The 136684-nt window shown below is 43.1% G+C and overlaps 6 protein-coding genes across 6 annotated transcripts; 3 read left to right on the forward strand and 3 right to left on the reverse strand.

Annotated features, from left to right (window-relative positions):
• Positions 1–6410: 6410 nt before the first annotated feature.
• frg1 (FSHD region gene 1) lies at positions 6411–15222 on the forward strand. Its single transcript, XM_076295008.1, has 9 exons — positions 6411–6511; positions 7409–7476; positions 8844–8969; positions 10540–10597; positions 10886–11000; positions 12147–12251; positions 12761–12852; positions 14794–14904; positions 15062–15222. Exons 1-9 carry the CDS (start codon positions 6450–6452, stop codon positions 15096–15098), a joined length of 774 nt encoding a protein of 257 aa, XP_076151123.1. The 5' UTR covers positions 6411–6449; the 3' UTR covers positions 15099–15222.
• A 2634-nt stretch (positions 15223–17856) lies between these two features.
• Positions 17857–23956, reverse strand: tmem134 (transmembrane protein 134). The gene is made up of 8 exons (XM_076295009.1): positions 23784–23956; positions 22458–22708; positions 22007–22074; positions 19110–19196; positions 18721–18797; positions 18466–18510; positions 18310–18363; positions 17857–18036 (listed from the first exon to the last, which is right to left on the reverse strand). The coding sequence occupies exons 2-8, from the start codon at positions 22662–22664 to the stop codon at positions 17954–17956; spliced, it is 621 nt and encodes a 206-aa protein (XP_076151124.1). The 5' UTR covers positions 22665–22708; positions 23784–23956; the 3' UTR covers positions 17857–17953.
• A 2238-nt stretch (positions 23957–26194) lies between these two features.
• On the forward strand, positions 26195–34915 carry serping1 (serpin peptidase inhibitor, clade G (C1 inhibitor), member 1). Its single transcript, XM_076295992.1, has 10 exons — positions 26195–26313; positions 26694–26744; positions 27294–27567; positions 28114–28443; positions 28542–28748; positions 29731–29874; positions 30065–30268; positions 30459–30598; positions 32259–32481; positions 34535–34915. Exons 2-10 carry the CDS (start codon positions 26694–26696, stop codon positions 34789–34791), a joined length of 1830 nt encoding a protein of 609 aa, XP_076152107.1. The 5' UTR covers positions 26195–26313; the 3' UTR covers positions 34792–34915.
• A 2959-nt stretch (positions 34916–37874) lies between these two features.
• doc2g (double C2-like domains, gamma) lies at positions 37875–75957 on the reverse strand. The gene is made up of 10 exons (XM_076295994.1): positions 75564–75957; positions 74326–74405; positions 70019–70093; positions 63372–63481; positions 53412–53538; positions 53223–53279; positions 50829–50953; positions 42978–43059; positions 42449–42545; positions 37875–38005 (listed from the first exon to the last, which is right to left on the reverse strand). The coding sequence occupies exons 1-10, from the start codon at positions 75955–75957 to the stop codon at positions 37875–37877; spliced, it is 1278 nt and encodes a 425-aa protein (XP_076152109.1).
• Positions 75958–102752: 26795 nt separating this feature from the next.
• Positions 102753–117675, forward strand: cabp4 (calcium binding protein 4). Its single transcript, XM_076293273.1, has 7 exons — positions 102753–102892; positions 103780–103963; positions 110338–110368; positions 112813–112956; positions 114818–114927; positions 116645–116792; positions 117647–117675. Exons 1-7 carry the CDS (start codon positions 102753–102755, stop codon positions 117673–117675), a joined length of 786 nt encoding a protein of 261 aa, XP_076149388.1.
• Positions 117676–118303: 628 nt separating this feature from the next.
• Positions 118304–135310, reverse strand: lonrf1 (LON peptidase N-terminal domain and ring finger 1). The gene is made up of 12 exons (XM_076295010.1): positions 134569–135310; positions 132788–132903; positions 131923–132045; positions 127736–127963; positions 126727–126946; positions 124400–124502; positions 124168–124282; positions 123345–123466; positions 122937–123095; positions 122209–122371; positions 121757–121909; positions 118304–120424 (listed from the first exon to the last, which is right to left on the reverse strand). Exons 1-12 carry the CDS (start codon positions 135191–135193, stop codon positions 120266–120268), a joined length of 2286 nt encoding a protein of 761 aa, XP_076151125.1. The 5' UTR covers positions 135194–135310; the 3' UTR covers positions 118304–120265.
• Between the last annotated feature and the right edge of the window lie 1374 nt (positions 135311–136684).

A 136684-nucleotide genomic window follows, 5' to 3' on the forward strand; every position in this document is an offset into this window, starting at 1 on the left:
AAACCCCATTACCTGCCATGGAAGTACTCTGTGGACAATACAAACGACTTCACTAAATACTTTGTCCATAGTGAAGTAACGCTAATGTAAAACACTGTCATGTAATGCATTTTCTGTGCACCATTTTGTGTGGGAGCCACCCTTTGCAGCCAGCTTACATTTCATTTAGACATACTAATTTAGCAGACACAACACTCCAAACAATACTCAAGTTTCAGTTCATCTGGGAGAGCAGCCTGGCTAACTTCAGTCCTCATCTCATTGAGATGGGGTCTGGGAACTACACGTTCATTTTCTCGTATTTGAAACATGGTTTACGAATGCCCAGAGCCGTTCATTGGGCGCTACGAATGTCTATAATGCGTGTGTACTGTACGTAGCTCATAACCGCTTCGGTGTGTTGTCATCGTCTTGCTGTCCCCCCTCCGTTCTGTGATTGGTTCCTTCGTTGAGGTGAAAACGAAGTCCTTGGAATCCAGGCTGCCTAGCAGCGTGAATAAAATTGCGCGCAAGGCAGCATGGGAAAACCCAGGCTACTGGGAGAGAGCATAAAGTACTAAATTCATTCAGTAAGACTGAGTACTGGGAGATCAAAGAGTCAAAGAAGTGCAGTTTTAATAAACAGCATTATCTCATTTGTATGTGCATTTTTAAATATATGAGGATTTGAGGCATGAATCACAGAGGGGTGATGAACTGATGGCTCATCTATCAACTGTCTGACTGCATCTTGACCTGAGTTCATATTTTGTGGACCTACAGCTCCTGTTTATAGCGCACTTCACCAGGGAGAGTGGAACCTCACAGGAAATGACACAATCGTCCCGTTTTAACCCAAGCCCTGGGGGGACCACATCTTAGATTTGGTTACGGGGAGTGGTCAGGAGTGTCACCGCATAGAGGAAGACATCAAAGACTTCACCGGAGACTGCGTGTCTGCGACTTCAGTTTGTCTGTGTGTGTGTGTGTGTGTGTGTGTGTGTGTGTGTGTGACTGCAGTGGGTTTAAGTGGCGTGACATTGACAGAGTGCTGGAGTAACCGCACACCGCCGGGGCCCTGGGAGCACCTGCTCCTCCCTGTCACTCACTTTTGCCCAAATTGCCCTCCGTATCTGCCGCGCCGCGGGCCTGACAGACACGCGCCCAGCCAGCCGGGCAGGAGAGGCCAGCCGGCCCATGGGCAGCTCCTCCATCACAGGGGCCCACTGGCGCGCTCTACAACCTGTCTTCAATTCATTTACATTCATCATGCGCTGGGAGAAAAAGGCAGGTGCAATGTTGAAGGTGCAATTTTGGAGTTTTTGGATTGCATCCATTCATGTAAAAAATGAGAGGTTGCCAGGACTGCTCTGATGGTGGGATTTTTGTCAAATCTTTTAAGGGGGGGTTCAGCAATAATTTACTGTTAAACTTTTCAAAACCTTTCTGTCTAAGACATAAAGCAATGTCGAGGGTTCTAAGAAGACACAAAGGGGCTTAGGGCGCTCAGGAGACTTCAGATAATTACTTGCTCAGGTGCTCTTCTGCGACGGGTGAAGTGAGAATCCAAAGAAAAAAGAGTTTGCAGAGGCACTCTGAGGTTGAAAAAGTATAAAAAGCCTTTAATTAATCATGGCACGAACTGGTTAAAAGCACATGGGCCAATGTCGAGGGTTATCTCATAATATTTACATTTGAATCCCATAAATTCAAGTTTTTTATTTCTCTGCCACTGTCTCCAACAAAACACAGGCCTACAAGCTGAAAAACTAGCTATGTGCCCTTACCATATGATTAGCATTTATTCATTTATTCTTGCCCTTTGGTGCCTTGTAATAATACCAATAATTATCTTTACAGTGTGTGAATATCAGTGTGTGATAGCACTCTGACATTTATTTGTACCCTTGGACTCAAAGCCTGAAATATATGTACGAAATATCAGTGACAGTGCACTACCCACTTATCAATGTCCTTAGAATTCTAAATGGAACCAGTGTTACTGGCAAACATGAAAAAACAGGAAAAATGTTTGAACTGCAGAATATTTTGCTCATGATGCACGTTTGTTGTGCTCCTGAAAAAATGCATTTCACTCCACACCAGGGACGTCTGCAGTGGAACGTCTTGTTTGTAGTGTTGCTGAGGAATGACCTTTCCAGTTTTGTTGACACCGCCAGACTCAGTTGCCAGCAGTGCTGATATAACAGTCTGAGTGTAAACATAGGCCTGTATGTATGAAACAGCTATGATTTGTGTTGGAGCTCACATTGCAATGCTAAATTTGATGGTGGTCTGACTGCGCTTACGTCTGTTCTGAAAGCTGTTTACCCGTGCCAAATGTGGAAAAAGCGATATTGCAGAGCAAATCAGACAGTATAAGTATAGTATATATACTTATACTGTCTTATACTGCATATCAGACAGACTGATGGCTATCACCCGGAGCTTCCTCCAACACATCGCCAGTAGTTCCTGAAATTCATCTCACCGCACCAGCTACCACATCTTTGGTGCCACTAAACCTGTGATTGGTGGAGCGTCTCTGAAAAGAGGATGCAATTTCTTTTTCTGAGGAGCTTCTGTCTTGATTAGTTTTTAGCCTGCCTCATTCCAGTTCAAAGGAGACACACCTCAGATCAATTTCAGATGCCTTTCATCCCACACTAGATGCCTCTTTGTCAGCAGGTTCTGTGTCGTTGGCTGTACTCTGTCGAGACTCCGCTTCTTTCACTGACAGCCACTATGTGCTCGGCATAATGCTACATCCCCTCTTCAGTGTTGCGACTTGCGAGAGGCAGAGATGTGTGGAAGTCAGTTCCACTTACCTCCATCAGCTCCTTCCATATTGCCTCTGGGTTGATGCTCATTTTCCTCTAAGCACCAAAATTGTGCAAGATTCATAGACCTTTTGTTTATAGATGTTTTGGAGATTGATTTGTTTGAACTATTTGTTTTTTTTTTAAAAAGTGTCTGCAAATGCTTATTTTCTTATCTGTTGGGAAGATCTCTTTTCTGCCTCAGGCTGCCATCCAGCTGATCGTGTTGCGGGCCGTGGCGATGGCAGTGGAGGATGATACATTTTCCTTCACGGTTGAGCAGCAACTAATGGAGTGTCAGTAGCCGAAGCACAGGAGAAAGAGCCTCTTAACAAGGACAAGAAGGGGAAGATGCCAAACACAGCGATGGCAGAAGACATCAGAGGTTTCAGACTTTCGAGGATGCAAGCTTGCCACTCGTTTGGTTTGAACTCTGTCAAGATAAGAAGAGCCATTTTTCATTCTAGTTGTTCCACGCTTCTCTTTGGATCATGACACATCATGCCTAATGCTGTCATCCCACTCCCTGCTCGCTAATAGATGGGGCATGATGTGATAACTGTGCCCCTAATTAGGTCGGAAGCCCTCCTCTGTCAAAACAAATGATACTGGGTGTCAATGTGTGCATTTTAGAAAGGGTTAATCCATCATGTCTTTGTTCTACCTTAATTACACTCTGGCACATTAACAAAACAATATCTCATCAACTTTATCAATAGGCCACGTGTTTGGGTGCTTCATACGCATCCGCGGAACACTGAGCTTGGCTCTGACTATCAGCGTCTGGTAGCATTTACTCTAAAGGGCAGGCCCAATCCACCCGCCTCTGTCTCATTAGTTTTACTTGCCGGCAGTGTCAGCCAGTGATTTATGGCTTTTCATCGTTGACTTCCTGATTAGAGTCCTTCGCAACATAATCGCCGTCCATTAGCATAGGCGCTCTCTCTGGCCGCCACCTCTGCACGGAGGTGTCTTGGGGTGTTTTAGTCGGGCTGAGCTCATTCATAAGGAAATGCCAGGGGAGTCAATGGGAAGGCCGTCTGTGAGCCTCGGCACCTGAGAAGTGAGGAGGTAATGGTGCAGAACTTTACCTCAGCAGATGTTAAGTGGTAATTGTGGTGTGTGTATGGGTGTGTGTTTCAGTGTGTGTGCTCACTATATGTTTGTTTTAAAAATGCCCTTTCTTCTGTCTCGCCCCCATGCTGTCTCACGAGCGCTTGTATGCATCTGTGATAACAGACCATATGGTTCCCATTAGGTCAATCTGCATTTGTGTTTAGAATCAATTTTGTTTTGACTGCAAATGTGTTTCATTAGTTTTATTAAGTACACATTTGAGGGAATTGTGAGGGAGATCTGTGTCCTGTCTGACTATGGTACATACACTAAAATAAAACACATGAACTACACACACACACACACACACACATATCCAAATACTAATACACATGCAAATGCATATACTCTACACACACACACACTGGCACATAAAATACAGCTATGCATCCACACATACTGACTCTCTCAGTCTCACACTGACCCCCCCCCCCCCCCCCCCCCACACACACACACACACATACAGGCACATACATATGGGCAGAGTAACACAGAAACATGCGCGCATGCACGCACGTACACACACACACGCACATTAACAGCAACATACACACACACACACACACACGCACATGCACACACGCACACGCACACGCACACGCACACGCACACACACACACACACACACACACACATCCAAATGCAAGGCTGTAATTTAAAGTAATTTGTTGGTCAGGGACAGCAGACACTGTGTCTGGGGAGACGAAAGCCAGACTCCCTCCTGTCCGCCAGCTGAGCCAGCAGACTGGCTGCCTGCTTCCCTCACTGTCACGGCTGCCTCAGTCTCCTCCCTCCTTCTGGCCCTGTTGCTGCTCTCTCCTCCCTTCCCTTCCCCTGCCGACCTCATACGGGCGGGGTGGGCGCATCCTGTGGCCTGCAGACCACCAAGGAAAACCTGAACAGTTTACACAGAAGCATCCTCATGTGAGTCACTCTCGTTCCAACGTATGTATTAGCTCATGGTATGGCAGCGGTGAGGGATTAACCCGTCTGATCCAAGGACCTTGGCCTTAGCTGCCACGGCACTGTAACTGAGAATCTTTGCTGACCATGTGTTGTTGTTGGGTCAGTGCACTGACAGGACTGGGTCCGCTGACAGGCCCTGATGTTTAGTTTTCCTGGGGCTTTGGGGTCAATGCTCTGTTTTGTTTTTCCTTGCCAGAGTCTTTTTCGGGTAATGTAAACCATGACTGTGCAGAGATTTGGAGGACAGGGTGCCTTTTTTGTTTGTGTTGATCCTTTGGTTGTGGTTTCTTCTAGCTTGGCTATACTTACAGAGCAGGATGTGGGGAAATTGTTTGAATTCCACTCTGACATTTTGTTGTTCTTGTTGTGGCTGTATATTAACAGCCAATAAAACAATATGGTTTGATAGCTATAGTGTGTTTTGGAAAAAAAATCCCATTTTACAAACTGCATGTAGACCAATCAGGCAGCTCATAGCCTTTTCAATTTGTTTGTTTCTGTTCTGACCTGATACTTCCTGTATTTTGGTTGGTGTTTAGTTCTTTGCAGAAGCTTAGTCATATTGCATAACGAATACTAATAGTAGGCTATATAGAGAACCAGCGGTATCCATTCCCAACCAATTTGTTTCTGTGATGAGTCATCATCATCATAAGTTCATTGATAGGCATATAGTACAAAGACTGCAACCTCCTTATCCTGCCTGAAGTATGATAAATAATGATTTATTATACGGCTCCTCACAATGCTAGTATAAACGCTCCATTGACTTGAATGAGATTTCCCAACGTTCTACGGTCAAATATGTAATGCCGATCATTATCAGAAAATAAGTCCCGACAGGGTGAACGGGACCCTGACGCGCCAGCGTCAGATTGTAGCTTAGTCTTTTAACTAATGCCCCCCATCAAGCTTTTCTCAAAAGACTCCAATCTTTCAAGAATCTTTCCCAAATCTTGTCAAAGTTGTTTGACGTAAAGCCATTAGGAGACTAGGGTGAGATAAACTGAATGGTAAGGGCAGTTTACAAAGATAAAAACATTACATGTTTTATTACGCTTCTGAACTGAAAATGTCCCCTGATTTTGTCTCAGAAATCTGGTCACCTTACCTTAGGGAACACTCAGTAGCCTACTTGCCCTACTGCACAGCATGGAGTGGAGAATCAGGCAGTGGATTGTGGTCTGTAGCAGACACCACCTGTCTACACTTCAGGCAAAAACATTCTGCAAGATGCAAAGTGGTGGTATGGTATGCCACTGCCAAAGGTAGCCATAGCCAAACCCTAATAATTGTCTCCATTATTGCAACTAGAAAGAAACATTTGATGGATGTCATCTGAACTGGACTGAGTTTGAAATATTTCATGCGCCCACGGTGGGGATCACACTCCATAGAACCAATCTAAGAATAAATACTTTTCCACTACAAAAGTCCTCCCCCTGAAAAGTGCATTATCCGGGTACTTTTATTTTTCTATTTTACACTCCGGAAGTATAACGACTTGACCCGGTATATTTTTGTCACAGGAGGTCTGGTCTGGTTTAAAAGTAGGCTACGATAAAAAAAATGGCAGCGTATTCAAGTGTGAAGTCTACAAAGCTAGTTTTAAAGGGGATGAAAGATAAAAGGTAAATTGATAAGATTTTCTTTAATACCACCAGGAAAGATATTTGTACGACCGAAATATTGTCGCAGTCTTTTCTATGAGTTGGACGTTCTTCGCCAGTTTTCTCACAATAACGTTTGCTACTAGGTTAGCACAGCGCCTTATCTTTGGTGGCTACAAGCTTGCTGTTACTTGTTTGCTTTTGATTGTGTAGGCTTTGATGATACACGACGTAAACTCTTTACGTCGCGTTTCTTGCGGACCTCTAATAATGAGGTTAACGTGCACATTATCGTGTCTGCATTGACTTGGGGTAGGGCGACTTTTGTGTCTGTTGCTTCTTGTCAATAACGCCTGTTGACTTACACACAATTACATTTTTAAAGAATGGGGACAGTAGCGCTTTTCTGTATCCCCATGCATTCAGTGCACACTTGATGGATGCATTTGTCCATCTTCCCGACAGAAACGCAAACATAGTCTAAGTAGCCTAATTTCAATTTGTGTCATGCATGCTTGCCAAATTGTTCGATTATAATATCCCCGTTTTCTCTTGTATTGTGGAGGTATCAAACTGAGAATGTTCCCCGAATAGTAGCCTAATTCTTCATGTACAACCCCTGGCAATAATTATGGAATCACCACTGTTGGAGGATGATCATTCAGCTGTTTTATTTTTTAGAAAAAAATACAAATCACAGATGTGCCTCAAACATATTCTTCTATAACAGATTCACATTTGTGTGTGTGTGTGTGTGTGTGTGTGTGTGTGCGCGCATGCGCATGTTTCTGTGTGATTCTATGTGTAAAGATTAATATAAGATATACAATATAAGTAGGCCTATAAGTATAATAACAATACTATTGGCAGAGTTCTACAAACTGCATTTACGTAACATTTCACTAACTTCATTTTCAGTAAAAAGAAGAAGAACAAAGATAAAAAGCGGAAAAGAGATGACGATAAGGAGAAAGAAGATGTTGTCGGTAAGTAAAGTCACAAAATGTGTGACAAAATGTCACTAGTGAATGTGTTGTTACATATTGTTACCATATTGTATGCTTTGGCAACACTTTCTTTATGAATGTGGAAAATGCTTTACCAGCCTGAGGTGGTTTGCTTGTTGACCAGCTTGTTTGACCACCCTATGATGGTTGACCAGCTGAAGGTATGTTTTTTTTACAAGAGTTTGGCTGGTCTAGCTGGTTTACCCGGCTTACGATTCGGTAATTCCGGTAATTCAGATGGTTTTGCTTGTCGTACCACCTCAATCTGGTCATTTTAGCTGGTGTTGTTGATCTTCCATTTCTGGTTTAACTGGCCATGCCAGCTTATGTTGGTCATTCTTGCAAACCAGCACCTTACACCAAGCATGTCAAGCTTGGCAGGCTGGTTACCAGCATGACCATAAGCTGGTTTCTAGCTTCTTTTTTTTCTTCAGCAGGATGGCAATGGCAATGACGATAAAACGTTTTGCATTGAATGGAATGGTGTGCCTGTTGATCATTTTCTTGATTTATTGATTAGTTGTTTGGTCCATAAAATGTCAAAAAATTGTAGGGGGAAATTTAGATTTTTCATTGTTTCCGAAAGCCTAAGATGACGTCATCAAATAGCTTGTTTAGTCCGCATGTCAGAGATATCAGTTTAGCAGTTTGGAAGAAGCTGTGTTCAAAGAATGAACCTAAGGTTTTTGCCATTAGCTGGATTGCTGTTCTGATCAGATTTCAAAATGTGGTACCGTGTGCTATGAAAATATGAACTGTTAAGAGGTACATCAAGCTTACAGGGCCACTAGCTTCTGAGTCACTCTGCTGCCTCTTATAGTGCTATTTCAGGCCAGAGGTGTGGCTCAGACCCTAGAGTAATAAATAACATAAGGCACTTAAAGCCATTCTAGGAGACATGTTGAACACTGGAGGTTTTGTGTATATCTTGCACAGTCAGTGTTAACCCTGGCCAAAAAGTGTCTCTCTTGTTGTTATTGGAAATTTATAGAGTTCTTAAGATTATTAGGGCAACAGCAATTAATCGATTAATTGTCAACTATCAAAATAATCACCAACAATTTCGGTAATTGATTAACCAGAGTTTAAGGAAGAAAGCTAGAATTCTCAGATTCCAGTTTCTTAAACTTGAATATTTTCAGATTTATCCTACGTATTCCTTTATAACAGTAAAGTGAATATATTTGGTGGGCAGACAACACAAGGCATTTGAGGATGTCATTATGGGCTTTGAGAAACTCTAATCAAGGTTTTTCTTTTTTATTTCCTGATGTATGAGAAATGGCAAATTTGTAGGACATTACAGATCTCAGGAGGATGACCAGATCATCATGTTTCTTTTTAAGGAGGATGGTGGGCTGTCCACTGCATTGGGGAGATCACGGGCACAGTTGCCATAGAAATGCAGAGCAATGCATATGTGCATGCTCTTGACACTGGACTCTTCACCATGGGAGCACCTCACACAGGAGGTAAAGATGGCTTGTGCTGCTCACCTGAATATCCCTGGTTCTCTTGTTTCGCTTGAGATGATCATTAAGTGACTATTGTGAAGAACAAAGGATCTGATGGTAGTCCTGGATTATTTTCTGTGAAGAGCCAGGCATTGTAATATGCCTTGTTGCAGGCCCGGGGTGGGTAACCGGGAGAATCGGGAGAATTCCCGGTGGGCCGCTTCACTTTTGGGCCGGGCGGTTGTCGCCTACCATGTGAGGGAGTCCTCACCTCCCAAAAAAGAGTTGGTTGGGTCCATATAGCCCATCTTTTCCAAATTTTTTTTGCAAATATTGATAACAAAACTGAAGCTTGATCAGTTTAGGCCTATGCGCTAAAAATTGTAGCCTCTGAGCAGCAGATCAACCAGTCGACCACTGAAAATGATGAGCCCGAAATAAGTGATGAGGAGGCCATGACTACAAGAACAAGTAGAGAGGATAAATTAAAGTTATTTAATGTAAGAAAGAGCAATTATGCTACATGATGAACTTATATGCCTTGTTTGCTCAGACGAGGGTGTAGTAAAGGAGTAGGCTAAATCACCAAACAACAATATAGCCTACCCATGCAAAAAACATTAGTTCAATATGCCTCTTTGTGGAAGCGTGGGATAGGCTACATTTCAAAGGCTTTCTTTCTGTTTTTGTTAACTTGTGGAATAGTGGAATATTTTTTGTTAACTTTTCAGTTGAAGTGAATTATTATATAACCTTTACACATTTGTTGAACCATGGTACTAATACAAACTACAGGATAGTAAGAGCTGAAATGTTGCTTCATTTATCCAATTTCCACCACTATAGTAAACGTGGGCCGGTCTATAAGTCACAGTGTCTAGCACTTTATCTTTATTTTGTCTGTCTTTTCTCTTTCTCTCTCTCACACCCTTGCTTGGTTCTCTTCATCTCTCTCACACCATGTTATCTATCGGAACAGTTTTGTGGCCAAATTGGGCTGCAATTTGTTGGGAGCGTTTTAGAATCGTATGAAGCACATTACCCCTCTCTCTAACCCCCCTGATTCCTGTCCTGCTGCTTTCTGCCTGTCGTGCTCAGCTGTGTGCGTTGCACACCACACCAACGTCTCACCTCTGCTGCCCTCAGAAATCAATTTGCAATCACCAGAGCAGGGGTTAGCTTCCAGCGTTAATGGAGAGCGACCAGCTGAAACCATTAGGGTGTTCCTGCGGCCCACCCTCCACTGCGTTCAAGAGGGCCATTTTCTGCTGCACCGAGCACTGCATTAGGATTCACCACAGGAACCTGACACATGCCATGCATGCAGGAAGCTCCCTTTGTTTCATGCCAGGATATATTGAGCTCTGTAGAGTATGTGTCAAGTATGTATATGTGTGTCAAGAAGGGCACAGTAAATGTGCTTACGAGGAAGTAATCAGGCTACAGCAGTGCTAAATCGCTTTCGCGGCCATGTTGTTGATGTTAGTTTTTGAACAGATACACACTGGCATGATGGTGTCTGATTATATGCATGTTGTAATGGAAAACAACATGGCTGTGTGATGATGGTAATTGCTTGACGTTGCAGAGGATGAGGGTCCTGACCCACCAGAGCAGTTTACAGCCATTAAGGTGTCTGACAGCAGGTAAGCACACAGACCAAGACTCATGTCTTTATGTATGATGTATTAAAATGAAATTGCCTGGTTAAGTGAACTGTTCAGTGGCTATTGACGTAAGCAAGCAGGCACTGAACAGTGAATGTGTTGTGCGCTAATTAACCTGCTGGGCCTGTGGGTTAATGGCATGAGGAGAATTAGTCAAAAATGTATTTTGAAGTGTATGTATTCTGTTTGTTCCACTATTTAGCTTTGTTCCTCTCAATTGGCTTCATTAAAAAAACTCCCTGATGTTGACATTGTGTGCCCCTGTAGGATAGCTCTGAAGTCTGGCTATGGGAAGTATCTTGGAGTGAACTCTGATGGTGTGGTGGTGGGTCGTTCCGACGCCATTGGCTCTCGGGAACAGTGGGAGCCTGTGTTTGAGGAAGTAAGTGGTTCTTTGACATCAAGTATTTTTTTTTTGTTAAACACATATTATGACTATACCACCTGAAAATGAATACACGCTTGTATTCCGGATACAGCGCTTATATTCCTTGCACCTTGCAGCTTTGGAATGAGTATGCGTTTGTACGCGTTTGTTGCAAAATGAGTACGCATGTGGAATGAGTACGCGTTTGTTGCAAAACCAGTCTGAAAACCCTCTTGTATTTATGGGCGCTGATGTGACGAGCTCTGTTAACAGAGAGGAACAGATTCAAAGGCAGGCCTGGGATGCAATATGACCAACTAACGTTGTACAACAACAACAACAACAGTGTTCTCAAAAGCTTCAACCAGTATACAGCAGAATGACTGGCCTTTGCATGTATCAATATTATGCTTGACATTTGGGTGTATCAACATGGAGAACATACACACAAATGAAAGTTAACCCATGTTGTAAGTAATCTAGCTTAGCTAAAAGAGTGGTCTGGACAGCACCTGTTCTCAGTACATTGAGTAGTACCCAGTGTACTGCCCCACATCCATCTTATAGCAACACAGATCCAGCAATAACACACAGATCTAATCAAATACCAAGACAATAGTGTGTGTGTGTGTGTGTGTGTGTGTGTGTGTGTGTGTGTGTGTGTGTGTGTGTGTGTGTGTGTGTGTGTGTGTGTGTGTGTGTGTGTGTGTGTGTGTGTGTGTGTGTGTGTGTGTGTGTGTTCATAAACAGAGAATTTCCTACTTCACCACCTTGAACTGTATGAAACTATATGTAGCATGTGTGATGTATGAAACTATATGAAGCATTTGTGATGATGTATTAGTTAGCTGACAGTGGCATGCACTTGAAAAAGAAGGGAAATGACATAGAGATTAGATATTGCCTAATCAAGACCAGGGTCTTGAATCTCTTTTTGGCATTGCCTATTGTACGTGTTGGCAGTATAGATGGCTTTAACAACTGTTTAAGAGTTAAATTACTAACCTTCTTTTGGCAGGGGTGTATTTGTTCTCCAGTCGAGTATCAAATTGTCAGTGTCGAACCTCCTCTGTGCTGAATCTTCCTCTCTGTTAAAACAGAATGAGATTTGCTCCCGCCATGCTTGAATTGGTGTATCACTTCTCTTGCTCTCCTCCTCAGGGTAAAATGGCTCTGATGGCAGCCAACAGCTGTTTCATCTCCTACAGCGAGAGTGGAGACATTGTAGCTCACAGTAAGACAGCCGGCGAGGAGGAAATGGTCAAGGTGAGACACTCTCACTGTCCTAATTCCACTTCATCTGCGGTCCACGGGGCATGCTTCAACTTTGTTTTTGAAAACATTACAAAAAGCATGCAGAACAGACAGATGCCATGCAAACATAAAGATCACTGCGGTCATTGAGATCTGCAGGCCTTGACCGTTCATGTGTTCAGCCCAATAAGGATGGTGTTTATCTTCAGTCGTGCTGCCGTTTGTAGCATTTGTAAATTACCCTCAGCCCTCACCACATACTAACACTGACAGACAGGTGAGGCACCTTTTGCTATGTAATGGTTTGCCTGTCTCAGTTCAGGGGTTAGCACTAGTGGAGAAGCTGTATTGCTGCTCCCTGCGTGCTGTGCTATGTTGTTACTGGGCTTACCCCACGCAGGGGTGAGATGGAACAGCACTTTGTGTGAGAGTTCCCCAGAGGGAATGAAGAGCACGTCGCCTGACATGGAGCCCTCTCTGCTTTTGTGTGTCCCCTGTCCTGTGGCTGCCCTGTTTGTCAGATTCGCTCCTGCGTAGAGAGGGAGGTCAAGCGGAAAGACGACATCGCTGACGAAGACCGGGGCAATGTCAAGAACTGTGAGCTCAACTATGTGTGAGTGTGTCTCTGTTTTTTCCCTATTCTCTTGATGGGTGCTGTGTTTGTGTGGTGTGTGTGTGTAGTGTGTGTGGAGCTCTGGAATGGATTTCGGGGGACGATATGCTCATTATGCCTCTCTGCCGGTTATGGGCCAAAAGCATACTGTTTTCTGGTTGTCCGCACATGCCTGCCTCTGTTACAGTGTCATTTGAATTCTCCTGAGGTAGTTGAAGGATAATTCACCCAATCTGGCATAATCTCTATACAGGCTAGATGAACTGATGAGGGCAGGTGGAAGCATACCAATCGACACTTTGTCTCAAGTTTGTTTTCATTATATGTGAGCTCATTCTTTTAGGCCACATTATTTTTCTTTTTGTTGTCAGTTTAGTTGGCAATAATTTCCAATATAATCAACTATTATTTCAGTCTTGGTTAAGGTTTAAGGATATTTGGTTGTATTGGCTTATAGTCTACCCATTAATCTCTGCAGGCTGTGTGTGTGAGTTCATTTTGTCCTGCAGCTGCCAGGCCAGATGTGTTCAGCTGCCTCCATCCTAAACTGTTTGAGGGACAGTATCTCCATCAAGCTGATGGGGTCATGTAGGCAGGCCATGCTCACCCTCAGCTGCACCTAGAGTCCATTTATCTTCACCTCACAAGCGGTGTCACAGGTGGCAGTGTGGCACCCTCATTTGTCAGTTGGTCCGTTATGGGATGTCAAATTCCATATTTGTTTGTGGTGTTGTTATTTTGTTTTCATTTGTGTGACTGACATACAAAACTGGCTAACGACGAGTCTCTGTCCAGTTTCCCCGCATAACATATCTGTTGGAGAATGTTCAACAGTACAGTTTGTTTGGTCATTGTTATAATCGTTGGGACAATGACAATGTAGCCTATCTTTCAAATTTGGAAAATGTGTAATTCAGAACCTCCACCACTGAGGGTCATGGATATGAATGAGAAGTGCACTGTCTATATAATTGCTAACAAAGGCTGTAAGGACCTCATCCCTTCACAGAAAGTGTTCCTGTCTGCATACAGTTCAGTATTCCACACACAGGTGTTTGGACTCTGTGAGGTAATTGACAGGTCAGTTTTACCATGTCAGAGCCATGTTGCTGGCATTGTATGAGATACTGTCATAGCCTTGTTAAGTTGATTTTGTTTTTGTGTGTCTCTTGGGTGAAGTAGTTGAGTTGAGCATGCTTGTAGTCTTGCTACTGGTCTGAGATCAGAGATCAGTGCGCATGGGTAGATGGGACGCAGATGCAGGGAAGGCTGTTGTCATGAGATATTAAAGTTCCCTTCTCTGCCTCTGAGCGGGCTTGTCAGTCACCGCTCCCATTTTAAAAGGCAAGGTCAGTGTGCAGCGGCCGAGAAGACTGTTGGGTATTTGGGGAAATAAAACGGCGCTTTATGTGATGTGACATTTCACAAGGGCCACGTCAGAATGGTGTTCGTAGTAGGAAGTGGTCACATTATGTCCATTTTTGTCAACAAGACTGCAAGCGTTTGTGAGGCCCACGAGTTGTTTGTTTGTACGGTGGGGAGGAGTGACAGGCGAGGTAATTGCTTTACGCCAAGCCAGATGACTTAAAGTGTTGGGAAAATCAAACATTTCCGGGGGCCACCTAAATCAATGCCCTCTGTTTCTTTGTGGCATTTAGTGAGTGAGTTGAAATAAATGACATGGCTTTGCTTGTCAAGACAGTCACTCAGTTTGCCCCAGCAAAGTGCGCATTGACCTTTCAGGTCTTGCCCCACTATTAATGCACCTCCACGTCTGCATTGTAGACCTGCCCGAATCTGACAGGATTCTGACAGTTGACTGACTTTCTGTCCTTCTTTCCTTCCTCCTTTATATAGGTGTGCAGAAAAGAGCAGCCCTATGCCCCGTACGTGCCTGTGGGGGTGACCTTAAACTTTTTATTTTTATTTTATTTTTTTCAGAAAGAAATTCCAGAGTTTCCAGGACCGCAAGCTCAGAGTGAATGAGGAGGACAGCGGTAACCTGAAAAGAGCCAGAACTGATGGCAAGTTCCATGAGGCCCTGCTAGACAGGTACGGGAAAACAACAGAGATGACATTAAATGCCAGGTTACCTTTGGTCCTACTCCAAAAAGTTTTATTCAAGTTGTGACGAACTCTGCAGGTTCGTCTGCTGCCCCTAGTGGTAAATGTGTAAATATTTCCTCTAAGCTTTGTTTCATCTTTGCAGGAGAGCCAAGATGAAGGCTGACCGATATTGCAAATAAAAGAAAAAAGAAGAGAGCATTGGTGAATTGAATCCATATTGTTTTAAATGTATATCTGGAGAACTTTCCTTTTTTTTTTTACTGAAAACTGTCTTGTCTTTTATTAAACACTTTGGACATATTGTATTTGGACAATTATTGAAAATCTTTCTATGCACATTCAACACTACATAAAACTGGGAAATATGAAGGTTCAAGGCATGAAGATGGGTTGGGTAGGGCAGGGTTTCTCAGTTGTGCTCCTTGAGCTCTCTTGCCCTGGTTACCTACTTTCAGTTCCTGCTGCAAGCACACCTGATTAAAAATCAGCGTCATCTAAATGGTCTTCATAGTATGTCCAGCTAATCAAGAGGCCTGTGTATGAGTTTGGTCTGCAGAGCAGGGACAGATGGGAAATCTATAGGGCAGAGGACACAACCCCTGATGCTCACTCCAGTTTGGTGTATGGGGGCATCTCTACCTGGACAGGGCTCAATTCCTCAGTGTGTGGACCATGACTTAAAGGAACCGTATGTAAGAAATGTATTTCAATTAATCATAAAATGGCCCTGATATGTCACTAGACATTAAGAAATCATGTTCATTTCAAATACTTATATCACTGACAACAGTAGTCCAGCCAGGATATTGTCATTTAAAATTTTTTTTTTTTAAAAAAGCCCTCAACTGATGTCAGTAGTCAGTAGTGTTTCGGCATCCGGGTTGGCAACCTCGAGTCAGGGGGGAGGGGATACACCGCTCTACAGTAAATTGAAAGTGATTGCAGTACCAGTTTTGGCCACAATCTTACATATGGTTCCTTTAATATAAAATGACCAGTGATAACATTTTCATTTGTTTATTTGCAATGGGTATTTATTACTCATGTTAGTGATAGTTTTGCTAGTATGTGTCTAGTTAGTGTGCTCTGTTCAGCCAGCAGGTGGCATCAAATATCTTCATTATGTTCATTAAGTGTCAGTACACTGAGATGTATTCCCAATACAAGGTAAGATTTTTTTCCCACCATGTTTGCTCATTAGGGTTTGTTTGCCATCTTGTAATTGGTCAGAGGTGTAAAAAGACACAGTTAAATCAATCATCTTCATATATAGGAAAGTATTTACTTAGCAGTCAACAATGGTGTCTTGTAAAATTTAAATCCGTATTTAGTAATGTAATCTTTGACATATTTAACAAAATTGCAGGCTTTCTGGTTGGGCTGGGAATTGTTTATGTGAATTAATTTTTAACAGGGAGTTCTGCAGAATTTCAAAACGGACGCACAACCACCATGTGGCCTTTAGAACATTGTGTTGATATAACACTAGGTTGCCACAAGGTGGTGGTATTGCTAAAGCACAAAACAAAGGTGATATCCCCACATTTAGGAAGCACTCTAAAATCAGATATCAGATTAACAGCTGTCCTCAAAAATGTTAACATAATCACATATTGTGTTAGTCAGTACAGTAGGAGTTGATTCATTGATTTGAGGCTACCAGTGGACTTGACTTCCTATACCGGTCAAATCATAGTCAAGGTCAAACAAATAACTATGCCATCAAATTATCACAAATTACAACAAAGCAGATGTTTGGTTCCAAACTGATAAAATCACATTTTTTATTATTGTCAGCATAGAGAAATGCATAACAAGACTGAAATGGAATGTCCTCCAGGACTTTGGACATCTGAGGCACCTCCTAGTATTTGTCAACTGAACAGGGGTGTGTTTCCCAAAAGTTCCCTGTTAGCAACTTAGTTTGTTGGCAATGGGAAATTGCATTGCAACCAACAAAGTTGCTAACTTAGTTAGCAACTATGCTTTTGGGAAACACAACCCTGAACTTTCCAAACAGGGTTCCACAGCAGAAGCACAGAGACATAAGTTAAAGTTGCACGAATGAGTTAAAAACATAATATAGGGCACACAGATAAATACAAAGTGAGATTGCACAACATTTAAGGATGGCAAGTGGCTTGGTAAAAAAAAAGTTGTTAAAAACATACATAAAGCAATTGTTAACTACTATAAAAGCAACATAATTCTACAATCACATTTAAAACAACATTATGACACTTTGAATTGAAATTGATATGGGAGGCTCTCAATGTCATAGAGGCCTGTGCATCAGATCACCACATCACTAAGCCACCCTATAAACCGGTCACTAAGCCACCCAAATCCATCAACTAAAAGACCTGTGGATGACCACAGGATTTCTACCACTTCTCTCCAACTACTCTTCGCATGTTGCCATATTTCTTAAAAATGTCTCTTTCAACAAAAGTCTACTGCCCCAATAAGGCTTGATGATAGCTGTTGTCAATTACCATTGAATTCCATTTAGAAAAACAATCACAAAAAATATAAACTTTAACATTTTAAAAAGAAAACAAAAACAGCACGTTTACAGGAAGACAGATATTTGATTTGTTTAATTATTGTAGTGGGTCTAAATCCCACATGTATGGCACTATGGCATGCAATGCTGTCTCCTGTTTCTTATCAAAAGGAACATTTAGAGACTGATTTTAAAAATATTTGGTGAAAAACACATATATTTAAAAATGGTTGTCGCTACAAAAACAAAATCATGATAGACATGATTGATGAGTAGAAATTGTAGTGTCACAGATATTTAAAAAAAAATCAATATACAAGCACTAAAAAATCCTTCCCTTCCAAATACTTTGCTGGAAGCATGCAGATTTGCACAGTGGTTCTGTGTTAGTAGTGGTAGTTCATACAACAGTGGGATCCCTCCCTCCCTCCCTCCCTCCCTCTCTCTCTCTCTCTCTCTCACACACACACACACACAACCAATAATTGGGAATTTTTTGGCACAAAAGACAGGCAAACTGGAGTGAGGTCACTTCTCAAAGTACGGCAGGTAGAAGAACTTGAAGCCTCTGCGCCCCTGGACAGCACAGCTTATGTAGATCACATGATACACTGAGGGAGGAAAAATACACACTCAGTCAAAGATAAGACCCAAGAAAGGTTACACTGAGATAGCCAAACCACAAACAGTCTCCTATTCAGATCACAGAATGACCACACATGTAACTATTGTAATACAATGCAGAAAGAATTACAGTCGAGTATTATCACTGGACAAGTCCATTACAAACACAATGTATGTTTGTATGTGTGTGCAATGTGTATATGTGCCTTTCAAGGTGCCCAGGGTCACTTAACCAATAGTTAGACAGATGGAGCACATACCTCCTGGAATAAAGAGTAGGAATCCAGGAACAAAGAAGATAGCGCTGGAGACTCCTGTGGTGAGAGAGATCAGAGGAGACCAGATTAGAGACCACAGATGACCAGAACAGAGCAAAGAGCACAGCACACGTATGTGAATAGGAGTCCACACTTTACCTGCATCTGGGTTCAACTGTATGACGATGCCGGTGAAGATTAGGGCTGAGGAAGGGGAGAGACGAGTGAAGAAGAGTGGCATGTTGGGGCAAGGCTAAGGGCAGCTACAACATTTGCACACCATGCATTGATAACTGCTATAGAAACCAGAGGAGTAAGTGTTGCAACATTGATCTATAGTTCATAGTTGGTGTGCGAGGTGGTGGATTGCTGGGAGTTTGAGAAGGTTTGTTTCTGTCTTGCTGGATAACTCACCCACGCCAGTGATGAGGAGGAGGAATGAAGCTAGAACTATCCGCCTGTTCTTCTTCACAAGAGGGTGAGATGTCCAACTGGCAGAGAGAAACAGAGAGACAAGGAAAAAATAGATCAATTAAAATATGGAGCTCAGAATCTATCGGTGCTATGCAAGGACTATGCTTAAGAGTTTATATACTACATGTATACAAATGTTAATTTGTAGTAAGTATATAATAATAATGATGATGATGTCTTTACTGTGTTTTTTCTGCATTAACCTACAACATGCCAAACATACTATGATTGAGCAAAATACACTGACTGCCCACTGTGTGCAAGTTAGTGTGAGTGCAAATGTGTGTGTGTGTGTGTGTGTGTGTGTGTGTGTGTGTGTGTGTGTTTACCCGCAGCAGCGTGCAGGAAGCTGTGTGACAGAGCTGAGGGTGCTGAAGGACCACTGGGAGCTGCAGTAGGAGAGGGTGGCCGGGTCACTGTGGAGGAACAGAGCAGGAGTCAAACTCTTGTTAAAGGGACACCAGGCAAGCCTGATGCTTTTTCTCTACAAAGCTCCCCCTAGCGTCTGTACGTGTCGATACGTGTGCGAGCCCTCGCTCGGTCTGAAGTTCTTTTCCTTTTCTTTGCATCTTCCGTCAAGGGTTTTCGCTGCTTCTTCGCCGGCTCTGCCATTATACACACGTTTGCATCAATCGCTAGCGTTTCGTTAGCCTGCCTCTGTGCTAGGGATGCAGGATGTAAACTGATCCTGCTTCTCGCTTGCAAGCGGGATATTCTTCCTACAGGCAGTAGGGGCGGGCAAGAGTCTCTTAATTCGCCCTGTAATGAGTCATTTAACCATATACCGACTTACGAAGATGATTAATTAACACAAAAACGTTGCCTGGTGTCCCTTTAACACTCACACTGGACAAGGAGCAGGAGTCAAACTCTTGTTAACACTCACACTGGACAAGGAGCCCTGGCACCAGCCAGCCCACTCCAGCAGTGCATCTCTAGTTCAAAAGACCCATCTCATGGTCAACAGTAGAGTGGAATGACTCAACATGCTCCTGCTATGCATTCACTAACAGAAGGACCCTTCAGGCTAGTGGTTTGAAAGGGTCATTTCTGTCTTCCCATTGTCAGCATTAGAGTTTGATGTTTTACTGAGGAAAACATTTATGTTTTTAGGGATTGTTGTGGACAGCCTTTAGGACTTTACAGATCACACATTACTCCTCTTGGAATGGTTTTTAGAGATAAACATTAAACCAAAAAGCTACAGCTAATATTTGCACAGCCTGATCCAAGTTGCTTCATATTTCAAGATCAAACGTGTGCTGCCATTGATTGTGAAATACCCCCAAACCATGTGAGATTCAAAAATATGTGATGACTTGTGCAAATGACATCTTAGTAGACGTCAGAGCAGCATAGGGTAAAACATAAATTATGAGTTTTCACGTCAGTGTTCACAGGAATAGCCACTTGCTTCGTGACAAGATTTAAGGCGCACAGTAGATTACTGAAGCCCCTCTAAACTTCAAACAGACTTTTCCAATATTTAGTGCGGGGTGCAATTTTATTGTAGACATTACTTTAGTTTATATAATAGATCGTCTTTCAGGGGGAAAAAAAGACATCCCAATAGAAGTTTTAGGCTTAATTTTAAATGAATGAATAGCTGATCATTTACATCACATAAAAATTATAAAAGCCCATCATAACCTATTATGACATCAAAAGCAATGCCATTAAAAAGTAAGTACACCTCATGGTTTCAAACCCAGGTTTAGGCAAACAGCATGTCAGGCCTTGAATACTCTACCATGGCAAGCAGCTCCATAAAATTGGTAGAGAGAGACCAATCAGATAAGAAAGACGAGGGGGGGAAACTACAAAAAGGCCATCACAATCACAAAGTGACTGATGCAGAGGCCACAGAGGCAGGCTGATATACAGGACCGATAGAGAGAGCTGAGGGGGGGGGGGGGGCAGATAAACAGACCTTGACACATAGACAAGAAAGCATGGCCATGGACCATTATAGCCAAGGGGTATGTATTCCTTACAGAATACACAACAATCTGCCCAATTCAATAAATATAAACAAAAAAAATCACATAGACTGACTGGCTCTGAATGACAAAAAAATAAATAAAAAAGGACTGACGCATGAAACAAGACACAAATACTATAGCACCCACCACAACAGTAGAGCAGTAATTACTACACACATTGGCTAATCAACACTACCTAATCTTACCCTATTAATGACCCAAAAAAGCTTAACACAACAAAAGACAACATATTTTGCACAGTGGGTTTTTTGGTCAGTTCTTTCCTGACTGGACACAGCCTGTCTGCCTTGGCAGAACTGTGTTCATACAGCCTTTAAAATGGCTTCAAAAGGCAAGAGCAGAAAATAACAGCATTCCGAAGCCATGTCTAACACGGCCAGCAGAATGGTGGCAGCTAGAGGAAGCACACTAGCAGAGTAGGATGGAACCCAGGAAGGAAGGCAGCATGAGAGGATGGAGTGAAATGGTCAGGGAAGGAAACAAATGAGCACGCAGCCTGCTGAGAGTGACACCCACAGAGGAGCCAGCCTAGATGAGATGAAGGACTCCCAGTCTGGCTAAACAACCCAGCTCTAGCCGGTAGCCCAGACTGATGCCTAGAGGGCCTACATATAGATAGAGGTGCTATTATAGAATATTTAGGATCAGTAGCGGTCCCTCACTGAGTGATATTGAGGGTATTATATATATTATTATATATTTTTGTACCCATGTTTCTACTAGCTACCTCACATACGATTTTAGCAACTCCACAGCACAGTAGAGCTATTCTATTACATGTTGAAAACTGTGAGTGACACTGTTTACATGTGAAAAGTGAAGTAATTTAATATTCTGTTCCAGCTTATTTGTGAACTTTTTGCATCTTGGTCGTGGCACTACATAGGAATAATAAACCCCTTTAAACCTAATAAAACATCAGGCATGAGAAAATGCTATTGTGCCATCCGTACATATGAACCTCAGACCTGTGATTAAGTGAGTAAGAGTGAGGACACAAACATCTGACAAAGGATAACAATGCTGAGAAGTCAAAGCTGACATGAACAAAGCAACCCTGTTTTGATCCTTATCATGGTTGGACTATGCCCACAGCACTGAGAGCTTAATAGCAGGAGGAGCACCAGCTTTATTACACCCTGTCCCTCTCACAGCAACATACACCACACAGTGTTGTAATAATCACACAGATCACACAGGCACCAAGCCTCACTGGAACAAACCTGATTTTGAAGAAGTTGTTGAAGGTGGAGCCACCACTGTTACCCAGGCCCTCTTCATTTTCCAGATTCTGACCACAGGGGAAAGAGAGGAGAAAACATCAACAAACAAAATGACTGAATAAATACTGAGTTCAAGGACGAGATGAACATGGTCGAAGGCAGAGAAATGAGTGATGCACTTGAACCACAAATACAAGAGACAGGAAAGAATGGACACTATACTAATAAAGGAGAAACAGAATTTTTGAATCTATAAAACACAACTTTTGTATTGTCTGCAACCCCTCGTCTCGTTCCCCCCCCCCCCCCACACACACACACACACACACACACACACACACACGTCTCCTTTTTTTTTTACATTTCATGTTAATGGTAGACTACCGCATATCTTTTGCAATCTGTTCTGGACTACAAGTCAGTGACAGAGGGAGCTCACAGACAGACCTACCTGGTATTTGAGGTTGCTGTGCTCAGGGGAGCCAGCTACAGTGGTCGGATGAGTCTGTGGCTTGGTAAAAGACAGAGGGCCAAATGTCATCTCTCCATCTCTCTCTTTGTCTTTCCCTTTCCATCCTTCCAGGTCTCCTTCTGGACAGACACCCTCATCCTCTCCCTCCAGCACAAATGCATCATCAATGCTGAACTGTGACGCCATGGTTGTGCCTCTTCAGATCAGGAGGCCCCACTCATAGACACGCACTGTGAAATGTACAAATGACAGATGAAGCCAACAGATGAGGGCTGGCAAATGGCCAGTATGGTCAGTTCACATCCCAACTAGCAGGTGTGCACAGGAACATAATCAATAACCTAATTTACAAACAATTTAGTTGCATGAGATATGAGGATGTGGATGCTTTGCGCGTGGACTGGCAGTATTTAGCACTAGGCTACAGACAGTGTGGGTCAAATTACTCATCTTCGGCTGGCAAAGCTACTCTTTTAAAGGGACACAAACCTCAAACTTTGTTTATTAGGTTGTTATTAGGTTGTTTGTTATACTGTCCAACCACTATAGGCCTAATTTCTTTCTCATATGATGCGCACGACCGATTAAAGTCACCCACTACAAAACCAAGCTCGCCTGAGTGAGTGAAACCCATGGTCTGCATATGGTTGCATCCCTGGCTCACAAAGTAGGCTACATGAATAGTATTTGACTTATATCTCATAGCTAATTGAACCCTGCTCCTAACTGTGTGTATAATTAAGTATCTATTCATAACTATCTAATTAGACTGAGTCATGAAAACATCATAAACAAGTGTGCGATCTTGGGATGCAAAAACTGGAATGTTATGCTAACGACACGCAACAAAAGGCAGACAGACAACTGACGGAATTTAAGGGCGAGTCGAGCTCATAGCTGGCTGGGTATTTATCAAAATAGACATACAACGTTAACGTTAACGGCAATAATATCTGATGGGTTGCGGTTGGCTAATTTGTTTAACATACGACATGTCATAACGACACAAGTTAACGTTAACTGTAACCAGTCTTTACGGCTCTGGATGGAACTTAACGTTACAACAAATATTGGTCAAATTAAAACGCTCATGAATCATTATAAAGACCAAGACCATGGTACGTTAATGACTGATCATACAATATGACAAAATAGATGAACATTACAGGAATCCACGGTATTTCTACAGTGTGCTACATTGGCCTATTATCACGGTAGCGTTGTTTTCTCGTTGAAAAAGTTGAACGGCTAGCATGCTAACTAGCTTGCACTGTGATTTTAAAAATGCAAGTTCGTTTTACTTACTTTCAATGCGCTTTTTACTTGATTAGATGCACTTCATCAGTCCAGATTGGCCTGCATTATTATTTCAGAGTTAAAATCTACTCATTGGCTATAAATCGATTCGAATCTTTCTTTGGCTTAGGAGCCCACAAACTTCCATAAACTTTGTAAAGCCCGACTCATTTCCTTTAGCAAGCGGCACTTGGCTGCACATGACTACAACACTCATCAGCCAAGCTTAATCGATTGCTGCTATGCAATGTCGATCTGCGATACCGCACATTTAGGCCTAGGCCTACTTCTAAATTCTCTGGTGATTATATTACTTTCTTGACAAATAATGTAGCCTATGTCATTTTTGTGTGTAAACCAGCCAAAGGTTTGGACACTATGGGTCTTTCTTTAAAGAAAATATTTTATTTATGGTCTGACTATTTTTACAGTGTAGAAACGTTTAAACTAATGCAAAACTAGATGTACCGCAAAGCGGTACAAAATATGACTGCCGCCCAGTCCAGCACATTTTTTCCACAAAAATAAATCACGCTGAAAGGCCTATATGATTCTAACTGTCTCACTAAATTGCATTAGCCACACTCAATTCTCACTGGTATCTGCTAGACAACAAGTACCAAAACATGATTAGTTCATAGATTTCACATGTAAAATTCATTTTATACAACCCCACCTCCATCTTGCCTGTTCATAATTCTGAGAAATTCTTGAATTGTGTGCATGTGTGCGTGTACACGTTTATGTTTATGTGTGTGTGTGTGTGTGTGTGTGTGTGTGTGTGTGTGTGTGTGTGTGTGTGTGTGTGTGTGCGTGCTTGTGTGTTTGCCTGCGTATGTGTGTTTGTGCATGTGCATCTTGCCTGTTCATAATTCTGAGAAATTCTTGAATTGTGTGCATGTGTGCGTGTACACGTTTATGTTTATGGGTGTGTGTGTGTGTGTGTGTGTGTGTGTGTGCTTGTGTGTTTGCCTGCGTATGTGTGTTTGTGCATGTGCATGCATGCGTACATATGTCTACTGTGTGAGTATGTGTCATACGTATGATTACTGTGAATGTATGTGTGTGCGTGTGTATCTGTTTATGCACATGTGTGCACATGGAATGGGTTAACATGACCCCTGGAGGCAAACAAACGGAAAAAATTGGTCATCCTAGGCCCTACGGTTCTCAAGATATTCACAGAAAACTGTCTGCCCTACCCTCCTTTCGGGGGGTCCAGTACAGAGGGGGGGCTACAGATCAAAACGAAAAATGACGGTTCCATGCTATCCATGTGGGGTTACATGCCCACCAAGTTTCGTGTACCCTGGTCTTTCAGTGTCCCGGGAATCCTTGTTGGTGTACGGTGACTAAATGTACACATAAATTATTTTATTGTAAGGCCCCCCATGAACGAAAGTTCACAAAACTTGGCATGCATTTGGAGGGTGTCATAATGATCCTACACTTTCAATTTCGTGCAGTTTTGACCATGTCAGCCAGAGATATTGTGATGAAAACACCTACTTTTTTGCTTTTTAATTTTTAACTAGGTGGCGCTATACATGAAATAAGTGGTAATGGGATGGGTTGACATGTCCCCTTAAGACCAACATACAAAAAAAGGTGGACCTACTAGGCCCTACGGTTCTCGAGATATTCACAGAAAACTGTCTCCGGCCACCTACAGGCCAGTTGGTGTATAGTAACATAAATGAATTTATTGTGTGGCCCCCCATGAACGGAATTCCACGAAACTTGGCGTGCATTCAGAGGGTGTCATAATGATCCTACACTTCCAATTTCGTGCAGTTTTGACTATGTTAGGTCAGAGATACCTGCGATTACAACACCTCATTTTTACTTTTTTGTGTTTAACTAGGTGGCGCTATACATGAAATGAGTGGTTATGGAATGGGTTGACATGGCCCCTTGAGATCAACATACAAAAGAGATGGGATAATAGCCTAACACATGGGGTGATAGTAGGCTAGGTTAAACAAAAAAAAATGTAAACAAACTAAATGTTTTATTTAGGTTCTGCAAGCTTAGTCTGTTTTTTTCTGTGATGACATATATAGGCTGTGTGTGTGTGTGTGAATCATGAGGCCTCTCATAAGATTCAAACAGATGATACATATTTTGGAAAATATGTCATCACTCGCTTACATGTCACAATTAGGAGTCTCTTTAAAAGTAAAAATTAAAAGGCATGCAGAAGAGAAAATGTAGCATAATGAGAAGACTTATTAGGAAACAGGACCATGCTGAAACCTAAGACAACAGATCCCAGCGGCGGCTCTTTGCCAAATCCTTTCCCATGTGGTTTTCAGTAAATCAGCAGGGCTTTATCCAACATGTTCTGAGCAAACATGCACGTTCCCTAAACCAACAAACAGATTGATCATTGGTCCAAACAGAATGCTAAAGGGAGAAGAGACAGACACCACAGAGAGCGACTCGGGCAGACATTTAAACCATTGTCTATGGTTCCACAGACTTATTAGACTGCAGGTCAACAGACAGAAGCACACAAATAACTGGGAAAAGAATCTGTGTGAGTATGTTTTGTTTCCATTTTGTCACCCGAGAAAAGCTGATTATCAAGGCCCTTTGAAGATTATCACCTTGAACAGTGAAATGCAACAACTCTGAAGGGATTTTAGATGTTAATTGTGATGGGTCTTGGCAACAGCCATGCCAATCTAAAAGGCAACTTGAATCAGGCGGAAAAGGTGATCAGACTGTCAGCCTGTTAGATTTGCATGCTGAGGGACAAAGAGTGACTTTACCTTGTTGCAGAAAGAAGTGTTAGTTTGACAGATGTTGTGTGTGTGTGTGTGTAGGTGTGTGTGTAGGTGTGTGTGTGTGTGTGTGTGTGTGTGTGTCATATTGATTTTCCCTTTTTCACCTCGCGCTCTGTGATCTTGTCTTCAGATGAATCACGCGGGGATGCTGTGTTATACCTTTTTCCTGCTCCTGCTGGAGGTAAAGAAAACTGTGACAAAGAAAGTGGATGAAAGGCTGACTGAACTGATGTGATATGAATTGAAATGGAGTTATGAGAAACACAACACGGTTACCATCAGATATGCGGGGGAGCAGAAATGAAATGAAATGTTGTGTAGGCCTATGCTTGATTATGAGGCCATGCCTGCGCATTAATATGCTTCATTTTCAAAGGAGTGGTGCAGTATTTAACAATGTTCTCTGTAAATTCTATCAGTTAAAATATGACCCTATCAGCTAAGCTCAAGTCACACGAAATGTGTTATCTGTCTGTACTCCGCTAAGTCATTCAGTAGGGAATAATGGATATAATCATTCATAGCACATTGTGTCAAAACAAGACTGCCCCACTGAGAGAAAAACAATTCCAAAACACATCAAAAGTAGTTTTAGATTCTAATTAAAAACTTGATAGGGCCAGGACTGATCTATCCATTTTTCCCAAGCTGTGACAACAATCAGTTATCTTTTTCTGTAGGCGAAATGCACTTATCAACTGTATACTTTTCTTGTTTTCATTTCATCCAGTTTGTCATCACCTTCTCAGTTGAGGTCATTGTCCCCATGGGGTCTGGACTAACCCTGAGTTGTCAACATGAAAAGGCCCCAAAAATTTTGGAAAAAACGTTCAAATGGACCTTCAGGTCAAGAGATTCCGTTTCACCAATTGAAGCAGGGGACAGCTCCACATTGTCAAAGCAACGCATCCAAAAAACTCACGAGGGGGAGTATGAGTGTGTGATGGAGGGATACATTGGTGATAGTCGTGCGAGAGTCAGCAGAATGTACAACGTGAGCGTGGGTGAGCCTCTTTTGTAACCTTTAAGGCATGGAAGACCATATGATTTTCTAACACTGCACGGTCAGCTAGAGCAGAGAATTAAAATAATTAAAACCATTGAAATGTATGGAAAAGTGGGCACTGCCAGTACCCTTTTGTTTGTACACTTGTCAGTGTCACCAGATCTGTTCATGGTGACACCAGTGCCTGTGTTAACCAACCTGGAACAAAGTAGGAGAGGTTAAAGTTAAGTGAAAAGAAAACAGTAAATTCATTTTAGGCTCTGCTTATATGATGTTGCATGACAACACATTTTAAAGCCAGTCAGTTAAATGTGGCAGAGGAAGGAGGCTCTCATTGTAGCTCACAGGTCAGTTTTCTGCAACACTGAATGCAAAAGAAATGTCAGCTCAAGCATGGTTAGTGATAATGGAAAATGGTAGGGTTCCAATGATTTCTTTCACTCGACTGCCCTCTACCTAACACATGCTTTATAGCATCCCTGAGGTTTCCTTATTCTCTCATTCTCTCCTTATTCTCTAATTTTTCTTGTGGCGCATATTTTAGAGACCACCAGCAGCTTCAAACTGTGGGTAGTCGTCACAGTGACAGAGGGAGATGTTGTGGACCTCTCCTGCCATCCACATCTCCTGCTACCCGCTAATGGAAGTGAGAGAACAGGCAATTGGTTTAGGGAGACCGAAGAAGGCCTTAAGCACCTGGAGCCCTTGGTTCTGGATGATGAAGATAAGGTGAGGGATGGAGTATACTTGGACAGAGCAAATGATTTCTCCATTAAAATATACAACAGTAAAGTCCAGGATTCCGGCATGTACCACTGCCAAGTCCAAGCAGGAGCAGAAACCAGGACACAGTTGGTGGAGCTGATAGTGGAAGGTAAACATTCATGCCATGTGGTGTTTCATGAAAAAAGCCAATTATGTTTGACTTCACATGTAGGACAATCTGCCCATTCCGCCTTTTTCTTGATTTAGCTCTCCCGCCTCCTCGTTGTTATGGCCACACGGATCCATGGGAACTGTGCGAGGAGGACAAAAGTCGAACAGCGGGAGCCATACTGAGCGAATCTCTAACTGACTTCTCCACTAAACTCTACTCCCAACTCCGCACAGTCAAGCCTACTGACAATGTGTTGTTTTCGCCAGTCAGCATTGCTGGAGTGCTCTCTCACCTTCTACTGGGTAAGCTTTGATTGGCAAACCATTCTGAACCTGTGAAGCTGTCATCATTTCGTTGAACAGCAGGCTTCAGTTAGCCTGGTGTCACCAGACTCACTAACTTTGTTTCGCTTTGTGAGAGAGTCTGGTTACTCACAATTGAGAAACGTTTCCAACCCTTGCATCGTAATGGGCGTAGACTTTGTGTTAACTTTGAAATCATCGGCCCAGCCTAACCAAAATGTGATGTTTGCAGGCATTGCTACTACTGTTTACCACAGCCACTTTTGATTTCAAAACTAACGTCATCCCCTCTTGTCGGTGACTTGCCCACCATCCTGGCTGAAGGAAACAAACGCATTGAGAGGAGCCAGTATGGTATCTCAGTGAAATAAAGATGAGCGGCGATACTCGGTGGGCGGGGCCAGGCTATGCTTCAGTAGATTAAAGGGCAAATGATAAAGTGATGAACTGGTGAAATGGAATGGAAAAGGCACTATTTAAATTATATGGGAGAAATCATTTTCTAAAACGGATAGTTCTGGTCCTTGATTATGATTGGCTGAATCGCGTTGGATGCTGTTGTAAAATCCAACACAAACATACACCTTGACCGCTTTTCGTTCTACAGTACTGCGCTAACATCTTCATACAAAAGTTAGAGTAACGCTAACAACAACCCTTAGCTGTTCTAAAATCAGTGGAACATACGGCCTCTCTGGGCTTATTGCTTACATTTATATTGTATTTGAATAAAGGGCCGATCACGCCATGAACGGTATAGAGATGACAACAAAAAAGTATCGCTATTATTCAATTCATATATTTAGGCTGATATCTGGCTTGCAAGTCTGTTAAGCAAGGCTTTATTAAATAGCAGAGAGGGAACCTGACACTGAAGCTGACAAGAGTTTCTTGGAAAAACAAAATAATGACTCAGGTTTCTTACACCTAGCTCTGTTTCTCTCGCTTTCTTTCATTCTTTCTTTCTTTCTTTGTCATTTAGGTGCTCGTGATGACACGCGGAAGCTGATGGAGGATGGTCTTTGCCTTCCTCGTGGTTTCTCCTGCACACATAAAGCTCTGAAGACCCTGAAGGGGGACACCCAAGAGTCTCTGGACATGGCCTCTCACATCTTTTATAATCAAGGTTTACACATCATGGAACACTTCCTAAAGCACATTTACTTTAGCTTATTAACAATAAAAACAACAATATTTGCTTACTAAAAAAACAGTATACCTTAAAATAAATAAATATAAGAAATTGCACTTTAGAAATGCATCCATGTGTCAAAGATGCTATGAGTAATGATGTGAAACACATCCTTTCATTTTAGATCAAATTCTGAGTGAGGCTTTCATCAACCAATCAATGGAGTTCTATGAGGCTTCCCCAGCAAAGCTAACTGACGACAATGATCAAAATGTGAAGATGATCAATGATTGGGTAGCAGAGAAGACAAAAAATAAAATCCCCAAGTTATTGGACTCTGTGGATTCCTTCAATCAACTGATCCTAGTCAACGCTGTCTATTTCCTTGGTCAGTGTCCTGTGAATGTGTTTGTGTGTAAACCTTTTAATGCATCTCACATCTAACATGATGTCACACTGTGCCGTTGGTGAGTCTGGAACATAAGCCTATACATTCATTGAGTGGTCACAATAATGAGCTGAATTTAAGAATGAATGTAACCTGACATCTGACCTGACTCTTCCTGTTACTGCTGTAGGCAAATGGAAGTTGAAGTTTGATGCGGAGAGCCGTCCTGCCAGTTTCACAAAACTAAACGGAGACATGGTCAATGTCCCGACTCTTTATGGTGCAAAGTATAAGCTCTCAATGCAGTTCTTTAGCAGCCTAAGAGCCCAGGTAAGTCTTTGGCACTTTACCACCTGGACTGGTACCACCAAGGCTCGGTGCTAGGGACACTTCTCTTAGTCATTTACACCACCTCCTTGGGTCTGATAATCCGCTCAATGGCTTTTCCACTGATACCAATACAGATGATACACAACTCTGTCTGTCATTCCCACCAGACGACCCCTCGGTCTCGACACACTCTGCATGTCTCTCAGACATATCCTCATGGATAAGAAAACCAAGATTGTGAGAAACGTAGGTGTCATGATTGATGACTACCTGACCTTCTTTGACCACGTTGCCTTGGTCGCCTGGTCGTGCCGCTTCGCAATATTCAATTAGGAAAAATTAGTCCATAACTAATTCAATATGCTACCCAACTCCTGGTACAGGCCGTGGTTATCTTGTGCCTCAACTACTGCAGCACCCTTGTAATGGACCTCGCGACATGTACAGTGAAACACTTACAGATGGTCCAGGACACAGTGGCACGCCTGGTCTTTAATCAACCCAAAAGGGCACATGTTACCCCACTGCTCATCGAACTCCACTGGCTACTTGTAGCCAACCAATGATGACGGCCTATAAAGTGATCTCCGGTTCCACACCCACTTTAATGCTCTCTTAAAGGCATATGCTATCCTCCCTATCACTGCACTCTTCTGAAGAACGCCGTCTGGCACTGCCGCCAGCATGCTCATGGCAATCTACTATTCTCATCTGTAGATCCACCCGATGGTAGCTGCCAGTTGTTATACCACAGCATGTTCTATCTAGACTTAGCTCTTCCGAGAGTAGCCTACATCCTAACACACTTAACTTGCACTTACCATACATCTTTACTGTAAAATGAATGTGTTGGAAATAACACAACCTGTGTTGTTTTTAACACATCTCTATGTCCCGATAGGGACAACACAGTTTGTGTTGTTTCTAACTAACATATTGCTTCTGTTATACTGTGTAACACAGCATTTGTGTAATTTTTTATCACAAACTTTGTTTTCTTCTTACACAAAATCAACACGTGTGTGTCATTCAAAACAAATTGCAAACCAATGGTGGAATTTGACGTAGAGTACATTTTGGCAACAAAATTACAATCCACTGAAGTGTCCACATTGTCAGTGGTACTGACAAAATTGTCCATATCAGTCTCTGAAGCACTAGAGAGGGTGGGTACAGATAAAATCTGCACTCTTAAAACGACTGTGTTGAAAATAACACAACTTGTGTTGATTTTTTTAACACATATATGTCCAGATAGGGACAACACAGTTTGTTCTAACACATTTGTTTTAAGAGTGTGGCTTTCTTTTCAGTCCTGTCCAGTTCAGTCCCTCTTATCTACGTCCCTCCACTTGGCCTTGGTTATTCTCAATGTTTTCTTAGTGGCTTTGGACAAAATAACCAGCTAAATGAATAAAGGTTACTGCCTGTGACCATGTGGAACAGTGCTATATACACACAATAGTTTCAGTCCTGCCAGATGTGACAAAAGAGAAAAATAAACAGTGAAGTTCAGTGCCACCTGTTCTGCTAAAACACCTGAAGCTAATAATTGCACCTTCAGCTCAGGTATATCTATGTGATTCATCATCATGTGAAATCTATTCCTGTTAGCTTGAATACTTGTCACTTCCCTGTCACTTCTTCTGTTGCCCTGTAGGTGGGAGCATTCCCTCTCACAGGCAGAAACAGACTCTTCATCATGGTGCCTGTGTCCTCCTCCCTGAAAGACCTGCAGGCAGTGGAGGAGAGGATGACGGACACTGTGCTGACGGAAATGGCCAAGGCCATGGCCAAAGTCGCCCCAACCGTTGCAGAGGTCACCCTGCCAAAACTCAAACTGGACATCAACACCGACATGAATGGATTGATTGGGGACATAGGTAAACCGCGCGTGTGTGTGTGTGTGTGTCTGTATGTCCTTTCGGTAACACTTTCTATGAAGGTTGTATTTATAACGCCCTATGAATGCATTCATAATGTTTTATAAGGTGTCTATAAAGCATTGTAATGCTCATTATTACCATCTATATGTATTCACAAGTCATCATAACCAATTTCATGATGCATTATGACAGCTAATTATGAATGATTATAATTTTAATCTGAATAATGCATTATAAATATGTCAAGATCTGCCTACTCACTTGTCAGTTTTATGATGCATCATAACTACTTCTCTCTGCTAAATGCGTATAGTGATGCATAAAGAGTTTTGACTTCTACTGTAGTCCTATATATATCTATAACTATAAGTATATCTAATAAAGTTATCATAATTTATACATCTCCCTATAGCACACACTTATAAACAGCTATGCAATATCATAAGTGTTATTTGTCAGCTCTAAGTAAAGTGACAAGAATATGACCCTATTATTAACAGATATAAGTTCACTGAGTAATTAAAGGGTACAATCAGGGATGGATTACTGCACGGGCCTACCGGGCCCGGGCCCAGGGGCCCAAGGGGTCAGGGGGCCCTGAAGCCCAAGCCTTTGCATGGAATCATTGCCTCAATATCAACAAATCAGGATGTAGGCTATGAATCTGATTGAATTTAGTATTGGCCATCCCCAAAATGCACCAGAATACAGGAAATCACATCAAAAATTTTGTAAAAAAATTTCTGGGGGAGGACCCCCCCCCCCCTCCCACATATACGACAATAAGTAGGGGGCCCGAAAGTTCATAATCCGCCCATGGGTGCAATGAACTAAGTATCGAGTCTAGCATCTTTACCCCATATGCACAATATTATAAATCACTATGTTAATGTAATAGGTGTTATTTGTCAGCTTTAGGTAAAGTAGAGCAAATAAGGTGTTGTTATAAATAGATATAAGGTTATTATACACAAATATGAGGCACAATTAAATGAGAGCCTGGACAGTAAAGACAAAAGGAATGACAAATGAAAACAAAGTGAACTAAATGCATTCCTTTTGTCTTTACTGTCCAGACTCTCATTTCATTGTAGAATAATATGGTCATATTCTTGTCACTTTACTTAGAGCTGACAAATAACACTTATGATATTGCATAGCTGTTTATAATTGTGTGCTATAGGGAGATGTATAAATTATTATAACTTTATTAAATATACTTATAGTTATAGATATATATAGGATTACAGTAGAAGGCAAAGCAAAGTAGGTATGATGCATCATAAAACTGACAAGTGAGTAGGCAGATCTTGATATATTTATAATGCATTATTCAGATTAAAATTATAATCATTCATAATTAGCTGTCATAATGCATCATAAACGTTAACGACGACTTGTGAATACCTATAGATGGTAATAATGAGCATTACAATGCTTTATAGACACCTTATAAAACATTATGAATGCATTCATAGGGCGTTATAAATACAACCTTCATAGAAAGTGTTACCGTACTGTCTTTTTTCTTTGACCTGTGTCATTTTTTGTACCCATTCTGTCAAAGTAGTTGAAAAATATAAATAGCCCGTCTGCAAGCTCATTATTTAGTCAGATTGTCTTTGAATCATGATCCATTGGTTATACGTGATTTAGATTAGATTAGATTAGTTTCAACTTTATTGTCATTGTGCAGCGTACAAGTAGAAAGGCAACAAAATGCACTTTGCGTCTAACCAAAGTATAAGCAGGTGGTGCATAAACAGTATATAGATATAGTGCAGTGTAGACAGTAGTATACAGTTAAGAAGGTGGTATGATTTACAGTAATATATATTAAATATAAATATGTGCAGTGTATTAGCAGTAACCTTATAATAACAGAATGTAGTATGAACAATGTATGAACAACATGTATAGATATGTGCAGTGAAGATAGAGAGTGTTTAGTTAAATTCCACACGTTCACTAAAAGATGAGGGCACTGAATTAATTTGTACTGGTCATCCATCTCTCCCCTGTTCTCTTTCCCTCTGCGTCCTTTCACCAGGGATGGGGGAGCTCTTTAACGAGCCAAACCTGTGCGGGTTGTTCCCCGAGCAGACGGACATGCCCGTAGCCCTGTCGGATGCCCGCCACCGGGCCACACTACTGCTGTCCGAGAGTGGCGTGGAGGCGGCGGCCGCCACCTCGCTCTCTTTCGCCCGCTCCTTCCCCTCGTTCTCGGCCATGCAGCCTTTCATCCTGGTGCTGTGGAGCGACCAGGCCAACTGCCCCCTCTTCATGGGGAGGGTGACCCAGCCATGAGTTGCGAGGGACGAGAGGAGGAGCAGAATGAGGCTTGAGGGAAGCATCCGCTGACAGTGTCATTACAGAAGGAGAGAATTTGAGAGGGGGGAAAGCTTTGAGGAATGTAATAACTCAAGTCTTGAGTTCTCAACAATCGCATTTGTCTTTTGTTATACAGTAGTATAATACTATGCTGTAACATTAAAATAAATATCAGAATAATTTCATATGGCTGGAGTTTAACAGTTAGATTTGACAGTTTTCTGTTCACCCACCATTCACAGATAGGTCAAAATATGTAGGACCTTCCTGACATTTATTTGAAATACAGAAAACGAGATACACCATTGAAACACATTCAATTTATTTCAAGACGCAATTACAGAGACCGACCACACGATGGCAGTCACGTTGTCCACATAGACAGTGAAGACACAAAGCTTTTGAAGGGAACACTTGTTATCCAATTGACTTTTTTTTTGTCCTTTATGCGCTAGATACCCTTCCTCCCCACTGTCAGTAAAGAGAGGCAATACCTGGTCATTGCAATACAGGTGTATTCAAAAACTAAGACAATGGAGCAAGTTACCCTGAATTGTCCTCAAAGCAAACAAACACACATTAGCATGGACAAAAACATCAACAGCGAGAATAGCATTTGACATTTCAGCATTATTCTGTGCAAGGCATATGATTCACTCTGCATGCAGATCCTCTTTGTTATGCATGACCGTGGTAATGTCACAACAGTATCAACAGAAGTAAAGGGAGTGCTTTGTTGCTCCACGTAGATGAGACCAAAATGAACACCCTAAATAAATAATCCTATTCATTCTCCAAGATTTAGCAAAAATATGGCACCACAAAACCCAGAAAGCATCGAGGCATTTAAATAATACTATAAATAGGATTTCAAAAAGACATGCAACATGTTCAATCACAGCAGCCTGTATGGTCATTACATCAGCTGTACCAAGGTGAGTCTCTGTGTGTTTAAGTGCATAGAGACGGAGATAGATCCAGCTCTTCCATTAAGTAACATTACACACACACACACGCACACACACACACACACACACACACACACACACACACACACACACACACACACTCTTAATTGGTGAGCACAGAGACAGCTCATCCTACAGTGTCTCCCTCTCCTTGAGACCTATATGACCATTTTCTGTAGCCCAAAGCAAAACCAACATAGATTAGTACAAATGACTCCATAGGAGAGTTGCATCGATGCTGAATGTAAGCGGAGATGGACTCATGGGTAGCAGGGTTGGTGGCTGAGGACACCAGTGTCCTTTGTGGCTTTGTGACCTTGCTCCCCAAGATTGCCTTTGTCCACATCAGGAAATGCATAGAGTGTGTATGGTGAAGTCTGAATCTACCACCTGTACTGACGGTAGACTTCTTTGTTTCTGTGCCGACACCCCAGCATATTCCAGAGAGATAAGAGTCCACAGGTTGACCACTTGAGATGCAAGCTTGTCCACTCACACTAAGCCCTGCCCGAACTTACTGTTACCAGCTGGTAGATGCACTTACCGGTACATTTACAGTGGCACATACATTTACTTGTTTAGCAGACACACAAGCACATGGTTACACATACACACACATTCACACGCACAGACACAAAAACACACATTTACACATACACACACATTCACACGCACAGACACTAAAACCCCTGTGCACAATACAATCTCAGTCACAACAGAGAGCATCACATAGTGTGCCTACTCTGAAACACACAAAGCGATGTGAAAGAGAATCGGACACACAAATACAAACTCGCACACACACATGCACTCTCTCTCTCTCTCTCTCTCTCTCTCTCTCTCTCTCTCTCTCTTGCACACACACACAGTAATTGCTAGGCTGGTCGGTATTGTTTGTCAGTGAGTAATATCAGAGATTGTCCGTGGAGCCCCCCAGTGATCCCCGGGGTGGGCGGGGTTATCTGGAGGAGAGTAATCCTCTTTGATCTGAGCATAAATAAAATGGGGCCAACCCTGAGGAACCATCCATACACAACAATGGGGGGAAATGGAGAAAGAGGATTTCTGCAGTCTGGCCTCACAAATCTGGCGTCCTCTTATTGTCAGGTTTGCTGGGCAGCAATCTCTGCCAAACAGACAGCCTGATGGATGTCCCAAGCAGTCTGACCAAGGCTGCATATTTTCTCTCTCTCTCTCTCTCTGACTTCCTTTTTCCCCCCATTTCTCCCCAGCCCTCTCTCTGTCTGTCTATCTTCCTGTTTCCCAGAAAGGTACCTAATTCATGCGTTCATTTCATATTGATTCATTCCATTTCAACTGGAGAAGGCCGTTTGTGCTTTGGTCCCACTTTGCACTTTGCTACAGGGATTCTGAATAGAAACACACACACACATACACACTAGCACACACAGACACACACACACACACAAACCCAATCACACACACACACACACACACACAGAGAGAGACAGATTAGACATAGTACAAACAGGTACACAGATGAACATGGTCCAAAGGAGAGACGTTGTGCTTTTGTTTGACGCCACCAACACGGCACCCACAACTGTAGTGAAACAAGTATTACCACTGAGCCACCAGGACATAGTGTTAGTAGGGTGGTAATAACACAGTAGGTACTGTGTAATAGTCTTTTACACATCACACTGAACAGATCAAAGAGGCCGAGTCACAAGACAGAGTACAGTCCCACATAGAAATGTAAAAAAGACAACAACCAGAAAAGCTAGAAGGAAAGAAAGCAATGGTAGTAAAACGAGTGTGGGAGAACTGTGCCAACACTTTGGACGAGTCAGACAACTTCTCTTCACGTAATATCACAGTAACGCTGTGCTCTCTTTCAATCTGCTCTTTTTCTGTTTACTGAGACAGTTTTAGAATTTTGCTTATAATTATTTGGTTAATAAAACATTATTATCAGTGTCATTATTATCAGTTATTGCATATAAATATTATTACTCCATTACCTCATTATTATTTTTACTTTACAATGCACTTAAAAACTGTGTGTGTGTGTGTGTGTGTGTGTGTGTGTGTGTGTGTGTGTGTGTGTGTGTGTGTGTGTGTGTGTGGTTAATCACTACTAGGAGCCCCTTGTTGTGTAAGTGCATGCCAGTACTCCACTTTCTTCCCTCCAAATTTCAGACACTCAAACCAGTGTTTCAGCTTCTCCCCTTTGGCATTGATGCCCAGCTCCACACCACCTGACACAAAGAGAGAGGGAGAGAGAGAGAGAGAGAGAGAGAGAGAGAGAGAGAGGAGCATAAGTGAGTGCCACTGGAATTAAAGAGGGTGTGCTGTACTGACAACCTCCGGGATTACTATTCAAAAAATAAAGTGGGGAAAATAAGAGAGGAAGGCATGAGGAAGAGTGAGACAGAGAGACGGAGAAAAGAGGGGATCCCCAGGAGAAGGACATGGAGTGAGCAGATTATGAGGAGGACGAGAGAGAGAGAGAGAGAGAGAGGAAGAGCTTTAAGGGAGCTGGAGCAGGAAGTCCAAATGACGTTGAGAGAGAGATATATACAGAGGGAGTTTGAGTGCTAATTCCAAAGATTGAATTAAAGAAAAGGAAGTCGAGATGGAGAGAGAGGACCCTTACTGAAGCTAATTACCATCTGTTGGCTCAGTGACTGTGCATTTAAAGTTATGCACCAGCAATCCAAATTCACGCAACTTGCACTCCCTTCCACAGACACACACACACACACACACACACACACATACGCGTATGCACGCACGCACGTACGCACGCACACACATGCACGCACACACACACAAAAAAAGTCGATTTTCTGTCTGCCCGATCCAACGTAGGGAATCAACGCCTGGTTGAACCAGGTGTGCAGGTTGGGGTGTTTATGCAGGCCCCTCACGTACCTTTCCCGTCTCCTTCCCACCCACACACATCTCCACACATACACATAGGTAGACAAACACACACACACACACACACACACACACACGCAATCAATATGGAAGGCCCAAAGACCCCGGGGGCGTTCATGATAAATGAGTAACACGTGTGACGCCTGCAACACAAGAGGTGAGGTAATGGAGAGAGAGAGAGAGAGAGAGAGAGAGAGAGAGAGAGAGAAGGAGCAGATGGTGAAAAGATGAGTGCAGAGGCGACAGAGGAGGAGAGAGGAGGTAAAATTGAGGACAGAAATGAAGGGAGACTGAGAGATAGACAGAGTCTGGGACAGAGGAAAATAAAAAAGAGGAATAGAATTGACTATTGAAAGAAGACAACAGAAAAAAAGAAAAGGAAAAGACCAGGAGAAGAATAAAAGAACGAGAGATTCAGAAACATGAGTGATAGAGACAGAGTTGATACGAGAGAACAAAAGTTGGACACTACACAACTACTACAGTATCTGTAGTATGTATTTGTCAAACGCAGTTCATGTCTAATAGCTCCAATCAGCACTCTGACACTTGTCTCATCTCTTCCTCAATACCTCATCATAATCCTCCAATCTCATCCTATCACTTTACTCGCCGTTTATCTTTCTCCATCTCTCTCTCTCCCTCTCTCTGTCTATCTTTCTCCATCTCTCTCTCCATCTCTCTCTCTCCCTCTCTCTGTCTATCTTTCTCCATCTCTCTCTTTCTCCATATCTCTCTCTCCATCTCTCTCTCTCCCTCTCTCTGTCCCTCATTCCTCTTAAATCAAATTGATTGGGTGGCAGCCTGACACATAATGCTTTGGCAACAGCAACACCAGCCATTCATCTAAATGAGCCATAAACAAGCACTTCATATCTGTCTCTCTGAGAGGAATGGGTAGAGGGCTGTGTTATCAATTTAGACTTAACACCAAGTCTCTGCTCTCTCTTCCGGTCCATCTCTCTCTCTTTCTTTCCCTCCCTAATTCATTCTCTGTTTCACTCATTCTCTCTTTTTTTCTTCTATTCTTTCTCTTCTGTTAATCTCTGTGAGCTCTGAAAGTTTGCTTGATTTGTTTGTCTAATTCTTTATCTCTTTGTTTTCATGGGTTGTGGGTCTGGACATAAATCAACTGAAGGGGCTTACGCAATGCTTGGCATGAGGTAGGCATGAAAGTGAATTGATGGTTATGTTTGCTCAAGGGCGTATGTGTTTACATTTTTGTTATGGGTATGGTTTACTGGTGTGTGTGTGTGTGTGTGTGTGTGTGTGTGTGTGTGTGTGTTTGTGTGTTTGTGTGTAACATAGGATCAAGCAACTTGGAAACATGGGCAGTGGTGGAGGAGCTTCTCTACACTGAATTAGTGTACAGTTGTAGATGTTGTGTAGATGTTATGTTTAAGTGCAAATGTTTTGCATGTATACACATAACATTGATGCTGTGTGTGTGTGTGTGTGTGTGTGTGTGTGTGTGTGTGTGTGTGTGTGTATACTGTAGGATCAAGCAACATGGGCAGTGGTGGGGGGAGCTTCCCTTCAGGGAACAGCTTTCATATCAAAGTGTTTCACAACTGCTTGCGGCTTACGGACTAGGAACCACACACATACAACCACACACACACACACACACACACACACACACACACACACACACACACACACACACACACACACACACACACACACACATACACACACACACACACACACACACACACACAAACACACACACACACACACAAACATTCTCTCGATGCAGTTGTGTCACTGAGTATTATAGCTGTCAGAAGGTTTGAAAGCAATTGCAGATAGTTCATGTCAATTCCAAAACCACCCTTCTAAGCAAAACATATTTATCTTTTCTGTTTTTTCTCTCTTTCCCTCTCTCCCCTTTCTTCTCCAAATCCATTCCTCATCCTCTCCTTCATTCCTCCTCCCTGTGCCGCGTCCTCCCATCGCCTCAGTTTACCTTCCTATAATCCTCACCCATCTGCCACGCAGTGCAAACCAACCTCTCTTTATTTATAACGTATACCAACCCCTCCTCACAAATACATAGGCACACACACACACACACACACACACACTAAAAACAAAAAAAATGTATCTCACACACAAAAACCCACCACATCTTATCACCATATGATGATCCATTTATCTCTCTTCCTATGCCTAAAGGTTTACATTGTCAATAACTAGTTTAATGCCAGTTAAAACCCATTAAAGGAATTATCCGGAGTAAAATGCACTTCAGATCAATTTACGGATGATTGGGAGTACATACGTTGAGTTGACACCCAAATCATGTCATTCGGATGTTTTTTGAGAAAGTTCGATGTTACCGTTTTTAGTCAAAGCTCGTTAACCTGGACGTGACGCAGGCATTTCATTTCGCCGCTACAAAACGCTATTTTTATACCTCTTCTACAGTTCCAAACAACATTACACTTACGTGGTAGTGAGTAGAGGGTCCCTAAAGCCAAACCGAAGTATCCCGAGGTCTTTATGTGGTCGGATAGAGAGTCCAGAATGAATTTCATCAAGCCAGTACCTTTCCGGAAATGTTGCCATCTTTGAGTGTGGGGTAACACGCTCTGGAAATGCACAATTTCGTCGCCGTTTTTTTTTTTTTTTTTTTTTTAACATAGTCCAGTATTTCTTTCGAAATTGAAATGAAGTTGTATGGACTGGACTATGTTTTAAAAAAAAAAAAAAAAAACGGCAACGAAATTGTGAATTTCCAGAGCATGTTACTCCACACTCATACGGACTTTCCCCTGAAGATGGCAGCAAAGATGCCAACATTTCCGGAAAGGTACTGGCTTGATGAAATTCATTCTGAACTCTCTATCCGACCACATAAAGACCTCGGGATACTTCGGTTTGGCTTTAGGGACCCTCTACTCACTACCTCGTAAGTGTAATGTTGTTTGGAACTGTAGAAGAGGTATAAAAATAGCGTTTTGTAGCGGCGAAATGCCCGCGTCAGGTCCAGGCTAACGAGCTTTGACTAAAAACGGTAACATCGAACTTTCTCAAAACACATCCGAATGACATGATTTGGGTGTCAACTCAACGTATGTACTCCCAATCATCCGTAAATTGATCTAAAGTGCATTTTACTCCGGATAATTCCTTTAATACAACTAAAGGGATTTTGAGAATAAATGTGCCTATCGCAAATCATTGTATGCCTAACCAAGCTTATTGACAATGTTGTTAGAGTTAGTATGACTGCAAGAGGCACATACAATGTAAAGGACACATTGGGATTTGTGTTACTTTGTAAAGGTGCACAAACAAAGCACTGGCTGCCAATGAGCCCCATGTTCAATACGGCCACTTCTTCCCACTGTTCCTTCAGCTCCATGTTTATCATCAATGGCTTTGCTTAAAGAGAGCTATCTTCATCACAGGGTCAAGGTTAGCAGTCCACTCTATCTCAATAGTATGAGTGATTCTGTACTTGATGGCTGTCGTAAATAATTTAGTATTGAAGAACAGTACAATCACTGATTGCTTATCTGACAAAAAGCAGATTTAATACAGCTTAGTTTATCCTTAAGGCAGTGCAAAGCTGATATCCATTACAGACAACTTGGCCGCAATATAAACTGCCATTTTGGAATGAAAACATCACTGTACTTGTTTGCACTGACAGGATACTGTAAGTAAATTACTACAGGACTTGGTTTTGGGGGACATGCATTGTTCATTATGAAATTATTACTTGATATTTTTAAAGACACACACTTTACCTATGAAGTCATTGCTCATTCCAAGGTCATAGTCCCATACAGAGATCTCCAGGGTCTTCTTTGCTAGTTGGTCTTTGGGGACCTCATAGAAAAACTCCTAGGAGAGCAGAGAATAGCATGATGTTACAGAGACACTGTCAAAGACACATTGTTTGCTCAGAGACGTTTTCAGACCCGCAAAGCGTTCCTGATTAGTTTAGCCATGCATGCTCTTCTGAATTGCTAAGCTTGTTCTATAAATCAGCATTTTTGTGTGTGTGCTATTTTCTGATAAATTTAATCAAACATTGGAACCACAAAAACTTGTAGCTGAGAACAGATTGATCTATTCAGACTTTCAGACTTTGAGTCTGAATTAATGAAAGCTTTGTTATTGTTATTTCTGTTATTATTACAAATCCTTTGTGCTTTTCAAGTCACAAAGGTAGACTGTGGTGGGACACTTACTGTATCTATTGCATTGTACTATTTATTCTGTGTGTCTGAAGTGTTGGGTAGAAAATGACAGTGGAGGTGGAAAATGACTGACCTCATTAAACTCTGGGTTGAGAGTTTTCTTCTTCACTGTAGTTTTGTACTTGGACTTCTTACCCATGTCAGGCTGTAAAACGCTGTGTAAGAAAGAAAAGGGTGAAAAAGGAAATCGTCCAAATCCACGGACACCGCCATGCCTGCTCAGACATTTCCCTTGCCAAGGGGAGCAGGACTTCACATTGCCTTCGGAACATCAAAGGAAATGATCAGCGAGTTTTGTCTTCTGACATTAAAACACCAGCAGAACAAGGGAGCAGACAGAACAAAGACAGAGTGTCAGACGGAACACTCACGCAAATTCTAAAGAGGGAAAAGAACTCAAGGACGAACAAGAGAAGACAGCCTCGTTACAAACTTATTTCCTTCAGAAGTCAGAAAAGGGTGAGAAAGAGATGATAATCAGGAGAGAGAGAGGGAGAGAGAGATGAGAATGGGAAGTGTGTGACCTAAAGCAATGCAGATAGAGACACACAGACACACAGAAGGAGACCCCAGTGGGCTATGGACCTTTTCTCGTTGAGTTTCATTTAGAAAATGAGAACATTGGATGACATTTTACAACACTATTCCTCACACACACAGAAAAAGAGAGAGAGAGAGAGAGATAGAGGAATGCAAGATTAAGTTGCAGGGTGAGGAAAAGGATAAACATGAGAGAGATAGAATTAAGAGAACTAGATGTACCGCAGAGCGGTACAAAATATGACCGCCGCCCAGTCCAGCACATTTTTTCCACAAAAAGAAATCACGCTGAAAGGCCTATATGATTCTAACTGTCTCACTAAATTGCATTATCCACACTCAATTCTCACTGGTATCTGCTAGACAACAAGTACCAAAACATGATTAGTTCATAGATTTCACATGTAAAATTCATTTTATACAACCCCACCTCCATCTTGCCTGTTCATAATTCTGAGAAATTCTTGATTGTTTGTGTTATGTTTATGTTATGTGTGTGGGTGTGTGTGTGTGTGAGTGTGTGTGTGTGTGTGTGTGTGTGTGTGTGTGTGTGCGTGCTTGTGTGTGTGCCTGCGTATGTGTCTGTGCATGCAAGCGTACATATGTCTACTGTGTGAGTATGTGTCATACGTATGATTACTGTGAATGTATGTGTGTGTGTGTATCTGTTTGTGCACATGTGTGCACATGAAATGGGTTAACATGACCCCTGGAGGCAAACATACGGAAAAAATGGTCATCCTAGGCCCTACAGTTCTCAAGATATTCACAGAGAACTGTGTCTGCCCTACCCTCCTTTCGGGGGGTCCAGTCCAGCGGGGGGGCTACAGATCAAAACGAAAAATGACGGCTCCATGCTATCCATGTGGGGGTACATGCCCACCAAGTTTTGTGTACCCCAGTCTTTCAGTGTCCCGGGAATCCTTGTTGGTGTACGTCACTAAATGTACACATAAATTATTTTATTGTAAGGCCCCCCATGAACAAAAGTACACAAAATTTGGCATGCATTCGGAGGGTGTCATAATGATCCTACACTTTTAATTTCGTGCAGTTTTGAGATATTGTGATGAAAACACCTAATTTTTTGCTTTTTAATTTTTAACTAGGTGGCGCTATACATGAAATAAGTGGTAATGGGATGGGTTGACATGCCCCCTTAAGACCAACATACAAAAAAAGGTGGACCTCCTAGGCCCTACGGTTCTCGAGATATTCACAGAAAACTGTCTCCGGCCACCTACAGGCCAGTTGGTGTATAGTAACATAAATTAATTTATTGTGTGGCCCCCCATGAACGGAATTCCACAAAACTTGGCGTGCATACAGAGGGTGTCATAATGATCCTACACTTCCAATTTCGTGCAGTTTTGACTATGTTAGGTCACAGATACCTTCAATTACAACACCTCATTTTTACTTTTTTGTGTTTAACTAGGTGGCGCTATACATGAAATGAGTGGTTATGGAATGGGTTCACATGGCCCCTTGAGATCAACATACAAAAAAAAAATGGTCCTCCTAAACCCTACGGTTTTCGAGATATTCACAGAAAACTGTGTCTTCCCTACTCTCCTTTCGGGGGTCCAGTCCAGCGGGGGGGCTTCAGATCAAAACGAAAAACGATGGTTCCATGCTATCCATGTGGGGTTACATGCCCACCAAGTTTCGTGTACCCCGGTCTTTCAGTGTCCCGGGAATCATTGACGGAAATTTGGGCATGCGAAAAAGAAAAAAAAAAAATCTGACTAAACCTATATGACCGCCGCTTCGCTGCGCGGCGGTCATAATAAGTGTGTGTGTGTGAGAGAGAGAGAGAGAGAGCAGAGGGTGAGAGATAGAAGAGAGTGAGGGAGAGCAGAGAGACTTCATGAGCTCTTCTGTGTGCATAACTGGAGAACTGGCAGCAGGAAATGTCAAAGAGGAAAGAGCGAACTGAAACTGAGTAAAATCCCGCAGGTGGGCGGAGGGAGAGAAAGCGATAGAATGAGAGCAAATAGAGATTTCATGAAAAGCAGGGCATATTTGGTGAACGGGTACAACAGGATGAAAGAAAGCAAAAGCGAGTGGAAGAGGGAAAGAGAGAAAATTGGGCTATGAGTGCTCGCGTCTGGCAGGCCTGTGTTGCTTACTCAGCATGCTGTCATCGCATTTTCACTTGTACCACTCCACACTTTCAACCCTCTCTCTTCATCTCTCTCACTCACATTCTCTTTCTCCCGACTGTCACGCTGTCACGCTTTTCTTGCGCTAGCGCCGAGTGCTAATAGCCTGGTGATATTTCAGTCTGTTTGATGGCAGGTTATAATGGCTTGATATTTCACGACTTCAAAAACAAATGCGTCACCTGGCTGGGTGAGCGGCACTGGCAATTTGCATTGTGATTAAGTACTGTTAAATAGGCCGACCAGGGGTGATGGGCAGCTGGCTCTGAGCAACAGCACGAGGAGGACCAACAGCACCCAGGAGAACCAACAGCGCACAGGAGAACCAACAGCGCACAGGAGAACCAACAGCACCAGGAGGACCAACAGCACCCTGGAGAACCAACAGCGCACATGAGAACCAACAGCACCAGGAGGACCAACAGCACTAGGAGGACCAACAGCGCACAGGAGAACCAACAGCGCACATGAGAACCAACAGCACCAGGAGGACCAACAGCACTAGGAGGACCAACAGCGCACAGGAGAACCAACAGCACTAGGAGGACCAACAGCACCAGGAGGACCAACAACACCCAGGAGGACCAACAGCACCCAGGACCGTGAGCACCCCATTATGTTCCAAATTAATTGTTGCATTATGTAGGTTTCATTTGTAATTACTTAATAAATGAATATATCAACACAATTCTGATTAGTTAAAAACCACATAATTTTCAGTGTCCCGCCGGCGGGACGGTTACCACCTCCCCCCAACATTCTAAATCAACTGACTCTTGGGAATCCAAAAATGACAACTTTTTTCATGTACAATCTGTATAGTGCTTTACATTCTCAGATTAATCTTATTATGTCTCAATTAAATTTGATCCAAAATGCCCCCCCCCCTCCGCTTTTGGTGCTACCCTGACTTCTGGCTGCAGTGTAGCTGCAGCACAATAAGTAGATGCAACATATTGGGTACTGAAATATTCACAAGAATCCATAGAAATTGAATCTTCATGTTGTGTTATCCAATATCAGTTGTACAGATGTATAGTCTATCTTATACACACTCATTGAACCAACAAAGTAAATGCAAAAATAGAGACTTTTTTGTAATTATTCCATATTTTGTGTAGTCAGTCTATATCAGAACACCTGACATACAATCTAAATAGTTCACAAGAAACCTCAAAGTGTTACCTTTCATTTGAGACCAGGATTATGCTTCTACACAAAGGGGTTCATGTGCAGTAAGCATTTGATTGTCAGTATACATTTTGGATAACAAAAAGTCCTATGGGGAGTTTCCACAAAACGCATGAGCATACCTTGGCAAATTATAGTCTAAAGCACTCATATTTTGATTCTATATTGATCTACTTTTGCACACAACTTCACAAGACCTGGTGCTAGGGCTCAGTTGTGTTTCTAAGTGATATCAAGTGACCTAGAGGGCTGAAATGTGGTCAGTACAGAGATGCTTGTAATCCGGCAGAAAGAAAAAACTATATTCTAGCCTCTGTAACTCTTTGTGAGTACATCACACATTTATTTTGACTGTTTCCTACGAAAACTAGAGGTTCTCAGCTTTCTATAGAGGTCCAACATTTGATGGTAGGCCCCAAAAGAGGTGGGAACAATGCCCTTGTAAATAGGCACAGTGCAATTTCAGGCAAAAACTTGAAATTTGTTTTGAGATTTAAATTAAAGCCCATTTTTACCAGACATTTATTCATTCGGTAGGTACTAATGTACATCTAAGGTAGGTACTGTACTAGTTTCAGTCCCATAGGAGTTCTCGAAAATCATCTTTATGGGACTGTTCCAGTAATGGAAACTCGTGCAAATGGTCGAGGACCCAGTAAATCTACCCCCGAGTTCCTCTAATGGAAACCCAAGTATGTTTTAAGAGTTGAGAGCTAGGGAGTCTGATTTATAATGTGAGTCGTAATGCGAGTCAGGATCCTGAGCGGTGCTGTAAGACTTAAGATGCAGAGGTGATTAAGTTGTGATTAAGTGATTGTGTTCCTAAACGGTGATGATTAAAGATTAGTTTTGGGCTTTGTAGTTTTGAAGTTATAAGATTAAAGTGTACATGCGTTCTGCATTGAAGTAGCAAGCAAACTAGCAAGTATCCTTCCAAAGTTTGTCCTGAGGTTTTTAAAAGATAAACTTCAAAGATTGTGAACTTTTACTTCAAGTCCATACTTTGTGTTTAAATGTTTAAATGTTAGTTTTAATGTTGAGTGAGCTGGTGCCCTCCCTCATAGGTCTGACCTCTCGGGGCTGAGGGAGGATGGCAGGCCCTGACCAGTGAGGGCGGAAGAGAGCCTGACCTCTTGACTCCTCGGCCTTCATTACTGAATCATCCACACTCTCAGGGGCGGACGGTGGGCTGTTGCCTTTGCATCACTCAGTCTGAGCTCCCCCCTCACGCTCACAGCTCAGCCTGCAATTACACCAGTGACGACTTCAGTGTGAGTGGGAAGCCTGACCTCTGCACACCACGCTTCTAATCTGACTTGATAGCCCATAGAATGTGTCAACTGTATACATCATTAATAAGACGCTAAAACTGTTTCAGCTGCTCAAACAAAAAGTGATAAGTGCATTTAAATGAATATGTGCAACCAGGCTTTCCACGGTCAAATGCATCAATTCAAGTCCTCCAGCCTCAATAAAGCCATTCCCCTTGTGTTGTGATGTAGGGTAATAATGTGTCTAAAGCATGCAGGATGAGTGCATACTAGTGGCTTGACCTACACGATCTATTCACTGTGTCTGTGTAAATCACTGAGAAGCACAGGTTATCTCACAAACGCATGTGCACACATGGACACATACCCACCAAGCCCGAAATAGGTTAATACACACACAGATACATACACACACCACAGTCACACACACTCACTGGGGTACGATGTTGCTTTATCTCTCCCTGAAACACATACATACACATACACACAGCACACACACACACACACACACACACACACACACACACACAGCACACACACACAAACACGCAAACAGTCTGTACTGTGGTGCTTTAATCCTCTCCCCATGAAGAAGCTGTTTCTGCTAGCAGTGCAACTCCACAGCAGGAGCAGCTGGTCTGTTTTCCTGCTCATACCACCACTCTTTCACCGCCTCCCCCACCATGGGAGCACACCTGAAAGCTAGCACAAGTGCATTCTGGGCCACGGCCATCCTGGAGATGGAGCTCTCAAATGGAGTTGCTCTCCGAAATGAAGAATCTTTTTTTTATTTTTTATTTCCCACTTCACTTCCACAGGGAGTAGAGAGGAAGCAAGTGGAAGAAACATTAGTTCCACAAGGAGGCAAATTACTGAGGCTAGAGAGCTCCTTAAAAACTTCAAGCGGCTTCAAGGTGAGCAGCCAAATCAATCCAAAACAACTTGCGAGTCACTCTCAGTAGAGGGAGAGGTACACAGCAGCCCATCAGGAGAGGGAGAGGTACACAGCAGCCCATCAGGAGAGGGAGAGGTACACAGCAGCCCATCAGGAGAGGGAGAGGTACACAGCAGCCCATCAGGAGAGGGAGAGGTACACAGCAGCCCATCAGGAGATTTCCTAATCGAGATTCAACAGAGCGGATTGCATGTGTCTTTACACTGTGGAGGTTAAAGGAGGAGGCTTAAACAACAGAAATCACACACACACACGTACACGTGACACGCACCACACATACACACATGCACACGCACACACAGGCAAGCAAACACAAACACAAACACACACGCACACACACATACACACACACACACAACCCCATTTGCAGGCTGTATTAACGTAAATAGCATAGCGGGTGTTAGTGTGGACTAGTGCGGTGTGTGAGTTGACCTGTGAAAGAACAGATACTCAGAAGAAAGCACAGAGCCTTTGTGCGCTCCCCCGTAGCATGTCAAAGCTTACAATCCACAAGAGAAAAGTGTCAGGCTGAGGGAAAGAGCTGCCCCCATCTGCTTTTTACAGATGTAAGGAGACTGGCAAATTGCAGATGACTATCAGTGTGATATATCAATACACTGCCATGGTGAAGGCCTTGGACGAGCAGGAAGCGAATCAATACTCAGCGCGCGCGAAACAACGCAGGGAGGAACTATCTCTGGAGGTTAACGTCGACTTGCTAGCTGATAAGTATAAAAAGAAAAGAATGAACGGATGAAAGGAAAAAAAAGCTAAAAGGAGAGGAAAGATGAAGATGGAATGCAGCCAGATTTCTGTGGGTGACCAACGAGGGGAGGTACGCGGGCTGAAAATGAACTACAACCATGCTGCGATTGTCGTCTTTTTTCCCTTTTATCCTTTTTTTTCGCTCCCCCCTCCTGGAGCTTCAGCTCATTTTTTCCACAGCCTGGTGCGGCCGGTCGTGCTCTATTTCATCGACTCGAGGAGAGCAGAACTGTGCTTGAATTATAAAAACATAACGCAGAGTTACTCATTCTCTTTGTGTTTCACTTTGCGCCCCTCTCACCACTAAAGTGCAATATATTCACCGCATCTCTCTCTCTCTCCCTCTCTCCCTCTCTCTCTCTCTCTCTCTCTCTCTCCCTCTCTCTCTCTCGCTCACTCTCATTATTTCCCTTTATATGATTTCCCTTTTACCTTTTCCCTGCATCTACACTTTATTTTCCATCACATTCTCTTTCTCATTCATTTCTCTAGGACATCATGCATTGGAACTCCTCTGGCCTCTCACTGTGACCAAAGGGCTGGGAAAGGAGGGGGCCTATGGAGATGGAAATGATAGGAGTGTGTTATGAGAGATATCACATAGGGGAGACCGGGGACAGTTGCAATACTTTTTGCATTTGGCTCTGTTACTCAGAGACGGTTTGGATTAGACAAACCAATTTTTTATACAATACACTTACATATGTCTGTTAATAGTCTAAACCATTTAAAGATAATTACAGAATCTACATTTTTCACAATATGCATTTGAATGTAAGGAGTCAGATGTTGCAACTGTCCCCGGTCTCCCCTACATTTGTTTTAATATCAAAGTAAGAGTTCTTAGATTAGCTACTTAGAATCGTCTTAGATTAGCTACTTAAAAGTATTATATTTTCACTTTCTTCTGTTCCGTCTGTTTGTACATTTCAAAATATGCAAATGTTTCCACAGCAAGAGAGCATTTCTTGCCAGTGAGGTTTCTGAATGGATGTGAGCCAAAGAGACAAACAGAGTTGCATGCATTCAAGACTTACATTTTGACGAACGGATCTGAGTAGCCATTGGAGTCCATTGCTGCCAGGTGAGCACAGCGTATGATGCCCACGCAAAGAGTGCTCTTCTCTGCCACATAACACAGTGAGACCAGGATACGACCACGCTGGAGGGAAGAGAGAGAGAGAGAGAAAGAAAGAAAGAAATTAGAGAAATTAGAGAGACTTTGAATTCATGACGTTGAATTTAATGTGGTTATTTTTCACCAAGAAATTCATCAGTCTCATCTGATCACAGATCAGCCGGATGAAATTTAATCATCATGTTTTGTTTTTCTTTGCGAGCTGTACTGTTGACAAAAAATTCCAACATACATTCCCATGTGCATACACCCAGACGTACCCATTCAGATTAATTATACCAATTCATATAGTTGAATAGGTCTGAAACACCCCTTATTCAGCATGGTCTGAATGGCCTTTGATTAGTATGCTGTCCCAGCTATGTTTACTGGAAATGGATCTTTTCAAGTCTGAAGTTTCCAAGTTAGATGATGTCATTTCCATTGACGTGTAAATCACCACTGCACATAAAACAGATACTAATTTGGAAGGATATTACAAGAGGTCCCTAGTTCACATGTTATACTATAGTTTACTGGAGCTTTTAAACTCCATAACTTAAAATCGCATCATACATTTTCTTTGCTGCCTTTCTTGTCAATGTACAGGAAGTGTCACCATCATGCGTCTTTTTGAATGAAAACCACGCACTGAATATGAAAAGTACACCTGTCAAAGCTAACACGGGTTAGAAAATTAACATCACAGCAGTTCACTAATTTTAAATGAGCGGAACAACCTATGCTATCACTTAATTCCTTTGTCATTTTCTGTGAGCATTGAGACAGGCTACAGTGTCATTAGTTCCACAAGGCGGTGGAGGTCATAGACGCCAGAGGGCCGCTTGCTTAAAATGATTCTGTGGCCAGACACCATGAAAATCTAACATATCTTGAGATGTCAGGCTTCTGCCATGTGTGTATGGTTAAGGATTACTGCTGAAAAAAAAAGCTAGAAACCAGCTTATGCTTATGGTTTTAGCTGGTCTTTGCTGGTTTTCTTCCAGCTCTTGCTGGTCTTTGCTGGTGTGGTTGGACCACCAGCTGGATATCTGAGGAAGCTGGTCATGCTGGATTGACCAGCCTGTCGTGTGGGATACAGCTGGTGCAAGATGGTCATGCTGGCTTGACATTGTTGGTGTAAGATGGTCATGCTGGTTTGACCAACATAAGCTGGCACGGCCAGTTAAACCAGCAGTGTAGACCAGCAACACCAGCAAAAATGACCAGCTTGAGGTGGTATGACAAGCAAAACCAGCTGAATTACCCTCATAAGCTGGGAAAACCAGCTGAAGGTATGTTTTCGCAAGAGATTTGCTGGTCTAGCTGGTCAACCATCATAGAGTGGTCAAACAAGCTGGTCAACAATCTGGTCAACCAGCAAACCACCTTTAGCTGGTCAGGCTGTTTTTTTCAGCAGGGTGGTGTTCTGCTGGTATCAGTGTACCCCCCCCCCCCCCCACTCCTACAATGGCTAGTTGATGCGCATACACAGATCTTTCTCTCGTTCAAAGTACCCGTTTCTGTGTATAATAAGAGAGAATAAGAAATACAGTAGAAACAAGAGCAGAGAAAGTGTGTGTGTGTGTGTGTGTGTGTGTGTGTGCATATCTGTGTGTGTGTGTGTGTGTGTGTGCGTATGTGTGTCTGCATGGGCCTTTCTGTATGAGTCACTGAGTACGCACAAATTAGACAAGCAGATCCATAATCTGGACATCTGGCCCAAGTGAAAACGAAGGGTGAAAAATCTCCATACAGAGAGATGGATGGCAGTCTTAACGCAGGATCATCAGTCATTCAGAAAATAGCTCACACATTTTGCGTATAAGCGTAACAACATTAAAATATAATTCATTGGATCCAGAAGTGAAGACATCTGCCTACAGAGAGCTTAATGAACATTCAGAATCAATGTTCTGTAAGCTGAGGTGCTAAACAGGCTGTCAGATCTCTTAGTTCTTGCTCCCCCTCAGTCATATTAACAACAAAAGGACATAGAACCGGGCCTTTAATATGTATTAGGTTAGAATTTGGGTTGTGTGAAAAGTGCTTGTCAACATTATCAGATAATGACAAATCATAACTGAATGCTCAAAGTATTAGTATCACAGTTACACAAATTCTGAAATATCAATCTAAAATTCTGAAATTTAAATCTGAAATTCCAATCTAATTGCGATCACATTAATACATATTAAGTTAATGCATTTTATAATTTAGTTCTACAGAAATACAACATTTGTACAATCATTTGCTGTGTTTTATTGAGGTAATGCAGTGAGTAAAAAAAATGAGAATCTTACAGAAAACTCACCTCCTCCTCAGCCACCGGACCACCCTGCTCTACCACTTGGTTGTTGCTTTCTTTATTCTAAAGGCAAAAAGGCAGTAAGGATGTTAACACACAGGGAAATGTCAAACTCATTTACAGAGATGAGCCTGCACACACACACACACACACACACACACACACACACACACACACACACACACACACACACACCTGTGTGATCCTCTCCAAGCCCATGTTGTACTTTTTGTTCTCTCCTTCTCTCAGTTTCTTGAGAGCAACCCTCACTTCGCCAATAAACTCATTACGGCCCAGTCGATCCATGTCACACACACAGAGTCTGCAAGACGGAGGGCGACACAGAGAGAGAGAGAGAGAGAGAGAGAGAGAGAGAGAGAGAGAGAGAGAGAAGAGGAGCGATTTAGACACTCATAAATTAGCATATCAACAACTACCGGTAGCTAATCAATTCTGTTTGACTCGACACATGTAAGACGGAATAGGAGGGGTGACAGAAAGGGGTCAACTCCGACATGTGAAGGAAAAGAGAGTGCTGAAGATGAATGTGATTCAGAGATTAGTGAAGAGCACTGCCAGGGGAAAGAGGCCAGCCTGAGGGATGATGCAGGGAAATGATGACGGATCTGTACATCGGGGGAGGATGTACGTATGTGAGATTCCACACATATGCAGGAAGAGAAGAGAGGGGGCCGTGTGAGAAAGGAGGGGGAGAAGGAGGGAGCAGCATTGGGAGGGGAAAGAGAGAGAGCAGTGACAGAGGGAGAGGAAGAAAGAGAGAGAGAGCAGTGGAAGATGTGGCTGGGTCGTGGTGGAGGTGGGCGGTTTGACACTGTTGACTCCACTCTCGCACTCCTGCTCCTTCTGCACAGTTAGTCACTACCTGACGTGTGCTAGGACACTCACACACACTCTCTCTCTCACATACACACACACACACACACACACACACACACACACACACACACACACACACACACACAAACACACACACACAGAAACACTCTGACAGGCGATAACAGCAGAAGGCCCGGAACAGCGGAGTGATCTGACGCATTAGCAGGTCGGAGCCAAATTCTCTGGAAGGCTCACATATGGGGCAGCATCCCATTCCAGCTCGCCCCCATCATCCAGAGGCAACTGGGCTCTCCGCCACCCTCTCCACTCCGCTGCTAAGCCAAATAAGGAAACAAGGCCTGGCTGAGATCGATGGCTATTGACCTTGAGCCTGGGTTCTAATTAACTGCTATATGTCTTCATTATTCCATAGACTACCAGCAGGACTGCCTGTTACCACAAACAGCAAAAACTACATGCCATATTGCCAAGAATTTCTACATTTCTTTCACAAAATCTCTTTCACATTATTTTAATACATCTTATTTAAACATATGGAAATTTTGTTTACGTATATACTGTAGGTCAAAAAAGAATACTGTCTTAATGGCCCTTAACTTCAATAACACTTTGAACCCCCAAACAGCACACTCAGTATAACTGCTCCTGAGTCAGACTTGTGAAAAAGACAGGGCCTAAAGCCTTCCAGTTAGCAAACCTCCAGTCTCCCAAATGCCATGAAACACAGAATCAGTTTGCATAAGGGCCAAGAGAAGATAAATCAAGAGCGAAAAGGCCTCTTGAAAAATAAAATCAAATAAATGTTCTTAAACTGTGTCTGTCAAAACACCAACTGGAGGTTATGAACTGATATACAGTATAGTATAGTATAGTATAGTATAGTATAGTATAGTATAGTATAGTGAATACTATATACATGAATTGGATACTGGAAGCCAGACTCAATTAGTAAGTGCCTGTTACCTGTTTTTAGGACTCCACTGATACCAGAGTTTGAAAGCAACAACAAACCTATGAGTGAATTTATTATCTTCTCTACTGTTGTTACATGAATATTAATTATTCAAATAAATAAATTATGAATAATCAAATCAATAATTAAATGTTGGCTTAGCTGAATGTCTTCACCACTAAAGTAGTTATCTTTCTGGTGAACAGTATGTATAGAATGAGATCATGTTGTTACATTTATAGTCTCTTAGACATTTTATTATGTGAATATGCAATGATCAAGCAAGAACTTAGATGACAAAATGAAGCGTTCTTTAGTCAATTAGTAAATAGCTTAGTAAACAATGGCATTATCTTGAACCAGTCATACCTTAAATAGAACACCCAAATTGTTTTTAAAATAAGCACCAACACTGTTATCAGCTCTGTAAGTGCTGTATCTGAAATGGTCGTTCACCATATGCTGTAGCGGGTGTCATGTTGAGCCTGGTTTCTTTAACTGTAGCGCTGTGACTGTCATCATTAGTCTGTCTTGCTGTGAGATCATCTGGCGCACAAGCCTACCCCAGTCCCACTTTGCTGCCTACAGCCTAGAGCTCACCTCTGTGCTGCTTTATTAGGGGCAAGCTGTGCCACGAATGTGGGACGGACTCTCAGAGAGGGAGAGATAGAGAGAGAGAGAGAGAGAGAGAGGGAGGGAAGACAGTGGGACGGACTCTCAGAGAGAGAGAGAGAGAGAATTTGAATTTTAAATACAACTTTAATGAACTAGGCTTTCACATTATGTTACAGAAAGATCATTCTCTTTAAGAGTCAAGCTTCTTTTTGTCAATCATAACAAACTACAAATAAAAAACCACAAAAGGACACAAAATAATAAAATAAAATAAATAAATAAATAAATAAATAAATAAATAAATAAGGACTTAATTAAACCACATGTTCTCCATAAACCAGTTCACCACTCTTAACAGAGCACAAAGCTTCCCTGTAACACCATACCTCCTCAAAAATATCCAAGTCTTTCATTTCAGCATAGTATTTAAAATCTATCAAAATCCTCGACTTCACCAGCCTTTTAAACACACACACTGGATCATGATCAGATGCATCTTCAATTATACTTCTTCTACTAACCCATATTGCCATCTTTGCTTTCCCCAGTATGAAATTTAGTAACTGAGAGCAAGACTTGCGCTTTTGAGTGTACTTAACTCCCAAGATAAAAACATGCGGAGTAAAAACCAAACCAAAACATGTAAAAATACACTCCAACACTTGGAACAAGGAGACAAGCCTATGACACTCCATAAAACAGTGAAAAACTGTCTCTCTTTCAGAACAACTCGGACATTTGTCATCAACTGTAGAATTTATCACTGAAACAAAAGAATTAACTGGCACAATACCGTGTAAGACCTTCCACTGTAAATCCCCATATTTCTTAGTTAACGGTGGTTTATAAAAAGTTCTCCAATTTGGTTTAACATTCTCATCTAGCGAAAACTTGGCACGCCATGGTGTGTCAGTCCTTGCATTAAGTTTTAATTTGTTCAACACCTTAACACAGACTTTGTAAAAATCTTTACCATCAGTTTCATCCAGATACATTTTTTCAAAACAAGATACATTCAACAAAGGTCCATCACACCCATCAAACTGTGGCATGACATTCAATTTTGGAAACAGAAACCCATCATTCATTTCAGAACTGTCAGCACAGAAAAGTTGCAACATGTCACACTCCTTCTTTGTTAAGACTCCTTTCCATTTGTTTAACAACTGCGCCACAACTCGTGTTGATTTCATATGTAAAGCGGTAGCTACAGGTTCAACAACATCAAGTTCAGGGCCTGCTAGAGATACTAGGTTCCCCAAAGTTTTAAGTCCATGGCTTTCCAAAATGTGGTCCAATGGCAGAGCTGACTCCCTTGATAGATCCAGCTTAGCCCCCCTTGTCAATGGCTCTTTCAACAGTAAGGGTGCAGATATTGAAAATTCACATCTCTGTATTTTAAAGAAACATAGCACTTTAAAAAGTCCACAATAGAATGATGGTAGATTCTTGAAAGGTAGTCTCTTGGGGTCCATTAAGAAAAGGGAGATATCCAACTGTAAACCTCCCAATCTTTGCAATATACTATAGGCCAAAGGTCTCCACAATAAGTCTGTTGGGCCTACAAGCAGTCTTTGAAGAAACTGAAGGCGGAAAGCAGCAACTCGACTGATCAGATGAACAAGTCCTTGGCCTCCCTCATCTTTAGGTAAAAACAACACACTTTGGGGAATCCAATGCAGCTTATCCCAAAAGAAATTCACCATTTCAGTTTGAATATCAGACAATAACTTCTGGGGAGGATTCAACACCATTAAACGATGCCAAAGTGAGGATGCCACCAAATTATTACATATTAAAACACGCCCCCTATAGGACATGTGAGGTAATAACCAAGACCATCTTTTGAGACGTCCTTTCACTTTTTCTAGGACCCCTTCCCAATTTTTCTGTTCTGTTTGACTGTCACCCAAAAAAACACCCAAGTACCTAAATCCATTCCTGCCTGATTTTAGTCCTTGGGGTAGCTTTAGTGTCCTGCCTTCCCATTTTCCACCCAACAGTGCTTCGCTTTTGTCCCAATTAACCTTTGCTGATGACAACTTCCCAAAATTTGAAACTGTATTGGCTAAAACATTTACATCTTCTTGATTCTTTACAAAGACCACCAGATCATCAGCATAAGCAGATAACAGATATTTTGAACCACAAAGAGAAAAACCAGAAATGACCATCCTCAATTTATGCAGTAGGGGCTCAATTGCAAGAGAATACAACATACCAGAGAGTGAACAACCTTGTCTTATTCCCCTCTGAGCTTTAAAAGGAGAACATAAACCACCGTTAAATTTAAGGATACTTTCAGCACCACAATACAAAACCTTAATCTTGTCAACAAAGCCTGGGCTGAAACCAAAAGCTGTTAAAGTTTTCCATAAGTATTTGTGCTCAACCCGATCAAATGCTTTCTCTTGATCAAGAGAAATCAGTCCTGTATCCATGCCAAATAATCCTGAGACGTCCAAAATATCTCGAATTAAAGCAATGTTATCAAAGATTGATCTGCCAGGAATACAGTACGTTTGATCTCTATGGACCACTTGCTCCATTACGTTTCTTAATCTAATAGCCAGTGCTTTAGAAAAGATCTTCAAATCAGTACACAAAAGTGCCACAGGTCTCCAATTTTTTATCTCGTGGAGATCACCTTTTTTGGGTAGTAGAGTAAGGACTGCCCTCCTACAACTCAATGGTAACTCAGCTTTAGTCAGGCTGTCATTTAAAACATCTAGCAGATCATCTCCAATCACTGCCCAGAATGTCCTAAAAAACTCTACTGGAAGCCCATCAATGCCAGGTGATTTCCCACTCTCCATGGTCTTAAGAGAAGCACTGAGCTCCTCTAAAGACAGTGGTCGTTCTAATTCTTTTGCACTGCTGTTCGAAATTTTAGGAAGCCCATCAAAGAACTCCTCTTCAATTTCTGGCTGCTCACTGTATTCAGAGGAAAACAAGTCAGCATAAAAACTGACTGCTCGTCTCCGAATCTCAGCAGGCTCTTTTAGCAAATTCCCAGATTGTGAACGCAGAGCATGTATGCAACGTCGCTGACCATTCTTTCGCTCCTGACTAAAAAAGAAACGGGATGGAGCGTCCATCTCAGTCAAACTCTGAAATCTTGATCTCACTAGGGCACCCTGTGCCTTCAAGCCTAACAAGTCAGCCAATGCACCTTTTTTAACTTTGAGTGCCTCATTATGGTTTTGATCTCCTGTGGTTTCCATCAAATTTTGGAGTTCTACTATCTCTATCTCAAGATTTGTCATAGATCGGGTTATGTCTTTTGTGACACTGAAAGTATATTGCTGACAAAACTGTTTTATCTGCACCTTCCCATAATCCCACCATTGCTGAAGAGATGGAAAAAAAGTCTTACAGTTTCTAAAATCATTCCAAAAAAACAAAAAAGTTGTTCTAAAATTAGCATCACTCAACAAAGTGGTGTTAAGGTGCCAATAAGCACTCCTGGGCTTAATTAGCCTCATGCCTACACCACACTGTACCATACAATGGTCGGAAAAAGAAACAGGACTGATCTTACAATTCCTAAAAAAAATTTTAAGCTGATGCTTAAAACAATAAAATCTATCAAGACGGGCTAAAGAAATCAAATTGTCTCTTGCATGTGCCCATGTGTATTGCCTTAAATTATTAAAATTTCTCCAAGTATCAGCAAGTTCATGTTTTTTTATTAATTCCACAAGTCTCTTTCGTGATGCAAGATGTGGTTCTGGATGATTTCTATCTGTACTTAGTTCTGTACAATTGAAATCACCTGCCATAACTAAATAATCATCTTTACTACAATCACTTAATACTTCACATAATTTATTTAAGAAAAACATTCTTTCCATCCCAGATGAGGGAGCATACACACATAAAAAAACAAAAGCACAATGTTCAAAAATAGCTCTTACTTTCAAAAGTCTTCCATCTATAATGTTGTCAACTGAGAAATCTAGTGGAATCCAACTTGTAGAGATGAGTAAAGCCACACCCCCACTTAAAGCAGATTTATGACTAAAAAAGATTTTTCCATTCCACTCTCTACACCAATCAACAACATTTCTATCATCGGTATGGGTTTCCTGCACAAACATTACATCTATGTGTTTTTGCTTTATAAGCTCAAACAGTTGAGCTCTCTTGTTTACATCTCTAGCACCATTTATATTTAAGGTTGCTATGTTAAAAACACTCATTTGTAATAGAAAGCACAACACAAACTCAACAAGAACAAAGCACCATATGATAAAGAAAATCAAATTAATTAGCGCTATTACTCTCATCATTAATCCCTTGTTTAAGTTTTGTCAGAAACTTTTTTAGACGAGCAATCTCTTGATCAGTAAACCCCTCATTTCCTGGATTATTCCTAAAATGTTGCACTGAGTCAACAAAGCCCATGGTATCTGGAAAATAATTCTCCACTCGTACTCGTTTAGTATTTTTGGTGCGTTTTAGAAAATCTTTAATGGCATCTAAGGTATAGAAAGCCCTAAATACATGCTGTTGTGACGTTGAGCAAGAGTCAGTAGAATCGTACTCAGATTCAATTAAGTCAGCTTGGGCAGAGACTGCAACTTTCTTAGCTGCTCTAGTGCGACTAAGAGTATCTATTTTTCTTTTCACCATAGGGAATTTAAACTTCACATTTGTGTCCATTCCTTCCTCATCGTCCAATCCCTCCAATACGGCCTCTGCTACCACAACAGCAGTCGCTTCATTTACCGTGGGAATTTCTAGCAACTTATTCCCACACGCTTCTTCACTTTCCAAAACTTGCGTGTTTACACTCTGATTAGTAGAAATCTCATCAGACACTGTGCTACACCCCATACCCAATACTTCCTTACCTTTTGTGTCGTTTTGTTCTGGTTCTTTTTGTTCATTTTGTTTGCCAGACGGCCCTGCCGCTGAAACCTCATTCTCCGACGCTTCTCTTAGGCCTACTCCTCCAGGCTCCGTTTCTGACTGTTCATTTGTACTTGCGGCCGGGGTGCCTACTGTGGGCCTGCTTTCCTTTTTCTCAGGGCAAGCACGAATAAGATGCCCTTCCTTTCCACAATGAAAACATTTCATAGTCTCAGTAGTGGCGAAGATCGTGTAATCAAACTGATCAATTTTAAATTTGAAAGCGACATTGAGATCGCTTGTATAATCTTTAAGGATCATATACACATGTCTCCTGAAAGACACGACATGTTTCAGTAAAGGGGATTTACATCCAAGCGGGATCTTTTTAACTGAGGATACTATTTGCCCATATCGTGCCAATTCACGGCAGATTATCTCATCACTAATGAACGGCGGTACATTGGACAAAATTACACGTCTTGAAGGAGTAACGAGTGGTAGAACATTGACCAGATTTCCATCTATGTTAATACCTGTGCTGATAATTTCACTGACTTTAGTAAAACTATCAAGAAAAATAACCACTGAACCATTCATTCTAGACGCTGAAACAATACTATCATGTCCTACAATAGCGCCAACAGCTAGACCACATTCCTCAACAGAGATATCCAAGTTTACAGGGATTTTAATGGCATGGCGCCGACTTAAATTATCAAACGCCATTCTCTCCATGTTTGCCACGCTAACCAGCGCCCAAACCGCTGGTTGCGGACCTAATAATTACTATAAATACAACACTTATCAAACTAAGGACAAAACAAAACAACTAAACATAAATTATAAAGAAAATAGAAGAATAAACAGATAGAAGGAGAATCACTCAGCCGGACAAAGGTCCGCACGCACACTCACTCACACTCAGAAACGCTCGTCCAATCAGAGAGAGAGAGAGAGAGAGAGAGAGAGAGAGAGAGAGAGAGAGAGAGAGAGAGAGAGAGAGAGAGAGAGAGAGAGAGAGAGAGAGAGAGAGAGAGAGAGAGAGAGAGAGAGAGGGAGGGAAGACAGTGGGACGGACTCTCAGAGAGAGAGAGAGAGAGAGAGAGAGAGGGAGAGAGAGAGAGAGAGAGAGAGAGGGAGAGGGAGAGGGAGGGAAGACAGTGGGACAGACTCTCAGAGAGAGAAAGAGAGAGAGAGAGAGAGGGAAGACAGAGAGGGATAGAGAAAGATGCGTTGTCATGCTCAATTCCAGACACAACAACATTGACAGGGTGTTGACGGTTGCCCAGGGCTGCTGCCCTCCACATGCGGCGCTTCCAATAACTGCAGTTACCCACACAAATCTCTTCTGGCCTCACGGGAACAGTGCCACATGTTTGTCCACAAATGTCACTCTGAATTGTCATATGTGCGCCTGTGAGTGTGTGCATATGTGTAAGTGTTTGTTTTTGCACATGTGAAAATCAATGCATCTGCTCCGGAAACACCCCAGTGTTTGTTGGTTAAACAGCTGCCTGCCGGTGTCTCTCTCTGTGTGTGTGTGCGTGCGTGCGTGCGTGCGTGCGTGCGTGCGTGCGTGCGTGCGTGCGTGCGTGCGTGCGTGCGTGCGTGCGTGCGTGCGTGCGTGCTTGCGTACGTGCTTGCGTGCGTGAGTGCGCGAGTGTGTGTGTGTATTGTCCACTGGAGGTGTGTGTGAGAGTGTGAGAGGGAGTGAGCGTGCGAGTGTGTGTGTGTGTGTGTGTGTGTGTGTGTGTGTGTGTGTGTGTGGTTGTGAGTGCACGAGTGTGTGTGTGTGTGTGTGTGTGTGTGTGTATTGTCCACTGGAGGATTGTGGGCATGGGCACCAGTATGTACTCGTGTGGCTAAGCATGATCCCTGCCGCCCATCATCCCTCCCGTAGCCCAGGGGGCGGCTAGGCACAGCTGCAGAGCCCAGGGCTTTCTCCCATGACTGCACTTTGGCTAGGTCTCTCTGCCCCCTCAGACTCATAGCCATGGGCTCTCTGAAGGCCTCAAAGTGGCCCTCCCATGCTGCCATGCTGCACTGAGCCTCAGTGGCAGGGAGCTCCGTGCTGAGGCCTCCTCTGCTGCGCCTGCAGGCTCACTGGGTCCAGTCGCGCAGCTGCATCACTGGGCTCGCTTGCTCTGTGCACTCTAGCTTTGCGCCACACAGGCGGAGAGTGTAGAACAGTGCCAGAGGCTAGTGGCTTGCACAGTGAGGACCCGCTCGGCACACGTCCTTGACATGATGTCTCAGAGCATGCTGAGACAGAGACAGACAGGGCCTGTGTGTGTGTGTGTGTGTGTGTGTGTGTGTGTGTGTGTGTGTGTGTGTGTGTGTGTGTGTGTGTGTGTATGTGTGTGTGTGTGTGTGTGTGTCTGTGTGTGTGTGTGTGTGTGTGTGTGTGTGTGTGTGTGTGTATGTGTGTGTGTGTGTGTGTGTGTGTGTGTCTGTGTGTCTGTGTGTGTGTCTGTGTTTTGTCATGTGTGGGAGAGGTTGTGTTCTTCCCTCAGGCTTATGTTCTACCTGGCTGCCTACACAGACCCCCCACACACACACACACTCACGCAAAGATACATGCACATGCATATGTATATGTTGACACACACACACACACTGGGGTGGATGGATGGGGGGCTTTGAGAGGGTTGCAGTAGGTCTTTCTGCCATGTGGATGAGGTGTTTTTTCATGCAGAGGAGGAAACACTTCAGTTTCAGTCAAACGCTCTTTGGTCATTAACGTTTCAGTCAAACGCTCTTTGGTCATTAACGTAAGCACTGGGCAAGGGGAGACTTGTGGGATTTGTAGTAAGTACAGACATAAGAAGTTTTGCCCTGCGGCTACAGTGTGCTGCGGAAAATGTAGCGCTCACCTGAGTGTTTTAGTGGTCATGTCTGCTGCCGTAATGCCATGGTACACCAGGGTCTCATTCCACACTGGATTCAGGGTGTTCTTCAGCGTTTTTGTGCGTAATTTGTTCGCCTGAGAGAGAGAGAGAGAGAGAGAGAAGAAGAGAAGCCGTAAGACAAACTAGGAGGTGAGATGCAGAAAGTGAGAAGTTGAGAACAAGGAATTATGGGAGATATGATGATAGAGAGAGAAATAGAGAGGGGGGGTGAGAGATAGAGGAGTATAATAGCAAATAAGGACACATAAAGAAAATAACACTTACTATTGCATTATACATGCATTTTGTTGCATATTTGTTGCATCAAGGACACAAATGCTGCCAGCGTGTAAAATGTAGGCCGAGGATAATTGGGATTTTGGAGGAACAAAAACATATGTGAGAATAAGAGACTAAAAACACTGCACACGTGAGACTCCGGGAAAGAGTACTTGTGCAAGACCACGGGCAAAAACAGGTTAAGTTCCCACAACAGGAAGAAAAAGAGCATGACACCAAACTGGGTGATACGGAGGGAGGGTGTGTGTGTGTGTGTGTGTGTGTGTGTGTGTGTGTGTGTGTGTGTGGGAGGGGGAGCATGACACCAAACAGGGTAATACAGAGGGAGGGAGAGCATGACACCAAACAGGGTGATACGGAGGGTGTGTGTGTGTGTGTGTGTGGGTGGTGAGCATGACACCAAACAGGGTGATACGGAGGGTGTGTGTGTGTGTGTGTGTGTGTGTGTGTGTGTGTGTGTGTGTGTGTGTGGGTGGTGAGCATGACACCAAACAGGGTGATACGGAGGGTGTGTGTGTGTGTGTGTGTGTGTGTGTGTGTGTGTGTGTGTGTGTGTGTGTGGGTGGTGAGCATGACACCAAACAGGGTGATACGGAGGGTGTGTGTGTGTGTGTGTGTGTGTGTGTGTGTGTGTGTGTGTGTGGGTGGTGAGCATGACACCAAACAGGGTGATACGGAGGGTGTGTGTGTGTGTGTGTGTGTGTGTGTGTGTGTGTGTGTGTGTGGGTGGTGAGCATGACACCAAACAGGGTGATACGGAGGGAGGGTGAGCTAGAAGGAACATGTGGATGGGTGAGACGAGCGAGTGAGCAAGTGAGCAAGTGAGCGGACGAGCAGAGAGAGACGGAGAGACTTCATCTGTCTCCGTCCCACAGGAGATGGGCAGACATCTGCTCACCTGCTCAATGAAGGAGAGAGAGAGAGAGAGAGAGAGAGAGAGAGAGCAAGAGAGAGCAAGAGAGAGAGAGAGAGAAGGGGGATAGAGGGGTGAAGAGAGAACCCCCCCCAACCCTATCTCTCCCTTCATGTTCTGCCCTCACCAACCCAAAATAACAGTCTGCTCCAGGGTGCCCCAGCCAATAACCATCTTTATCACTCACAAACACAAACACACACACACACGCACGCACGCACGCACCCACGCACGCACACACACACGCACACACGCACACAAACACGCACGCGCACACACACACACACCTGCACACATACTGTATGCACACACTCTCATTGGCAGGCACACAGACGCACACACACGCACACACGAACACACCCAAACACACACACACCTACAGACCCCTTGTTCAATTAGCCAGCCGCTCAAACAAATTAGTGTGAAAATCAAAGCGACTGCTCAGGAAAAGCCCCAGTGCTTGCTGGTTAAGCAGAAGCTGGCTGCCAGAGTGTGTGTCTATGGATTCATTTGTCCGTGTGTGTGTGTGTGTGTGTGTGTGTGTGTGTGTGTGTGTGTGTGTGTGTGTGTGTGTGTGTGTGTGTGTGTGTTTGTGCTTGCACGCATCAATGGAATGCAAAACAAAACTCAGCCTCAGGACACCTGGAGGATGTGTTGCTTCAGTTTAATGACAGTACACACACATACACACACACACACCCTCATTCATCCCCACTGTTATACAATGACATCCTTGCAACCCTGTGACGCTAGAATCAGTTGAATAATTACAAACCCCTCCAATCCCCGCTCCCCACGTCTCATGTGTGTATGTGTGTGTGTGTGTGCGTGTGTGTGTGTGTAGGTGTGTTAAATCATTATAAAACATCACCCTTGCATAACCAGTGGCCGTTGAGGAATTAATAAGCTCCCCCATCATTTCACATTCCCACCTGCATTCCTCTCTCCCCTCCTCCTACCAGTATGGCTCCGCGACACATTGGGAGAGGAGAGGTGTTGAGACCCACCCTGTCCCCAGCGGCCTTCTCCCCCACAACACCCCCACTGCCCCCACCCCACCCCCACCCCACCCCGGTAGAGCGTGAACCAATCAGGAGCGACAGATTTGCTCTGCAGGCTTGTGCAGCTATGGCTCTCCGAGTGGAACGCTAGACAGCCTCAGCCACACACGGGTGCTCTAGAGCTAATTACCTCCACCACCCTCCACCTCTTCATATCTTATGAAAGCACTCTCTCTCTCTCTCTAACTCTCTCTCTCTCTGTGTCTCTCTGTCTCTCTGTCTCTCTCATCTGCACTCTTTCGTTTTATTAAGTCAAATTCTCTCACTCTGCCATTGCATTGCTCACAGACATCTTTTGAAATCTTTTCTTTTCCACTCTCTTCCAACCCCCCTTCTCTCTCTCTCTCTCTCTCTCTCTCTTCTGTCTTCTGCCGGTCTGTCCTCTCCATCCTCTGGACATGGACAGGCCTGGTCCAAACCAGTGAAAAACGAATGGTCATCCTTACCTTAGCCCTCCCTCCACCCCTCCTTCTCCGTTGTTCCTCCCCTCTCTCCATTGGCTCTGTCACCAAAGCTGTTGCATCACCCTAAATATTTCATCTCAATCCTCTTCTCCCCCTCCCTCTCTCTCCATCGCACATCCTTCCATCTGGACCCATTTTCCATGTTTTTTTCTTCTTCTTTCATCCCTCTCTCTCTCTCTCCCTCTTCTGTGTGTGTGTGTGTGTGTGTGTGTGTGTGTGCGAGCAGAGACCTGAGATAGATGGTGACTCAGAAATCGCATTGGCCATGCTGCACAATGTAAGAACCAGGACAGCAGACAGCCAACAGGGAGAAGAACAACGTGTGTGTGTGTGTGTGTGTGTGTGTGTGTGTGTGTGTGTGTGTGTGTGTGTGTGTGTGTGAGAGAGAGAGAGAGAGAGAGAGAGAGAGAGAGAGAGAGAAAGACAGAGGGAGGCAGAGAGAACTAGAGGAAGTGTGTGTACAGTATTTGTGTGTATACTACAGCGGAACGTGACATTAAGCCAGGATTGCCAGGAAGAGAGAGAGAGAGAGTGCACAGTCCACAAGACAAGACATCATGTGTGAGAGATAGTGATGTGAGTGTGTGTGTGTGGATGAGTGAGTGATCTGGGTATGTGTGTATCTGAATGTATGTGTGTGGTTGAGAGAGTGATCTGGGTATGTGTGTATCTGAATGTGTGTGTGTGTTTGAGAGAGTGATCTGGGTATGTGTGTATCTGAGACTACATCTATACAAAACCAACAGTTGTATTTTCTCCTACCGCTTTCACACCTGAAGAAAAAACTTGCATGCACACTCAGAGGTGAAAGCAGCTAAAAGAGCTGTAATGCATATGCCAGACCAGTCGATGGCGCCGGGCCGTGCAGAGGCTTCACATTTAGGCCTAATTCACGTAGAAGACAAAACATTGTTGAAGTTTGTTAAGCAGTCGCATGAAATAAGGAGACTACAGACAATTCGGTTTTCAATTCAACTGTTACTACTAAAATTCATTTTCAAGGTATGTGACTTCTATGTGGAATTTCAAATGCTTACGTATTGCATTAGGTCTGAGCACCACTGAAGAAAACATTAACGCGCGTCAGTCATAGGTTGTAGTAGGCTAATGTTTAACTAAGTTATGCTAATTGTGTGCGTAGCCACAAAAGGCTGATACATTGTGCACATGAATCATGACAGGGGAAAGATTTTTTTTTGATGTGAGTGTGTGTGTATCTGAATGTATGTGTGTGGTTTAGAGGGTGATGTGAGTATGTGTGTATCTGAATGTATGTGTGTGGTTTAGAGGGTGATGTGAGTATGTGTGTATCTGAATGTATGTGTGTGGTTTAGAGGGTGATGTGAGTATGTGTGTATCTGAATGTATGTGTGTGGTTGACAGAGCCGCTGTAAGGTGGGCAGAAAAGAGCAAGAATGAGCTTGTGGGCTTGTGGGGAGAAGACAGAGACTGCCTCTATATTTGGATGACAGAGAGAGAGACAGATAGGGAGTGATAAGGAAGTGTGTGAGAAAGAGAGAGACTGTCATATGTGAGGATGAATTTGTGTTTTAATAAAACAGCAAGAGCTGCAGTGTGTGAGTGTGTGTGTTTGCGTGTGTGTGTATGTGTCTCTGTGTGAGTGTTTGAGTGTGAAGGGAGGGTTTTGCACAGTGTGTGTGTGCAAGGGGGACAGCATGACGTTCTCAGACAATGTAGTTCACCCAACAGGCCACTACAAAAAGGGGAGGCATGGTGTGTAGAATTTAGTGTGATGTGGAGTGTGTATATGTTGTGTTTCTCTCACTGTGTGTGTGTGTGTGTGTGTGTGTGTGTGTGTGTGTGTGCTGTCAGTGTGTGGCTGACTGTGTGCATGAGAGTATATGGATGCCTGTGTGTTTGTGTGTGTGTGTGTGTAAGTGTGTGTGTAGGTGTGTGTGCGTGTGTGCATGAGAGTATATGGATGCCTGTGTGTGTGTGTGTGTGTGTGTGTGTGTGTGTGTGTGTGTGTGTGTGTGTGTGTGTGTGTGTTTGTGTGTGTGTGTGTGTAGGTGTGTGTGTAGGTGTGTGTGCGTGCATGAGAGTATATGGATGCCTGTGTGTGTGTGTGTGTGTGTGTGTGTGTGTGTGTGTGTGTGTGCGCGCGTGCGCGCGTGCGCATGCCTGCGTGCGTGTGCGCTCTGAGCTCTGGGGCCATGTGCGTGAGTGGACGTGTCTGGCATTGAAGGCTGTGTGAGTGTGTGAGTGAGCAGCACTCTGCGCTGGTAGGTGCAGCTCAAGTGCTCTGATGGTGCATGACTATGTGCTTAAGTGTGACGTGTGTAAGAGTGTGAAGAGTGTGTGAGTGTGAGTACATCTGCATCTGAGTGTGAGTGTGTGTGTGTGTGTAGCTGACAGACGTCATTACGGTTCACACTCCCAAACCTCACTTTTTGGTGTATTTTTTTTCCCTGAGCATCTGTGAGGTCGATATTTAACACGCGTAGCATGTGGATATTTACGTCCTCCATGACGCTTTGCCCCACTTCTCCCCTCTCCCCCTCGTCCACACTCTAGTGTTGACGTGAGCCGTGTAACAATCCTCACTGTTTCCATGACAACCACCTGCTGCTGTCCTCCCCTCATCCATGTCTCTCTCTATCTCTCTCTTTCTCTCTCTCCATCCCTCTCTCTCCCCCTTTCTCCCTCACTCTCTTCCTGCCCTCCCTCTCTCCTCTCCTCTCCTCTCCTCCTCTCCTCCCCTCTCCCTCACCACTCATGCTGGTATTTCCAAGGTCAAAGTGGGTCACCAGGAGATAGAGTGATAGTGGCAGAGGAAGAAACAGAGGACACAGGGATGGTCAAAAGGAGGTGTATATAGACAGAATGCAGTCCAGGGACAGTAGAATGAAATAATACAAATAAAAAGAGAGAGAGATGCCGATGCAGACGTGCAGCAGAGGAGAGAAGAGACTGTAATTAGGCATGAAAGAATGGAATGGAAAATGTATGGGAGAGAGATGACAACAAGTATGATTTTGGTCTGGGGAGAGAGTCATGGAAAAAAAAGATACAATTATTTTTAGAGCAAGAAATCTGAGAAAGACAATAAAAGAGAGAGACAGGGAGAGAGAGAGAGACAGGGAGTGAGAGAGAGACAGGGAGTGAGAGAGAGCGCTAGCCTGCGCCCCCGGTGGAGTGTGACCACAGACAGATCGACTCTACCTGTCTGCTGTGCCTCAGTCCCCCCACCCCGACGCCCCCTGCACCAGCCCTCACCACCACAGCACCGCCTGACTGAATCTGATAGCAGCGCCCCGCCAAAACAACCAAAATGGCCAGCCCGAGAACACGAGACGCCCACCTGGGAGACGACCAGAGGGGAGACACGAGCCGCACGCGCTCAGAAAGCAGCTGAAACAGATTCAAAGCCACTCCTACACACACACACACACACACACACACACACACACACACACACACTTCTCAACACAGGATGACAGCTTCGGTGCAGAGAGGGAAGCAATACAAGGTCTAGGACACAGGGCATGTCCAATACAACCCCTTTGAGCAAAAGACCATGACAGAAACAAACAAACACACACACACACAGACCATGTATGTCATGCATAGATAGTAGGGTAGAGAGAGAGATGGTTAGAGAGGGAAGAGGGATGACATGCCAGGGGAGAGAGGGGGAGAGAAAGAGGAAAGGAGAAAGAGAGAAAGAGGATGAGAGAGGAGAGGGAGGAAGAGAGAGAAGAGGGAGACACAGAGAGAGAGGAGAGGAGGAGGGAGTTGACTGACCATGACATGAGAGAAGGATGGAGAGAGGGAAAGAGATATGGCAGAAAAGAGAGGGGAGAGTCATGATGGACGGCGTGAAATAGAGAGAGAGATGGAGAGATGAGGGGGAAGAGAGAAGGTTGCACTGACCTTGCTGGCCCCAGGCAGAAGGTGGAGCTTGACGTATGGATCTGCCAGACCGTTGGAGTCCATGGCCTTCAGTCCCTGTGGAGTAAACACACACATGCATGTACACACACACACACACACACACACAGAGCCAAGCACAGAGAAGTGTGTACACACACACACATACACACACACACACACACACACACAGTCAAGCACAGAGAAGTATGTACACACACACATACACACACACACACACACACACACACAGGCAAGCACAGAAAAGCGTGTGCACACACACCAACAGAGGTGGGCACAAATACATCAAAAAACTATTTTGTTACAAACTACACATACTGGCTCATGAAATGTAACAAAAATAAAATACAAAATACTGATGTGAAAAATGTATTTAATTAAAATACAAGTAATTAGTCATTTGGAAATACAAAAATACCCACACAATAATCATGGTACTAACAAGGCATATTATTGAAATGTATCCCCAAGAGACAAGAAATACTATTTTTGATTGGCTGGCAGGGGGTTATTAATTCTGTACATTGGGGCACCTATGAAGTAGATCTGGTAAAACATGTAATCACCATCCCATATCAATGTAAACAATGATTGAACTGAAAAGCAGGCTTCGCAACAGTGGAATCAACTGTAACAAAGCAAACTACCCACCATAATTTTCCGTAACCAATGTAAGTAGTACAACAAATTGAACAGGTCGGCCTCTTTTTAAACTGAACTACATTTCCCTTGTTGTGCTATAAATGCATGCCTACTGGCAACATGGGGGACAACAGAATAACAACCTATAAGGTGTCCCAATATACGGAATGAATTAACTTGGGAGAGAATTCCACTCCGGGAGGTCTTTGTCTCCGTCTCCTCCATTATTTCTGCATATCAGGACACCTGTTGTTACTTCTTACATAAATCCTCATGTCAAATCCAAGTTTTAATACTGTCCTGTAGTGAGAATGAACATCAGTTATTAGGTACTCAAGGTCATGGGGTCAAAGGCCGTGGTCCAAACTTCCTCAGTATCTTATCTGTATCGTTTTAAAATTTTAGTCTTGTAGCACTTAACACACCTGACAATTCAAGCTCCTAGTTACTTTTGAATTTTTTTTCAACTTCCTGACATGTTCTAAGCCTAAGGGGTTCTAAGGGGCTTTAAGTTGTCTACAGGGTGACAAAAATTGACATAAACAAACAAATTGGGTTTACACCCCATGTTGTCCTTACAGAAGGGTGATAAAGTTGACCATTTTGGCTCCCTCAATTGACTTTTCTTTTCATTTTTTTCAACTTTACACATGTTCAGAGGGGATCGTAATAGAATAAAGTTGGATCTAACACTTTTAAGTTGGTCACAATGTGGCATACCACAGTAAGAAAAATGGAAAATGGGTAAACATTTCATGCTTTTCTTCCAAAAAGGTAATGAAATGTTTAGGTCAACTTTACAGTTGAATATAGGGAATCGCCCAAGGGATATCTCCAGGCACCCAGCCTATTCTTAAAACCAGATTCACCAAGATTCTGGCCTTTGGTTTTATGATAAGCATTGCCTATTGTCATGGTTATAGCGGGTAGTATATTTAATTGAGTGATGACATTTTGGCTTATTTGAGAAGTATTTAAGTAGTTGAAATACTCAAATACAATCCCTCAAAGTATTTTGTTACAAACTACATTTGAGTTTTTCCAATCCAGCAAAATACAAATTACAAAATACGCTAAAGTAATTAAATACGTATTATAATTAAAATACTGCCCATGTCTGCACACCAACACACACACACACACACACACACACACATGGGCAAGAACAGAGAAGCGTGTACACACACACACTGAGAGAGAGAGAGAGAGAGAGAGAGAGAGAGAGAGTGCGAGAGTGAGTATTACAACAGTCCAGTCACATATGATCACATAAGTCAAGCATGACCAAGTGGCCCTGTATGCTGCACCTAGGAATGACCAGTCATGTGTTGTGAGGACGCTCTCACATGTTGTCCTCATGAGCTGGTCTCTCGCTCACTCCCAGTTATTTATGGGCTCTGTTACAGCCCAGGCTAATGAAGAGGTTCCATCCACGCATACTGTAAAACTACACAGAGGTGAAGCTAGAGAGCAATCTCAGTCCAGCTTTTACAACTTCATGTCTACTCCCAGACCAGACGCAAGCACAACAACACAATTGGTTTTTAAGAGACCTACTGCATGAATAACGATGTCTTACAACAGACTATGCAAGTTTCATGAAGTGCTGAAATGGCGTACTGGAGATGAAATATTCAGAGAGTTTTTGTGGAACAGATTGTTTTTATGCAGAGAATTTACATACAAGCTCAAACTGAAGCCCAAATATAATTTCTGAATCTAATATGCTACCCCAGAATAATTTGGATACTATAACTGTCAGCAGCACACCTGGCTTACTCCCCCAGTGGGGCTGCTGACCCAAAGAAAAGTTTTAGTTTCCCCCAAACTCCAAATGGGGGAGTGGGATGGGCAACAGAAGTTACGCTAGACTTTGGCCGGACAAAAAAAGTAATATTCCAGAATATCAAACATACAGAAAATCTGGCGGACATGTTTTAAATAGCCATAATTGCCTATACATTTAAACGACATTAAATCACAAACTGTGTATTTCCACAATGCAGTTTATTAAGCATCATCAGCACCAGCGGTTTGTTTAGTATCAGCTTTGTACAAGCAGCAGAGAAGGCTTCGTTCACCTGCTTCTGCAAACATGAATGAAACTTAAATGATGAACTTTTCACAGGGTAAGTTCATAATTTAAGTTGTCGTGGTACCATATTGTAGGCCTATAGGTTGTGCAATAACAAACCTATTTAATGTTAGGCCTATTAATTAATTAATACATGTAGCATATTTTCCACCGGACATTCTATCCGTTTATATTTTTTTCTGCTGGACAACCACACGTGAAACCGGCCAATTTCCGGCTGTAACCGGGTAATGTTAGCCTGGGTGCCAGCCAAACTTAGCCCCGCCCACAACATTTGAGGTCGGGAAGTTTGGTCTGGCATTGCTCCATAGTGGAGCAACTATGCTCAAACCAGAGCTGTTAGGACCAATCAAATTATCAACTGATCCCAAAAGCCTTTATGTTTCGTGCATCTTAGAATTGTTCATGGAAATTCATAGGCTACATTACAAAGGGGGAAGTATTAGCCTATATCACATAGGCTACACGTAATGTTATCTTATTTAAGTTAAATGTTAGAAGTGAATATTGGTAGGTAGGCTCACGAGGAGATCGCGCACAGCTGACTACTGAACAAGACCGAATGTAACCGTGGCCAGTGCTTGAGTCTAGTGTCGGTCAATATGAGTGTATGTCAGCTAAACTCAGAGACATGGAGAGCAGGACATGTCTTGGAGCGACTATGGCGGGGGAAGTATCCCCCCGCAAACAGAGTTTTTAAAAACTCCTGGCTGATCGTTTTTTTGGGGAAAACTCTGTTTGTTCGTTTGCGTCTAAAGAGGTACAAACGGAGATTCATGTGATGAGGCGGAGATTTTTAGTCAGTTCAAAAGATAAAGAGGAGGTGATTCGTTGCTGTTGTTGATATTTCCGGGATTCTGATTGGCTAACATTGGCTTGAGCTTCCACTTACAGGTTTGGCATGCTCTTGAAGGCATATACCCGGGTTAGTGTAAAGGAAAACTTTTCTGAAAACTGACAGGTGTGCACGATATTAATAGTGAAAATGGAGAGGGTGAAATGTCCGTTTATGAAAATAGCTGGCCACGTGTAAACGTAGCATAAGATGGTGACATTTTACCCTTACAACTGATAAAACAGATATTATATCACTAAGTCAGTGATTTATTATATTGGTGGTAAGTTAATGTAATCATTTTTTAACCTTCCCACTAACGTAATAACTTCCTGCAAACGTAATAATTATTACGTTGGTGGGAAAGTGGGTTATTACGTTGGCAGTGGGCAATAGTTACTGTATTACATTGGTGGGAAATTATTACATTGGCAGGATTATTATGTTTAAAACATGCTGATTTTGTGCAGATTTTTATTACGTTGGTGGGAAGTTATTACGTTGGTGGGTGTTACACCCCCTGTATCGGTTGATACACCCCATAATTACATCCCAATGGAGCAATATCAGACTTATATTCTGACTAGAATCTGAATACTGTATGACGCGTCAGGCTAGGCGTAATATCTGATGGGGAATGTACTCTATACGGGGGGGAATGGGATGGGGAACCTGCTCCAAATGGGCGAGTAATGTGGATGTATACCAGAGCCTTACCTTGGCCTTTTGGATGGTGCAGTGCAAACAGTTGTTCTCCTGATCGAAGTGCAGTGTGAACTCCAGTGTGCCCAGGTAAGCTGCAACAACATTTGATCGATTAGACAGCACTCTCCATTTCATTGATAGTGGGATTTGCACCCAGGTCTCCAAACACATGTATTGGCTCAAATGTAAACCCATGCTGTCTCAATTGACTTAATGTGTGTCTTTCTCTCTGTGTGTGTGTGTGTGTGTGTGTGTGTGTGTGAGAGAGAGAGAGAGAGAGAGAGAGAAAGAGACACAGACACAGAGAGAGAGAGATAGAGAGAGATGCATATGTATTTACCATGTACTGTATTCCAAGCATTCTTTATGAAAATGTATGTTTAAATGTTCTGCTTTAGCAATGCAAAAATATTTGTCATGCTAATAAAGCTCACTTAAATTGTATTGAATTGAGAGAGAGAGAGAGAGAGAGAGAGAGAGAGAGAGAGAGAGAGAGAGAGAGATTGCTCTTGTCTAATTTCAGAGGGAGGGGAATGTTTTGTTCTTATAGGAGACCTCAGCTCCAAATCATTACAGTTAAATGGTGAGATGCCCGCTGACGGATTCGCTGAATTATGCAACCGCGGGGAGATCAATGGTAGCTGGTGGCCACATCAGGGAGGAATACAGATCTGGTGACGGGGCCACGCTCACATCAGGAAGGAATACAGATGTGGTGACGGGGCTACCCTCACAAATCAGGAGAACGAGACGGTGAGTGCAGAGCAGACACACCAGAAGAGTGTGTGTGATCATGATTCAGGCACATAATCGCCCGCCGGTGATCCCACTTGATCTACGGCTGTGGAGCAGCCACTTACGTGCACCTTCCCCTCTGCTTACTCATACACCTATTCATACGCACCGAGGCATCACACACTGAGCCCTGGCTGGTACGAGGCAAACACCTTTTACACCCCGAGAGAGCAACAGAAAGATAGAGGGGAAAGGAGAGGGGGGGGGGGGGGGTTAAACAGGAGAGACACTTTGACTTTTATAAAAGGCCTTTAGCTATTTAAAGTCACAATAAAGGTATATTAAAAGGCGCTTTGACATAAATGGCGTGTCTGAGAGATATGGAAAGAGAGAGAGAGAATGAGATTGAGAGAGAGAGAGAGAGAGAGAATGAGAGAGAGAGAATCAGTAAGAGGGAGAGGAAACAAAGCTCAGAAAGAAACAGTCCACCACCACCATCCATCTGGCTCACTCACTTTCCTCATCCGAGTCGCCCAGCTCTCTGTCTCCGCCGTTCTCCTCCCTCCTCTCACGCTCCTTCTCTTCATCCCTCTCTCCGTGATACTCTCCGTCCTCCCCGAGGATCTTCTTCTCGCGGGGGGGCGGAGGGGCGATGGGGAAGTCGTGGAAGCGCGGGAAGAAGTCGGAGATCTGCGGGATGGGCAGAATGGGGCCGGGACACACGTTGATGGCAAAGTGCTCCTGCATGGAGATCTTGACCGGGGAGGGCGGAGGGGGCAGGGGGGCAGGGGGGTTGTGGTGGGTGGAGGACGGGGGATGGGGGGAGGTGGAGGATGGAGGGATGAGGTGGGTGGAGGAGGCAGGGGCCGAGATGTGGGACTGGGGGAGAGGAGGCTTGGACACGCTCATCTGGACCACTGGACTCAACTGGGCGTTGGTGGGGGGGGGGGGGGGGTGGCATAGCAGACAGGAATGAGAGAGGGAGAAATGGGAAGAGATTGAATAAAAAGAGAAAAACAGAGGAGTGCAGCAGAGAGACGCCAGAGACGTGTGGGGAGGGAGATGTTGTTGGTGTCAGTGAGAGGAAAGGGGCGAGAGAGGCAGCAGACAGAAATAATAAAGAGATGGAGAGGAGATAGGAACAAATCCGTAAATTACTCCAGTAAATTAACCCACCCCACATCAGCCTGGTTAACCCTATTTCTCCATATTAGTTTCAGTTCAAAAAAGTGTTTAAAACTAATATCCACACGCTCCAATCCCCATTAACCCTCACTCTGAGAGAACTTATGTGCTTTGATGGATTCTTCCACACATTTATATTCTCAGGCAAAGGTTCAGGCAGCATCTGCATGGCTGCTGAATTTACTGTGTCTTTCATGTCTTAATCACTCCATCTTCTGCCTTCATCTCTCTTTCTCTCTTTCTCTCTCTCTCTCTCTCTCTCCCTCCCCCCACATCTAAGACATTTATATAATCAATCAAGTCATCGGTCTGCCTTATGCCTGTTTACTCTCTCACCTGTGAAGAAGCGAATAAACCCCAAACAGAAGAAGTGACAGCTGAATTAAAGTGAACATCTCGGCAGGCAGCTTCGAGGACTGCTCCAGCCCTGTCCGAGTGTCAACACTGCTGTGTGTAGTAGCATAGATTACTCCACATGTACGCCACTCGTCTCAGCTCAGCATGCTAGACTTTGCCTGGAGCTAGAGTCACATTAGCATCCTCCGTTTTTGTTTACTACGAAATACGCGAGCCATGTCCAGGAAGACTTGACACCTTTCCCATCCAAAAACAAAAAACACAACAAGAAAATGAAATCGATTTAAGAAACAATCTACCAGCACAACATGTGCAGATGTATAACAGAGGGATGGGGGGGGGGGGTCTTGTCTTTTGGAATCCTGACATCCGACTGTTCGGCAGAATCTCTGTTCCTTAGTATTTGTGTGTGTGTGTGTGTGTGTGCTGTAAAAGGAATACCTTCACATTTGTACACACACACACACACACAAATACTAAGGAACAGAGATACAGTTATACAGCAAGTGTTCAGTCAGTCTCACTGCACACAGAGACTCAGAGAGGACAGGGGGAAGTATAAGGAGCAACACAGACTGTGAAAGGCACCAGTGCTGTGTGTGTGTCTACACGGTGCCAAAAGGCACATCTGCCATACATTCAGAGAAAAAAATATACAGGCTATTTTAAATTTTTTCTTCACGCTCTCTGACACGGTCCCTGAGACACGAATACGCTTACACTGAGAAAGTGACTTGTCACTCAGCTAGTGTTTTCTCAGGTTTGCATGGCCACACACACACACACAGACAAACAGACAGACACACACACACACACGCATACATACACACACTTACCCAATGACAGGCTTCATCTGTTCCTCCGGTCCATCTTGTCTTCTGTACTGTTCTCTGTCTCTTACATACTGAAGAGCAACCACGGCTGCTTTCAGTCAATATACCCTTCCCTCTCTCACTCTCCCTCTTTCTCTCTCTCCCTCCCTCTTGCTCTTTCCCTCTTACGCTCAGTCTTTCTCTCTCTCTACCTCTCTCTGTCCCTCCTTCTCACACTCTCCCTCTCCCTCCCTCCCTCTCTCTGTGTGTGTCTCTCTCTCTCCCTCCAGTCCCTCCCCCCTCCTCTGTCATGACGTTTCCCTATAAATTTACGGGGTCTGCCGTCCGCACAGTCAGCCCAAAGAATGACACTCAGACTTTCTGCAGTGTGAAGATTTCATAAAGCAAAGAGAGAGAGATGGACAGACACAGACAGATTGAAAAGAGAGAGACAGATAGAAAGGAAGATCAACACAGAATTTGTAAGTGGAAGAGTGAGAGAGAGATAGAGAGAGAGACAGAGTGAATATGTGTGAAATTGGATGAAAATTACTGAATAAAGGGAGGCAGGGAGACGAAGAGCAAAAAAGGATGACAACATTGAACCAACTTTGACTTCAAAAACTGCTAATTCAAATTCAGAAGTGCTTTATTGACATTTGTCTTGCCAAAGCAGAGGGATACAGGAAACGATATATCTAAAAGACGATGTCTAAAACATACATTTCAACCTATATGTACTTAAACTTGAACCTAAAAACCTTCCTCCCTCTCTCTCTTGAAATGACAAGAAATGCAAGTTTAAAAAGAATTCCGAAGAATTCTGAGGTGGAAGAAAAAAAAACACACACCAACGCTTGGATCTTTTTGTTCCCTGCACAACAGCTATAGAGTGTACCTATCACCACTTTGCAGAGGGAGCCATGAGAATTAATGAAGAGCTTCAGGATTGCGTAATACCAACGTACAAGAGTCTCTTGATGATCATTTGCCTGCCAAGCTTTAAAGCAGAGAACACGAGTATCTGCCACAAATACAATCAGGTCACGCTTAGGTAAGAGCTCAGTAGCAATAGCCCAGTAATAGAATAATTTCTTTATCTTTACCTTTTCAAAAATAACATTTGAATGTAAAAATAGCAGGAGCGCGTCAACCATAAAGCCTTCATCATCTGAACTCGTGCTCTCGTTCAGTGGGACAACAACAGGGCTGACAAACACTCAGAGCGACGGGCGATTCCTTGGGAGAACGGGGGCTCTTGGAGCACGAGCATCCTCGTGGCGTCTGCGATGCTCTGCTGCCCTGCGGAACTGTCAGCGTGTTCTTGGCATCACAGAGACCGTTCTGCGAGGCCGCACAGCCTCAGGTGCTGGCAAGGTCATGTGATTCCCCTCTCGACCAGCTAGTCCCTGCACACACGAGATGTGTTGGGCAAACACATCGACAAAACTGGCCCTCTAGGTAGATCATGGGGGATTTAGGAGCAGAACATGGTTGATCTTGTTCACTCGCCCCGGCTGTGACAAAAGAGTTTAGTGTCAACAAGAAAGCCATGATCATGTCAACATCTGAGCTTCTCTGATAACATTAGATGGTGATGTCTGGTTGCCTCTCGCTGGCTGTGCAGGCTTTTCAAATAACGTACTCATACATATGGAGAGTCATGAGGAGTCCTTGTGTATACATGCTTTTCTTGATTATCGCCAGATGAACAGGTCTGTGGACTGTGGACAGGTTTGAATGTATTTGTGTGTGTGTGTGTGTTTGTGTGTTTGTGCGTGTGTATGTGTGTGTGTGTGTGTCTGTGGTCTGTGTGTGTGGTCTGTGTGTGTATGTGTGTATGTGTGGTCTGTGTGTGTGTGTGTGTGTGTGTGTGTCTGTGTCTGTGTGTGTGTGTGTGTGTGTGTGTGTGTTTGTTTCTGCCAAGACAGGTGAGTCTACAGGGAGATGTGTTAGGTGTGTTAGGCTCCCACTCCTGAAATGTGACCAGATGTTGTCATGTAAAAAAAGCTTGTTTATACACCAGTGAAAAACGGCACATTGACATGAGACAATGAGGAGAGGACATAGTGGAATTAGCCATCATTACCTATAATCACACTGTCAAGGGCTCGGCTAAACAAGGTCACTCCCCTGAATAAACAAGTCTTTGAGGTTGGCAGGGAGGAAAAATAACTTACCTCCTAAGAGACATCCCCTTTCTGCTCAGCAGGTTCGTTTATCCTTTGTTCTCCTCACTGAGAAGTCCTTTTCCCACCTAATAGTCAGACTCAGTTGTGGGGTTCACAGCCCAAATCCATCCAGTTAGTGGAACACTTTGAACAGTGGCTGCTGGAATTACATATTGTGTGTGTACATTGTCTATGAAAATATTAAAGGGACACCAGGCAAGCGTGATGCTCTTTCTCTATGAAACTCCCCCTCCCTCGGTCTGAAGCTCTTTTCCTTTTCTTTGCATCTTCCGTCAAGGGTTTTCGCTGCTTCTTCACTAGCTCTGCCATTATACACACGTTTGCAACAATCGCTAGAGTTTCGTTAGCCTGCCTCTGTGCTGTATGCAGGATGTAAACTAATCCTGCTTCGGTCGGCGGGTAGGATACACCAAACTTGCAAATGAGATATTCTTCTTACAGGCAGTAGGGGCGGGCAAGAGAGTCTTCATTCGCCCTGTAATGAGTCATTTAACCATATACCAACTTACGAAGATGATTAATTAACACAAAAACGTTGCCTGGTGTCCCTTTAACTCTCAAATGTTTATAATGTTTTGCTATATAGGGGAAATGACCAATGTTGCTGTGCTGAAGGCATTCAACATGTTGGCCAGTCTACACAGGTATGATAGGTCTTACCATAGACCTTTACCTGCTCACCCCAGGAGAGGAATTCTGGGAAACCCCTCCAAAGGCACCTGGTAATCAGCTGTTATAAGTGGTCAGCGTGTGCTCTTTATTTAAAGGGTGTCACCAAATCCCTCTCTGTCACGGTGGGACTTCTGAAGACATGTCCGTGATTATGTTACCGACTCACCCCTCGAAGGTCTCCGTCGGCATTATACGAGGTCTTCCTCACAAAGTGTGTCAGAGCTTTTACTTGAGTGCATTGGAAATCCCCTTAAGCCCCAGCGCTCACCCTGCTTGGCACGTCTTCCTCCTCCAGCTGCCTCCAGACATAAAGACGAGAACTTAGTGCCTGTGAGAGGGAGAGGGATGGACTGACATAAGGAGGGTTACATGGAAGAAGAGCTGAAGTGACATGCGATGTATGAAACACTTTGGCTCTAGACTTTCACCTCAATCAAAACATAATATATACTTATAGGCTATACTATATTTAGCATAATATATACTTATAGGCTATATATATATATATATATATATATATATATATATATATATATATATACTTATAGGCTACATACATATATTTCATAATCATTTGCATGTTTGTCACACCTAAATGTTTCAGATCTTTTTCAGACTGGCAGAACTGCTTTGAACTAAACATCACCAAAACAAAAGAATATATAATAGACTTCCGCAAAGCCCCCTCCACCATCCCTTCTCTGACTGTCAATAACCAGCCTATAGAGAGGGTTGACTCAGATACCTCGGGACAATAATTGACCATAAACTCAACTTCAAAACAAATACTGAATTCATCCACTCCAAGTGCTATCTTCCTCCGTAAACTCCGCAGACTCCAGGTCCACCAATCGGTTCTGACAGCATTCTACAGATGCTTCATTGAATTCATCATCACCTTCAATATCACTTCCTGGTTGGGACCACTGTCCATAGAACATCCATAGAAACCCACGGTAACACTTTATAATAACTACACACAATTCATCATTTATTAAGCCTTTGTTACTTATTAGTTAATGGTTTGTTCATCATTAGTAATTTCTTGTTCATACATAATTAATCATCAGTAAAACATTTGTTCACACAGTTATAAATGGTTTGTTTATAGTAAATAAGCCTATCCAAAAAATATGTTTGTAAGTACATGATTTATACTTAATAAGTAATTAAACAACCACTTATAATGAAATCATTTTCCAGCCAGTTGTAAACTATTACAAAATGCTTTGTTCATCATTTGTAAAGCATTGTTCCTATGTTAATTCTCATAAATAAAGTATTTGTACACACAGTTATAAATGGTTTGTTCATAGTAAATAAGCCTATACCTAAAATATGTTTAGGAATTATTGTTAATACTTAATAAATTATGGAATAATATTTTGTTGATGAAGTAACATTTCCATTATTTAACAGTTGTTACATACACATGCATTAATACGGAGCCCTCCGGGTGACATGGGGAAAAAAAACATGGGTTAGAAAAAAAAAAAAAAAAAAAGTGGGAAAAAAAAAACATGAAGAAGAAAAAAAAAACGATGCACTTTTGCGGGATCTCATTGCGGGATCTCGCAAAGTTTTGCGAGATCTCGCAAAAACTTTTGCGAGATCCCGCAAAAGTTTTGCGAGATCTCGCAAAACTTTTTTTCTACTTTTGGAACTTGCTGGGCTTCCTACTTGACCCCAATAGGCCCACAAACCACTACCGCCAGATGGCAATCGTATCATGATACTCTGATTGCTCTATCACTGTTGCGTGTTGTGGGTTTTCTGGACACATTACATAGGCCTATGACAAGGGAGGGAGAGGGAGACACCTGAGTGCAGACACGCACACACAGCAGGCTACAATAAATTGCCTAACAGACAGCAGCCTAATTTCGAGGTATCACCAGGGTGCGATTTGTAGGGGGGGATGGTGAGGATTTCCCCAACTCTGGTTTTCCTATCCCTACCTCTGCTAAATTATTTTTATCTCTGGTGGGGACAAGGATTAAACCCCTTGATAGCGATGAATGCAACTTAACTGCTAGCCTACTTAAACTCGCGATCTTCAGTGTCAATATATCAGAGTAGGCTATTCAGTAGCATTCGGGCAGACGGCATTTCTGAACGTCATCGAACACAAAAACATTGTAACATTTTCAGTCCCTCTCAACATTTTAGTGCGGGAACTTCCGCAGGGAAAACAGCGCTGAACCAAACATGAAACGCGCTCAGAGCAGCATATCGTCTTACTTTAAACACCTAGTAGTTTGCGGAGGACGAACGAGAAAGCACTCGTTTGATAAATCAGCCAGTAGGCTAGGCCTAGTAGACAAATAACTTACAGAAATAATCTGTACAGCAAAAACAAATGTTGGTGGCGGGTATTTAAACTATCTAGCGGGTGTTTTAACAGCTGCAAGAAATAGAAGCTTATATATTCTGGTTCGTAAATTATTTTCATAAAACTTCAAGTTGCCCTATAACTTCTCTCCAAACTCTTCACTGCACTGTAGCCAATTAACTGACAGTATGATAGTAAGCTATTTATTTTCTGTAGGCTTCAATAAACACATTTATTTTTTCAACTTTTACAATATTACGCACTTGGCTACTGAACGCAAATCTGCAGGAGAGAGAATGCACGCAGCCTAAGCAGCGTGTAGCGCAATGTGTAGGCTATTTGTATACCAACTAACACTGTTAGCCAATTCACTAACTCAAGACTTCAGTGTCATCATATACAACATTTTACATAACAAATACAGAAAGGATGGAGGCAGCAAAGGTAGAGGAGTCATTTCAGATGGGTCAAGAACAAGGTGAATTTGTATGTTTATCAAAACGTAGTCCAACCCTGCATTAGAGGAGCTGAGCACAATCGCTGTTTAAAGTCATACACAACGGTAAACTAAAACTAAGCTAAAGGTAAATGTTACAAAGTTGGCAAAATTAATATAGGCTATTATTAGCTATGAAATTATTCGTTCGTTCATTTTTTTTTTGGGGGGGGGTTGGGGGTTACAAACATATTCAAAATCCCCCCCCTCTGTTTTTTACACAAAATCGCACCCTGGGTATCACTAATACCTATTAAATAAATGTAAAGGACACAGAACTGTAAGCTCAAATTCAAAAACGTTTGAAGTCTACCCAAACATATGCAAAGGGATTATATATAAATTGTGTTGCATATAGCCAGCTTAATTAATGTCAATTTAAAGATTATGATTAGCAGTTTCTATGCATTTTTCCATTGATAGTTACAGGAAGCCACGTTTTGTTTAAACTATTGTTGCTTCTAGCCCACGTTACCTCCAGTTTCACTTGCTGCATGGACGCACACAGCATGATCGATCATAAGCCCTCTATCTCCGATGTAGAACTCAAATGTGTCTTGACGCCGCCGTTTGTAAGATCAGATCAAATAAAACGTTCTAAATGGAACGCGATGTAAGCTGTTCCTTTCCAAGCGTCTTGGAGACGTACTGTATGTGTGCTGACTGGGCTATGTCTATATAGTTGATGGCACCAAATGAATAAGTATTGTAGCCTAATTATGTTATTGGTAGTCGGAGGAGGAGTTACACACACACACACAACTCGGGATTTACTTTTCACAGTTTATTCACAAGAATTAATTAATACACCACTACCTCCCACACACAACCACCCCGCATTCATACAACCCGCTTAAACTAGCCCTCTCTATGGCCGAGTTAAACTAGGGGAAGGGACTGGCCATTAACCCCGGCCGGGGGCTAAACTCAAAGCGCGCACACACACACACGCGCGCGCACACACACACACACACACACAGTAGGCCACACTAGACTGCAATAACAAGGCAATCAATAGACTGAGCTAGATCACAGGGTCCTATGACCGGCTTTAAGAAAGTACTGGTTTAGTCCGTACAGCAGCTCCAGCCTGGAGCGTTATGAGACTGACCGTAAGTGTCCAGAGATAATTCAGAGTCCGCAAGTAGCCTAATCCACAGAGTTCGCAAGTATCCACAGTGTTCGCAAGTAATCCACAATGTTCGCAAGTAATCCACAACGTTCGCAAGTAGCCATTCACTATATGCTGCAAATGAGCAGATGTGTGAAGCACCGGGCATAACTTAATTTCGCGGCTACGTGGAGCAGTAGTAGGTTCATTGTTGAGGAGGCCCATAGTTTGAGAAAAGCTGCAGATCATAGGCAGAGAAAGCATAATGCTCTGAGAACAGTAGCCAAAGGTTTTCCTGCAGAAACAGGTGCCTTGGTGCACGCACCCCGCTTTCACTTTGACTCCCTGCATTGTGGCAAAAACTGTCAGTCAGACAGTGAATTTTGATTTACTAAATTAGCATAATGCGGTAACAATTATCATTTCAATTCTATCCTATCTGAAATCTGCTCACTGCAGACGTTACAATGCAGACCCAAGCAGCAGCCTTGAAAGACGTACACTTTGAATTTGATCAGAGCGGCTCTGGTTCTTCACCTAACTTGGTGTGATTGGCTGGATGACCGTTCAATCAAATCAACAGACCTATTTGTGTCTCTGTGTGTTCGTTATAGATACGGTTCCAACTCTTTACGGGAGCGTTTATTTCCATATTTTACTTTCAATTTAATCTGACAAAAAGTGTGGGGGATATAATCGTGTTCCAGCAAAACTGTGTACATTATAACACCCACATCCCCCACGCTTGCTACGCGCCTGCGTGTGTGCGTGTCTGCACGCAGGTGTCTCCCTCTCCCTCCCGTGTCATAGGCCTATGTAATGTGTCCAGAAAACCCACAACACGCAACAGTGATAGAGCAATCATAGTATCATGATACGATTGCCATCTGGCGGTAGTGGTTTGTGGGCCTATTGGGGTCAAGTAGGAAGCCCAGCAAGTTCCAAAAGTAGAAAAAAAGTTTTGCGAGATCGATCTCGCAAAAAGTTTTGCGGGATCTCGCAAAACTTTTGCGGGATCTCGCAAAACTTTTGCGGGATCTCGCAAAACTTTTTGCGAGATCTCGCAAAACTTTGCGAGATCCCGCAAAAGTGCATTGTTTTTTTTTTTCTTCCTCATGTTTTTTTTCCCCACTACTTTTTTTTTTTTTTTCTAACCCATGTTTTTTTTTCCCCCATGTCACCCGGAGGGCTCCGTACATTAATGATTAGTTAGGGTGAGGATACATATTTTATAATAGGCTTATTTACTATGAACAAACTATTTATAACTGTGTGTACAAATACTTTATTTATGAGAATTAACATAGGAACAATGCTTTACTGATGATAAATTAGGAATTACTAATGATGAACAAACCATTAACTAATAAGTAACAAAGGCTTAATAAATGATGAATTGTGTGTAGTTATTATAAAGTGTTACCAAACCCACTAAACGGAATCAGCAAACTGTGCAGCAAAATAATTGGGCAAGAGCCACTCATCAGCAAAGGACTAAACATACAGCAACACAAATCACCCTGGACATCACACACACTCTACACAGCCAGTACTGCCTCCTACCCTCAGGTCACAGATACAGAGCTCCTACGTTCAGTGCAAATACAGCCCTGTTAAGCTCTGTTCCCACATCCATACAACTTTTAAATGGCTGAACACCTATTGGACTTCTTCTCCTTTTAACACTGGACTGTTTTTCATTTTTATTTTATTTATTGCTCCTCCATTATGGGGGTACTATTTATTCAGGCTTTCCATATGTCTAATGTGGGCTCTGTGTGTGTGTGTGTGTGTGTGTGTGTGTGTGTGTGTGTGTGTGTGTGTGTGTGTGTGTGTGCAGGCCCGTCGCTAGAAGGCAAGCAAACCAAGCAATTGCTTGGGTCCCCGAGCTGGCCAGGGGCCCCAAGACAACGACTGGTTAAGAATAAAATGCAACGACAAACTGTGAGCGCCCCTTTGATAGTCAATGCAGTAAAGTGCAACGACACTGTTACCAGCAATACCAGGATCCCCCTCAAGGGGGCACCTCTCAGTAGTCGCTGACAGCAGCCAGCCAGCCAAGTTTGTGATCTCTGCTGCCGGGAAAATATAAAACCTTGCAGTCATAATGAAGCAGAGTTATGCGTCCGGAAGCCAGAAAAGAAAGAAGAGAAAGGAAGAGGATGACAAGAAAAAACAAGATAGTGGTAAGTGATAAATTACACTGGATAAAATAGCTCTACTTGTCTTTTACAAATGGTGTAATGTCGCAGCAGGAAGGCTAGCCTAGCAAAAACATTTTTTATGTGAACTACCTGCCTGACGGCCCATGCTGCTTGTAACAAACTAGAACAGTTAGCGCAACTTTTTTCCCCCGAACGGACGGAATATGGTTACATACTGTAATATGTTTATTAACGGGATAAGGAAGACGCAGATCTGTTCCAGAATCACTGTTTATCGTATGTAATGACATAACATTGCTATAGCTTTGTAATACAGTGTTTCCCACAGAATTGGATTCAATTTGTGGCGGTAGCTGACTTTGACAATGGGGGAGGGGGGTATTAAGATCGTCTTGGTAGTGTATAGGTCTAATTGAGTGACTGTCACTTTAAGACGTTTGAGGGAACCCTTGCAATTGTAACACAGTTGAAAGGCTACTGATGTGTGGATGCAATTCATAACGTTTTCTACATAGTTAAAATAAAGGTTCGTACTTCTCCTTGGGACAAGCACTTTTGAATTTTGGAAAACACTTTTCCATTTACATCGGGATTTTGCAAACATTCAGTGTCAGAGTCAATAAAATGAGCCCTTCAACGAAATTGACAAGCAGCTTAGAAGTAGGCTAAGCATACTAAATTCGACATCCAAAAATTATTCTAACGTCTCTTCAATGTAGCCTACTATGCTGTGATAAGACCTTAGCAGAGTTCACTTCAATGCAGCAGTTTTGAACAAACAGCATGGTCACGATGCTAAGCGGATTTAATAGCAATTTAGCCAGAGATCTTCTATGCAATGCTTCTATGTGGCAACAACAATCCTTCAGCAATCGTGAATATTTTGTTAAATGCACATGCAGAGGAGTGGGGCAGCGGGCTACGAGAGAGAGCGGGGCGGGGCAAGGAAAGGCTGCCCCGACAAACACGGGACGTCCCCCGGACCTCATGCCGACATTCACGACGTCCCCGATTGGTCCTGAACGTCATGTTCTCTAGCGGACGTTCCGGTGACCTTATTGACGTCCGGAGGAAGTTATCGTTTGGTTATTGTGTGACGTCCGGTGCAGGACTTTCTGGGGACGTCACCGTCAGGTCCCTCGGATGACATTTGCATTTGGTCATTTCAAATACCTCCTAAGGACTGCTCATAGACGCACAACTTCATAAACTGGGAAAAGGGTTAGTTAAACTCAAAATGTATATGCTACATAATGCATGCAGACATGCTGAATTATGTAGCACATACATTTTGAGTTTAACGTTAATGTATAACGTTACAAACTAGGGAAGGGATTTTATCAAAATGTTAGCTGATGTGATGCTTGGTGTAACGTTAGCAAAGTCGCTGTTCTTATCTTCTAGCTTAGCCTACAATGCGCTTTTCTTCAGATAACTGACATTACGTGATGCATGTAACATGCTCTAAATAGGCAGTGGTTTATTTAACGTAGTCACGTACTTATTACCGAATCACGTACCGAATTGGGACTCAATTACTTATCACGTACCGAATTGGGACTGAACCGGCTTTTGGAGCTGAATACGATGCAATACAACTAGAGAAATGTTAAAAACAGACCACGTAGCATTTGTTTAGGGTTGTCTAGCAACAGAAATGACTACTTAATTTGTAAAGCAAAACGATCTAGCTCTACATTGCAGAAGAATGAAGGATACTGCTTCTTCATGACTTGTTTAAATGTCATTGTAATTTATGCATGCTCGCGTTTAAAAGTGTCACGCATAGGCCTAGCTGTCCCCAATGTTACAGCAGCTCCTTGTGGAAACAGCAAAGAGTGCACATATCCGATGAGATTTCTAACGAGGAGCAGAAGCTCTCTGCCTCACCAGAGCCTTACTGTTTATTAATAAAACAATGATATAGAATAGAAACATCCGAATCTATTTATTTCATCTTAAAGTTGGCTATAAAGAGCATTCATAGCCTAGAGAAAACGATACATTTTTCTTTATCTGCAATGTTCCAGGAAGAAAGGCTTACATTTATAGGCTGTCCCTGTTTGATCACAGCAGGTCGAACAAAACGAGTGGATATGCGTTTCATGTACTATTTCATGTTGAGTTTTGCTTCCCAGCATGCATTGCGATTCATTTAGCCTATTTTGGCTATTATTAGTTTTTAATATTTTGAAACAATATGGTTTGAACAATTTATCTTAGGCTAGCCTAGGCCTACTCTGATGATGTTTTGAACAATAGGCCTATGCTACGGGATATGCCCATTAAAACGTTGTATTAGTTTATTAAGAAAATGACACCGTAGATGTGAAAGCAGCACATCCTAGCCCGGTATAAATGTCCATGTCTACTCATCAGTAGTGTAATGCATTCGGAGGATGTGATTTCATACATGCGTGAAAATATGAGGTGAGTAAAGTTGATTGCGTAGTTGTAGAACAAGTCATTAATGCGTGTTCATGTTCCGTCTACCTCTCTCCTAGCAACGCTGAGATTTACAGGATGTAATACCGTACCAAATCGCGCTTCGTTTTTTTTTTTTTTTTACCATCGCGGAAATATAAACGTTGCGCGCATAACGTCGCGGTGACCATTACAGGACGTCCTCTCAAAGTCTCGTGGATGTCTTTTAGACCTCCCAAACAGAGGTCCGCGGGACGTAAAGGGAACCCTACACAATGTCGAGGAGGTGACGTTCGCCAGGGGACCTTTAGGGGACGTCGCCGGGACTTTATTTTGTTTACTGGGGCGTGCGTAAAAAGCGCAGCTCAATGGCAATGCAAGGATTTGACCTTATATTTAATTTAAATTAAATTAAATTAAACATAGAATATTCATCTGTGGCGGCCGATTTTTATTTTGTGGCGCCCCGCCACAGATTAGTCAATGTATGGGAAACACTGTAATAGGTTTTGATGAAGGTGGCATAGCTTATCTGCTATAGGCTACTAATCGACCGTGATCATCTATTTACCAAATGGGGGTTAGGAAAACCACACGATAAATTCCGTGCATCAAAGCAGACTGGAACATTCATGTCTAGCAGTATTCATGCACGCCAGCTGTTTACTGTCTTTAAAGCACGGGGTGCGTCTGTCTAATTCTCAAACAGCAGAATGCTTAAATGCTATGTTAAGATACAAGTAGGCCTGGGTCAATGTATAACATTAGCTTGGGATGTTTTTACAGTAAGCATTGGTAGTTGTGAAAGCAGCTGCATCCCTTCTTAATATCAAAATATGGAAATGCTAACATATCTTTTCTTTCTCCCTCAAGGTGCTTTGCTTAAACTTCTTAGCCCTCAGGCTCTTCCTAAGGATACCTCCACTGATGAAGGTAGAGTGAATTTTCCTCGCTGAGCTGTTAATGACCATTTCCAATAGGCTAACAGTGAAATGGTCAAACGTACTTCACAGGTAATCTCAGATTTTTTTTCAATTATTTTCCCAGGTACACCATCAACTTTATCCTCCATTCATGAGGAAGAAGCTGACATTGGATTTTATGGTACGGTGGTGTTTTTGCAAATGTTCAAAATGTTCAAAACTAATGCACAGCATATATATGCAACAGCAGTACTTGCACTGTCAAACATTTTTTATTTATATAAAGTGTGGGTGAATTTAAACTGTATGGCTATGCTGTGGTTCCTGTAGGCTTTGCGTGCGGTGGGTGGGTGGGGGCCTCCATGTCCATTTTGCTTGGGGCCCCCAAATTCCTTGAAACGGCCCTGTGTGTGTGTGCATATGTGTGTGTGTGCTGCTCCTCTACATGTGAAGTTTCTAATGGAAAAATAAAGTTCTTTGAAGTTTGAAGTTGAAGTTACATGAAGGTTTTTATTATTAAGGGGAAACAAAATCCAAACCTACGTGGCTGGCAGAATGTCATTGTTCTGGGTCCATTAGATTAGTTTTCAGCGTGTTTCTGTTGCGTTTTGCACTGGGACTGCTCAAAAGCACAACTTGAAAAACAATAGCAATACATTGTGCTAATCAGCCCTGTGTGCCATCTAGAATAATATCCATACAATGACACTGATGGCTGTCAATGAATCAATGACAAACTGCAGTCTCGCCTCGCATTCAGAGTCCCATTAGGCTGTCATTCTGGGAAGATGAAGGGTGTAGCTCCTATCTGAATGCCATTGACTTTTAATGGCATTTAAGACTTAATTGGCTTGATTGATTCACCACACGAACAGTCATCATTTCTATCCTGATGTCATAATTGTGTGACCGTCATTAAATAGGGAATCAGAGAGGCAGAAGTGTTGCGTGGGGGATGAATAAATAATGTCAAACCTTTCCTTCACCGCCGCCAGCATTTGCATGTTTATTTTGGTGCGGCACTCCAACAATGGCAAACTCATTTTCTCCTGCTTTTATCTGTGGCTAATTGGCCTCCATGCTTACAATGTACAGGCTTTCCGGAAAAAGTCTTCAAGCCTCCCAAACAGCACAAAAAGTCAATTTGACGGATACTCAAGCTTTGATGTGCTCGAGTCAATCAATAACAAGCAGTTGTAGATTAGGAATAGCAGGAATTTGACACAATACATACTGTCCTTTGTTGATCCAGACAAAAGATTTATTCACATTCTCAGAACAATATCATGCAGCAGTACAGCTACTGCCTTCACTCCTTTCAGTTTTCTCTCTCTCTCTCTCTCTTGCATCTTCATGTGAATGAATGTCATACAGATGTATGATATGTAATGAATTCTGTTCTAATCCAAATCCATCTTGGCCATCCTTCTCATACCGTATGTTTTTGTATGGCTATAGTATGGTACCTTTCTGGGGATCTCTGGCATGATACATACAGATAGTTGGGTAGATAGCTGGGTAGATAGCTGGGTAGATAACTGGGTAGATAGCTGGGTAGATGGTGGGTAGATGGGTAGATAGCTGGGTGTTAACCACACAGCTCTCAACAATGGATCTTTCGTCTGGCTTCCCGGTAATCGTCTGAAAACCACAGATGTGACCATGATACAGTATCTCATAGGGAAAGCAGAAACACAGACGATCGATTAAGAGTACTATACCAAACTCATCTTTTACTCTTCAGGAAGTGCATGGTGTCAGCTTAAAATAGTCTACGCTTAATAAAGTGTATGTTTAGAATTTATGTGTACAGTATGTGCTGTATATGTTTACCTAGTGTCTGCATATATTTATGCCGACGCCTCCAAAATTTTTCTACACAATTTCCATTCTATTCATCAATATAATGGACAATTTGAAATAAATATGGAAATATTTCATACTGAATCCAACATGTAAAACGCCACTGTGCCATACAAAAGATCATATGTCTGCAGTATTGGTGATAAATTCTGAAACAATGCGAGTTCCTCTATATCAAGAGTGGGGGCTGTAAAGTAAAGGGCTGTGGTATGTGAGTGATAATAAAACATTTGGCGGGACAGAGAGAGGCGAGCCAGGAACAGAGTGTGGAGGAGGGAGATGGAGATGGGGCGACTGAGTAAGCAGAGGAACATTTTCAAAATTGGCACGGGGTACGGAGAGATAATCTCTCCCTATTACTCCAGCACAAAGACTCAGTTATGGTCTATTAAAATGGGGGCAAGAAGATCCTTCTGCCCCCCTCCCCTCCCCTTCTGCCTCTCCCTCTCTCCCTGTTTCCACAGGCCACAGATAACGGGCACCTCCATTTACATACACAGATGGAGAGAAAGCGCCACATTTGTGCAGCACACACAGACAGATACTGAATGGGAAAGGGAGCGAAATGGGGAGCAAGGAGAGGAACATGAATAAACCAGCGATTGGGGGAATCCACATTTTTACCACACATTTGTCCTCCACACATCCTTGCTCACAGTCCACTCTCCTGTCCCTCTTATCTCTATGAAATCCAAACCTGGCCCTTAGAATTCAAAGAAGTTCAATATTGTACCAGGGTCATTGTGCTGCATATTACAGTGCAAGATGCTGCAAAAAAGTAAAGCTAAATGTAGCCTACTTCTTCTTTACTCACTTATTCATTTTTAGTTAGGGTGGCTGGAATATGATCCTTGAGCACAGTACAAACCCTGCATTGTCCATGTTTAAATAAAGTCAACAGATATCAATATCTTTCGTTTGACACGAAATGAAAGGTAGAACTGACAACACAGGGGTCATGAGTCAAATGTAATATTGTAGTCAAGGTTGGTATTGCCATCCTGTTGAGAGCAATTCTGCATGCAGCTGGGATGTTCTGTTTGGGTTCTATATTTTACTCAGAAGCCGTAGAGGCAGTGTAAATAGTGGATATGTTTGGCAGGGCAGTCCCCTTGTGTGTTGGTGAAGTTCAGAGGCCATGTCTGTGGTGGTGTTTCTGTGTGCACTGTGCAGTAAAGGCACATGTATTGACACTTCAAATGCTGTAGAGGACACACACACTCGTCTGAAAGAGGAGATGCCCAGAGCAGAGAGATGGAGAGAGAGAGAGAGAGAGAGAGGAGAAAGGGAGAGAAGGAGAGAGAAAAAGAGAGAGAGCGCTCTCTGTGATCACCACCCTCTTTCTGCTCTCCCGAGAGGTTTGGATTCCATCTATTTAACTCTGGCTCTTAGCCTTGCCTCTCCTCCTCCTCTCCTTTTCCTCTCTCACGCTCTCGCTCTCTATCTCTAATCTCCCTTCGCCTCTCTCTCATTTTGTTTATGCCAGTCTCACTTTTGATCATTTTTTCACTCTCTCTCTCTCTCCGCCTCTGTCTGCATCTCTTTTTGTCCTCCTCCACTATTCCTATCTTCACCTTTTCCCTATTACGTTTCTTTCATTCTATCATTCTTGTTAAAAAATAGGGGATCCACATAACTTTCAGTGTCCCGCCGGCGGGACGGTTACCACCTCCCCCAAACATTCTAAATCAATTGTATGCACCATATTGCTATGTAGCATAGTAATGTTATACACCATTTCAAAGCTTTGACTCTTGGGAATCCAAAAATGACAATTTTTTCATATACAATCTGTATAGTGCTTTACATTCTGAGATTAATCTTATTATGTCTCAATTAAATTTTAACCAAAATGCCCCCCTCCCCCCCTTCCGCTTTTGGTGCTACCCTGACTTCTGGCTGTAGTGTAGCTGCAGCACAATAAGTAGATGCAACATATTGGGTACTGAAATATTCACAAGAATCCATAGAAATTGAATCTTCATGTTGTGTTAATATTAGTTGTACAGATGTATAGTCTATCTTATACACACTCATTGAACCAACAAAGTAAATGCAAAAATAGAGACATTTTTGTAATCATTCCATATTTAGTGTAGTCATTCCATATCAGAACCCCTGAAGTATAATCCAAGTACAAGCATGAAACCTCAAACTCTTTGTGAGTACATCACACATTTATTTTGACTGTTTCCTACGAAAACTAGAGGTTCTCAGCTTTCTATAGAGGTCCAACATTTGATGGTAGGCCCCAGAAGAGGTGGGAACAATGCCCTTGTAAATAGGCACAGTGCAATTTCAGGCAAAAACTTGAAATTCTTTTTGAGAGTTAAGCTGTTAACCCTGTCATGCATTTTCCTTACCCCTGCAAAACTCTTTCAGCATTTACTGCACGCCAGTATGCGTTTCTGCACAAGTCACGATTAGGACTTTTCAAATCTATTGAGCTGCAAAACAAACATATTTACTGCACTGAATCCCAACTGAAGAAACACTTACTGATAGAGTGGCAGGAACAATGCCGCAGGGGTGATGCAAGAACTGTTTAAAAAACACCGTTGTTTTCCATTTGTCAACATTCGGTGTGCCTCTTCCCCTGGGCCACTTAAAAAAGAACCCGAAGACGAGCATTTCTCTGTTTTTGCTGACATGTCAATGCAATCTGTCAAGCGCTCAAGACAGCATTGAACCGACATTGGGAAATTAAGTCCAAATTAGGTTGAAAAAATGTCTGCGACCAGACAGTGAGCAAAAATATTCCAGACGACACTTTGGGAGCTTGATGCAATATGAAAGAACATCTTTCTGAGACAGAATCTGATAATTTGATATATCTGTCATCTGTAAAATCTGTCATTTCAGATTAGACTGTGAGATGTATGGAACTTCTATGTTTGATGACTCCACTGTACACAGTCATGGAACCGCAGTTCTAATTTTAGAAGAAACCCACGTCCCAGTCCTTTTAGCCTTTTAACAATTCCTTTTTTATGGTGAACCCTCTCATAGCGCCATACAGTACAAACGGTTTCACGGTGATTTAAATCTTTGATGTGCAAGCAAAATGAATTGGGCCCCTGGGTACTGACTCACTGAGAATGGCACTGGAGCAGGAGGACCTGTTCTATTAGCAGCCTGGTTGGGGCAGAGGGGACCTCTGGGACTGGAGCGTGCGTTGGTCTCCGGGGATGATCTGGAGGCAGGAGCCTTGAGCTCCGCCCAGTCCTGGCCTCTCCCACCGCAGCCGACCCAGTTTCCCACTTTTCTGTGGCATCCCCACAGTGAACGTTATATGTTCTCTCTCTCTCTCTCTCTCGTTCTCTCTCTTTCTCTCTCTCTCTCTCTCCCTCTCTCCCTTGTGTGCACCCTGATCGGCCCGTCCCCCTGACACACTTTCACACTCTCTGGACCCCTCTTGTGCTCCCTTGTATATCTCCCGCTTGCACTTGCTCCCTGCTTTTGATGAATGGCGGGCTATTTCACTTCTTTATTTCTTTATTTGTTTGTCTAGGTTGGCCAGATAGTGACAGGTGACTGATGAATAGTCACGGCCTCTCCTGCTCACTCTTTTTACCCCTCATTTCCTCTCCCTCCATCCCTTTCGCTTTCTCCATCTTTGCTATTTCTCTCTCATTTTTCCCGCTCTTTTTTCTCTCCCTCTGTGTCCCTCTCTCTCTCTCTTTCTCTCTCCCTCCCTTTCTCTCTCAGAGGTACCTGTACCTGGGTTAGCCCTATCAGCATATTCCCATAAATAAACTGGGAAGCGAGGAGAGGAGGGGAGGGGGCAGTTGGCCCTCGGGCTGCTTCACTGAGCATGGGTTGGACAGCAGGAGAGGAGCCAAGTGCTCCAGAACACCGCTGAAGGTGACACGCACAGAGAGAGAGAGAGAGAGAGAGAGAGAGAGAGAGAGGGTGGGGGTGAGGGGTGGAGAAATAGCATGGGGCATATGGAGAAGGAAAGGGTGGAGAGACAACAGACAGAGACGTACACTGTTATGGCTTAGTGTGTATCAAAAACGGCAAAAGCACTCATGTTTGGGGCTCTGACCTTTCAGAGAGAAAAAACACAAACAGGGAAAAAGATGGAAGCACAGAGAGAGAAAGAGAGAGAGAGAGAGAGGCACTGGCAGCAAAAATAGGTTTTGTAATGAGAGAAATGTAGAGAAAGAGAAAGAAGAGAATTTCATGCCATGAAACAATCTATTAAATTTGAAATACCAATTTGTTTCTGACTTAAAATAGTCCAATCCATTGTATACTCTTGCATAACATGCTTGTGATGTATTCAGGCGCCTCATTAGCCACAAATTTAAACAAAGCAGTAAATATAGCTGTGATATATTGGATTTTTAATTTGTATCTGAGAAAGAACAGAGAGATGGAGAGAGAGAGAGAGAGGTGGAGTGAGAGAGAGAGAGATTGAAAGAACGGGAGCAAGGAACATACATCTACCCAGAGAGAGAAGATTTGGATCTGCTGCCTGCCTGAGAGCAGCGCGAACATCAGATTTGTTATGAGACATGATAGAGACCGGGGGGGGGGCGTATGACGGAGAGATGGTCACTGGGAGATGGATGGAGGGAGTGGTGGATCAAGAGTGAGCTGATGCTCCTCTGACGGCTCTGCCGTTGCGTGTAGCCTTCTGTTCAGCACATAGGCGTGTGAAATGAGGCGGGAAGCCTGCCATTATCTCCCAATATTGTGTCATTAGTCACCTATGACCTCACGCCTCATTAGACAGCCAACCCCAAATCTATACTGTTACCCGTCTCCCAAAGACTGCTCAAATTAACCAATCATAGCTCAGTCACTCTTCTCTTTAGATCACACCCACACACACACACACACACACACACACACACACACCTGCCACTCAAGGTCTGATAGTTTGCCTATTGAAGATGAGCTATGGCACATTACTGTTCACTGCTGGTCATCCGTCATGTGCTATCATTCCACTATGCTGAACCTCTGAGGTGGGAGGGGGCACTGCCGATTTAGCACCTTGCAGCTGCCCGTCTGTGTGTGCGCGCGCGCGCGTGCGTGTGTGTGTGCGCGCGCGCGCGTGTGTGTGTGTGCGTGTGTGCGTGTGTGCGTGCGCGTGTGTGCGTGCGTGCGTGCGTGCGTGTGTGTGTGTGTGTGTGCGTGTGTGTGTGTGTGTGTGTGTGTGTGTGTGTGTGCGCGCATGTGTGTGTGTGGCAGTTGTTGATGGCTATGATTTTGCCCGTGAAAATGGCCTCCTATGGGCCTGCCTGTGTTTCTTTGGCCCACAGAATGCACGACAGCAGCAAAAAGAAATGGGGGGGGGGAGTCCTGTTAGCTGACTCCAGTATAGGCGCACCCTTTTCAAACACCTCATGTCCATTGGGAGATGACTACGTCGAGCATCATTATTATGGACATTAATGCTTTTGCTGGCATTCCCCCCCCCCCCCCCTCTTAATGTCTTGGTGGTAAAGAAAAGTTCAGATTTTCTTTGCGAAAAACACTAAAATGCAAAATAAGGGTTTTGGGTGAGGGAGTAAGCATAATTGAGTGTAACAAAGTGGAACCCCCCCCACCCACTGCCTACAGGGAGCTTCGACCGGAGAGAGAGAGAGAGAGAGAGAGAGAGAGAGAGAGAGAGAGAGAGAGAGAGAGAGAGAGAGAGGAAAGGGGGAATGAGAGAAAGGACAAATTAAAGGAAGAGAGATGGGGGTCACTAGATTCATTCCTTCCATTGCCTTTGGGAATCTTGTATCAAGATATAGTTAATAAAGAAATCTTTAAAAACAAAGCATCTTTAAAAACAAAGATGCCAAGCAAACAAACCTAACAGCTGAAAGTTAACTGATATAAAATGCAAAAACAATGGCACGGCTTGGAGGAGCTGAAGTCAATAGTGTTGGCCTTCTTTTAACCAATGGCATGAAAGATACAGGAGACAGGCCCAGATATGGGTGCCAGTAGTCCAGACGCCCCCACTGCTGTGTGCTATTAGCCCCCGGCTGGCTCTCTCCTCCGCCCACTCCACCAGAGAGCCAGGAAATATGGCCCTGGACACCTCTCCACTGATGACCAGCTAAAACATGAGGCCCCATTCAGTCATCACACGATAAATCTCAACAGCTCGCCTCATCCAGCCAGATAAATCAATCCACCCACTCGCTCAACACGTGTCTCTCATCTACGCTTCTCCCACTGCCGTTGTCATTCTTTTCCTCTCTTTCTTCCCCTGTCTTTGGCTTTCTATCCATTCCTCCCTTTCACTTGAACTCGTCCCTCTCAGTTCCCTTCTCAGGGTTTAAATCAAAGCCTCTCTCACCTCGAGACAGTCACCCCCCGAGTCACACCAGTCATCAGGGCCTAATCCAGACATGTTTAGGGAGATAATCACTCTCCCCAGCCCCACCCCCCACCTCTCCCCGCTTACAGGGACTTACACGGGAGGGGAGGACTAGGCTGAGGCCCTCTCATTCATACCCTTCAGCACAGACGCAGCACTCCGACAGACAGACTCGCCGTGCCTGTCTCCCTACCGCCCTGTCTCTCTGACCGACGTACCTTCACATCGCACTAAGAGGTAAGGAACTGGGGGAGTGCTTGTGGCCAACAGCATGATTTACTCGTGTCCGAATTGCAGCGATAAATTCATCACTCTAGACACAATCCATCACGATCAGGAGAACCAGGGGGGACCTTCATCCAGAATAAAACCACAGTGGTATCAATCATGTGTTGGGTAGGAGAACGCGGGTGTGTTGGAGAGCAGTAGAGAGGGGGAGAGAGGGGCACAGGACCGGCCCATCCATAATTACTGACAAGCCCAGATGCTAAACAAGATTAGCACAGGACAAAGAGTGCCAGTAGCGACATGAAATGAAAACATGACATGGTTGCCCGATTGATTTCGCACGGACTTGGATGGACCGCTCGCACGGACAACAACTGATAGGGAGGTTTTGTGGTTATATTGGTGTCTTGTTTATTGATTTTGTGGGGGAATCTAAGAGTTCATGTGTTACAGTAAGATATGCGTGCGCCAATCTATGTGCAATTTTGCATTCATGTGTTTGTGTGTGTCTGTGTGTGCATATATGTGTGTGTGTGTGTGTGTGTGTGTGTGCGCATATATGTGTGTGTGTGTGTATGCGTGTGCGCATATATGTGTGCATATGTGTGTGTGTGTGTGTGTGTATGCGTGTGTGTGTGCGTGTGTGTGTGCGTGTGTGTGTGTGTGTGTATGCATGTGTGTGCATGTGTATGTGTGTGTATGCATGTGTGCATGTGTGCGTAGTGGTGTGTGTGTGGAGCATTATAATGTGGTGCTAACAGAGGGCGCGATCACACTATTGGCCAGTGACACAAAATCGGTGGCGAGAGATCGATGGTGGCGGTGTGTCTAGATGGCTAACGGTGTGTTGTCTTAAGGGTCGCTGTGGATCAGGCTCAGGGCTGCCCTGATTGATCTGCCACAGAAGCTAGCAGAGGAGGAAGTGGCAGTAGCGTGCGAAGAAGACCGAGCATGAACAGAATGAGAGCAGGAGCAGAAAAACAAGGAAGGAAGGCGGGGGAGAGGGATATAGGAGACATTAAAGGAGTTTATGTCTCCTTTAATAAAGTGCCATCAAACGTGAGAAACCTTTACCGGTGGAAAAGAGCAGGGAAGCTGTAAAAGCTATAAATATAGTTGATATTTATATATAGTTAAAGGATAGAGGCAATGGGGAAAGGAGAGGTAAGAGATTAAAAACATGGATTTAAAAACTTGACTTCAGTTGAGCTGAGCTATCAGTGTGTGTTCCCAAGAGTTGCTTTCCGGAAGACTTGACCAATAAGTCAGAACCATTCTCTCTTTCTGTGGTCTACAGTATGCTTTGAGTGTGGAAGAACAATTTACTTTGTGTAGATTCTTCAAGTAAATGACCACATGGCCAGACTGAAAATAACTTTTATTTATTTCCAGGATTCAGTGGCAAATTGTGCATACAATTAGTTGTTTTAGAAATTGACGTTTATTTCAGGACCAGGAAAGTGACGTTGTTTATTTCAGGACCAGGAAATTGATGTTGTTTATTTCAGAAGCTGGTAGCCTAAGCTGGAGCATCAGTTCAGTGTGTAGAAAAGTCATTTGCAGAATTAGAAAGTGTACGCTACTACTGTGACTAACAGGGAAGCTACACCAGGCGCATAACCGAAGCATTCTGTTAGTTTAGCTTCCACTATAATCAATGGAAGTAGCTACACTAGACGTGAGATAACAGCGCATACGTTCTACAATGGATTTTACGCGTCGCAAACGGAGCGCTTCAGTTACGCGCCTGGTGTAGTTTCCCTGTAATGGTGCACCTTACAAGCTATCAGGGCAAGCTGCTGTGCGACAACATTTGGTCTATTGGGTTTAGGTCAAGTCTTTCTTGGGAAATTCACAGATTTATTAAAGAGAGGATCCAACGACAGCTGAGTCTTTGGAAGGCATTCATGCTTTAGCCTATGCAAATCTCTACAATGTTAAATGCTACAACTAAGCATGTTTACTCAACATACTACAAGTATGTCAGACAAACACCCGTCTAACAAAGTTCATCTTCCTCACACAAAGCAGGGTCAAAGGTAACAGTAGTGTTTTGAGTTTGCTTCACTGCCAAGCAAAAGTTGTTACCAACAAAAAAAGATCAGGTCATGACTCCACCAGCACAGATGTTCTTCTGCCCACTGGTCTCGAAAGAACCTTATTGATAAGAAAATAACAGTCTATATAAAAAAAATGTAAAATATTAATTATAAAAAAGTTGGTAACACTTTACATGAAGGAAGGTATCTACATAAGAGTGACATGACACTCATAACCCTAACACTAATTTGTCATGACAAAAACCGATTGATACTAACCCTAACCCTATAACTTGTCATGACAAAAACCGAATGACACTAACCCTAGCTTGTCATGACAAAAACCAAATGACACTTGACATAAGCGAGTGACAGAAGCGTATGTCATAAACGTTTAAGACTTGTTTATAATTTTTATGACACATTCATGACAGTGTCATGTCACTCTTATGTAGACAGACTATAGGCCTTTTCACACAGAGATTACGCTAAATTTGCGGGAAGAGGAGACGTCTTTTTGCCGCAACGTGTGTCTGAAAACTAGGTGAAAATTTGCCGGCCTGCTGATCTGTTCACATGATGCGGCATTTTGGGGATTATGTAGATAAAGCTTGTCTCTAGCGTTCAGAATATAAATAGAGCAGGTCTCATCTCTCACTTTCATGTGTCATCTTCTCGTGTCTCTGCCATGCGTTTACAGGCTCACATCTGATCTTGCTCCCCTAATGTGTCTATCGCCACTCAGTTTGTTCCAGAATGATCCCTCTGCTTCTCCGCAGCAGCTCTGCAATTAGCTCAAATTAGGAGCTCAAATTGCTCGTATCGCCGAGGTGATTGACAGGGATTGGGCAGCCTGGAAGCAGGGGTGGGAATGGAGGGTGGGGGGTTGTCTGTAAAACCCTGAAGCTTAATGAGTCATGTAGATAAACAGACCTGTTTGTTTGTTTATTTCTTCATTAGTTTATTTGTGTTGTTGCTGACGGATTGCTCAGTGCGACATGTCTTAACCGCTAGAGATAAGTACTCAGTCTTAGTCGGAGGACGATGGCATTTTCCACCAGAATCAGTCCTCTGTGTTTACACCAGTCAGAATGAAAGATGCCATATGCCAGAGTAACTTAAAGCTACAGACCAAACAATAACTGCTCTACTTCAATGGTCAAAAATGCAGTTTTGAAGGAATTGTTTGCAGTTGATATGCAGGAAATTTAAGACAGGCATTGCACTAAGTAGTACTAGCCTGGTTTCACCAGACTCACTCACTTTGTTTCACTCTGTGAAAAGAGTCTGGGTACCCGGAACTGTTATTTTGTGCAAGGGTAGTGATAGCTGTTCCTATGGTACTTATGTATTTGAAGGAACAGAAACAATAAAACTGCCTTTGATGTCTTTGTCATGCACACACTGACAGAGAGAGAGAGGGGGGGGGACAGAGAGAGAGAGGGGGGGGGGACAGAGAGAGAGAGGGGGGGGAGACAGAGAGAGAGAGGGGGGGAGGACAGAGAGAGAGGGGGGGGGGAGACAGAGAGAGAGAGGGGGGGAGACAGAGAGAGATAGGGGGGGGAGACAGAGAGAGAGAGGGGGGGGACAGAGAGAGAGAGGGGGGGGGAGACAGAGAGAGAGAGGGGGGGGAGACAGAGAGAGAGAGTCAGTGAGACACTCACACTATCAGGCCCATGTCCAACTACTCTCCCAGTTCAGCCGGACAATTTAGCAGGGGAAGTGCCTTAATTGTGAGAATAATAGAAGCAATTAATCTAATCAGACGTCTCATTAATGTACTTTATTTAAAGCAAAACTTTCCAGAGATGATAATATACTCTGTGGGACTCAGTGAACGCAGTTTAATAACAAAGGAAGACATGAAGAACTTTACAGAGTCATTTGAAGGTGAGAAAACACCACATTCCTCTCTCTAGGGACTTCACAGACTGAGGACAGCTAAATAAGGATTGTGTTCACAACAAGATAGGTGCACATGGCATGTGGGCTTGTTCGTGAGTGGCCATCGCCAATTTCTGTGTTGATGGTTGCCTTGATGGGCAAAGGAGCAGAGTGGCGCGGCTTGGCGCGCAGGCATATTAAACTGCTGATTGTAATTTATCGTCCAGCTCGTCTGCTTGTCTCTTCTCATTCGTGTCTCCCGGAGGCTCGGCAGCGAGAGCGTACTGGTTTTGTATACAACATTATGTTGGAGCGCCTCGGTACACTGCCGGTTGAAATGCTCTGATTCGTGTGGTTTACAGGGACGTCAACTCACCTCAGTGCTGTCAGTCTGTTTGCTTTCTCCTTACATGAATCACACTCTCTCTATTCCTCTCTCGCCCTCTCTGTTTCTCTTCTTCCCTCTATCCCTCTCGGTCTCATCTCATCCCATCTCATCTCAGCTTCTCGTGCTCTTCAACTTACCACTGACATGCTAAAGGGATTGTAATTTGCTCACTTTCTTTACAAGTCATATCTACACCAGCCACTCACATACACACACAGAAACATACTAACACCACAGCAACTCCCATCCACCTGTGCAGTCACCCTGGACCATTACAACCTATCTTACTCTATCATCTCTCCCACAGAATGTCTCAGAAAGTAGAGAAGAAAGTGCCAGTGAAGGGGGGAGCGGACAGTCGACCCTCCTCTGCTGCAGGAAGGTTGGACAGTCGACCCTCTTCTGCTGCAGGAAGGTCGGACAGTCGACCCGCTTCTGCTGCAGGGAGGTAGGCCTCAATCCAACTGAGAGTACAAAGATTGGCAATAACTAGATCAATGGATGAATTAATGAGACCTACTGATGGCCTTGACTTGTTTATTTAGACCATAGACTGTTCTATATATACAGTCTATGATTTAGACTGACAAAATGCAGATGGGATGGCAAGGAAATGGATAATAAATGGGTGACATACCATAGATATTGATTATCATTGCCATGACATTGGTCGTGGTTATAGAGATGCTGTATGGAATTATGGAGGACCCAGCATTTGGGTAGCTGAAAATAATACAGACCTAGATGGTTACATTCATCCAAAAATCCACTTCCATTGTTAATTTGCTGAAATAGTTCCCATTTTCATCCTTAGGACAGGTTTGCTTGTAGAACTACAGTAGCCTATAGCCTACAGGTCCTCACCACAGTCTAAATTGCCATTGTTAGCAAGGAAAGCTACTGTAGCAATGTAACAACTAGAAATCAGTCACATTAATTAAAAACCATTTCAAGGATAGTTTTGTTGATACAAACCTATGATTTTGTTGTTTTACTGAACTCTAGCTCCTATGTCACCGGTTGACTCCATAGTAGGCTATATGAGTATAACACTGAGCTTGTTAGCTTTCTGTTGAGTTTCAACTAACATAAAACCACTGCTGGCTTTAGCGGCTAAATGATCTCAGAGATGTCGAAGATATTGTTTCTCTCAGGTCCCTTGGTTCTATTAGTTTGTGACATTGTCCAATAACCCGGTGTAGAGGTGTGAAAATAAAGCAACATTTTAATATGTAATATATTAAGAATTAAACAAAAACATAATGTGCTTTAATGATGGTAATAACATTGATAGTGATGGTGAAGAAGGTTTCTCACTGTACTTTCCTTTGGCAGCACTTCCTCTCGCACTCAGTCTCCAGGGGATGGCCTGAAGTCCTCTCTCCGAGGCTCCCATAAAGGCTCAACACACAAAGACTCCACGAGCAGCTCATCCAGCCAGCGCAAGAAGAGCCGACAACTCAGTGACAACTCCATCGCTGCCATCTACGCACCCTACATCAACGCGCTGTTTGGCCAGGTTAATATACCAGCCATTATATCTCACTGTTCAGTAATAACACAACAACAAAAGCAAATGTCTAGTGATATTTAAGTCTACTGTTACATTGAAATTGTATTAAAAAATCATTGTGGCAACTAAGCCTACAACAGTGGATAATTTAGAGCACCATTTCCCCTCACCATTTCCCACTCTTAAAACAGGCTGTTTTCTGCAATACAGGGGCAAATTTGGTGGGTTAGCCAATGTACTGTATAATAGATGAATCTTCTGACCTCATTCCTTCCCTCACTAAGCTGAATGTCCCACTGGTCACTTCTTATAAGAGTATGTATTTCACTTCTCACTTTCATAGGCCGGTCTTTCCACCTCGTTTTGCCTACAGTATAGCCACTAGCCAGCAGTGCTTACTTAACATCTACTACAGCTAGTCAAGTAGTTGTGTTGCCTTTAGCTCACTACTGGTTCAAAATGGGACCAGACTGCTCACCATCCTCTAATGAAGGAATTGTCTGGTGGTGCCACTCCGTGTTCAGACATGATCTGTTCTCCTGCTGTCTAAGCAGTCTCGACCATATTGTCTCTTCCGATGTGTTCCCCCGTGGCTGACAGAGGGAGGTGCAGGTTAGGGGAGTGCACCCAGGGACCTCATCTGTAGGCTGGTTTCACAAGGGTCCTCCTGACAGCTGCCTGGCTTCCGCAGATCACTGAACACCCGCCCTTATTATTTATATCTCAACCCAAAGCATCTGCCAGTCTTTGATGTGTGGGAGCTCAGGATAATTCATTTGCAAGTCACACTGCTATACTTTCCATATAGATTACACATAAATACACAACATAGATTTTAACCAAAATAACTCAAGTGCATTATGACAATGTTAGAAATGGTTAAAAAAATAAGTCTGAGAATTAAAGCATTTTCTTGGGATTCCTTATTATGACTGTCGCGCAGCGAAGCGGCTGTCATATAGTTTTAGTCAGATTTTTTTTTCTTTTTTTTTCCGCATGGCCAATTTTCCGTCAAGGATTCCCAGGACACTGAAAGACCGGGGTGCACAAAACTTGGTGGGCATGTAGCCCTACAATGATCACATGGAACTATTGTTTTTCGTTTTGATCTGTAGCCCCCCCAACCCCCCAAAAAGAAGGGTAGGGCGGACACAGTTTTCTGTGAATATCTTGAGAACCATAGGGTTTAGGAGGACCACCTTTTTTTTCGTATGTTGATCTTAAGGGGCCATGTCATCCCATTCCATAACTACTAATTTCATGTATAGCGCCACTAAGTTAAAAATTAAAATGCAAAAAATAAGGTGTTGTAATCACAATACCTCTGGCTGACATGGTCAAAACTGCACGAAATTGAAAGTGTAGGATCATTATGACACCCTCTGAATGCATGCCAAGTTTCGTGGACTTTCGTTAATGGGGGGCCATACAATAAATTAATTTATGTGTACATTTAGTGACTGTCCACCAACAGAGTTTTCTGTGAATATCTTGAGAACCGTAGGGCCTAGGATGACCAATGTTTTGCTTATGTTTGCCTCCAGAGGTCATGTTAACCCATTCCATATGCACACATGTGCATAAACAGATGCACACGCACACACATACATTCACAGTAATCATACGTATGACACATACACACACAGTAGACATATGTACACATGCACGCACATGCACACACACACAGGCACACACACAGGCACACACACACGCACACGCACACACACACACACACACACACACACACACACATAAACATGTACACGCACACATGCACACAATTCAAGAATTTCTTAGAATTATGAACAGGCAGGATGGGGGTCGGGTTGTATAAAATGTATTTTACATGTGAAATGTGTGAACTAATCATGTTTTGGTACTTGTTGTCTAGCAGATATCAGTGAGAATTGAGTGTGCATAATGCAATTCAGTGAGACAGTTAGAATCCTATATGCATTTCACCTTTTGTTTTTAGCCAGCAGCCAGACCAGCAGATACCCTGACTTTGCTGAATTACTGAAGCTAAGCAGGCTTAGTTAGTACTTGGATAAGAAACCTCCTTGGAACAGTAGGTTCCTGCTGGAAGTGGTGTTGGTGGCCGGCCAAAAGCCACCAAACAAATATCAATCCCAATACCCTATTGCAGTGACAGGGACACTGTACTGCAGGAGATCCTTTGCATGAATGTTAAATTGAGGTCCTGACTCACCATGGTTGTTAAAGATCCCATGGCACTTATCACAAAGATTTGCTTTATTTATGCACACATACATAAAGAGACACACACATGCACACACACATACATAAAAACACACAAAGACACATTAACACACACACACACACACACACACATACATGCACACATGACATGCGCAAACACGCACACAAACACATAAACACACATACATACACACACACCCTCACACACATGCACCCACATATACAAACACACCTACATACACAAACACACACACACACACAAAAAAAAACACACACAAAACACATATACACAAAAACAACCACACACTCTGCACACACTCGATTACAAACACGAAAAAAGGAACAAAGTAGGAAATGCAATTTGACAATCGTCACTTATTTTTGTGGAAAAAATGTGCTGGACTGGGCGGCGGTCATATTTTGCACCACTCTGCGGTAAATCTAGTTTAGGTACACATTTGACCTCAGTAGAAACACACACTGACCAAGTGTGTGTAATTATTACTGTTATGAGTGTGAGAGGGTAATTGAGTGTAAAGACACGAGAGATCATGTTGAGGTGCGGACAACACGGCCCCTGTATGGCCTCTGAGCCCGGGATTTGAAAATGTGACATAGACTTTACCCTGCCTGCCATTTGTGCCCCTTGGACCAGCAGAGAGAGTAAACAGAGAACACTGCTGACCTGTCCTGAGAGCCATCCTCTTAGGGGGAGTGGGGGGGGGGGGGGGGGTAAGTTAGGAAAACATGGAAAACAAGAGATCGGGAAAGAAAGAGGGATGTCTGAAGGAGAGGAGGAGGAGGAAGGAGTGCAGGAGAACAAAAGAGAGAAGGTACATGTAGTAAATAGGGTGTGTTGTTCCCTCTTTGCCATATTTAATCTGAGGATTATAGGAGCATTAACAGACTATAGATCCCTGTCACAGTCAATTAGCCCTCATAACCACCTGCAGCTCAGATTATGAAGAGGTGTGTGTCATACACGTGTGTGTGTGTGTGTGTGTGTGTGTGTGTGTGTGTGTTTGTGTATGTCTCTGTCTGTTTGTATGTGTGTTATTTTCACTTTTTTATTTTCCTCAGTGCTTGTTCTGTTTCTTGTAGAAATGAGAGGTTGCAGTATAGTACTTTGTCTTTCTGTAATTGTGTGTGTGTGTTAGTGTGTGTGAGAGAGAGTGTGTCTGTTTACTTGCATGCATGACAGGAGACACAAGACTAATCATCACCATACCTCTGTTAAAACAAAAACAGACTGAGTTAATTTGCCGTATAGAAATTAATGAAATCTGAATGGGTGCACGTTGAGTCCAGATTCATCTTCCTACTTGTGCATGCATAAATCACAGCTTGATCACACTGCATGTGACACTCATAAACAAGTTTCTGCGGCTTCAGCCTGACAACAAGTCGCCCATCATCACTGCCGGCGGAGGCATGTGTGTCACTGCATCCGCTCGCTGCCCAGGGGACTGTTAATTTGCGAATCTCTGGACTGAAATGATTCTAAAAGGCTCAAACAGGAAATGAGCTTTGCATATAATATTGCCCTTATACCAAACTATAACATTAAAACTGGATATTTTAGAGGATATTATATCCTTTAATGTATGAATGTCATACCACAAGTGGCTAATGCTGACTGAGGTAAAGACATTTCTGTGCTTTATCAACATAGTGTTTGGAAGACTATACAGGCAGCGAATTTAATTTGGATCAGAGACGCATGGTTTTGTCCCAGTTATTTCTGCAATCTCAGTGCAACTCCAGCTGGGAGAAGCACTGAGATGTATTTGTGCAAATTCAGAGTGTAAGCTTCATCAGCTGAGTGAACAGTACAGTTCAAACCCTGACATCTGCGGAGCTAGCCTCACTGGTAACAAGTGGCTGTTATGGCATGTGCCTGGACTCCTCCACTTGTCACAAAATGACAGCGGTCTCTGTGTCGCCGCCCTAGAAAGCACGACACGAGTAGAAGTGATGCATTTAGACAGGGAAATAAGTCCTGATTGTGAAGACAAATACATGTTGCAAAGAAAAACAGTAAAAAATACCTGATTTTCAAGACTTGCTAACCATTTATGCTTAGAGGCATGCTTACGTTTGTCACAGTCTACACTGCTGTGATGAAATTATTATTCTTTTTTTGCTCACTCAATAAACTCATACATTGTCTGTGTACTTTCCCTGAGGTGCTGTCATCATCTGCCCATCTGTCCAGTCAGTGTGGAGCATGTGACCTACCTGTGGCTCGTGCTCCTGTTGAATGGACACAAGTAGTCAGTAGGAGTAGCTCTAGAGAGGCTTTTCTGCACAACCAAATGGCCGTCATCATGACTTGAGAGTGGCCTGTGTTGTGTTTGTGTTGGGAGTAGAGGTCATGTGTGTCCATCAGCTTCCTCTATGGTCCTACAGGATTCTAGCTGGCATCTGTACTTGACTGGCTGCCAGGCTTGCCATTTTTTGTCATTAGCCCCAAATGCAATTCATAGTGAAGTTTATAGGTGGCATCCACTTGGATCTCTTAGACCAGTGTTTCTCAAACTTTTTAAGACCAAGGACCACTTAACCAGTAGAAAAAACTTCACGGACCACCTAGCTATAGACACAATAGGCTCACTCTCACTGAACCACCGTGGTTATTGTCTTTGCACCTTGCTTATTGTGTCAGAGGATTCATATGATTTAAATTGGCATAGCATACATAGGTAGTGTTGCAGAACTGTTTGGATTTACATACAAGTTGGTTCAATATTGCAAACAACTCATCTATAATTTATTTTTTACCACGTCTGCTCGCGGACCACTTGGGATAGCTTGCGGACCACCAGTGGTCCCCGGACCACACTTTGAGAAAAACTGTCTTAGACCAACACTAAAATTGAACTGCAGCTCATTTTGATATATGCCACTCAAAATAGGGAAAGTGACATGAAATAATTTTTGTATATTGCATTCTATTTCAAAATGATATCAAGAAATAATTTTCAGTAATGTCCAAAATGAAGCAGATAGCGGAGCATTCAAGTCATCTAAAGTCATATTTTCCCATAGACTCAGTAAAGAGGATAGGGGAAGCTCACATATTTGAATGTGAGAGTATGTAAGTTTTCTGTGTGCTTGTGCCAGGGACCATAATTCAATGGTATGTGGTGTGTCCTTCATCTAGCGGTCAAGCCAGGCTTTTAGCAGATCCTGTATTGTGTGTCTGAGTGTTTATGCACTTGTATGTTTGTGTGTGTGCGTCTTTTTTCCATTGGCTTCAACTGCATTAGCATTGTTGTCAAAGTATAATTATATACACACACAAATCTGTAAATCCATGTGTGTGTCGCTGTGTGTGTGAGTGTGTGTGTATGTGTGTGTACATGTCTGTCTGCGTTTGCACGTGTTGGTTCGTTTATTGAGTGTGACTATGCATGGCTGTCCAGATTTGGACAGAGAGAGAGAGAGAGGGAGAGGCATGGTATGCTGTAATCCTATTAGTGAATGAGCTCCTCTGCATCTCAGTCCTCTCCATCAGTCAGTCAGTCAAAGCCTGCACAGGGATGGGTGCCGCCTGTCATTATGCACCGCAGAGAAAAGAGAGCTTAACACCAGAGGCGTCCTCTAGGGACTGCTCACTGGAACGCTCTCCTCAATTCCCTAGTTTGCACCCCACTTTCACACTGACTGTTTCACTCATAGGGTCCTTTCTCTCTGCTGGAGTACTTCTGATACACACACACACACACACACACACACACACACACACACACACACACACACACATGCTCCACTCTTCCTCATCTGTCTCTGTCGTTACCTCAGTTCTATCCCCACCCCTTCCCCTCCCCCTCTCCTCTGAGACAGCAACTGTACATGTGTTTTTATGGCTTAACCTTGCGGTTGCAGTCTTGTCAGCATAATTGCTTAATAACACTGTGAAAAAGAGATAATGTTTTAACAGGTCCTTAAAAAATCCTCGGGAGGGTTGAGATGGCTTCTCTGATTAGTACCTCTAGCCGAGGGCCTGCCATGATCTTTAGGTCCTAGTGAAGGAAGGTCATTTGATGGCCCATTGAACATGTCTGTCCCTGACTCACGTACCTCCTTCTACCCTCCCCCACCTCTCTCTCTCCTGGCATCCATCCACCTTTTCCTCGTGTTCTGCATCCTCATCACAGGACAGAGAGTTATTACCCGAGGAGCTGGATGGTAAGTGCTACATTGCATCACTACGTTGTAAATTCCCTTGTCTTGTCACTTCACTTGTCATGTGCTTTACAAAAGCATTGTGTGGTTTTGCACCGTGGCTTAATCCTATCCCCACCCACTAGCGATGATTCATGCCAGATGACAGTGCACACCACTGCATACCCAGCACAGCTCAACGGCCCTGTGGTGGTGGAGAACACCACCAGCAGACAAAATGGAAAAGAGAGAGAAACATGGGGAAGAAAGACTTAAAGGAAAGATCCGGAGTTAAAACAATTTGACGCTACCGGAACACAAAGTCAGGCTATTTGCTTCCTTCAGAAACATGTCTTGTTATAACCTCTCTGTACACTTTCAATTTACAATACAGTACTTCAGTTTGTCTGGGACCCTATACTCATGCTACCACTGAAGGCTATTTTGTGTTTTTTGCTATTCAGTGGTTTGAAAATAGCGATTTCTTTTGACGTGAATCTATTCTCCATAGCCACACACTTTCATTGCTAATGCAAACAATGGTCTAACTCAAAACTCCTCAGATTAACGTAATTTTGCTTCCAAACGACAGTTGTCGTTATCATCCATAAATAGACCCCAGGTTGTTTCAACTCTGGAGTTTTCCTCTAAATAGGACTTTTTCTATTATGCACGAGCTTCACTTCAACATGTTGCTAACAGGTCCCGAACACTTTTGATCTTCAGTTGTGAGCGGAATATAGGTAAAATTGGGGTGGTCTGGTCTTATTCAACAAGCTGGCAGACTTGACATCTCTTCAGCCAGTGAATCTCAATTGGTGGCTGAATCACATGTTTTCAGACCTAGGCAGCCAAGAACAAATGGCTTGTGTTATTTTGATATTTTTGTATTTGCTACCCCAGATACCCAAATTAATACATGCATAAAGAACAGAAAGGGTGATATTTCCATATTAAGTCCCCTTTAATAACTAAAGAATGGCCAGACCCATTGCAATACGCAATGTAACATTGAGGGAAATGGTCTACCGCTGTGGAAATAGAATTACACTTGATAATACGCTGTAAGTTGTTGAAGATATTAATATGAAGGAACTATGACTGGCTCCACGCTGGTGTGGCAGAGGGGCTGTTCTACTGGTCATGCATATGGTGGCTGTGTTCCACTGCTGTAATGCCCTTGGTTACTGGGCTGCTGATTGGCTGTCAGTACAGGTAAACACTACACTGTCAGTTCATCCATAGACAATATGCATGTATACCCATCTGAAGGGAAAAAAAAACTGTCATGGCTGTCTGGAACTGCTCACATTTTATGAATTTTTAGGATTATTCATAAATGCAAATGACTGTAGGATAAACAAAGAATCCTCTTCGTCAAAATAAATAATACTCTCTCCTGTTTCCTTTTTTCTCTGCTGAGATCCAGTCCCTGATGTTAGGTTTCTCTATTTAGCTATTTTGTTATATATATATATTACACAGTATAATGCGTAAAATGACATCTTCTACTCACACTGTGCATAGATACACAGATGGATATATATATTTCCCCCAAGGACATTTTCTATGGAAAATCACACTTTCAGTATCATATGTTTGTTTGGACATCACACATGATTTATAACGGGAATGTCTGGCCTGGTACAATTCACACCCTTTTAAAGGAACATTATAGGATGCCTTTACACAGAATAGTTGTGAAAATGTTATATTTTTCATAACATCTTTCTTTAGGGCATAATTATGATACCACATAAGCCTTTTATAACAACTGTCATAAACAAATAAAAGGCTTCCACAGGCAAACAGATTACTACGGAGCCCAGGAGGTGTCATTGTAAGATATTTTTGTATATCGAGAGAATGTGCGCTCATTTTATTTAATTTGGGTCTCATTTTACTAGATTGTGTGCTCATTTTACTTAATAGTGCGCTTATTTTAATGAATTGTTTCCTTGATTTAGTAAATCGTGCACATATTTGACTAAATTGTGCACACATTTTACTATATTGTGCACACAATTTACTAAATCGTGCACATGTTTTACTAAATTGTGTGCTCATTTTACGAAAATTACAATGAGAGCACAATGACTAAAATGAGCACACTATTTAGTAAAACGTGCTCACAACTGAGTAAAATGTGTGCACAATTTACTAAATTGAGAGCACTATTTAGTAAAGTGCACGTTTTCTGGGTATACACCAAAAAATATGTTGCAATGACACCTTCAGGGTTCCGTAGATTATGAATACATAGTAGTAATGTATGTGCTGTGAAATGCACTAAAACAAAAATGGCCCTCGCCGTAGCCTGCAGTAATATACTGTATATGGTATGCATGACAATACTGTGGGTGCCCTTAATCCCTGTCATAGATTTCACATACACCCAAGGTCGGATGCGTCAAAAGTGTGTGTATGTGTGTGTTGAATCCCCGCTGTGCTGTGATGCTGCCCCACAGAGCTGCTGCAGGCCTTTAAGGAGTTTGACTATGACAGCGACGGCTACGTGCACTACAAGGATGTGGCCAACTGCATGAGGACCATGGGATACATGCCAACGGAGATGGAGCTCATCGAGATCAACCAGCAGATCAAGATGAAATGTAAGAGATGCATGGTGTGAGCTTGTGCATGTGAGTGTGTGTTGAAGGGAGAGAAAGATGGTGTGTGCTTGTCCTGGGGGCGGGGGGGTGGTCATTGTGGTGTGTGAGTGTGTAAGGGGTCTGAAGGTGTGTCTCTAAACTCTACTTGTGTGTTTTTGACTGTTTTGCAATACATGGGCACAGCTGCATGCCTGCGCAGATGCTGTGTACCTTCTATAGAGTTAACTGGAGTGCATACATGGATTTGTATTGGGCATAACTGTTTTTAGCTGGTTTATGTGTTACTTTAATATGTGACTGAAAGTATGTGTCAATATGTGTCGATATATGTATTTGCTGGCTATGCATCAATGTTAATAACCACAATAGTGACAAAAAGAGAGGATTCCTCTGGGAGGCTGATGAGACTTGATGAAATAAGATATGAGAGTATTAGGGTAAACACAGAGCTATTATATTAGATAGCACTCAGATGACATGCACACACACTCACACACACACACACACACACACACACACACACACACACACACACACACACACACACACACACACACACATATACACACACACAAATACACACCCACACACCTTGTAAATTAAACATTATTGTGTAAACTTGACATATTTGCCAAACCTAAACCTAAGAAGGTTATGCATAAACAAAACTGTTATCAGCCAATTAGGTTGTTAATTGATAGTCTTCACATTGTCTGTGCTTCTCTGTGGGTGTATGTACACATATTTCTGCTCTTCAGTGAGTATGCAAGGTTACGTAAAATTGTTAAATTTCACATTTGCATACAAAGATAAATATGTATGCAAGGGGTTGTCATTTTATTATGTATACTCTAAGGCACATTTTTGTGCAAATTAGTGTGTGAGAGAGCGAGAGAGTGAGATTTATGTAGGTGGAGGTCATATGTGATTTAATGTGTGTGTGTGTGTGCGTGTGTGTGTGTGTGTGTGTGTGTGTGTTTGCATGTGTGCGTATATGTATGTGTGTAATGTACAGTACGCCAGTAGTAACATACCAGTGCATACTTTCTCTCTGCAGTAAACATTGTGTGTGCAGGCACAGATACTTTAATGCCTTCAGGCTTGTTTAGTTCAGCTGATAGAACGACTGTTGGGCAACAAGCTTGTAACATCAAAGTCTGGAGCACAAGGAGCAAACTAGTGATGGAAAATATCTATCTATTCTAAGTGGCTTTTAGTCAAATTGCCTTTAAATGAAAGTGTTTACACTTTGACCATGTTATTGCAGATTGGGGTATTAGGTGTGGTTGTTTTCAATAAAAGTCACCAGAGGCAAAGTTCACAAATCAAAAACTCTTTGTATTCATAAGGGAAGGCGAATGATGAAAAACACAATTGAATCACCTAATCACCTAAACTTAAACAATAAGTCCTCATCTGACTCATTCTACTTAACAAAACAACCTCTCTGATGACCTTGACCCTATATCCCCGCCAACCTAAGGCCTCACACACCCAAGTGTTTATCAGGCCCAGGGTGTCTGTGCGTTAGCTATGGCCCCCTACTGCAGGCCTCTCCTGCGTTCCAGTGGAGCTGTCCATGGTACTCACTCTCTCTGTAGGGATGGGATAGTCCTTATAGATCCATGCCCATGTTTGAGTCATGACTAAGGGAGCCCTGCTTGGTGCAGGCTGGTTGGCATAACGACATGTAAACTAAACTGTGATGTTTCTTTCATTGTGTTTACAAGGTATAAATGGACTTAACAAAATGAGTTGATGTGTTTGTAAATTATGCATTCATATCTCTGATGAAGCACTCTCCCCTCTCTTTCTCTCTCTCTCTCTCTCTCTCTCTCTCTCTCTCTCTCTCTGTGGATAGGGGGAGGGCATGTGGACTTTGATGACTTCTGTGAGTTGATGGGCCCACGCATGCTAGCTGAGACTGCTCACATGGTGGGCCTACGGGAGCTCCGCTGTGCCTTCGCGCAGGTCAGTGTTTCAGAACAGAACACTTCACCATGTCATAATATGCACAGCCATAGATATATAATATATACGTGCACAGCATATGGCATGTAAATATTTACATGTCATATGAGCATGCACAGCATATGGCATGTAAACGTGTACCATTCTAAAGCCTACTGTATAATATAGATATGCACAGTGTTAAATGTGTGGTAAATGGGTACCACTTTATGCAGAGGATCCTGGTTCCACAACTCAAATAACCTCAAATTAGCAATTTGCATAAACATGACCTTCTGGAAGTTATCTCACATATGGTTTATGAATACTGCAGTTAATGGTGTCAAGGTGTGTACTCTCTTACATTTAATATAATTTGTAGAATTTTGATGTGGTTTCTTATGCTGAACATGCATGAATATGTTTTTATCACGTCACACAAATGTAAACTGCCTACCTTGAAAAATGCAAGCCTAGTCTATATTCAGTTTTACAGGGAAATGGAAAACTTGGAAAAAGTTTTAGCTTTTCACATCCATACTTTTCATGATAAATGTCCTAAAGTTCTCTCAAGGTAATGAGTTTGTCTTATGTAAGTGATGAAGTATTTACCACGATTAAATACTAAGAGCAGGGGATCTGAACTTTATTTGTCCACTGCAGTGAAAGAAGTTTGGCGGATGTCAAAAGATTTTGAACTTTCATTACGGGCAGGTTTGGGAAACCTGTACACAAGCACATTTATCTGACTTGGCCAGACCCTCCAGGCATTTCAAGCGACTCCCTGCCTCTGAACCCAGGTGCTGGTTCTCCACGGCTCACTGCGTCCCCCAGTAAGCCCTCTGATGTGGCCTTAATGACATGAGCACTATAATTGGGCAGGGGAGCCCACAATGTAAACCAGGCCAGGGCTCTTTATAAGATAAATGATTATGTCAATACGCACGGAGCGAGAGTTCCCCATGGGGTTGCACACCTAACAATACCACATCACGAGCCGCAGAAAAGCTGCACACTCCAACAAAACTGCATCATTCTACTGGGTCAGGAAATTCAGTTCGGTTTTTGTACAAGCTGCGCTTTTTGCAAGCGTCTTAATCAAAAAGGAGTTTAAGTGAGAGAGAAAGTGGAAAACCAGGGAGCAATAAAAAGAAAAGTGAGTCACGATTCAGCCTCCATGCTGCGGATTTTTGCTTATGTTAATCTGAGCGGTGGAGTAGGGCCAGGGTGAATGGGGTATGCCTGTGTGGCTTTTAACTGATAGGTCAGAAGAAGGATGGGTGGGTGCGAAAGGGAGAGCCCCCGGGGACATGATCCACCCAGGACAGGACATCCTGCTGAGACATTGGCGGCGCATTTTCTGCAGGTGTGATTCTGTCGGCTGCATGGCCACCAGGTAGCTATAGTACAGGGGGGCGTGCCTGCTGTCTAGCAATGAAAGGATCACAGAACAGGAGGGGGGAGTGTGATGTGTCAGTGCAGCGCAATCTCACATGTACAGGCAGAGCTGGCAGAGCTGGCGTTGTGTTTCTTTTCCTCTAAAACACTCCTCTGTCTGCTCACTTCTCTTTCTGCATTCCTGGCTGTCTCTCCTTTTCATTTCTCTCTCTCTCTCTCGTCTCTCTCTCTCTGTCTCCCTCTCCCTCTCTCTCACACACACACACTATTCTGTCTTTCTACTTGTCTCTGACTCTCTGGCCTGATGTCGCGTATGTCCCCCCCATCCATGCTTCTTCAGTTTGACTGTAATGGGGATGGACGGATCACCTTCGAGGAGCTGAAGGAATCCATGAAGAGTTTCCTGGGGGAGAAACTGAAGAAGGGCGAACTGGAGGAGATCCTCACTGACCTCGATCTCAACGGAGACGGGAACCTCGACTTCGACGGTACGCCTCTGTTACACAAGCATGGATGCGCACACACACACTCGCGTTCAAATCCACTCATGTACACAAACTCACTGCCAACAGAGGATGAGTCAGTCTACACTCACTCACTTGCTCATATGCACTCACATACATATACACACACACTTATACTGTACACACACACACACACACACATACATACATACATTTGTCTTAGATTTTGGATTAAATATTCAGTATTCTCATTTTCAAATTCAATGAAATATACAAACTTCAACAGGCATTGTTCATTGCAACACAAAAGCCCAGCATGTCTATGTAGTAACACTCTTCACAGCAAATTCTCTCTCTCTCACACACACACACACACACACACACACACACACACACACACACACACACACAGTACATGCATAAACACACATGCAACCATGTGACTGCCAAGAGCATCAGGTGTGTGTCACCCTCTCATGTCCACTCCAGTCACACGCGAGTGTTCAGTGACGCCTGGAGCTCTGAGTGCTAGCAGGTGACAGACATCAGGCGCGTGCAGAAACTCATGGCCATGCTCCGCATTGCTCCCTGCTGGCCGCAACTGTCCCCAGCAGTGCCCTTGCTCTGAGCAGCGCCGGCTCCTCCACAGCAGTCCAGGGCCGCCCGCACACGTTGCATTGACCACAGTGTTATGTGTTGCCCTGTTCTTGTCAGTACTGCTGTTCATTCACATCATGTCCTTCAGATTCAGTGACAGTCAGCTGGGACATGGTGGTGTTAGTCACAGCGCAGTGTGTGAAAGAACATTGGCCAGGGTTCTGTATTTTCTTTTGTCAAATAATGTCAGACTGACAACATTTTTCCTTTTCTTTTGACAGAGTTTGTCATGATGTTGGCCACCCGGTAGATTTCTCATCTCCCATTGCATGATGTCAAGTTGCTTCTCTGACAAAACCAGCGCTCATGTCCTCTCCAACCCACACTATGCTGCTCCAGTGTAAATGCTTCATGGCAATGTATTTCTATATTTGTATGATGAAGCCACTGTAAAGACTAGATCAAGGATTAATTAATTTCTGACCAAACTGGTGTTAATCATTGCCTAATCTGTGTAAACAGTTCAGCAAATGGAATTTAACCGATATCTCAAAGGGCATTAGGACAGAGTTATGAAACAAACATGCCAGAGTTGTTGCAGTACACTGCTGCCCTCTAGAGAGTGATGTGGTGAACTGCATGGATATCACTGCCTGAAAGTGTGCCAAGTCCTCATCTGATTGTATAAGATTAATAGGGTGAATTTAGTTCCTGTTAACTTCTGTTTCTACCATCACAGAGTATGTGGAATGTTTAAATAGTGAAGATGAGTAATCGAGTAGGGGAGGCTACACTGAGAAACAGGACTAAATCAGAGTGTCTTTCCAAACCCACAATCAGGGGTGCTCACATCCCAGGACACACTGAAAGACAGCTCTAAGGACATGGTGAAAAAATAGCTTTTATTAATGAAAATTAATAACTTAAATATGCAAGCAGAAAAAAGTGAGATATTTTCAAAAAAAAAAAAAAACCAAACAAACAAAACAATCTGTTGATTACTACTTTGTACAAATGATTTAAATACAACAGAGCAGTTTACTGGACATTTGTTTATTTTTTATTTCTGTTTCTCATTTGTTTTCCCTTAAATGTTCTGTACACACTGATTTGGCCACAAGATGGCGACTGGAAGTAAAATAACATCAGAATGATTAACTCCAGCAAAAGGAATGCAAAACCAGAACAGAAAAAAGGGTTGAGGGATGCTGATGCCCTGCGCCAACGTGGCAGAATGCAAGTGTGATGTAAGGCAAAAATGTCAGGTGTCCCACTGGGTCGTCAGAGAAACAAGACTCCAGATGATAAAAGATTCGTTCAGTTTTTGCGAGCCCATCAAAACACTGCACGTTGCCTCTGGGCTCAGTTCCAACGCAAACACATGGTCATAATACAGGTATATCTTCCGCCTTACAAAACAGATTTCTTCTTGCTTGACATTGGACTGACCAGGTACTAGGACTTTTGGCTTAGAAGGACAACATATTTCTCAAAGATAGTTTTGTGAATCGAAGAACGATATATATCCTTACAACTCAACTGAAGCTGAGCTCCTGCTTACACCCAAGCCTACAGAGTCAACCACCCCAGCCCATCTATCTAACTATGACCCCTGCGTCTGCTGAGTGGACAGAGGCTCGGATTTTGAGACACCGTTCGTCCCTATTGGTTCCAGAGACTGGACCGCCATGTCGCCCTTCTGCCCGTCACAGTTCATCAGGTGGATGCAGGTGCATTGTGCGTGTTTGTGGTTTTAATTTCCTTTTTTTTTTTTAATGATCAATATGCTTGGCGGTCATGGAAACCAACAGAAAAAATACAAACAAATAAAATCATGGGTCAAATGTACCCTCCTCCAATCACACTTTGTTTCCCTCTGTCAACAAAGTAGTGGATTTGTGGCCAACCCGTAGCTATGGGGTGCCGCTTTGTGCGTACTCGGCGTAATAAACTTAGTGACAGAAGAGGCCTGACGCTTGGAAGATTAAGATTCGTAAAAAGTTGCGTTCTTTTTGTTTTGTAAACCGGCACTTTGTTTCTTGCATTCTTTTCCCCACCGTGTTTTCAAAAAAGAAAGTTTATGGATCTGCTTTACTTTCTCACCTATCCTTAATTATAAAGGAAGAATGGGATTTGAGCATTCCCTCAGCATTCAGGATATTCTGAGACTTATCTACCCTTAAAGTAACACAGGCACACATCTGGGGTCACACACATAGCTAAGTCCCTGAAATTGAGACTATGAAGACCAACATGCCTTTCTGTTGCTTGGCCCACCATGGGCCATGACAGAAAAGCTCATTCCTAGACAGTCAAATGGACATGATTTGACAGAGTGCTTGTGCTGGCATAAATGTTTTGCCACTGATGTACATGCAGACAGTCCGAGAGAGAAATATCAGAGCATGAAGACTGATCAGAGAGAGCGAGAGAGAGAGGAGTCTGAAAGAGAGGGGGAAGAAGGGAGAGGTCAGGAAAGAAGAATAGTCAGCATGAGGGAGAGACGTCAGAAGATGGTGTGTGTTGGGTAAGTGTTGGTGCTGGTAGTGTCTCAGTTTCCACGACCGAGGCTGCTGCAGCTGCTGCAAGGAGGTCATCTGCCATCACTCCATCATCCCCAGACATCGGACCGTGCCAAGACAGGGCAGACGGACGGGCACAAGTCGGCTGTCTGGTGCTGAGAAATCTGTCTCTTGCCTGGTATGTGTGTATGTGTGTGTGTGTGTGTGTGTGTGTATGTGCGTGTGTCTGTATGTGCGTGCGTGTGTGTGTATGTACGTGTGTGTGTGTACGTGTGTGTGTGTATGTGCGTGTGTGTATGTGTGCGTGTGTGTGTGTACAGTATGTGCGTGTGTGTGTATGTGCGTGTCTGTGTGTGTGCGTGGCGGCGTCTGGAAGCTCTATTCGTTGGGGATGCTCTGCAGGTAGGTGAGGATGTGCTGGATCTTAAGCAGGCGCTCGCGTAGCGTGGGCAAGGAGAGCACGGACAGCTGATAGCGCGGGTCCACCGGCAGCACCGCCAGCAGCCACCAGCAACACGCCGGCCCGTTAGGAGTAGCCTGCAGACAGAGAGACAGAGAGACTGTTAAAGGGAGGTGTACTCTATCACCAAGAAATCCTTTAAGAGACGTAGTAATACAGACACTGCCCGCACTTCAAAATAAAACTGTCCTTAGTTTATGACGGACCAAGGTGAAATGAGAGGGGCTACTGTTACTACTTTCAGGTGGATCCATTTTTAACATCAAATATTTCATACAGGCCATCTTCTGCCCTCCGTGGATTGCAGTGCAATGCAGCATTAATGTCAGAACCGAAGGCAAAATAAGCCCTCCAAAATCATCCAAACAGAAGCTGAGACAGAGGATTATACTACATTATCCAAAAGTGAACAATCTAGCATCACAGATAACAGATAATCCCTGCAACTATAGGCAAACCGCTGCACAAAAAACACACATCTTGAGTAACTAGCGAAAAGATAGTGGTCAATGTGAACTAATTATAACACAGTGTTTGCACAAACAAGACCTAAGCACCCCCCCCCCCACACACACACACACACGAGGTGATGCTGTTCTATAAATGTTTAAGCTCTTCACCCCTGCACTAGAGAAAACCCTCAATTCAAATTCAAATGATGTAACTTCCACAATGGAGCCTCTGGGACACCCTGGGGAATCCAGCAACATGTGGAACCATGCAAGCCAACACACACAGCATGCATGGACCAGGGACTACACCAACATGTGTATATGGCAGCCAAAGTGAGTCTGTGATTGAGAGAGGTGTTTGTGTGACTGTGTGTGACTGTGTGTGTATGTGTTTGTTTGTGTGTACACTAGAACACTCTACTTCAGGACAATCTTGTGACATAACAGCATTCTATCAGTGTTACGTGATTGTCCTCATGGCAACCTCTGTCCTACTTCTGGCGCTACAGTCCACACTCTCACGCGCCCCCCCCTCCCTCCCATGCCGGACCCTGCTGTGCTATGGAAATGAGTTCACTCGAACAAACGGGAGGGCGGGATTAACCCATCTGAGGATGCCCCCTGCATGATCTGAGATCAGCCAGTGTCAGAGGTCGAGACACTTGATGAGGACCTGTGCTGACGTCAGTGCCCTTAACCCTTGTTTGGTACATCTGCACTACATGAGCCATCAAGTCTTTCCTGAACAACACAGCTGAAATTGTGCATACTTAGCCACTCATGTATATATTCAGACAACACCTTTTCCCCACATTGAGCAGATACAAATATTCACAATGACCTCCAGTACTGATAGCATGTCACTTTTTAAACTGAACACCCAAAGGTAGAAAATCAGACAACTGGACAGGCAGACAGGCAGAGAGACAGACAGACATACACATTTATGGCCCTTACCTGGATGTCTGCTTCTCTCTCAGGCATTGGCCCAAAGTGCTGTAGAATCTGGTTGCGGAATCTGGTTTTGAGGTTCTGGAACCAGGTGCAGGCTTGCTCATACACTTGATCGTGCAGCTCCTGCAGTTTGAGCAGCTCCTCGCCATCACTCACCTGATGAACACACATTCACACAATTCAATACTAATACAATGACAACATTATTATGTACTAATTATTCATACTGATTTTATAGGACCATGGTAATAATATCCAACAATGGTAAAAAGAAAATAGTGTTGAAAATATTATTATTATGGTTTATTATTATTATGATTCTTCTTCTTCTTATTATTATTATTATACAGCAATTCACAGAGCCAATAACATTCAGGAGAAGTGATAGCTGAACAGTAGAGAAGCCCAGGAACCCTGATGAGCATTGGCTAACATGCTGTGTCTGTTCTGCTTACCTTGGTGTCTTCTAGGTACTGTATGTCAGCAATGCAGTATCCGTCCTTCATGCTGCGGGAAAGCACACGGAAGCGCTTCCCCCCGATGGTGTCCACCACTGAGCGTCCGTCAGGAAGGAAGTGGACGCTCCGGATCAAGAGCATGCAGCCGTAGTCCACAAACCTGAGAGAGAGAGGGGGTTGTGGTTAGTGGGGTGTCGAAGCCACTTCCATGGTTGTCCCTCTTTCACAGTTGTCAAAACAAATCAGGTATGTCTGCATACTACATCTATACTGTATCATTAATGATTCAGGAACTACAGGACCTTGGGTTTGGATTATTTTTCTGCTAAGACACGATGCTACTCCTCTACCACAGCTGAGTCATGGTGGTAGGGAGGTGCTATTCCTCTCCCACAGCTGAGTCATGGTGGTAGGGAGGTGCTACTCCTCTCCCACAGCTGAGTCATGGTGGTAGGGAGGTGCTACTCCTCTCCCACAGCTGAGTCATGGTGGTAGGGAGACACGATGCTACTCCTCCACCACAGCTGAGTCATGGTGGTAGGGAGACACGATGCTACTCCTCCACCACAGCTGAGTCATGGTGGTAGGGAGACACGATGCTACTCCTCTACCACAGCTGAGTTATGGTGGTATGGAAGTCAAACTAACAGTGTCTGAGGTGGAGTGTTTCAGAGGACGTCAAAAGTGTCTGTCTGAGGGGCTGGGTTTAGGGGTGCCATCCTCACCCCTTCTGGGAGTCATTGATGCACATGCCGAACTGGCGTGTGCCCGTGTCCATGCAGCGGCGGATCATGAGGCGGTAGCGCGGCTCAAAGACGTGCAGCGGGCAAGGCACTGTGGGATAGGCCATGGTGCACACAAAGATGGGCACATTCTTCGTCAGGCTGGAGGAGAAAGAGAATAAAGATGTCAGTTTCACTGCAATAGCAGACAAACAGCCAGGTGGATGCAGGAGGGTATCTTTAAGGAACCTTCTCAATCATTTTACTATTTTGCAATTTACAGTCTCTTCATGGCTGACTCATCATGTCAGATGTACAGAATCGTCACGTGTGCTGAGCAACTCACACTCCTGTCCAAATGAACATGCCAGTGGCTTGTCTGCTGTTAGCTGAACTGCTAACTGTACTCACTCAGACAGCTCTTTGGTCTCCTCCACATGGACCATCTCCCTCTCCGAGTGCTCTTCTGATAGGTGCTCCTTTATTACACTGTCTAGGACACTTGTAACGTTGTATTTTCTAGCGGCAAGATACTAGGGAACAGAGAGAGAGAGATAGAGAGAAAGAGTGACGTGAGAAGAAGGGAGAGAGCAGTCATCCCGCCCAGCCACAAACCGGGTCTCCGGGGCCTAAACCTGCCGCTTGACCTCAACAGCCAAGCACGCTGATATAGCAGTCAGCGCACATACTTAACCGTAACGACGGCACTCCGTCACAAGAGGAATTAGAAAGAACAAGACCAGGAACGATGTAAGAGTGTGATGACAATAAAACTACAGTGGCTGTCCCACAGTCATGGGAGGGGTGGCCTGGACTTAGCATTACATAAGTAATGCTTGGCCTTAACGATTACATAAGTGCACCCACAGTTGAGTAAGAGTGCATTGGGCCAAGTGCAGGAGCTTTGCCCCAGGAATAATTCCACAAGCCATTCAGTCTGCCAGGTCTTAGTGTTGAGCCAACATCTGACTGACACAGAAATATCTGAGACCCAAAATGCCTTTCATTCATAATACCACTTTAGATGTTTTGCCAAGGCCTCTCTGTGTTTTTTTTTTTCTAATTCAAAGTTTGTGAAACAGAAAAAAACAGTGCTAGCTTCTTGTGTTGTCCTGAGATAAGCCCAATTATCCTTACAGAACAATCCGTTCAGCTACTTCTCTTCTAGGTGGAGCAAGTTCGGTAAAGAGCCAGCTTAGGGTGAGGTGGTTGTGTCTAGGCAACAAGCTCCTACCTCTTTCAGACTCTCTTTGCAGAGGGGGCACTGAGGTGTGTGGTCTAAACAGCGCTCCAGACAGCTTTTACAGAAGGTATGGCCGCAGGGTGTCGTCACCGGCTCATAGAACAATCTGGAATGAAAATATAAAGTATCCCAAACCATCAACATAACAAATAATGAATGGAAGAAGTATGTTGCTGTTTGTTGTGGCTAAGATGTTAATCGAAATAATTAATATTGTTCTCACCGTATACAGAGGGAGCACTCAAAGTCATTGGGGTCCAGCAAGTCCCTGATCAGAGTCCTGTGGGAGGTAGGGGAGGTTCTGCTACCGCGAGCACTTGCGGTCACTGGAGCAAAAGAAGGAGAACACAGGACAGGGCAGGAGGAGGACAGCAAAGGAGAGGAGAGACAAAAAGGAGATCAGAAACAACGGACATGCTTTTAGTCACTTATCTGTTAGATGCATTCGGCCTGCTGCGGGTTAAAGTTCGGGCTGTAATGTGTTAGGCTGATGCCACCACTAGTGGGGATTAAGACACAAGGATGCTTCTTTTTCTCAATTCAACTAGACAAAAATGGAACTAAAACCCAACTAGACCAGCAGAAAATAACCAATCAGAGTCTTAGGGAGAGGTTTAAACATATGAATACCAACTAACAGTAGTTAATACTCAAAGTAAATGTGTCACTAAATCTAGTGACACATTGTGTGAATGTGAAGTCAATAGGTCATGTAAATCTCACATTCAATACATACATATAATTTCAATTTAAAACAGCTGTGGTGTAAAGGTACCTGCAATAACTATGTTATATATTAGCTAAACTTCTCTCAGTGTTTCCCATACATTGACTTATTTGTGGCGGCCCACCACAATATCAACACTGACCACCACACAATGATTTTCCTGGTTGTACTAAATTGTGCTTAAATCTGGTTAGAATCATAACCACACTGCACTAATTTGTTAAAAACTGTTGCATTCAAATTAATTCTGCAAACCTACCACCACAAATAGAATTCAATTCTGTGGAAAACACTGTCTCTATAAGCTCTCTGCTGTTTCTGCATGTTGTGTGTGATGTCTGTATGCTACTGAGACCTTGAATTTCCCCTTGTGGATCAATAAAGTAAGTAAGTAAGTAAGTAAGTATCTATCTATCTATCTATCTATCTATCTATCTATCTAAGACTGTCAATAACTATGTTATATAGCTAAATCTCTATATAAGACTGTCAATAACTATGCTATATAGCTAAACCGCTCTATAAGACTGTCAATAACTATGTTATATAGTAGCTAAACCTCTCTATAAGACTGTCAATAACTATGTTATGTATTAGCTAAACCTCTCTATAAGACTGTCAATAACTTTGTTATATATGTGACCCTGCAAGGCGAAACCAGTCGTTTTGGTAAAATTTACAAAATTAAGTTATTGTACTCACACGAACGGCCATAAACTAAGCTTTCCAACGATATGTATATCGAGGGTATTGCAAAAAGTATCGCTAAGATAACCGCATCCAAAGTTGGCATGGTTCTCCTGTCACAATACGCCAGAAGAGGCGTGCGATAGTGTGAGGGCACAGCTATGATCAGCCTTACGGTAGCGTGACTTTGAAGCGGATGACTGACTATGCAGTTTTAACCGTGCAATGAGTCTTTTTCTGCCCCCTAGTTAATACCTGGGACGGTCATAAGGTGTCACTGTAGAATAATAATTAATTTATTTTGGGGGAAGTAAGGGGAGAGGAAGTTCTGTGTACACAGATGGTGCATAGCCGAGCCTACTTTTAAAATGCGCTAGCCTACTTCAATGGAAAACTTCTCCTGGTCCCTAAAATGACGCCAGGATATTTCTAAAAGTTCGTGCTTTTGACCGTTCATGCCCTGAAAGGCAAGTCTTTCACATTCATATTCGGTTACATCTGCCAAGAACGATATAGAGCTGACACATTGAGTAACGAGTAATGAGTAGCCTATAGTAAATTAGCTCTACCGTACCCTACCGTAAAACCTTATAGCGGCGTGGAAAAAAGGGAATGACTGCTAATGTGTTGAATCTTCACCTAAATAAAGTAGGGTTTAACAGTCAAAACGTATATTTATCCGTGAAATTTGTTCACAATATGAAAGTGTAGACTGTATACTGTTGAACCTGTACATTTGTTTATCGTGGATTTTCTCAAAATAGCACCGTGCGCAAAACGACTGGTTTCGCCATGCAGGGTCACATACTAGCTAAAGCTCTCTATAAGACTGTCAATAACTATGTTATATATTATCTAAACCTCTCTATAAGACTGTCAATAACTATGCTATATATTATCTAAAGCTCTCTATAAGACTGTCAATAACTATGCTATATATTATCTAAACCTCTCTATAAGACTGTCAATCACTATGCTATATATTATCTAAACCTCTCTATAAGACTGTCAATCACTATGTTATATATTATCTAAACCTCTCTATAAGACTGTCAATAACTATGCTATATATTATCTAAACCTCTCTGTATGACTGTCAATGGAACACTAAAGACGCTTTCATTACTGCCTCTTACCTCCTTGCTTTTTATGCTTGTTGCCTCCGCTGTGGACAACAGACGATCCGGCTCCTGATGATGACAACTTCCTTTTGAGCAGTAAGGCCTTTTCCTGGTCACCTAACTGGGGCGCGGAGTAGACCCGCTTCAGGCCCTCCTCTCCGATCCCGCCGTGGGTGCGTAGGGAGTGAGCTCGGCTCAGGCCTGACCGCTCCAGACTCTCAGACCGACCCGCCTTCTGATGACGCCAAGAAGAGGAGGGAGAGAAACAAACCACAGTGAGATATCAGGCTACCGAAATCATAATAAAATCAAGCTGACCAACATGGATATTCTCTGACGCCAACAACAGTAGTGCATAGGCCTCTCATAGAACTCTGCTACTTAAGGATAGCATTCAGGAGCAAGAAAAATGGATGCTTTAACATGGAACAAAAGCCAGCTGCATTTTTTAACTCATGAGTATACAGTGGCATGTGATTCGATAGATAATACATAAAGCATCAAGAGGAGCAGGACCATATGCATAACAGATAGTGTGTCCTTCACAGTGGCAAGATCACGGGCATCAAAAGCACACAATCTACGGGATGAAAGAGCGCCTCTCTGCCAAGGCAGCTAACCGCGGCCAGCAGAGAGAGCAGCCAGTCACACGCTCACATGTGATGAACCACTGCAAAACAACTTGGACTCTATCAATCTATTACTTTGCTCTACTCTTTCCCCATCAGTTAGCAATGAGTTGTTTCAAAATCTCACTTTTAAAGCACATCGTTTCACTAAGTTTGAAATTGACCTCCATTCACTGTAGCTACGCATTCTGTGGGTTTATATAAGTGCAGCTGGCTGTTTCACAGCTTTGCTTTGTCCACCGCTCTGGGGTGCGTTTCCCAAAATCATAGTTGCTAACTAAGTTAGCAACTTTGTTGGTTGCAATGCAATTTCCCATTGACAACCAACTAAGTTGCAGGTTAGCAACTATGGTTTTGGGAAACGCACCCTTGTTTGGCTTGCTGCTGGAACGTACCTCAGGAGGGCCTGGATGGGGGTGGGCAGAAGCGGCCCGGAGAGGTGCCTGACGCTGGGGGGAGCAGGGGACCTGCTGCTGCTGCACTGGAGCATGGGAATGACTCTTCTCCTGGGAGAGGTCTGACACCTGGGTCTTGCTGCGCAGGTGCTGGGAGGTGTTATGGGCCGTGTCACGCAGGCCAACCTTCACACTGTCACAGGCCGGAGACAGCAGGCTATGGAGGATCTATAAGGGAATGCAGAGAGAGAGAGAGAGAGAGAGAGAGAGAGAGAGAGAGAGGGAGAGAGGGAGAAGGAGAAAAGAGTGCGTTTAAAATAAGTTTTTAGAACCTACGCATGATCAGAGGAGAAATACAGAAAAAGCAGTTGACGTTTTGACACAGACACGGCCAGTAATGGGCCTTCACCAGGGCCAAACCGGAGCTGGACAGCTGCACTGTATAGGTGTCCGTCAGGGCGAGGTGAGGAAAGACTAACAGCAGTGGGGGATGGGGGAGGGGGGTGGAATCTGGAAACTGGACCGTGCCAAGACTGCGCACAAACCCAGCGGGTGCCTGAGAAAAGCACCCCTTAGCTCCACTGTGGCTCGGAGACGGGACAGTGGGACCCAGAGGCCAACAGACTCAGGACTCCTCCAACCAATTTTTACCCTTTAACCAAATCACCATTTTGTTGTATTCTTGTCTCATCGTTTTTCTGTGGGATCCTGCCCTAATCTCAACTAGGGCTGTCACTTTTGTGAAAAAATCCTGTTCGATTCTTGAGACATAATTGTTCATTGAATCGATTGTAAAATCGATTTTTCATGTCTAAAGACGTTTCAATTTTCAACACCAAATATAGGACAATCCACGAACAACTAACAGGCATTAGGACGAACGTAAATGGGGCGCTTGAAGACGCACAATGGCGTGAAGTTTCGTGCATAATGACAAACAGGAGTGCAACATTCTCGAAAAACAATAAGCAGAGTGGACTGCCATAACATCAGTGAAAAACATTACTGCAGGCTTCAACGTGGCTGCGTTTACAATTAGAAATGTCAAACAAATTTCGCCTATGTAGAACTCACGACTGCACAGTTTGCATACCGCTTTGTCCTTCTCCATAGTTTGATATACCCAAACCCCGAAGTGCTTCCATATCGAACTCCACAAGTTATTAGGGCCTATCACTCGTATCTCTCATGTCGCACAGGTTGATCGCCTTGTCCTTAAGTTTTTGGCAAAACACCAGCAGCACAGCAGCCGATTGAAAAAGCGGTGCGTAAAATTGGTGGGAATTTTCTTTTTAGCTTTCGCAATGCTTACTGCACTTCGGAATTCTTTGTTATTTTTTTGCTTGTTCCTGAGTTCTGAGTTTAATTCGTTTAAAATTAATAGTGTACATATTTGGTTGAAATCGATTCCCTATTTTAGTTTTTGAAACTTGTGTTGGTTGGTCCAATCGATTGTGCAATCGATTTTCGAACGTAAAGTGACAGCCCTAATCTCAACCTACTACAACGTAAGTGAAAGCACCCATGTCTCATGGTGTTATTCACTGTTCTTCAGACACAATCATCCCCATAACTACAATAGCTGCTGTACACAAGTGCAAAGATGTTATAAGAAACTCAGCGTTAACCCTAGTATCAGTGATAACTATGGGTTCAACTTGCACCTGGCATAGAAAAAAAAAAATTCTGGATGATTCTGCAACTCAGTTAACTAGCCTTGAAGGCTTCCAAAATATTGCAGATTACGGGCTGTATTTTGCCTACTGGCGCAGGCGTAAAACTCGTTTTCCACCCGCGCAAAGTTTAATTCGGTATTTTGCACATTTATTTTTTTAAACAATGCGCCCAGGGGTGTGGCTATTAACAACCTAGGGAGGGGCCTGGCGCATTGTCTAAAAATCGCTATCGTACAACTGGTCAGAAGTCTATGGCGAGTTGTTTATATGTTATTTTAAGAGCGCATTGTCAACAGTCATATTGGCAGGTGCACGCACCATCCTTCTATCATTCATGAATGCACACCAACGCACGTCCATGCAAAACATTACAAATTGCACGATTACAATGGGAAACATAATTAGAATAAAGATATTACGAAATACTGTACATCTCATGATGAGTAGTTATTCACCATCTTTTGCAAATTGGTAATGACGGTTAAAAGTGATTAGGGAAGAGGCGAGAGACACGTATGGAGCACAGCTGAAGACGCACTGTCACGAGATATAAGCAACTCCTCTGCAGGATAAACGTTGTTTTATTCAGTCATTTGAGCAATATTAGGGTAAGTGTTGCTTTTTCCAGCCTATGTTTTTCGATGGTAACCCATTGTCAGTCAATAGTGAAAGTAACTGCATATAACAGTCTTGTCGTTGACTGACACCTTAGTGAAGTTAGTTTCACTTTGCCAATGAGTTCAAATAATAGACGAGTGCAAATGCGTGAAGGCTACGCTAGGTTTTAGTAAAGCATGGTTTAGGAATGACTATTCCATACGGTCTCGCAAGCAGCCTCCTTCAAATGCGCCGTTGAATGCCAAAATACCGATGCATTTATATGACATATCGCGCTTTGCGCCGTTAAAGGCAATGACAGATGTCCCCAAACACACCCATATGACTGATTAAAAAAAACCTAGGAACACCTTGTTGCGCCATGCGCTCCACGTTTGATAACAAAACCCCTCCCAATGTGAACTGGACATCCTACTAAATTTGAATAAACTTTTGACGAGTGACGATGCGCTTTAGAATGTCATGATAGGGCCCTACATTAGTGAAACAAGCCTTAAAGGAACCACATAGAAAGGTTAGCAAACAGGATGAAGTCAAAACAGTTTGCAGACAAAAGGACTAATGGCAGTACATTATTTTAGTGTTTGTAGGGTGCAATAGCTCAATCCTACAAAGTGATGTGAAAACACAGGTTCTCTTTTACTATGATCTTAGTAACCTTACGGATTATGCCTATGTTCTTTTGCTTTGTATGTTTTATCTAGAATTTAAAACTTAAACTGTTTACCATGTTGTTAGTCGCTTTGGTTAAAAATGCGTCAGCCAAATGTAATGTAATCTAGAAGGTTTTGTGACTGTGAGCTCATACTGCCAGCCACTACAGGACCTGGTGTCCAGACACACTGATCTGTGCCATAACAGTACACTCTGATTCTACTCCCCATTTCCTGCCCTCCTCCCCCCTTGATATCTCTCCACAATTTGCTCAATCTTTTCTCTACTCTCTCATTCCCTCTCCTTCCAAATTCCTGTCTCCCCCTTTCCCTGCATAAAGGATCAACACACACTCAGTCCAAATCATGCCAAGAGGATGTTTTCTACTCTTCAAAGAATGGTGAGGTCTGTGCCCTTCTCTGAGAAAGAGGAACGAGGAGAGAAGGGACTTCCATTAGAGCTGCCTTTACTGCAAACACCACGATCTAAAGCTGAATACTGGTCTAATGTGTCATGGGGATGCAGCCATGGACAGAAACATAAACAAGAAAACAGAGAGACACAGAAACTAGAGAAAACAAGGCCTCATTTTTATGCAACAACCCGAGTTCTCCACTTGAGTTAATGTCATTACTTAGAAAGTCACAAGGCTTGACCTTGTATAATCTGATAACGCACTCGCATGCTGGCTTGAAACAGCCATTACCTAACATGTGAAACTGTGCTGTGGAACTTTAAAACATCATTTTCTGACAGGAATGTAAATTTCGCTATAACTCTACAGTCTACACAGGATAATAAGATACACAAGATATCAGAATAACAGGATGAAGGACAAGCCATTAGGTACTGATTAGATCACTCTAAACAACCTCATAGTGCAAGACAACCCATCTCACCCAATACCCAATTCTCATCACTCTCATTCATCAGCCTCCAACACCATGTGATCTATGTTCAGCATTGCTTGTTTCTCACAGCATAAAGGAGCAGGGAAGGGGTGTGTGCACGCACCACACATGTGCCAAGGCTTGCACACAAGGTGTAGCCAACATTTCCAAGGTCGGCCGCCAGATAACAATAGGGACAGGATGGTGGGAGGCATTCTGACTTTATTTGACATAATGATTAGGTTCTCACAAGACAACATAAGCACCATGGCCTGGTAAACATAACAATGAGCCAAGACAAAAGGCCTCTCAAAAGCAAAGCCAGCCATGCCATGAAACAGTAACTTACCAGCTCTACTTCCCGCTTGGCTTGACAGAAGTTTTCATCCAAAGCCAGGCAGTGCAGGAAGACTTGAAGTGATTCATCGACCTCACCCATCTCTTGCAAGACCTTGGCCTTACGGTAATAGCCCTGGAAAGAGAGAAAGCGATAGAAGTTGTTCTTAACAAACCATGCAGATCTGAACAAGCCACCATTATGTGGGCATGAGTATACTGATCCAAGACTTGGATAACCAGATTCTTGTAAAAAGGGCTGGCTAAATACACTATTATGTGACTGCACATGAATTTGTATTGTGAAGATTCTCTTATGGGATCAAAAGAGTATATATACTTAAGAGAATAATCATACATGTTGGGCATTTAATACTAAACCTTTTTATTTTTCATTCCAAACTTATCTAATAACTACATGATGTATCAAGGCAAATGCAATGTTCAGCTGGTGGTAAAAGTCTTTGGAAATGAGTATGTATTTATAGAAAAACAAAAGGCAACACTGTGAATACATAACATTAACAGAATGTGGGCCTGCATCATGAGCTAGTCTAATTAGTTTACGCAAAGCTAAATTTAACCGACTGATATAGCTACTTGACAGTGATAAAAATACTGGCAAAGAAGATGACAGCTCTCACAGAGAAATCCCCTTGGATAGAGGGTTCCTTGAAAATGGCCTGCTGACCCACATAGGAGACACAACCCTAATCCTGGCCTCACACACGTTCTCCTTGGTCTCTAATTGTCTCCATTAAAAAGGCATGAAACCACACCAGTTTAGCCTTTGCTCTCCATCCAGTACATGTGAGTAGGCTTGAGAAAGCTCCATCAGTGAGGAGAACACTGTGAGAGGCCTCATTCCGTTAACCTACCTCTGGTGAGGGGGCAGAGGTCAAGCAAATGTCCAGATCTTCCAGGGCCTTCAGATGCTGCCCCAGCCCCACCAAGGCATCGGCACGGGAAGCACGGACACGAACATCACCAGGGTCTAGGTAGAGAGAGAGAGAAACAGACTTTCAAACTTGTCCGTTTCGAATTTTAAGCCTTTCTTTTCTTTAGTAATAGGTTAATATACTGCATTTGTCAATTTTTTGTGTGTAAAATAGCTGATATCATGACATGGTACTCCGCTGTTAGAGTAACAAATAATATTTATAATAATAATAATAATAAAACATTATTTCAGTCACATTGCTTCAGTCACTGTACTACTGAGTGAAAAAAAAATGCCAGTGTGTGTTTCAAGCGGCCGTGCACACACTTTGCAATACTCTGCAGGCACGGGTCACCCATTTCTGTTACATAGCCATCCTTCAGTCAGTTCAGGACATTAAGTCAGTACAACATTACAATACAATAGAAAAAGATAACTGTAGGGATGTCTGTTTTCACTGTGCACTGTGATATAGACAGTCTGCATCTGAATGTTCTTCACCTCTTCATATTCATTGCGAATCTGGTTTTCTGCTTGCTATGATGTATTCAAGAATCAAGAATATACGTTTCGGGCACAGCCCTGCATTCCAAAGCTTGGTTATGACACTGGGTGAGGGTGCATCAGATGTGTCCGTCATATCACACTAGTATATTTGACAGATGTACAGTAGGCCTAACTGTGAGACAGGGTCAACTTGAGACATAACCACAGAAGCTTGTACATTATTCCGTTATTGTACAGTTTAAAAGCAGAAAGACTTCATCAAACCACAATTTAATTTCACTAAGACTGAGCATTCTTCCTCTGAAGTTTCCACTCTGCTCAGGACACATGCTGTCCTTATTGCTCAGTACACACTTCAACTGTTATGTCATCAGGAACAGGTCATCCTAAGAGTCTGCACCATGACTATCCTATCGGCAGACCTGTCTGACCTAAATACCTGTACAGCTATGTCTGAACCATGATCTAAATCATGTCAGTCTAATTTCAGAGTGCATTATCATGATGCAACACAGGTTTGAATGGCTTATATGTTGGCCACTCAGCCCCTAATTGAGCACATAGCAATGACATTACTATAGCCTACCAAATCCTAGTCGTGTGACCAAGGTTTGCCAATAAGCTTAAAGCTAAATATTGAAATTGTGGATTTCTATCACATCATTCAGCGTGCCGGATAAATAACGTATCTCCCATTTCTGTTCTTGGTTTAAAAGCTGTCCAGGGACTGACAAGATACTGTTAGATAACTGATAACGTTAGCTTACTAGCATGAGATGTTTTGCCTTGAGACAAAACCTAGCCTTGAGTTACATTAGATTTACAGTAAAGTCACTTAATTATTGGAGAGGTAGGTTAACACTAGCAAAGTTATGCGCACACATTTTATATTGCTGTCTAGGTTACAAAACATGTTGCACTATGTCACGACCTCCCTTACACAACGAGTCGCTGCTGCGCATGCTCTCTTTGCGACGGTTTTGTAATAAGGTTACATGATTAGCAAAAATATGTTAGCTTCAAGAGTAAGCTACTGGATATGTTGGTCAGTAGAACTCGTGCCTAAACTCCATGTGAATGCGTATTTTCAAACATGAAGAATGAGCACCAACATCAGTACAGTAGCCTACTGTACATAATTCCAGGGATAGGGTCCTGACATTATCCTGTGGTGAAAAACAGATAACAAAGCAATAACTTACTGTCACTTACCCGTATTTATTACACTGTTAGCTAATGCAAGACCCTCTTCAAACTTTTTTGCTCTGATTAAACAATCTGTCTCAGTTATCGTTTTAGACCTTTTCATTTCATCGGGGAAACATTTTTCGAAAAGTCCGTTGAGAATCACATTTGTTCGGCACAGTCCTGGCCTTATCCTTAAGTCCTCATTGCACACCTTACATTTAGAGAAAATGCCAAGTTGTAAACATGTCCTACAGTAAGAATGCCCACAGATGACCGTGACAGGTTCGCCAAGAAATACGTGACATCCTGGGCAGTTGAAGATGTCATCCTCGGCACCTGCCTGATGAGTGTTTATCAAAATCGAAGGCGTTTCCTCCTCAACCTTTTTCTTGAAGTTCCGCAGAATGCACTCCACCAAGGTAGTGAGCTGATCTGGTCGTACAGAACCATACCTCAAAGCCATAGAAAATATATCGACGGCTTCTTTAAGACGGTTTTCTGACGCCAAAGCGTCAGCTTTTAATAAAATGAGTCTCTGGTGATCTACATGGTCCTCTTCTTCGTCCCAATCGAAGTCGCTTTCGGGCGCTATGAAAAATCCCCCTTTCTCCTTCAACGGGTCTTCTTCTTCGGGAGCCTGGAGAGACATTGTTCAGCGGTGACATACAGCGTCTGATACCAGCTATTCTATTCTGTTACAAATTGTTTAGCCATCTCTGTACAATACAGCATGAGAGCCAGCTGGAACTGTTGCCGAACGTCTCTGGTCTACACGTTACATAAAACGTTGTCACGTGAACACAAAAGGCGCACTCCCATTGGTTAGAGAGGCTTGATTACAAAACCTGTGTTCTGAAGTTTCATAACTACAACTCCGGAAGAATAACAGTGCGTAGCAGTTAGAATCTAGCATACTGACAGATGCGGGAATAGCGCTAAGAAATTAATTTCAACCTAATCTACAAAAATCACTCTAGTTTAGGTTTTATTTGTGTCAGTGTGTGTTTAAATAATATGTCTTTCGCTGTTCGTGATTAACTAATCTGTAATTCGTTATTCAAGTGTTACAAAAGGGTTACATCAGCAGCTGAAAGATCATCGTGCCAAGGTATTTTGCCGGCAATGGCATTTTTCACTCCCATACAGCTCAACAGTCCCGCCCACCTCCGATTCCAGAACTAAGAATCCCATTCATTTTCTCCACTGAGAACTGGATTATAAGTGCCAGTTCAGACCTCCATAGGGCCCTAAAATCCTGCTAAGGGGCCCTCCTACCTGAACTCTGAGGGACAAGCCTAACCATTTTTCACTCCGAGCTCAACAGTTCCGCCCACCTCCGATTCCAGAACTAAGAATCCCATTCATTTTCTCCTCTGAGAACTGGATTATAAGTGCCATTTCAGACCTCCATGGGGCCCTAAAATCCTGCCAAGGGGCCCTCCTACCTGAACTCGGAGGGACAAAATGTAGCCTAACCATTTTTCACTCCCATAGAGCTCAACAGTTCCGCCCACCTCCGATTCCAGAACTAAGAATCCCATTCATTTTCTCCACTGAGAACTGGATTATAAATGCCAGTTCAGACCCCCATGGGCCCTAGGCAAAATCCTGCTAAGGGATCCTCCTACCTGAACTCTGAGGGACAAAATGTAACAATTTTTTTATATATTATGTGACACCTCAGTGCTCCCAATACAATCATCCCACCCCATTTTGGATGTCTACGGAAGTTACCAAATATAGTGTTTATTTCCCCATAAAGGACCTTCACAGCTATAAATGCCCAGTTTTAGGGTCTGGGCTGTTTGCGTTTGATGCTTGCTGTACATACCCTTACAGTTTTTTCAAAGTCTTCAGTAGCCTAGTATTTTTTTGTGTCCAAAATACTGCATTCCCTGCATAAGAACTGTAGGAAAATATTTCCTCCAAAACTGTGGTTTTGATGCTCAGAAATCTGCAGTTTGACAGTTGAAGTAATGCAGTTATTTTTTTGTAAGGGTCTGGTTGTGCTAGTAGCCTACTGGCTGAGGCTGACTGTTCTTCACCTGTGTGTCTGTGGTAGGCTGCTTGCCAAAAACATAGCTACTGAACTGGCTCTCCTGATTCCCTTCAATATTTTTTCAAACATAGACTATTTTAA

Source organism: Alosa pseudoharengus, unplaced genomic scaffold (assembly GCF_046254945.1).
Source record: "Alosa pseudoharengus isolate Yale_2024_CS ecotype anadromous, Long Island Sound unplaced genomic scaffold, YU_APseudo_1.1 YU_APseudo_1.1_scf_2, whole genome shotgun sequence".
NCBI lineage: Eukaryota > Metazoa > Chordata > Actinopteri > Clupeiformes > Clupeidae > Alosa > Alosa pseudoharengus.

Coding starts and splice junctions, on each gene's coding strand:
- tmem134 (XM_076295009.1), bottom strand. CDS start 22,664: ATGGCGTCACAGTTCAGCATTGATGATGCATTTGTGCTGGAGGGAGAG. Junction 22,075..22,457: donor ACAGCAACCTCAAATACCAG/GTAGGTCTGTCT, acceptor CCCTGTGGTCAG/AATCTGGAAAATGAAGAGGG. Junction 18,798..19,109: donor CTTCCTGCACGCTGCTGCGG/GTAAACACACAC, acceptor TCTCTCTGCCAG/TTGGACATCTCACCCTCTTG.
- serping1 (XM_076295992.1), top strand. CDS start 26,694: ATGAATCACGCGGGGATGCTGTGTTATACCTTTTTCCTGCTCCTGCTG. Junction 27,568..28,113: donor AATGTACAACGTGAGCGTGG/GTGAGCCTCTTT, acceptor CGCATATTTTAG/AGACCACCAGCAGCTTCAAA. Junction 30,599..32,258: donor TTAGCAGCCTAAGAGCCCAG/GTAAGTCTTTGG, acceptor GTTGCCCTGTAG/GTGGGAGCATTCCCTCTCAC.
- frg1 (XM_076295008.1), top strand. CDS start 6,450: ATGGCAGCGTATTCAAGTGTGAAGTCTACAAAGCTAGTTTTAAAGGGG. Junction 10,598..10,885: donor ATTAAGGTGTCTGACAGCAG/GTAAGCACACAG, acceptor GTGCCCCTGTAG/GATAGCTCTGAAGTCTGGCT. Junction 12,853..14,793: donor AACTGTGAGCTCAACTATGT/GTGAGTGTGTCT, acceptor TATTTTTTTCAG/AAAGAAATTCCAGAGTTTCC.
- lonrf1 (XM_076295010.1), bottom strand. CDS start 135,193: ATGTCTCTCCAGGCTCCCGAAGAAGAAGACCCGTTGAAGGAGAAAGGG. Junction 123,096..123,344: donor GAGACCAAAGAGCTGTCTGA/GTGAGTACAGTT, acceptor TTTCTCCTCCAG/CCTGACGAAGAATGTGCCCA. Junction 121,910..122,208: donor AGTACCTAGAAGACACCAAG/GTAAGCAGAACA, acceptor TGTGTTCATCAG/GTGAGTGATGGCGAGGAGCT.
- doc2g (XM_076295994.1), bottom strand. CDS start 75,957: ATGAGCGTGTCCAAGCCTCCTCTCCCCCAGTCCCACATCTCGGCCCCT. Junction 43,060..50,828: donor TCAGATCCGTTCGTCAAAAT/GTAAGTCTTGAA, acceptor TTTCTTACACAG/CGTTTTACAGCCTGACATGG. Junction 38,006..42,448: donor AATGAGCAATGACTTCATAG/GTAAAGTGTGTG, acceptor TCTTTGTGTCAG/GTGGTGTGGAGCTGGGCATC.
- cabp4 (XM_076293273.1), top strand. CDS start 102,753: ATGTCTCAGAAAGTAGAGAAGAAAGTGCCAGTGAAGGGGGGAGCGGAC. Junction 102,893..103,779: donor CCCGCTTCTGCTGCAGGGAG/GTAGGCCTCAAT, acceptor TTCCTTTGGCAG/CACTTCCTCTCGCACTCAGT. Junction 112,957..114,817: donor CCAGCAGATCAAGATGAAAT/GTAAGAGATGCA, acceptor CTCTGTGGATAG/GGGGAGGGCATGTGGACTTT.